Below are 144,179 nucleotides of genomic sequence, written 5' to 3'. Positions count from 1 at the left end.
TAAAATCAGATGATGTGAATTTCTGTGAAAATATCTGGTAGATCTGTGGGAATATAAGCGGAAATTCATAAGCAGAGAAAGGGGAAAAAAGTTGAGCTCAAAGCCATATTAAAATTCAAACCATTTGCTCTTGGCAGCACAGCTTTAAGAGACATGCATCCTGTAACTATTAATAGAAAAGCTTTTCTACTGGTAAGACAAATGATGTTCATACAAGGTTGTTCAAATAGAGTAATGATTCAAAGAACCAAAGCAGAACTATTTCATGCTCTTCTTTACTTGTGATCTTATAATCTTGTCAAGACTCCCCTGAAAGCAAATGGATCTTGTAGAGAAAAGATAGATATTGGGATTGTGTGGCAATTTCTCTGTGTGTCTCTATCTGCTTATCACAGCCTTCAGGGAATGGAACTTTGCCAGACTAAAAATGCTCAATTCCCACCAAAATAAATGGGAGCTGAAAGTCTTGGCAGCTCCTAAGACCGCATCTGCAGAAGTGCAAATCGGAAAACGAGCACTAAGGACGTTGTACCTGAGCATATTTCTGCAACAATCCTGGTTTCTACAACGGTGGTTTCTTCATCTTAACAAGCATTCAAATCTTTTTTCACAGCTAGTGAGTCTCTCTGCAGCTTCCACAATGCCCCCTGCTTCACGAAAAAATCCTTGTGGTAGGAAAACACTTTCTTGATACAATTTCAAGAAAAAAAGGACAGAGTTAGTGACTGATGTCTCTGAAATGAGCCAACAAGGAATGTCACTGGGTTTCATTGAGTCTCTTGCATGGTGCGCAAACACACAGACACATGTATGGAGAGAGAGTTCTCAGATCAAACTGATACGACTGGAAAAATACAGAGGATTGTATATGCTCACGGTTGTTTAGCCATGAAGTGATTGGGGGGGGGGGGACACACAGGTTTTTAATTCTAATTTTGAAGAGTAAGCCACAGAGTTATGTGTAGGAATTGGATTTTGAGGTGAAAAAATACAAGACGACGCTAAAGATATGGAAGGATACTGAATAAAAGCAACAATGTATTTTGAACTACCATTGATATTTGTTCTATTTGAAGACCAAGGACAAGTAACTCATCCTGCATTTCTGCAACCCCAAGTGGTGCTTCTATGTTTGGTTAGACCATTATGAAAACAATCCCTAAAAATAAAATTAATTGCAATGTGCATTTCACAGTTGTATTCTTTTAAGTTTGCTATTGGAAATAATAACCTAGATTTGGCTCACTGTTTCGACCGGCTTTAATACGGAATAGCATCTGTTGGGAGATGAAAGCTGAGATTCTGTGACAGTGGAAAATGGGCAAGGGTTCCCTTCCGCCAGCTCGGAGGACATCAGGATCAGCTGCACGCGTGCAGCACGGCCTGCAGAGGTAACCAGGGACGTTCATCTGCTCCTGCAGTGAGTCAGAATTATAAATAATTGTGTGTGTCCCTGCCCTCGTTAAATTACAGGGAGATGTGATTTACAATTTACACAGGCTTAGCTACTTCTACACGTGCACTTAGGCTGTTTTTAATACCATTTGGGGATAACCCGGAATGGAGAGCTGAAGCAGTGATTAAATAAAAGATGGGTTATCGGGTGCTTTAAGAAACAAATAGACATTGAACTTGTGACCACGGAGGTATTTGGATTCCATAATTACCTGCAGTAAACTTCAGACTGCACCTACACAACATTGGTACATGTTTGCGGGCAGGTTTCATGGGCAGAGATGAAGTTTCTCTCTATAAAGATCAGGCACTGCTACAGCAGTACCACGGGGGCTCCGCGGAAAGCGTGTAACAGGTTTGTCACCCGTTACGCTGAGGTTTCATTTCTGGTATCTGGTCGCCTTGAGAAGGTCCCGAGGAACTTCAGGCGGCGACGGCGTGACTCGGTCCCACCTTCTTGCATCGGTCAAGTGGCTCTTCCTTATCCTCAACGTGCTTTTGTGGGTTTCAACACAGGCGGTTAAATTTGGAATACAGTACAATTTAAGAAAGAAAACAAACCCATGTAGCTAAGGTTTTAATTTAGGTGTACTTTACACTTAAATTTAAACGATCTTGTTCCATGCACTGAAATATGTTGTATTAGTATTTAAACTAGCCACTTGTATGCTAAAGGAATACCATATGATTACTGACATGAAGGTTAAGCAATACAGATGATTGAATTCTATCTCTGGTTAAAAAGTGATAGAAAGGAAGCCAAATTACAATAGTGTACTTTAAGGAAAAAAAATAAAATTGAATTATTGTATTTAATAATTGAAATTGGTTGAAAACCAAAAGTCTTCTCATCACTCGTTTTGGAAAAAATAAAATTTCAGTTTACACCAAATGTACGCAGCTTAAGTTTTCCTTGATAAAGAGCAGCTTTGTGCCATAACTATATTTTTAAACTAAAAATTAATTTTCAATAAGAAGCAAGAATATCTCCATCCTGATTTTTTGTTTTTTAATGAGAAACATTTTTATGACAAGCTTGTATCCTGTGGACTGAGCTGCTTTCCAAGTTCTGTTGAGATGACACTACTACAGCCACATCGATTTCCATGGAATCACTTCTGATTTGTATTCATGTAAACAGGCCAAGAAGAATAAAATTTACCATTTCAACAATTTTTTTTTAAATTTACTTGTAGAGTTCCATATACTTCTAGGTCTGAATTCTGTACTAATCATAAATGAGAAAATGTAACTGGGAAGAAGGAAAGAAGGGAAGAAAGAGAAAAGATATGCTTTATTTATACTACCTCAGTTTGATTAAAAATCAGTTTTTGCAACACGCAGGAGATTGTCAAGGCAGTTCTCACAGCAGTTACATACGGTAGCGTTGGGTTCAAAACAGCTTTTTAGTTACTTGAAGAGTATGCTAAATTTGCCATTTTTTTATTAGTGTTTATGAACAATTTACAAAGTTAGGTGATCATTTTTAAATCCTGCGCTCTGACTACGCAAACCCATGGTTCAAACATCATTTACCTCGCCTAAAAGAAAAACTAAACATGCTAACTGCCAAGGAGGGGTTCCTCTTAGAGCACTCTCTAAACCTGCAGCCCCTATGTGAGCATCATTCTTAATCAACTCTTTTTCCGTCTTTGTAAGAATATTAGGAATTCACCTCAGCTACAGTGGGAGTTTATCAGCAGACCACTGCTTAGTTCTCCTCATGAATAAAAAAAATCCTGCACATCTATAACATCAAATGCATCCATAATGTCAACTATCGAGTGGCTCAAGCTGAGGTACTTGTTTGGATACCACAGAATTCAACTTGCACTTCAAAAATTATAAATGAAACAGGGAAAACTGACTCCCGACACTATTTTTCTTTTGAAAAATTACTAAATGCCTAAATAGAAGTTTCAACACTTTCCATAATTAATATTAACATACAACCTGCAGAAAAAAATAAAATGCTTTATCTGCTATTAATTAGCTTTGTCAGCAACAGCTGTAAGCTTCACAGCAGTATCATCCAACTCCTCCTTCTCATACAGATCAAGTACTTCTCCCAAATTCAGACTGCAGCTTAAATCTCAAAAACATTCCAAAAGTAAAGGACATCAACTAATCATCTTCCCATCCCTGAGAGCATCGGGGCTGAGAAAACTCTGAAACAATTTGGCATATTTAAAGAGAAAACTGTTTCGAAGAGGGAAGGTCTTGTCCTCTTGCTGTGCAAAAAGGCGATAAGCTGAGGCTATAATCTCCAAGTTTAGTTTTCCTAAAATGTTTTTAGCGCTTAGAAAAGCCAGAGCTTGTCAGGAGGTACCCTGCTTGAAATGTAAGACCTAGAGAATGAAAAATTCCTCATCAATTTATAACATTATTTAGCATTAAAATAATTTCCTTAGAATACAAATTCCAGCTTATTAGGATGAAGAAGCTAAAGACTTTTACATTAGCTCCTATTTTATTTTTTAAGCTGTACTTACTGGGCAGGCTGCAGAGAGGCAGATCGCTTAAAATAACCTTCATCAGAACAAGAGAGGGTTATGAATGAAAAACTGTTTTCACAGGGATCACACATTTTTCCTAGGAAAAAAGGGCTGTAATTGGTGAATGTATGTAGAAAAGCTGGAAGGGACAGCCAATTCTCGCTGCTAAGAAGTTAATGGAAAGAAAGCTAGGTATTTATTTCTTGTCCCTTTAAACCTCTTGGTTTCTTTTTAAAACAGTTACTTGTCAAGAACGCGTCATGGCCCAGATCCTGCACGGTTTTTTCTGCTCCAGGTGCTGAAGTGCCCGAGTTTCCCATGCTTTTTCCTGTCACAGCCTCGCTGATGTCACCAGCGCTACGCAGACTCCAATTGCAGGAAACGTGCAGCTGTGCAGAGAGGCAGATGGACTAACAATAATGCAGATTTAGGAAATTTTTAAACAGCTCTGAAAATTTGACTCCCTTTAATAAGCTTCATGGTGTTAAAGCAGGTTAATTAGTAGGATTTGTGTGTAAAGTGTGTTATTTTCTACTTATCCAGATTCTGAGAAGTGTCATAGTCAACGCTGGGCTTGACAGGTCTTCTCTGATCACAAGTCTCAAAAGCCCAACCCCAGATTTTAGGACAGACAATTTGAGCATTAATCATGAAACAGTCGCGTCTTCCTGAAGCGGCTATAGCAGGATCTACAGCTGGCGTGGCAACAGGACTATCTGAGACGTATTTCTGGCTTCGGGATCTGAGGCTCTCGGAGGAGTAGCCTGCAGAGGAAAGCTGCCAGTCCTCGATCGGCTTCAGCGAGCCAACGATCAGCCCAGTTGAAATGCCTTTCACTAGATCAAGACCTAACCTGAGCCTTAGTCGAGCCTAGCGATGAAACCACAGTCCTCCTCGCAATCCCAACCAATGAGACATCACAAAAGGACTTCAGAGTTTCATCGCAACCACCCTGACACTAAGGAACATCACTCTCTTTTAAGTAAAAGGGACACGATTTATGAAAATCATGCAATGAGTGTTTATTAGATAAACAAACAGGGTACCTATCAATTTCTTATAGTTAATGGTTTTGATCCTTTAGCCTGAACAGGTGTAACTGTTCCACAGATCCGAATGTGCTAATCTAGAGATCCAAAGTGCCACAGCTGCAACTTCTTTCCGTTCCTTTCAATCGCGCAGTGAAGAAACAGTCTTCAACAGTGCCAGAAAGGGTAAGGTTCTGTACAAACGTCATTATTACTAATTATTTCTAATTAATTCTGATCATTATTATTAAGCACAAAATTATTATTAAACCTGTAATCAAAACTGTCTATATTCTAATTTCTTTAGATTTGTTTCTCTTGATCTCCACTCAAAAGAAAAACTCCACTGCATCGGACCAGAGATTCATTTAGCCCCAGACCGGTGCGGAAGCGCAGATGTTAGAGCTGGAATGGTACATCCCCAGGGGTATTAGTCTGTCTCCAACAATTCATGGCTCTAAGGCTTCCTAAATGAAAGATATTACCTTTGTATTTAATAGCGCTCGATAATTTTTTCTTTTAGGAGTTTTCCCAATCTCTGTTTGAGTCCGTACGAAGTCCCAGGCATTGTACATCAGCGAAGTCTGAAGACACACTGGAGAGAGAGCAATCCAAGAGAGAACAACGCTCTCACAGTGAGCATCAGGCCAAGGCTTTTAAATCCCAAAAGAAGAGATACTATCCTGTTAAAGCATAAAAAAAATTAAAAAAAATCATGCAGTGTCTTTATTTTCTACAACGAGAACTGCTGCGTTCCCCTGTTGAACCGAAGGCATTTTGGTATCGTTGCCCGGCAGAGGGCTCTGATATATCAGCCTTTGTTCAGAGGCAGCCGGGAAGAACAAATCTGGAAATTGATGGGAATGGATGCCCGCTGTCCCTGTCCCCAGCGCACGGCCAGAGCCGCGCCATCCACCCGGGGATGTGCTCCTCAGCCGGAGCTTCAGCCTGCGGCGGCTCTGGAACCCTGGCAGCAGGGCTAGCGCAGGGATGGAGATTTCTTTCTGGAGAAGTTTTTGCTTGAGTCTTTTTTTGGCTGCTTTCTTCAGCCGGTGTTTTCTTGTGTAACGTGGCAAGTGACACCAGCCTGCGGCTTTTTTAAATCCAGGGTATGGCCGTGAAGGTCTGGGGTCCGTACCGGGCTTCAGCTCCACTTACTTACTTGGAAAGTCAATCAGTGCTCCTGTCTGGGGGTTCAAAAGTGTGGGAGTGGGAGACACTTTTCTAAAGCACAGGACTTGCTCAAGCAAATATATCAAGCAAATATATCATATCTGTGGTCCCAGTTCCACAAGGCTTCCTTGAGGGTGTTCCTGAAACCTGCAAGGCTTTCTGTGGTTGCTTTGCTTGCTTGAAGTTAAGGAGGTAGAAAGAACAACTTAAACTTCTCCTCAGATTTAACTCTAGTCAGGTAAGAGCAAACTATAATCCTTCGTGTATGCATATATAATTAATAATGCTTTCAAAATAAATATAAAAACAAATATCTTTACAATCTTTTAAAAAAAATCTTAAAATCAATTTCCCAGATGATCATTCTTGTTAAAAATGCCTGGAAAAATTACCTTTACATAATTACACAGGTCCTGTGACAGAAGTATCAAGTGATGTGTTTCCGCTCTTGCATATGAAGAAAATGTGAATTATAGTCCTTTTTTATAATTACCATGTCATTAGTGACATAATAGTTCCATTATATTCCGTTTTCCCCAGTATATCCCTTAACTCCATGAAAATAAAGGCTAGATACAACTGACCCTACTAATACACAATCATGTAAAACACATGCTGCTATGAGCTTGTGCATTACGCTCATCATTTGAGAACAGGAATATTAAATGTTTGCAATCGCTTACGCACAGGCTCGTCTGGATCAGGGAGCAAAAGCTCCAGCTCCGGCACCTTCTGGTCGAGGCTGAAGTTGGCCGAGGTCTTTGCATGCCTACAGACAGGACACCAGGAGTTGCTAGGACTCTGATCCAGAATGGTTACGGCGACAGGAACGGTTATTCCCACTCACCCCGTGCCCAGCGGACTCTCCACGGGGCAGGAGCTGACTTCTGAAGCTCTCCTTTCCTCTGTTTTCCTTTTGCATTTAATAACACGTCTTGAACAGCCTTGACAATGGTGAAAGTAAAATTCCTGAACTTCTGGATTTTCCTGGTTAGTCTACCACAACCCAAAATATTCTCATGTTGCTCTCAAATGCGTAGAGTGATACAGCGTATCTGGAAGAGATCTTATTGATTAAATGTGTGAAAGGACTTAGCCGGTGTTGGAGGCATGTTGTGACACATGCTGCTGAATACGGCTACGGACAAAGATGCTGATACATCCTCGCAGCTCTGAGCCTCAGGTAAAAATCTATTGTTATAAAGGTATGGTCCCAGATTTACCTAAAGAAATGTAGATTTATTTCTTAAATATCTTTATTAAAACAAAATTGTAATTTTTCACCATTATTTTAACAGCAAACCCACAAATTTCCAATCTCACTCTTTACCTCCATGCTTTACCTCGTATTTTTATGTGCTCGGTTCCTTTAATGCAGTTGATATTTTATAGACTACTAACAAACAAAAGGAATTGCTTACTGTCCTAATAATTTTTGTCAGCAGTCTAAACTGTAGTTTACTACAAACCTCATTAACTTTTGAAGCAAGGGCTCGATTACATCATTTGAGCCACATTAGCTGTACCTTACGAAGTCCTATGCTTTTTGGCTGCTGTGCTCCCCCAATTGATATTTCATGGTCCACACAATTTACAGCAACTTTTACCTATAATGAGCCATTATCTGAGCTGTAAAAAGTATGCTAAATAAATATACCCTTTCTGAAACTGCTAGTTATATACAACCGTAATACAAAGACTCCTCATTTACCTGCACGACACCAATAGCTTATATAGATGTAAAATAGACACTCTAATTACATTCATTAATTTTTCTGATAACATATGTCTGTATTCAGAGATGTAATTACAAAAAAGAAAGGTAATATAAAAATGCAATCTTTTCCATTATAATCATTGTTTTATTAAGTGTTCCTGGTATTTTTTTATGCCATTTACAAAATGGAATTAAATGAAACACAAATAAGTATTTCTTCATGGCATGATGAAAACTCACCATTAACACTGAAATGGTAACAGCACTATAGATAATATGACTTACTGAATTACGATAGTGTAACATCTTCAATACTATGTTTAAGACTGCGTGAGGTCACTCCATTATGCACTTTATTTTGAGAAGTTGAAGAATATTAGATTAGGGATACATAAGCTCCTCTTTAAATGCATTTGCCTAAAATTTCTTCCACCAAATTAGTCGTGTGTTGTGCCTATGTATGTTATTACAGAAATACATAATTTTCACAGCTTCTTCTAAGTGAAATGTTAAGTGAGAAAATAAGAAAATAGGATAAAAAAAATCCCATCAACAAAATCAGCATTTAAGTAATAATGGATTAAAACAGCAACTGGCAGAGAACGTGTGAAATAGATGCTGAAATATTAAATCTGCTCAATTCTCCCAATCTGCCTCTCCTCCTAAACGTCTTTGTGCTCCACACCTGATTTGTTCAACTGGCTGATTCTCGGCTGCTTTGCGTGGAAGTGTTCTCCAAGCTTCCTCCCACTTCAGGCAAGTAGCATTACCGGTCAGGAATACGATTTCTGTTCATGAAAAAATAAATCCGTCTCTCTTCAGTCTGACTAGCTATATATATTTATCACTGGGTTTGTATTACCGTAACAGTTAAGGGTCCATCATGCTGGGTGAATATAAGTATAATAAAAACATCAAAGCCTAGAAGATTTCGTAATCTAAAATAAACAACAAATGACAAAATTTTTCATCCATTTTTACAGAAAATGGACATAAAGACGAGAACAATTGCTGTCAGTATCTGGATGCCCATGAAGAAGTGTCATTCATATATATGTGCACATCCTAATATCTCTTCTGTGGAAACAATGCAGCAAGGAGGAAAGCCTTTTTACTTCAGAAGTAGAATGATTGGGCACGTCTGACACAGGAATTTAAAAGATGCTGGAGCTGTCATGGTATAAGATCCAGGGAAGACCACCAGCAAATAAATTCCTGACTAAGGTAAAATTTGGAGTCTACTGTAGGGAGAAAGTTAGGCTGCACCCTGGGAATAACCTCATCCCAAAAGAGCAGATCAGCAGCAGGAGCCTGGAGTTTTTCTTACTGCTTCATCCTCATCCTCCAGGACAGCAGGGCTCCGTCATGCGTAACGGCTACTTGGGAGACAAACGCCATCGCTCCAAACACTGCTGCGCAAGACCCCAGCTGCCCAGTTATAAACAGAACATGACGTCATATGGTATGGAATATCCCATGGCCAGTTTGGGGCAGCTGTCCTGGCTGTGCCCCCTCCCAGCTCCTTGGGTGCTCCCCCCCTTCCCGTTGGCAGAGCAGTATGAGAAGCTGAAAAGTCCTTGTCTGCTTGGCAACAACGAAAACATCAGTGTGTTATCAGCATTATTCCCATCCTGAATCCAAAGCACGGCACTACACCAGCTGCCAGAAAGAAAATGAACTCTATCCCTGCCGAAACCAGGACAGCCGACATGACTGTGAAATGTGCCCCCACACAACTCGTGAACAGCCTCCCTGATTTTAAGTTGCTACAGTTGCTGGAAGAGGTCTCAAGAAGTGACAGAACCTTCCTGAGCATCCCACAAAAACTGTGTGTGGTCATTTAACTATACTGCTGAGATTCTTTCCTAGTGTATATAGTATTTTAAACCACAAAAGAGCAATGGGGTGGTTTAATATTGAGAATACGCCAACATCCAGACAGGCACAAAAGCAATGGGTAAAACTGTAATCCTGATTTCTGTGGGTTCAGGTTTGGCTTGTTAAAGCTCAGTGGGAGCATATTGCAAAGTAAGTGGAGGTTCAAATGGCTGCTTTGCAGTTTCCATCTGCAGGCATACTCCATGAAAAAAATAAATTAAAAAAAATTTTAAAATCCCATTTTTGCCTGAGTTCTAACTGAATGAGCCCTAACTGGTGCAGAGGATTCCCTTTTAACGATCCCATAACATGTTTGCACAAGTCAGTTATGCCAGGGACAAATTCTCTTTAATGAAATATGTAAATCTTAGGACTTCTCACATCTGACACTAAAAGATAAGGAATGCCTTTAAAGGATTTTGTCCTGTTGGTATAAAAAGATAAAGCACAACTAATGCTCAGTATAAGACAGCAAGCTCCTGTGCTGGATTCATATGGGTTTGGAAGAAATCACAGGCAAATTAATTTTTTTACTCACTTGGAATACAGACACATGCAAGGTGCTTGGAAGTGTCCTGAGAGTTACTTCATCCTCAATAAAACAGTATAAAGAAGACCTGCTATATCTGGGGTTTGATTTTTTTCTTTCTCTAGCAAATGTAATTGCTGTCAGGAAGACTAATGAAGATGGGAAAATTTTGTCAGGGGTATAAAGGACTTTCCTGTTCAGAAGTAAACAGGATTTCCTGTAAGATTGAAGTCTGACGTGGCCAGAAATTTCGGGCCTCTGAGATACTAATTTGATTAAATTGATTTTTTTCTTTTAACTTCCTAATAATTTGTGAATGTTAGGTGACTAAAAGTTAGTCATTAAGACATGTTTGGCTAAAGTGACTGCAGTTCAACGTAGTTAAATGCCACCTGCGATTCCTGTACGTTTCTTCACACTTTTCATCCATGCCCCTGCTCCTTCTGTTGAGTTTCTCACACACAAAGAATGACTTTTGTGTTGAATAGGTACAAGCTGCAGAGGGGCTCTGCAACATTTATGCATGGGTGCAGCTGGGTGTTTTATCAACATCAAAACACAAATCCAATAGAGCATCAAAAATGAATCCATCTAAATTCCTTCTAGGAGAGAGTCCAAATTGTGTAGCGCATTTGGCTTTGTGTCTCGCAGTGATTGATGGCGTTTCGGCTGGAGACGGAATACAGAAGAATCAGGAGCACACTGAAATGCGTGTGACCACGCATAGCGGCAGCAACCAAATAGCACTTAGCATACGTGATTTCCACTTTTCCATCAACATTTTGGCTTACAGAATTATCAGTTCAGAAATACAAATAAAACCGATCAGTTTTCAGAACAGTGGATCCTTCTGGATATCTTTTCAGTTTCACTCGCAGAGAAATGAAACAAATTCTAGGTTTTTAAATGGAAGTTATCTTCAGACTTTAAAATCTTTCTTGGTTCTGAGGGGCAATTTGATCACTGTCTTGTATCAGAACATTTTCTCACAACTGAGAAATCTCTATCTGTTTGGGGGAGATACTTGAATGTCTTCCTGAACTTTATCCTCCAAAGTTCATTTCTTAATATGTAAAAGCTCTCCCCCTTTATTGTACAACTTCAGAGTGTCATATGAAAAAGAAAAAAACCCTATTTTACTCACAGTATTAGAGAGTATTAATTCTTTTTTAAGTATCCATCTGATGTGCCGATTCCTCCAAAATATCTGACCTATTACCAGAAAAACATGTAACAAGGGCTGTAAAGAAGGTGGAGGGAGAACTAATGTGCAAAAATATGAGAGGTGTTAACTGATCTCATTTCTCCCATCGCTTGGAGAGGCACAGTCTGCACCCAAGGAAACATCCTGGGCCTTCTACGGATAAAGAAACAAGAAAAAAAGACAAACTTAGACAACTGAGCTAACAATTCAAAATAAAATCAAATTTCAGAAAACAGAATGCAATTCTAGCTGCTACTTTTCTACTTTCCAATCTTCTTCTTGCTCCATCTGGAATAAATCGAAGTTTGTTTCTGAGACAAGGTTAGACAACAGCTTTAAAATATTGCCTAAAAATATGTAAACTTTAGATTAAATGGGGGAAAGAAAGAAAAGCACTTGGATGTAATAAAACTGTCCAGTAATAACTAATCTCACTTGAAGCTGTTTTTCAGACTAAATAAATACTTCTAACCTAATTCTGAATGCAGAAACCTACTAATATTAACACAAGTTCTTATGTTTTGCTTAAAAGCTAGATTAAAAAAAGGATGTAAAAAAAATCTAGAAGTCAAAGTTTGTTTTCTTAACTCACTTCTGATTCCTGTATATGGTTTCCCAGACAACAAGCAATAGATGTTTTACCACTACTTTTAACAGTAATCATTTTCAACGTATTCCTTATCAAAGTTACAATGAAGTAGGAAAAGTCAGGTTTAAAATAATCACTTGCACTACCATTTGCATTGTCACCTACATGAACTTAAAGGACTGTAAAACAATATTTCTCAAGATTTCCAGTTGATATATCATTCTGTGATTAAAAAAAAACCAAAACCACAAAAAACCATACTGTAAAATCAGCTGGCAGCCAGAAAGAGAGAAATGATAGCGATTCCAGCCTTCACGATAAACAACAACTGTGTGTTTCTGTATGTGGATAAGAATTGCTTTGCATCAATTTGTCACCTACGTATCTCACTTTTATTTAATCTGTGCCTAAAATATATAGATCTAGAATCCATAAAACCCAAAAAGCTGCTATTCGGTCTGCTGATAATGTCACAAATGTTTCTATTACATAATAAAGATATGGTAGTCCTACCTAATAACATAATCTCAAATGATCATTTTTGGACATAAGACCCAGATACTTAAAAGAAGCAATTGATAAACCCATGATTTTACTTACAAATTTAAATGCAAACGTGAATGCAATAGGTGTAATGCTCATTCAAAACCTGATTTAAACACCAAGTGGTTTTCATACCTTCTGCTGAGAACAGTATTTTCTTCATGAGGTTTAAGCACAACTTATAACAAAAGTTATTAGAATTTAATAATCTGCTGCTCTATGAAGGAGGTTCATCAAGTCACAAAAAATACCATTCCAAGTAGAAACCATGGCTGATATAACCTAATGCTCTACCTTTTCTCAGTCATGCTATTAATTTGAACATGACTGCGTCTAATCCTGATAATGACAGATGTGGTTTGTGGAAGACGATCTGGCACTGAATTTGAAAATAGAGTATTACTCACTGGATTTTCTTCTTAAATGTACAAAATCATATTCAAATAGAAGGCTTTTAAAACCAATCGTGCATATTAATTGAAGGGTTCGGTCTTGAAAAAATTAAATAGCATAGCAGAAAGAATAATATTAATGAATGACATGTAATATGTTTCATATATAAAAAGTATGAAGGGGTGGTTCTCCCTCAAATACGTCATGCACAAGATTATTGAAACTAAATGTTTTTCCTATTATTTTTACAAGAGTTTCATACAGGGTACTTCTGCTGATCAGAGAATCATCTTCATAATCATCCTCCCATCCTAAAACACCTCCAGTTGCCCAAGTAAATGCAAATATATGGAGTTTCACTGATAATGACTGCAACTTATCAGGACATTTTTCCAGAAATTATTTCTTTTTTTTCTCCCTGAAATGAATGAAGCAGGAAAAATAAAGATTAATAATTTAAGCAGATTATTATAATCTTCAAATATTTCACTGCCATAAACTAACATACATTACAACTTTTCAATACATTTCACATCATAGTTTTATAAGCGTATACACGAGTTGGCTGGCATTTTTGGCAGTGCTTTCTTAGTTGAAGCCAAATGGAGTGTGAAACCTTTAAGACTAAAAGGGTAGATAATTTTGCAGTACTGCTACTAAAATTCAAAATGCATGAAATATGAAAAATATGGTTCTAGATTTCTACTGCTTTCTGAATAACTATTCCACATTTTCAAGGGGGGGGGGGGGGGAAGGGTAAATTACCCCGCTAGCACCCCACTACGGGTGCACAAGAGAGACATTGTTAAAAATGCAAGGCAACTCCTGATCCCCACTGTTGGAAGGAATTCATTTATTCACTGTTTACTTAGTCTGTCCAACACCTCCAGGGTTCTGCAGAGATCCTGTACAATACTCCTCTGACGTACAGATATGGCCACGTTTTTTTGGCGTTTATATAAAAAATTTAGTCCTTTTCCAAACTTCTTTGAAACAAACTTTCAAGATGTTCCACATCCTTCTGTGTAATTATTTGGTGGAACTTTTAATAGACATGTCTTTATGAAGGGTTCCCATCCTTCATTATTTTGATTTTGTTAATGAAAAAGACCATTTATTCTTCATGATTTCTTCAAATACATTTATAGTCTACATAAATATATACATATGGTTAAGCTTAATCTTGCTCCCTTTGAAGTAAATGCTTATTGTTGCCAAAGATTCCAAAAAGACCATGAAAAAACCACAAGCAAGCAATTAGACCTCAGTTACTTAAAGTCACTGCATTAATATTTACTCCTTATTTTCAACTGGTAATTGGAAGAAGAAATTGGCAGAGGCCTAGCTTTAATCATGCTACCCCTTTGCTACAGCATGTAACTGTCCCTTAGGGCACAGAAAATTGGTTTTTATAGAAAGCAAACAGTAAAATTGCTGCATCATTACACGGCAAAGAAAAAGCAGGACAAGGACTGCAGCACAGATGTATGTCCTCGAGTGACCACGTTGCTACTCCCGGGATGATTCCTTTTACATTTCATCTTTGTGACTTTGGTGATAGTTACGCTCAACCTAGCAAAGCGAGCGCAGAGTCTGCAAGTGTAAAATTGTAATAACAAAAGAGATTATTAAATGTAAAAAAACCAACCCCAAACCAGATTCATGTATTTGCCAGAGCAAAACGGTACACATGAATATTGCAGAGAAACACCTGAAAATCCCATTAAGTCACAAATTTACCTGAGACTAAAATTTCGGTGTCTCTTACCGTCTTAGTATCTTGCTTACCTTTTACCTTTAAAATAACAAATTGTTTAAAACAAGAAAAGTTTATATTCTTACTGCGAAAATGATTGCACATCTACATGCACGGTAAAAGTACTGGCTTGAGAAAGAATTCTCACTTCAAACATCATTCTGACTCATGATGGTAAAAGTTTTATACGTATTTACACATACATATGTATATAAATATATGAACACACATTATCACAAATACATGGGATAGACACAAAAAGCTCACAAGCAGCAGAAGTGTCTATCAGGTTACTGTCTGTGTTGGTTTTGCGTGGCAAGGTTTTGGTAGCGGGGGGGTGGCTACAGGGGTGGCTTCTGTGAGAAGCTGCTAGAAGCTTCCCCTGTGTCTGACAGAGCCAATGCCAGCCGGCTCCAAAGCGGACCCACTGCTGGCCAAGGCCAAGCCAATCAGCACCTCTGTGATAACATATTTAAGAAAGAGAAAAACAGTTAGAGAGCGCTTTTGCAGCCAGAGAGAGGAGTGAGAAGATGTAAGAAACTCTGCAGACACCAAGGTCAGTGCAGAAGGAGGGGGAGGAGGTGCTCCAGGCGCCGGAGCAAGATTCCCCTGCAGCCTGTGGTGAAGACCATGGTGAAGCAGGCTGTCCCCCTGCAGCCCATGGAGGGAGGATGAGGGGGTGTAGAGATTCCACCTGCAGCCCCTGGAGGACCCCACGCCGGAGCAGGTGGAGACACCTGAAGGAGGCTGTGGCCCCGTGGGAAGCCCGTGCTGGAGCAAGCTCCTGGCAGGACCTGTGGCCCCATGGAGAGAGGAGCCCAGGCCAGAGCAGGTTTGCTGACAGGACTTGTGACCCCGTGGGGGACCCACGCTGGAGCAGTCTGTTCCGGAAGGTCTGCACCCCGTGGAGGAGACTCATGTTGGAGAAGTTTGTGAAGGACTGTCTCCCGTGAGAGGGACCCCACGCTGGAGCAGGGGAACGATGAGAGGAGTCCCCCCCCCCCGAGGATGAAGCAGCAGCAGAAACACCGTGTGATGAACTGACCGTAACCCCCACTCCCCGTCCCCCTGTGCCGCTGAGGGGGGGCGGAGGTTGAAGCCAGGAGTGAAGTTGAGCCCAGGAAGATGGGAGGGGTAGGGGGAAGTGCTTTAAGATCTGATTTTATTTCTCATTCCTCTACTCTGTTTTGCTTAGTAATAAATAAGATGAATTTCCTCTCTCAGTTCGGTCTGTTTTGCTCGTGATGATAATTAGAGAATGATCTCTCCCTGTCCTTATCTCAACCCGTAAGTTTTTTTTCATTGTACCTTTTCTCCCCTGTCTAATGAAAGAGGGGAGTGATAGAGCCGCTCTGGTGGGCACCTGGCCCTCAGCCAGGGTCAACCCACTACACTGTCTTTGGGGTAACAGATCATTCTCTGTTGCTAAAAAATAAATCTATTATACCAATCACCTATCTGATAGCTAAAAAAAGTAGAGAAAAACATGTTTTTATAGTGCTGCTTGTAGAGAAAAGCATGCCTTCATCATTCTTCTTTTACAGAAAAACATTTTTTTCTAATGCTGCTTTTAATTGAATGTCATGTCCTAAGAGAGATGAGATACATCATAAAATAAAGATGCCGTATTTGTCTCCGTGAGAAGAAAAAAATGCATTTTAAATGTTTAAGGATTTTAATTTAAAAATACACTTGTCAGAAAAAGCTTTTAAAAAGCATATGAAACCTGTCTGCTGGGTTTCCCACTTGAAAAGAGAATTCAAGCTACCTTGAGGTAGGGAAAGAGAAAGATGAGATTAACTGAAGCAGCAGAAGCCAGACCAGCCGGGTAGTGGCTTTGATTTTTTGCTTTCTCCTTGAAATTTATGATGGCAAGAGGGTTGCGATGGCAGAGACGCCAGAAACAAAAGGCATTGCAGGCAGCTGAGTGCGGGAAACAGCTCAGGGTAAGCTGCCTGCAATTACTTAAACAAACAGGATCATTTGATTTGTTTTGTCATTGAAAAAAACATCAGTCCCTCTGAAGGGACAAGAACTGTCTGCAATTTTTCAAGAATCCTGTGAGGGAGCCAGGCTTGCCAGGCTTGCAGTTGTCACCCCAACACACAAGAGGCTGAGATCAGCGCCTATCACAGCCTGAAAGGGAGCGTGAAGAGAAAGCGAGGAGAGCTGTCTCTGGAGCCCACTGATAAAACCTTAAAATGTCATGACATTAAATTCAGAGCTGACAAAAAGCTTTTGACAACTTGCGAGCCTGAACTTAAGAAATCGAAAGAATAAAGCCAGTGTATTTGGTTGCCTGAGTCGTTCTCAGGTGCCTTTGACCCTTCCTTTGCTGCAATTACTAACCAAAGCGAGGGGAAAGCACAGGAAAGGAGAAGCGGTAATATGTCAGATAGATCTAATGCCTGCCATCCAGTCTCTGGGCACAGAGCTACGGTAGGTAGCCTGTCAAAAACTCGGTCCATGGTTTACAAGATAGCCGGCTTTATGGTCCCAAGAAGTCCTAAAAGCAGCCACTTCTGGAGGAGGAATACTATTTTCAAAGCCAGAGCGTATCGGCAGACAACCTCCTCCGCGGTGGTTGTGAGCGCCGAAGGAAGGACCAGCGCACGGGTGGCTTGGTACCAAGAGCTCTGTTACCCGCCCTGCGGACGGGCAGTCCACGCTCGGAGCAAACCCTCTCTCCAATATATTCTCAGGTACTGCCAGAGCTGCTGGAGCTCACCAGCTGCGCACTGCAGACTAGGGAAAAGGGAATTTTCTCAAACACTGCAAAGGCACCTGCGGTTAGAACGGACACGTGCACTGTCACCCGAAGACAGACAGGTTATGCTCTGCCCCAGTTAACCGTGTTGCTATTAAGCACCCTGTGTAAAATTCAGAATATGCAAATACGACTTAGAAGAATAGACTGCAAAGTCAAACTTTTCTGAATGTCTTATTTTAGCATTTTTGCCAGAAGTATTTTCCCTCACCTCATGGGCTACAGCTGTCAAATGGCAAAGAAAAATAACTGTTCGAAGTGGAAAAGGTTATATAGCATGACTAGGACTGCTAATTTTGGCCCGTAAATAGAATCTATCTTTCGATAGAAAAAAAATGGAAAAAAATAACAAAGCAAACTCTATTAGTTTTTGCGATCAAGTTGTTAATTCTAGTTAGACAATGCTTCCTCTTCCCATGCAGCGCTAGACAGCTCCAGCATATTTGTATCAAGTCATCACACATGCACAACTGCATGGTCAAAGACACTTTCTGCAAATGAGCTAGATGCAAATAATGGTTTCATTGCATTCTTTAATAGTAATTTGATTACTAATTTTGGTTTTTATTGAGACAGATGAAAGCACTATTTTTTTTCTCCAAATGTATTAATTTAACAATTAGATTTCAAAAAAATGTATCACACTCTAGAAACAAACAGCACAAAAATTGGTAATTGTAAAACAGAACTCCAATGTGCACGCTTGAGCTCCCATTACTAGCACCATAACAAGGTGCATGACAGGAAAAGGTATGGCAGATGTACGTATTTCTCATGGTCAGACATTTCAAAGTTCTTTTCCTACCGCATAAGCTATTAGCTCGGAATTTTGCAGCTTTCTGAGAGATTTCCTTGAGCACAGTAGTAAACCAGAAAGTACTGCCTAATGCTGAAGTTTCCAAATTATACTGGAGGAGTTTCTTATTCTCATTCCAGTCATTTACGCTGGGTGAGATGGTGTGAGGATTGCACATAAGAGGTTTAAAAACCACCGGTGTCCGCTTATCTCTTACGCAAACATTGTGAATGGAGATCCGCAAGGTTGGTATGAGAAGCAGCCAAAGGAGGGAGTCTTATGGCAGTGAGACAGCCCTGTTTTGGCTAGAGAATGCAGAATAAACAGATAGATTGTTTCTACACAGAATTTTGAAGGCCACAGTGCCCAGAGTGAGAGTTTTTGCTTCATTATCCGTGAAAGGAATTATTAAAGCTGACACCCCTAAGTATGATAATGAGCTAAAAGGCATACATGCTAAATGTATATGACTATAGTACTCGACTCTCCACACAAATCATGTTAAATGTCACCCCAGGGAGGGAACAGCTAAGAGTGGGTTATAAGGGATATAGAGGAAGTTACCTCCGGGGGGAGAGAAGAGGTTGAAGGCCCCGAAGAGGCAGTCGATGGGCTGTGCTCCTTCTCCTCCACCCAAGACAGAGACGCCTTCTCGGTAAGAAATTGTGATTTCACCTTTTTGGTGAGAATACCCGGGATAGTATTTTGATAGCATTATAATTATAATCATAGTCATATATTGGCAGTAAGTGTATTTATCAACAGCAATTCTGAACTTTCCATATCTGTTGCTGTAATAAATTTTCTATTAGTTTCAACTTTGCAAAACTGTCTCAGTGAAAGTCCTTTAGGGCGCTCCGACAGGCAAACGTTGGCTCTGGTACGTGGCTACACATAATCCTTTAGACATAAACCGTTGACCAAGTCTGGGACTAAGATCGGACCCAGCTGCACCTCGGCTCCTCGCTGAGAAGGAGTTTGGAAAGCAAGGGGGTCCTTTCCGAACCTCGAGACTCAACGGGAGGGTGTCCCTCAGCCACGCATCAGACTCACACCCTTTACACAACAGATGGCTGTGGCAAGCAAAGGATTTCAGTTCCTAACCTCGGCTGAGGCTGGAAAATCCCCCTGTGGTCGAAATAATATGGTCACAAACATTTTCTTTGATTTTTTTTTTTTTTTCCCAAGTTCTGGCAAAGATGACCTGCTGGAGCAGAACAGGAATATCTGGAGCATGTCTACAAATCCTGGAATTGCAGGGTCCCAGAAAGCACAGCAGGCTTTGGGGAAGTTGATAATTAAATTGTTAGGGACCATAATTAAAACAAGCTCTCAAGTCTGACTAAGTAACACTGAGATCCAGTAAGATAACTTACAGCCAAACTTAGCACTCTTCTCCTCAGAAAGCAGAAACATTTCTACATCCATCATGTGCAATAAAGAAGCTGTTCAGATGTCCCGAGCAATGTCTGCATCCATGCCTAGAAATGTGCAACATGACACGTGACATGTATCTGCAGATTTCTGAAGATGAAATATTGAATCCATTCTAATAAATAATAAAAATGCAATGGATCTTAGGAGGCACAATAGGTTAATTTATTAGATTAACTTTTTATTTGGAAGAGCAACATCCAAACTTGTTTCAAATCATAGTTGAAAATAGATTTAAATTGATCACGCCTGTAAAATTTCTATAGCTAATCCAGTTTACAAATCAACATTAAGTTATGCAGGACTGAAACATAATTCTTATGAAAATAACAGCTGATTCTGTTGGTTTTATCTTGACTTCCACATCTTGTTCAAAAATTATTCACAAATGCAGTAGGAATGCCTTCTAGGACTGCAATAGCTCTCTTTTAAGATTAAGGTGAGTGGGCAAGAACAACAATTTTGATGCCATAGCTGAGTCTTATCAAGTGCACTAATATGCCAAGTCTTTGAGAACAAAATGTCCCCAGGCATTTTAAAAATCAAGGACAAAAAAGACCAATTACTAATCTCGAAGCAACTGCAGTTCAAGATGTGTAATCTCCAAGATTTCACTTTTAGGAAATGCCTGTACTAACAGTGACAAGTAGAATCATGCCTACCTCGAGCTCCAGGAGCCGTGCTGGTCAAAACAGCCCGTGCAGAAGACCTCACTTAGGAAATTGTGCTCTTTCCATTACGGGAGTATATCTCATGCAGAATCTCTGCATGGCAACTCATTGTGCCATATATACATGGCACATACATATATATACACACACACACCCCCACACCCCCCCTTCTGATTCACTTTTGGCAAGTTCTTGCAGATTCCCCACTGGATCATTATCACTTTCACCTTCCAGGATCTCCTAAAGATGTCACATACTGCTCATTCTTTTTCCATTCGCTGTTGTATCTGACCTACCTTCCTCATCACAACCATCATAGGGAATAGAATGGATTTATATTTATATAGGCCCAAGCTTGCATGTGAAACCTAACCATAAAGAGATGCCAATGTGGCATTTCTAGTACTATTTTTTTAGTGAAAAACTCAAATAAATAGATGTTACTTTATTTACTTTTTAAAGTTTGTTTCTGCATAAACTATGCAATATTTTATTTCCTGCAAAGTCATCCTCTTAAATCTAAACTATAAGCCACAAACATCCCAAAACACTTATGTGCAAAGCAAGCTCAACAGCTGATTTGTTTTCAAAATCTCTAGTATGTAAAAGTACCAAAGATTTTCCTAAAATCTTTCAATTTGTAGTCTTGCCTCTCCCTGTAGGGCCAAAGCAGTATTATACCAACATAAGCCTGAAAACAGATCGCCAATATTAATTAAGACCCACCATAGACCATCCTAATAAAAAGTCTTGACAGACTTTTACTTGAGTCAACACATGCATATCCCCCTTACGAATTTGCGTACAGGCTATCGCACATATCCCTTCGAGACAGAACCGTGACTGAGACAGCATGCAGCTTGGCGTGCCAAGCAGACATTATAAATGTCTAGTGATGTCATTCGCAAGAAGAAGCATTTGATTTCAAAGTATTACTGAATTTTAAATATGGAACACAATCACATAACTTATTCTCATTTATCTCCATCAGTGTTTACGTCTTACCAGCTATAAATCCACTTAATTGAAAGAGATGTGAATTAATTTCTTCAATTTTATTATTCATAGACAAATGTGTTATATTAACCAAATGGAAGGCTGTCAAAATATGGAAGGCAGTCTTTCTCACAGTTAAAGCTTTTGACTTTGATCATACGGATATGCTTTTCAGTAGTCATCCCTACAACTTACTTCACAGCATTTATATACTTAACTTGAACGTTCTTGAAATCTTCTGACAATGCTCCCTTTTGTAGAGTTCATTTTGATGTTTGCAATGTTAGCATTATTCACCATGCTAAGACAGTAATATAAACTGTCTGCTGTAGGATTCTACTTGTGCCACCGAACGGCTGAGAGACAGGAGACTTGCCATCTGCAGATTTAACACTGCAAGAGAAAAAAACTGTAAGTTTTATTCTGTACATTAAAAATGTCTAACTCTTAACCGCAACCAATTGTCTACTAAGAATTTTTAGGATTTTGTTAGGGTAAGGACTACTTTAACACATTCTATTTGCAAGTGCAGTGTTCCTGAAGCATGCAGAGTCATACGTAAGATGAGATAAAATAAGCAACTCAATTTCAAGCAATTACTTAAACACACTTTAAACTACTGCAGCTCTGAGAAACAGGGTTATCGAAAAGGCAAGCTGCTGTAAAGAGCACAAAATTGTATTTTCTTACATTTATTCAACTTGTTATTCTGCACAATCTTTTTAAACTATTTCAAAGCCTGCCTGTGGAGGGTTGACCCTGGCTGGAGGCCAGGTGCCCCCCAGAGCCGCTCTGTCACTGTCCCTCCTCAGCTGGACGGGGGGAGAAAATATAACAAAAAGCTTATGGGTCGAGATAAGGACAGGGAGAGATCACTCACTAATTATCATCACAAGCAAAACAGACTGAACTGAGAGAGGAAATTCATCTAATTTATTACTAGGCAAAACAGAGTAGAGGAATGAGAAATAAAATCAAATCTTAAAACACCTCCCCCCACCCCTCCCATCTTCCTGGGCTCAACTTCACTCCCGGCTTCAACCTCCGCCCCCCCTCAGCAGCACAGGGGGACGGGGAATGGAGGTTACAGTCAGTTCATCACACGGTGTTTCTGCTGCTGCTTCATCCTCAGGGGGAGGACTCCTCTCATCATTCCCCTGCTCCAGCATGGAGTCCCTCTCACGGGAGACAGTCCTTCACAAACTTCTCCAACATGAGTCCTTACACGGGCTACAGTCCTTCATGAACTGCTGCAGTGTGGGTCTCTCCCACAGGGTGCAGACCTTCAGGAGCAAACTGCTCCAGCGTGGAACCCCCACGGGGTCACAAGTCCTGCCAGCAAACCTGCTCTGGCCTGGGCTCCTCTCTCCACGGGTCCACAGGTCCTGCCAGGAGATTGCTCCAGCGTGGGCTTCCCACAGGCCACAGTCTCCTTTGGGTACCTCCACCTGCTCCAGCGTGGGGTCCTCCAGGGGCTGCAGGTGGAATCTCTACACCCCCTCATCCTTCCTCCATGGGCTGCAGGGGGACAGCCTGCTTCACCATGGTCTTTACCACAGGCTGCAGGGGGATCTCTGCTCTGGCGCCTGGAGCACCTCCTCCCCCTCCTTCTGCACTGACCTTGGTGTCTGCAGAGTTTCTTACATCTTCTCACTCCTCTCTTCGGCTGCAAAAGCTCTAACTGTTTTTCTTTTTCTTAAATATGTTACCACAGAGGCGCTGATTGGCTTGGCCTTGGCCAGCAGTGGGTCCGTCTTGGAGCCGGCTGGCATTGGCTCTGTCAGACACAGGGGAAGCTTCTAGCAGCTTCTCACAGAAGCCACCCCTGTAGCCCCCCCGCTACCAAAACCATGCCATGCAAACCCAAAACACTGCCTAAAAATTCTTGGTTTATGATATCAACATTTTCAGTATTACTTCCCTCTCAGGTTCTCCCTCAATGTTTTCTTATTAGAATGTTAACTTTTCAGGACAGATAGTGCTTTGCTTTATATAGCAGGGTACACACTTCTGGGACTTAAATATGAAATTGTTCTTCTACAGTACCACTGCCGCTTAAGCTGCATTTCTTAATCTTGTGACACATGCATTGTTTTGGTAGCAGGGGTCTATTCTGACAAGTAGTTCCCAATCTGGTCCTGGTTTTAGACTCTGTTTCCACCCTTCCTCATTGCAGCCTTTATAGCAGAGAATCGGGACACAGGTTACTGTGGAGTTAGTCCAACCAGATGGAGAAGGTTCACACAACAAAAACTTCAGCCTTGCCTCTTGGGGAATTTCCTCAAGGAATTACAGTTAGTGTACAATAAGTATTTTTTTCTCTTATATACTCTCCTATTCTATTTTTGTGCATCTTCTGTATCTAAAATTTTGGTCTGGAGCAGTGATAGTGGTTGTACTGTGAACATCCTTGAACCTTCAGCAAACAAGATAAAAAGCAGGTCATCTTCCTTCGCTGATGAGTTCCTTCACCATAAAATGAGGGCGGTTGACATGGGTTGCACATAGGTCCCTTGCTGCAGCTATATCACGTGACTGGTGTGTTTACATAAAGGATTCCAAGTAATTTAAGTACTTTGCCATAGGGGGAAATTAATTTAAAAAACCTCTCCAGAATGTCATAGTAAGCAGTACACCAAAGGTAGCACTTATCTAATTTACATATCTAAAAAAAAAATCCCCAAAAAGAAATAGCAATTTCAATATTCAATATAACCAAGACCCTTATGCTTGAGACAGAGAAAGTCCTAAATAAGAACAAAGAAGGACGATGAAAGTGGAGGAGGCAGAGCAACTGTCCATTTAACAACTCTGTTGATGTTCCTAAAATGTTATACCCAAAAAAGAAGTGACACAGAAAAATCCATAGCATTTGTCAATTGGAATGACCAAATCAACTGCCTGAAGTTTTTAGGAGACTAGTGATATAATGCAGCAGTAAACAGAGAGGGAAAAATACTTGTTAAAAACCTTGTATTTCTTCCTTGATCTGGTTCTTGTTAGAGGCATTGCCTCTAGTAAGACTTCAGCTTGTCTTATTTTTATTTTAGACTAAATAGAAATACTCGGAGGTCTTAAACTCTATTTAAAAGTATGCAATATTCTTATGATTTCAAAATGGAGGAACTTTGGTTATTTTCATCTTTGCTGACATTCCAGAAAAAATGGTGTCAGAAAGGTCTGTACGACTTCCTTGACTGAAATGCCAGGAGATTTTGTTTTTCACATTCAGGGTTTCCTCCAGTACTATTTTTGCCTGTGGTTAAACTTTTGTGATAACAAATCTTAATTTCACCTTCAAGTATTAAGGAAATTTTTAAAGCGAAAACTTAGAGGAATCCCAATTGATAAAATAATATCTTGTCTGGAAAAAAATAATTTGATATCTCCATTTGTTTTTTCTTATTAGCAGCTATTCTTACTAAGGAACTCCTTTTATTATTTGAGTTTTTATTTTTACTTATATGACTTTGCTCTCTCTGGCAAGCTCTTTCTGAAATCCAAAAGTAGCTGTCTTCTCTTTCTGAAAAAAGGGGTTTGGCATAGTAACATCGATGCCTAGCTGCTTAAGGACAAAATTAACGTAACTGATGCCTAGCTGGCACAATTAACGTAACTAACATACTGCATACCCAATTTAATTGCATGAAAAACATCATTTATCTTAGAATGAGGTACAGTTAGATAAGATGTAGCAGAGGAACCTTGAACAGAGGAACACTTCTTAAAGACAAGATGTACATCCTTGAGAGTCAAAAGTCAGCAGAAGTCCTTCCTCTGATTGGTGTCCTTGGAGCAAACAGTCTGATGATAATATGAAAAGCACACCTCTGGCGCTGAATGCAACCCTCCCCAGATAAAGACCCCTACTCACCGAACCTGCGTTTAGAAAGTACCATACCTTTAAATCGAAGCGAGCAAAGACTTCACCAGTTGTAGGTAAGAAGGTGTGACTAACAGGCGGAACTAACACCCTGGACTGCACAGATGTACGATGTACCTGTAAGCGGTGCGCTAGCTTTGTGGACTGACCACCTAGCACCCAGCTCTGCGCAGACGTGGAATAAACACACACCTCGACCCTGTGCGTGAACTGGCTTTTGCACACCTCCAGAGCAGATGTTAGTCTAGTAGCCTTGCAAGTATCCAAACTGCTATCAAACACTGCAAAGACAGCTTTCTTGTGTTCATTCATCTGATTTATTCTCCTTCCGGAGCAGTCCCACTTGGTTGGCAAGGAAAGAAAACATGGTCAGGATCTAGGTTTTGCTACCAGCATAGTTCTTGCAAGGTGGGGAGTTTCTCTCACGCCCTAAAAGGATTAACATTGACACTGGGTACCAGGCTACAAAGAATTTGAGATACGAGCAAAGGAGAGCTTAGTACCTATACCATAAAAAAGTAAAAATGCTGATGCTCGCTAGTAAGTCCTCAGATCAAGCAGAACGTGGTTGATTGTGGTACTACAGGGGAACGGTGACAAATTATGCACTGTCATAGGAAAGCACTGGAGCACTTACTGTGAATAACAGCGCTCTAGGAATCAACGGTGGAATCAGCAAGGCTTCCACGACTCTCACCACATGTGCAAGAACAGTGGTCAGTAGTGCATGAGCACTGAGATACTGAATGATGGTGGTGGCTTTTATCATCAGCTCCTGAATGGGTCCTTGTTGAGTTACTCTTCAGATGAGTCAGGCTATAGAAGATTCATGGACCTTGATTCTAAAAGGCATTAAGGGAGATGGCTAGGAGACCAGTGTTGCTTTGGTTTTGACATTCCTGATTTCCTTTGTTGTCTAAAGATTTTATTGTTTTTAAAAAAAGGTGAAGGAGCGGTTTCTAATACTTGTGAAAATCCTTGAGCAACTAGATATAGCACTTTTTCCATGAGGCATAATCTTCTACCCTAGCAAGTACAGAGAGCTGCTAAGTGCTTGATCATTTCTAGTATATTTGTTTTCTTTGTATTTTACGTAAGACTCCTTTAAACACTCTCTACTCTTTGAAAATAATTTATATAAATCTTAGACAGTTTTGTCTGGATTAACATAACCAATTGTTCAATGGCATAATTAACTGAAACCATTAGTAATCCAAAATCTGAGAATTTAGGACAACTGAAATGATACCAGATTTTCCTTTATTTAACAGAAAATCCTTTATAATAACACCATTAAAATATGTCTCACTAAGTATCAGGAAGGACTTGTAAGGCGGTGAGAAGCAGCAGAGAGTTTTATGCCTTTGGTTGAAAGCACTGGGATATTCAAAGGGAGGGTGTATCTCCAGCAGATGCTCCTGATGATAACAAAATCTTAAGCTCAAGTTCTGTGGGGGAATACACACCAAAAAGGAGCGCTGTAATATAAATATATAAATGGGCTAAGATCACAACCTCTTATTTTTGATAACAAAGCCATTCTATGGTCTCCAAATCAAAACGTAGCCACTCTGAGGTGTCTTTTGTTTTTGTGATGTGTGAAGCAATGTGCACACCTTTGTGCAGAAGAGAGAAAAGACAGCAAACTGTGAACGTGCAGTTCTAATGTGATTGCGTTTTTCACTATCCATGTTTGAAGTATTCTTTTTAATGACTTTAAAATAAGGAATAGCATAACCAAACTTACCTATTGCATTAATAAACTTCAAAGAGCTTTGCCTCAACATGACATTTAAGAAACGTAAAGAACTTGAAAAAAATCCAACAAAATACCTTTAAATTGCTTTTCTTAATGCATAGGAATCTGAATCATTTTAGGAACAATCAGTTGCATAACCAGGCTGTGTAGTCAACAGAGCATTAGAAGTCCTTCCGTGATTGCCTTTTGAAAAAGTCTCTTGCACTAACCTACCTATATGAAGATCCATTAAATTTATGTGAGCAGCTACATACTGAGGAATAAAACCAAATGCAAAGCCTCAACAAAATAAATTTATGGACTCTATAGTGACTATGGTCTCTTTCACCACCTTTGTTTACAGGAACAGCTCACCCGCAAATTTATTCAAATGCTGAAGTGTGGAGAGCATCAGGACTGATTTCTAGTTTATAAAAAGGTTACAGCTTAACATTGTATGATTTCAAGACATAAAAACATTTCAAAAGACAAATCTGATTTTGACAAAACATACTAAAAATATTCTATAGTCAGGTCATTTAGAGTGCCCCAACTTAATTTTGGTGAACTTGCCATCTACAAAAAAATCTGCTTTTAGGGAAAGCGCTATGTATCTGTTAAGCATTAATGTATGAATTAATGAATGTGTCTCTGACTAATGCCAAGCAAAGAGAAAACATTATTTTTTTCAGAAGCTGACTCATCATATATTATTTTTAATGATGCATTCCATAAATGACAGTTTTCAGATTTTATGCAGTTACAAACTCTGTTTACTCAAATACCTTTCCTATTTCAGTAACTTTAAAATGAGACAGAGAAAGGACTACCTGAGAATTTAGGCTTTTTCCACTTGACTGTTCAAATGGAAGAAGGTGGCCATCAACCATCCCAGTTCCTTACCCCTAGGTACAAGGGAAACATCTAATCCATATGCTCTGAGCGCAAAGCATGGTTTGATATAAACCCCAGAAGGGACCATCTTCCTAACACAAAGGCTAATTAAAAACCTGTAAAAATAATCTTAACTATAGGATACATTTTCATAAAAGGGGGAAAGAACCCCTCTTGTAAGGAGCTGACAATGTTTTTTTTATCATTGAACCTACAGAATACAGATTTTAGTTACATACCAATAAAAGACGGCCTTAGGAGAATAGATGAAGTGTGATGGGATCTTGTTTACTCACCTCAACATACAGATTGGATGCCATCTTCTCATTCAGCCCATATTCAGCTTGGACTTTGTGCAACAACTCTCATTTTACAATATAACACTGTACTAATTACTGTTTTCATCCCATTTATAGTGAAAATCCTTAGTCATAACGCAGAATCCCGCTGTGCTTGGCACTAGACAAACATCAAATTAAAGCTCGGGTTTGACCAGATTAAAATTCCAGGCTCCTTCACAGTAAGATAAAAGTACCATAAAATTTTTATTAGTCTTTCATGCTGTTATCAACAGGTAGTGTGGCATTTGTATAATGGTTTTTGTTGATTTATAAAGTATTTAGAGGAAAATAAGATACAAATTGGTAAAGTGTACAGCAGGAGATTAAGTATTCTTTAATTCTTCTCCCACGAAATCCTGACATTCAAACTGACTTGGTCTTGTTCGCCTTGCTTCTTCTAACATTGATTTTCCAGACTAGAAAGTATTTCTTCATTCTAGAAGCAACAGAAATAATTATTTATGCATGTAAATTCTACAGACTGTCACACCTGCTGTCGCAACAGCTCATTAACAGCACTTACGCTGTTGGGAGACAGATGCAGATCTATTTAGCCAATTTCCGCTTTCTAAATGTGTTCCCAAACATTGCCTCCACACCTCTTCATCTATCTTGACAGATGTATGAAAAGTATAGCTAAAGCAGAGGCCTGTTGTACCCACAAAAGACCAAGTACACTAAGCAAACATTAATATTAGCTTGTTTTAAACCCAAATATAAGCATCCTTAATCTACCATAACTGCATAAGCGTTTTTGTGCCCATTAAAAATAGTCTTGCTGCTGCCAATAATAAACCAGAAGCTTTAAGCTAACTGTGCCTTATGTTAAGTGCACCGAGCCCTAGTCCTGGCCGGTTAGGCTTGTTATCAACTTGTTCTGAGAACCTCCTTTGTAAACTGGACCTTGGTACCAGACGTTGCTTGTCGGCATGTAGGTTAAGCACGGGATAACAGCAAAGGCCTTGAAAATACAGCCACAGGTTGAAACCAATGGATCCCAGAACCCGACTCACTGATGGTCAATCACTGGGCAGTGATAAAACGCAACTGCCAAAGCTGGGCAAGTGTTACTTTTGCTTTAAGGAAAGAAACAGCAGCTAAATAAGGAAAATTAACAAAGAACCAACTAAACACCCCCACCCCCCCAAACCAGCCAAGCTACAGGATAGGACACCTGCTGCAGCCTGGGAACGCACCCGCTAAGCTTTTGCAACACCTAGCCCAGAGGCAGAGGCCAATCGTCTAGAAACCATATAGACACAAAACATTTATAAATGGGTAGGATCCCCGAGCTGGTTGGATGGGGAGAAGAGATGTAACATCTTCATTATGTTTTCGGCTTCCCCTGGTAGACAGGTTTTGAGTCTTACCACCTCAACCCCAGTGAGCAAGGCAATCAAGAGCTGTGCTAAATGCACCGCATCAGCTCTCTGTGAGTATGCAGTACCACGTAGAGATTGTGAAGGATCAACTGACTGTGGAGAGATAGTGACTGACAATGGTTATGAATTAAGCATTAGCATAAAGTGTGTAGTTAAAGAATGTCAGTTTAGTAAAACTTCGTTTAAAAGTTTAAAATTGGCTTATCTGTCTTCTAAATGTTCCCATCACAGCGATCTTTAATTCTCTAATTGACACATATACACACATATTCAATAACAACAAATGTTATCAGAGCAATGTAATGAAATAAAATCATGATCACTTTGGTTAATTTTTATATGTGGAATGTGGCACTGGCAAACATAAAATGCGTTTTCAAAAATGTGTGAAATTTATGATGCCATCATTGTGAGACTGATGCACACACAAAAAACTTGCATGCACAAATCCAACATGAGACACAGGGTCAAGTACCAAAACTGAATCACTTCCAGCAATATTCTCTAACAAAAGTAAAAAATAAACCAGAAACTAGTATCTCCCACTAAAAAGTTATAAAAGGAAAATATTGAGACAGATGTGTAGGAGGTGGATATTTAATATTAGACTAAGCAAGAGGTTAAAATTCAGCTATTGTGTTTTTACTGATGTTTGCAAAACAGTCAGCCACTAAATATTTTCTTCTATTTTACACTAAATAATTTGCTTGAATGCATTCTATATAAGGTGAGTAGTATTAGCTATTTCATACATTCTAGATAATGTGGAAGAGAAAAAATGGAAGAATTAACTTGCCTCTTAATATTTAGTGCATAGGAAGATATTACTAGAGATACTTTTACTTTTTCTAAGGTTAAATAAATAAACAAGAAGAAACAAAAAAAAGCAAAAGAGAAAAGAGGATGTTTGGTTCCATTAATGATCTAGACATAAGAACCAAAAAGATTTTGAGTAGTGTTTAGATACTGTAATTCTTGAAAATGCCTATGCAGGAATTAACACAGTATTAAGTTGGGATTTTATCATACAAAGATATTGAAAATTTTTAGTGTAATCAGTGAATTTCAATTTTTTTTTTTCATTTCCTTACCTGAAATTGGAAAATAAATTCAAATTGAGTAACCTATAATAGAGCTGTCTTTCATGCAGCCATTGTGGCACCGGTGTTATTTCCATTTCACCTAATTTATGGCCTGCAGAAAACTAGGGGGAAAAAAAAAAATACAACTCCTTTTCAAAAAGAATTTAACAAACGTTACTGAATCTTCACTATCAAAGACAAAAGGCGTGCTTACTGATGAACTCAGTGGTGGCAAAATTCAACACATTATATCCTGTCTACCAATGCAGTTTTTGTTTTATTTTTGTTTAATTTTGAACAAGCTTACAGTTACTACATGGTTTTATCATTTTAAATATCAAGATGTTTTTGTCATTCAAAGTATGTCATTATACCCACTATTCAGGAAAGCGTTCAGGCAGATGTCCAAGTCTGTCCCTAGTTAGGAAAGCTCCTCGGTACCTTATAAAAGCCATTAATCTAGGCTTAGTGAGTACCTTTCTTGTATAAAAATGCTTTATCTCACACAAAGTAAGGAGGAGAAATCAGAATGTACGTATTTACTGCTAGAAGTAAAACTATGAAATATCAGTTTCTTCCCATCACTACATGATACAGCTGAACGAGAGGAAAGGAGAATTAGACTTGTGGAAAGATTTCCAATACAATGTGGGCAGATAGACCCACCCAAAGGTGGCAAACAGCATCTCAGAACCACATCAACAACAGGGTAAGCAAATAGATTTGCAGTCTCCAAAGGAGAATCCTTTCACCTGTGTGAAAGGATATAAACATTACGAATTGCAAATTAGCATAATTCCTTTTCAAATTAGGGAGTCTGACTGGCAAGGATACAGTAAAATGGCAATGGGCAGATACAGTAAAGTGGCAATGGGCAGATGTACTTTTGTAGAAATCTTCATTATCTTTCATAGGAGTATAAGAGATAGAAGGCTGGCTACTAAGCACTAATTAATTGTTTTGAATGAATCATTCTCTGGTTTAGCCAAAGAAAGTACTAGATCTTTTATCAATCAGAGATGTTTTGGAACACATCACTTTGTATTTAAATCAAGGCTGTACTTCAAATTTCTGTAGTACAGCAAGCATTCTGAAGGCAAAGGAACAAGGTCGCAGCCTTTTTTTCCCAGTCAGGTTCTCAAGATTTATTCTTTTCTTCCAATCTATTTTTATAAAAGCTGAGTACCTCCACTGGTAGAAAATACATTTTCTCCATTTTAACAACAGTAATTGCATCAGTTGCTAAGCTATGTCTGTAATTTTCTGACATTCAAATCATGTATCTCATACATACAACAAAAAGTTTAACTTTAGCATCCAGCAACAATCCAATTATGTAAATTATGCAATTATCACTTCTTCCATGCTAGTTTAGTGTCATACTAATTCTAAAATTTACTGATGCTAAAGAGAAAAAGGGCTTCAAAGTTGAGGTGTCTTCAAAGACATTTAAGAACTGATGAAACATCATGCAATGTGGTGCTCATATTCTTAAAAGGTATTATTTTTAGTGCTTCTTTTCAGTACTCTGTGCTCTTGGTGAGATGGATTAGCTCTCTAATCTGACTGAAAATTAACCTGGCAAGCAGATAGATACACATATGAAGTATTTTCATTCATTTTCAGCTAAATTAGTGAGATGATCCAGCATACCGGCCATGAAATCACCAGTGCCAATGCAATGGAGAGGGTAGCTTAGAGCCCGTCACTCAGCAGCCTTACATAGGCTTAAACCAGTCCCGAGATGTCATTTGGAGTTAGAGAATAAGCTTCGAGCTTTTTTTTTTTTTTTTTTTAAAAAGAAAATGCTGTCAAGACTAAACAAAGACGAATCAGTAAGTCACCAAGGGCATACCTAGTTACAATGCAAAGAGTAAATGCAAAGATAAGTCATGAACATCACCAGTTCCCATGCACAACTATGAGCGGAAGGCATGCCCTTGTCTGAGGTCAGAACAGGCAGGATGTGAGTGTATTCCCTGTTGCACATTACTACGCCCAGAAATGCAGATAGTGGATTACCGGGTGCTAAGTTTTAAGTAACCCGTCTTCTGATAGACCTAGTCTTGAATTATACTGTAGTTCAAGATCTAAAGACGTGCCTGAGCAAAAGGATGAGCTCAAAGCCAACAGAGGACCTGTCCTTAGGAGAGACCTCAAGCAAAGAACATAATTGCAATGGGAATGCGATGTGATAATAAATGAAAAGAAAAATGTTCTTTCTGTGGAAATCTCTGGGTTCGTGTTGTTCTGTGTGTTGTGCAACATACTACCTTAGACACAAATGAGGCTGTAACAGTCCAATATTCTTTGCTTTGCATTGCTGTACTCATAGAGACGGCCTGTAAATCATATGGGTTGTAGGGAGCTTTAAAGTTGTTCCTGTTTCGTTCAAGGCAATATATATATTCCCCGCTATCTTTTAGCAATAAAGGTCTCTGTCAAAGGAGAAAATTGTTTTTATACATATATATATAAAATATATTTGTCATGATTACAAGTTATATACCTATATTTTTTACTATGAGAAGAAAGATTAAAAAGTACTCAAATATTCTGATAAGCTTAGTAGCAACACTGAATTGACTACAATCTAATTCTATTATCATAATATTTTTCTATTATTTCCACTCTAATTAATTATTTTTCAGTTCCACCAGCAGCTAGTTAAATATTACTATTTCTCATTGAGAAAACTGTCTCATATAACCCTATTAGTGTTACAACTTTTTTATTCAAACCTGAAAAAAACTTTCAGTAGTTAAGATTCTCCATCTATAAAAACAGTGGTAAGCACTGTGAAGATTAAAAAAACACCATAAAGCTCTTTAGTAGCAAACACCTATACAGTTAAAGATTGTAAATATCAGTGATACCTAGTTGTTTTGAAAATATGTCATTATAGCTGGAAGAAATTTTAGTTTTGTGGACAACTGTAATGTTTCTTAAAATTTTTGCAGCTATATCTGAAATCAAAAGTCCCAAGGGACAAAATATATCATAGACTTTATTTTCATTGTGCATTCAAAATATCTCACAACATTGAGCACATTGAAAGAAACCTGATTTTTTTTTCCTCTTTTTTTTTTGTTAATGAAAAAACACATATGCAAAATTATAATGAAACCAGATATGTGTCTGTCTGTCATGGAATGCACCAAATTAGTAAGAGAACACAGGCGGCGTCCCATGTGGCTATATCAAGAGCAGACTGCCCAGTACCACTCACAACAAATACTGGCCTCATACTTGGCATGTTTGATCAGTACAGACATGACCACAATTCTACTTAGTGCTGGAATAGCTCAACTATTATTGGCTAAGTACTAAGTTTAAGTGATTGCAATGCGCCCAGAGATGGAATAAATAATTCTAGGTACCACTATTCTCTTCCCAGAATAATTCTAGGTACCATCTCCTCCTAGAACTCCTCTATGGCTCTGACCATTGCAAAGTGTAATCTTGGCTTCCACTTCCTATTTTTAAGTAATCAAATTCAATTCTGGTAATTAGAATTCTCCTAGTTTATTCTTTTTAAACATTTTGTTGATTCCAAGATCAGATCCATCCTTTTTCAGAGGCAAAATCTTTCAGGAAATAAGTATTTAACATTTATAACCAACACTGTTTCTAGAATGTGTAATCGCACAGGATGTGGAGAAGGGAAAGTAAAAATCACCGTAAGCGTGAACTTCTGAAATCTGGCCACATCAGCCTCTCTAGCTAACCATTTACACAATGGTAACTTTGTTTGCCAGCCAAGTTTGCCTCGAAGCCTCAGAATATGCATTATAATGTCATCATCAACTGGTTCTGGTACATCGAGAAAAGAAAAAAAAGAAAGGTTATTTTTTTTTCCCTTCAACATAACATCTTCAGATTCATTGCACAAGCCAGCCAGCCATTCATTCTTTAGTTTCATTGCATAAGCCTTAACAAGTGTGGAGGATTGGTGTAATGTTATTCAGAGCGAGTTGGAAGACACAGAAAACATATCTTAGAAAGTCTTTCTCAAAAAAAAAAAAAAAAAAAGGGCATCAGATATTCCAAATGTATTTTCCTGCAATTGAAGAACAGATGTTCAATTGACTTCAAAGTAATTTCAATTTCCAGTGATTTTACACTCATCTTTGGTGTAATTTACACAGCAAAATTCAAAGTACTCAGTAGGAAAAATATGATTTACAGGCCAAAGACCTTCTCAAATGCTTAAAAGACTGAAAAATGAGAAAAGGCTTCTGAAGGCAGAGCAAAATCTCAGCTAAACAAAAAGAATGTTGAAAATGCAAGAATAATAATACTACTACTTTTCTTTCTAATAGTTAAAAGAAATTCCTTTTTACATAGAAACACAGTACCCCTTTAGAAATCAGACCAATCTAGTCCTGTATAGGAGAAGAACACTCTAGCTGAACAAAAGTTTCTATAACATTATGGAAAACAATTTGAGAAGTCCTGGAAAGCATTAAAAGTGGTTTTTTTCCCCATGGTTTTTAATCCCTATAATAATATGTATAGAAAAAAGTTTGCAAAAAAAGAAAAAAAATTAGAAACCAGTTGTGGTATCACTTCCTCACAGTTTTCAGATTCAGCGACAGATATTTTTAATGGAGAAATAATGATCAAAATCTATTTTTCCCCACACTAATCCTGGAAGATAAGTAGGAAAACATGACTCCTCTTTATGAATCTTCTAATGAAAAGAAAACTTACTGCAGCTTATATAAAATATAAAGAACATTAAAATAAGAATTCAAATGCTGTCTGAAAGTAAATTCTGCTCAGAGATCAGGTGTAAAAAATTACGCCATCAGAAGGTGAATACAGAGGGGAAAGCTGTCAGCCTTTGAAATAAGATTTGAAATGACAGCGCTCTCTCATTTACAGCCATATCAGCTCTCCCCTCACATGTATCCTACTCTAAAGGCAGGAGAGGGATGAGGAAAGAGAGTAGCAGATGAGTATATTCTCCATTATTCCCATGTAAATCTGAAGTAAATACATTGGCTGTACAGGCATAACTAATAACATAGTCTCCCTCCCCGACGCTACAACTTATGTACCTGTTCTGTCGTAAGAATGAACTTTGGTTCCCAAAGGCTTTTTAGAAGATCTTCCCACTTTTGGTTGCTCACAAGTCTTTTTATGGCAACTTGGTTCCAAAATGGCTGTTTGCATTCCAGTCTTTCTAATATTATCTGCAAGCAACACATTAAAAATGAAAATATTTGTCATTTAAAGCAGATCATTATGCACAATTATTTTCTAATTTCAGTTAACCTTCCTACAAGTTTACATTTCTGCAACATCTAGTTTTAATATTTGTATAGAGACATGCACATACATAAGATGTCACTTCTTTTTGTTTTGGCAATACATTAAAACTTGTATTCAGATCACTAACTGACATCAGTTACTTCAGTGTGGTTGGATCAGAAATGTAATACTTGTTTCCTGTGTAACCCATTAGGTAACGAGGATAACATTCACTTTGACTTTTGTCATTTGTTTGGCCCTGTTTATTATCAGAAAACCTTTCCATCCATGCTAAAAGAAAGCAAGCCTGGACCCCAGAAAAGCAGCACGGCTCAGCAATAGCCAAAACATTGGTGCCTTATCAACACTGTTCTAGCCACAAACATAAAGCAGAGCACCATATGGACTACTACGAAGAAAGTTAACTCCATCCCAGCCAGATGGGCTGGTACAACCCTACACTTCAATGCCTTGTTTAACAAGGCGTAGTTTCTCAATATTCATGTTTTATGTGCTGAAAATTTATAGGACACAATTGATTCAAAAATGTTTTCTGCAAGTTTCACTCAAAGCGTAGTGCAAAAATTGCTGACATAAATGAACTCCAGCTTGCAGACTTGTTTGAATTTTGACCCATTGATGTCAGTTGGGAACATGCAGTGACTTTCAAGAGCAAGAATTGTAATCACAAGGCCACCAAGTCTTTGTGAGTAGTTTCATTTCCCCATACATACAACTTCCATGAATTATGATTTTGTATTTGAGAGAGATGATCTCACTTCACACTTTGAAAAAACCCAGGTTGATTGGAGGACAACAGCAAAGACAATCATATATTTAGTTTTCATTAACATCTGGTGGAAAAAGCATATTCAAGACATATTACACAGCCTTCTCACTTAAAGAAACTTTGAATAGGTAAATGTACACAGAAAAGAAGTATGGATAACTGTAACTTTTTAAAATCAGAACAAACACATGCTTTTATGCACTTTCACTTAGTCTACTGAGTTAAAGTCAGTGTTACATCTCCACTATTCCTTTTTTTTTTTTAAAAGATGTGAAGTTTTGCAGGAGTCTTTTTATGTATTCACCACATACAAAGAAAGTGTTGTTCACATCCCTGTAATACCCAAAGAAAAGCATTTCCTTCTAAAGGCTTTAGGGAGAAAGACAAGAGTGCATGTTTATGCTTGTCATGGTTTAACCTGGCCAGCAGCTAAAACAACCACAGAGTTGTTTGCTCATTCCCCCTCTCTCTGTGGGATGGGGGAGAGAATTGAGAAAAAAAAGTAAGACTCATGCGTTGAGTTAAAGACAATTTAATATGACAGAAAAGGAAGAAGAGAAGAGGAAGAGGAAGAGGAAGAGGAAGAGGAAGAGGAAGAGGAAGAGGAAGAAGAAGAAGAAGAAGAAGAAGAAGAAGAAGAAGAAGAAGAAGAAGAAGAAGAAGAAGAAGAAGAAGAAGAAGAAGAAGAAGAAGAAGAAGAAGAAGAAAATAAAATATACAAAACAAGGGACGCACAGCACAATTGCTCACCACCCACAGACCGCCAATGCCCAGATAGTTCCTGAGCCATGGTCTAAACCCCCGGCCAGCTAAGCCCCAAGTTCTATACTGAGCATGGTGTCGTATGGTGTGGAATATCCCTTTGGCCGGTTTGGGTCAGTTGTCCTGGCTGTGTCCCCTCCCAGCTTCTTGTGCACCCCCAGCCTCCTCACTGGTGGGCAATATGTGAAGTTGAAAAGTCCTTGACTTAGTGTAAGCATTGCCAAGCAACAACCAAAAACATCAGGGTGTTATCAACATTATTCTGATCCTAAATCCAAACCACAGCATTATACCTGCTGTTGGGAAGAAAATTAACTCCAGCCCAGCCAAAACCAGGACAATGCTACAACTGCCCACTGCAATATTATATCTCACCAAATATTAGAAACCCAGTAAGACTGCTATTTTCAGTAGAAAAACAGAAAATAAATGATCAGACCACCCTTAACATAAAAACTGGTATGCTTGTGACTTACAGTGTTCTTTGTTAGAAATGCGTTGGAGCTCGCTGTATATTTACAAGTGTGTGGAAAAGAATTGTTACAACGATGAGGAAAGAAAGCCATATCTTTTGTTACTCCACTTTCTGTCATTTTAGGCACTTTACCATGTACAGGAGAAGAAGGTGATGCGCCAAAACCATGCTGAACTCCTTTGCAAGCAGAAGCTTTGGGAAGTGTCTTTTTCAAATTCTCATTCTTTGACATTAAGGACACTGTTTTTGTCATGCTCCTTTTAAATTTCATTGTCTCATGCTCTGACATGCTAATAGGCTGACAAACAGATTCTTCTCTTCCCTCCTTATGTATTCCTGAGAGTCTAAAATTGAACAATATACACTATTAGGAAAAAACCCTGAAGATTCAGTCATACAGGCAAAACAGAACAATCAACTAAAATAGGACTTGTATAATGGTTTGCATTTACGATTATGGCACAAAATAAGAACTTTATTCATGATGAATAAAATATACAGTGAGGATGGGGAAAGAAATCAAAATAAAATTACAGCCCTACCTCTTGTGTTCTGACACTATAGACGTCAGAAGCAATATTATATAAAACCTGATCATTCTTTTCATTAGCCTCAAAGGTAAGAGAGCTTCAAGATTAAACTAAGTTTAAGCTCTGGAAAACACAACTAAGAAAATAATATTTAAAAAAATTAATGCTGTAATTTGTTCTCACTCTTAGTAATTCCAACAGCATGGTATCTGCTATGAAAGCAAAAAGAAGGTAATCAATTGTATTTTTTAAATTAAATTCTTTCCTAGAGAAAGTATAAAAATAAGAATCTTGTATTACAGGATTTGTATTATATTGTCTGTTTTTTTCAAGTTCATTCTTAGATTTGTAAACCAATCTGAAAATCTCTTAAATAAGCTCAATATGCAAGAAAAAGTGATTCAAAATTAAGGTAGAGAGCTTTGAAAAGTATATGCAATACATTAGCCTGCCTGTATGAAAACATAAGAAAAACAACGAAAAATAAACCACGGGAACAGTGGGAAAATGAATTAAAATTAACTATGCTTCAACTAACTGTTGGTCCAACTCCGTTGTGGATATGCTGTCAAAAATTCAGGATATATAATTCAGACTAAAAAGGCTAATTCATAATCTAGATTCTATCGTAGTGGCAAAGGCATCAAAGAAGAATCACTTGGAGCAGCTGAAGTTGTCCAAAACTCATGTGCCAGAAGTTGTTGCTTTAGCAGCAGCCCCACACTATATACGCACTTCCCACGAGAGCGTGAAGGATCAATGTCTCTTTTAGGGACAGAATCCTGGACTTCACTGATCCCACTACAGCAATTTTTCTGAACCTTCAGTTCTTGGCAAGTATACATCACCCCTTCACCTTGTCATGCCACTTCAATGGGTTTTGGTACAGTATTTGAGAGCAATATGAACACTCCTTTAGTTTCACTTCAAGACAATAAACATTAAACAACTAAATCAACTCAGTCATCGTATTCCATCATTAAATTTGAAAAATACTAATATAGGTTCATATAGTATATAATTCCCCATTGACTAGGCTGTATTTGCTTTGCAATGACTTCACTAGCACTTCTCCAGATTTTCAGTGACATAAACTAGATCAGACTCTATTGCAATGGGTGAAGATTATAAAGTTTATGCTGGAGCGTCAATCCAGGCTTCACAGAATTTGCAGGGAAGCAGTCAAATAATTCAGTAGAAGACATCCATTGTTGTTACAAATTTTAAGTAGTAAAGTACAAAAAGTTATTGTAAAGAAATATAATTACACATACACATTTCCAAAACACACGCCTTCCTCTTTTATTTCCGCTTTGTGTTTCCTTTCTGTGCTTGCTCTGTAAACTGCTGTGCGAAGAATAGGGTATTTCTTCTCTGCTGAGGGTGACTGGGAACAAAGGGCAGAGTAATACATTAATTTCAGTAACTATTGACTGAGTGGTCATATGTTATAATCTAAAAAAAAAAAAAAATCAAAGAAGGCATTTATTTAACAGCTATGGAAAACATTTTCACATCAACTGATGGCTTAACTCAGCTTTCATTACAGAATTTTTCTGAGTTAAGATATACAGCATTTTACGTGCATGAAATTTTACTTATAAAAAGAATCTTAATAAATGACTTAAAAATAATGGTGCTGAGAGCACTAAAATTAATGTCTGGTATTTTCATATGGAATATAAAATTGCTTTCTCCTGTTTCCATCAACCGAAGCCTGAAATAGTTACAAACGTTCAGAAAAAGAAATTCTAAATTTAGAACAACAAATCATTGTTTTTCAGGACACTTGAGGCAAACACTAGCTAAATGAAAATACCTCCATTAATCAGGTAAATTAGATTAATTTACATGGGTTTATAGAGGGAGTAGGGGATTCACATATATAAAATGTAGAGGTCTGATTTTCGTTATTTAAATTAGCATCATAAAATAGAACTTTGGTACCCTATATGAAAGATGAGAATAAACAGTTTACACTGGATAAGAAAAAGCTAAGATAATGGAAAACAGAATATAATGTTTCTGTTTCATATTTGAGAGCTACAGTTTACTGCTATGAGAAGATATTTGAAATGATGAAGGCTAACTTATACTGTAGCTTATTTGGTAAGAGCAGTTAAGTCATGCGAGGCTCTCCATCGTACTCTGCTCTGGAGAGACAGAGGGCACGGGGTTATAATAAATTAAGGAGATTCCACCAACAATGGCAGGACTGTAGTTAGGTTTTAAGCAAAAAAAGCTTTTATTCCAAATTCCCATATTTTAATTGTTACTGAGTATCAAGTACTTCCTCCAGGAAAATTCCTCAAGATAAATGAAGCCTCTGATGTTTTCCTTACACCGTTCCTAGGTGTAAGACTTTCACTCCCACAACTGCATAGGCATTAAACATGCAATCCATGTGTACACACACAGCATTTTTTCAGACAGAAGTCAGATTTAAAACAAAAAATTTAAAAAATTGCTGTATGTAAAAATAGAGAGTCCAGTCCAGAGGCGCACATGCAACAGCACCAGCTTTGATGTAGGAGTACACGAGATAATCCCGACTCCAGGATTAGCAGCAACTCACCAGAATTTTTAAAGATCTAATTTTGAGCTTTTGAGCGCCTGGATTTAGAAATGAATCAGGAACGTACACGCTTTTGTATTTAACTACATAATTATAATAGTTAACTCTAAGTCAGTCTTTTAGTACAATGGGACTGTAGCTAGGAGGATATTAACAGCAACTAAAATATTAGCATATTGTCTAGTTTAAAACCATGCATGCTCCCACGAGTTCACTGCTGTCAGCTGGGTCGCACACGAGATACCTGCCTCTTACCATAAGCAGTACTTCTGTCCTCTCTGGTTCAAACCGGAGACGAGATACTAATTTTTCTTTCAGCATTTTGTTTTGCTCATCCATCTGAGGCAGGTGTTCTTCATGCTAAGAGTAAGAAAACACCTATGGAATTACATTTGCAGCAGTGACTGCCTCCCCTCTATGTCCTCAGAGTGAACGTCAGACGTGAGAAGATCTGCACGCCTTATTAGAAATCAGGGGGTGTTTGGATATTTGCTTCTGCAGTGTTGGAACTGAAAGTTCACACAGTTGACAAATTAAAAACAGTTAATTGTACACTAGGTGGCAAATTAAACATTAATTTCCTTTGAAAAATGAATAATGTAGAACTATAAAAGCAAACACATTTACTGCATTAATCATAATTTAGATAAAAGAAGAATGTACATTTTTACAAGGACATCTACAAGAAAATTTATTTTTTTAAAAAAATTTTTCTAGGAGTCATATATTATACATACTATATATGGAAAGTTTAAGAGAGTCTGAAAAGATATTTTGAGGATTTTTTAAACTCCTAAATCAAGCCAAAAATAATCATCTAAAAAAATCCAGTTCAAAAAGACTATTGTACTTTCTAGCCAGGAAGATATTGATAGAAAGTAAAAAAAAAAGCATTCAAAACCAGGACAGAGCAGAGCAGAGGTCTTCATTCCTGACTTGCAAGTCTCATTCAGATATCATATTAGCTTACTTTCCCAGTTAGGTCCCCCTTCCTCCATTCCGTCACATGCTTCAGAATCAGCATCATCAAAACCCAGACATGGTAACACGTAATGTGGTAAAACTGTTAAGTATTAGAAACTCTGACTGTTGTCTCAGTCTCCAGAAGCTGATTTGCAACAGTTGATTATGAACTGCAAATATATGTATAAAATCAAATTGAGATTGAAGTAGATTACTGCAGAGCAACATCTGCAAAACTAGGGGTAGGATCTTGCTCAACGCATGCTAGCTCACTGCCTAAAGGTTTGGCCTTAGGATGGACACCAGTCAGATACGAAATAGCAGAAAGTCATCGGACAGCACATGCAGTTCCTTCATCAGCTTCATTTTGTATGTTACCAGCTTACAGCTCATATCTCCCAGAATTAAACATTCTCATTTCCCACCAAAGAAGTGACCGATGGCCCAAAAGCTGCTATCTAGAAAAAGATGCTTTCTTTGCACCCCACTATAAATCTTATGAACTATTTAGGCCAAATACTTAAATTCGGGAAGCATCACTGAAATTATGTTGCATATTGCATTTTCAGTGATTTAAACAGAGTACATAGAAGAGTAAATGCCACTTGAAGCATTAGTTGCTACTGCATATTACATAAGAGAAAGTGTATCGCACAGGTAAAATAGAGGTAAAGATCTTGCCCTGCTTCACATTCCCATTGCAAGAGGCTTAATCATTGGCTACGGTGCCTTGTCTGGGATTTTGAAGCTCAGTGTAACAGGTCAATGAGGCAGGCTGGCTCATTCCAGCAGGAGTTAAGGCAACTCAACAGCAGAACATAATTTTACGATGCTGCAAGGGTAGCTGATCGCTTGAGCTCAGTTTTCTTCTCCTGTTTCTCTAGGATCCACAAGTAGCCCTGTGCATCAGGGCTCAGGTCACTCACTTGGTCTTGAAATTAGGATATGGATGGAAGGAATGTGTCTTATCCCAGTGGCCAAGATCTCTTCCGAAACCACACAATCTTCTTCAGATCTAACTGTATCCACAGTGGCAGCAGGTCACTATGCTCATTGGATTAAAAATGAAGTGCAAGATGGTAAAATATGAACATACCTTAAATTTAATCATGTGCTGAAGAGGTTTGCTGAATCCTGATCTAATATTAATGTGGAAGTTTAGTCTATTTCTGAACATCTGGTGACATTACTTTTTTGACAACATAAAAGCATCCTGTGGTGAGAAGTAGCACTTCCCCCGTTCTTGTAGTATTACTTTATAAACTAAATTTCTAACAGTCTGAAACAGTTTTAGCAGGGAAGTGCTGTAAGAATTAGTTGTTGAGGCAGCTGCAAGAAAAAGTGACAGTAACCTCTCCAAAACACTCCTTTTAGATTCAGGACATCCCTCCACACAATCCTTAATATTCCCACGATCGATACACTTTCAGACATCACCTGCATGCTCCTCAATCAATTTAGTGCAGAACAAATGGTTCAAACCAATGTGACAACTAACTGTGCACCAGCATTGATCAGGGCAGTTCACAGGCAAAATTATCTCAACTGTGGAAGTGGTAAGCTCCACCTGAGTAGTAATAAACTTTTTACCCATAACAACTAGATCCAAAAAGACTGCAATCATGTCTGGAGGTGGCATATATACTAATAAAGCTATATAGGCAAAACATTTTTTGATACAGAAGCAGCTGTACTAGCAATAGCCATGCAGAAGTAATTAGTACCTCTAAAAGCAATATCTTGTATCTCTGAGAATCTACTATTACAGGTCCAGATAGGGTGCCCCTGCAGTTACACTCTTAAGCTCCTCCTGTAAAAGCTTGAGGTGTAACATCATTGGGGAAAACAGAGGGGACGACTATGACCCACTCATTTCATTAACTTTTAGAGCATACCAAGATGGGACAGTTAAAAAGGAAGGAAAACTGAAGAAAACTGAAGACACCATTCATTTTTCTTGAAAAGAAACAAAATTTAAAACTGCCTTTTGTTTTGGCACAAGGATCAAAATTTATTAGTCAAAGTATAAAAAATAATCAATTTATTAAGGACTCAACTGATCAAATAATATAAGGACTTGAAATCCAGCTGATGGTCAATCGAAATACTTGATCTTTTCGATTGTCAGCAAAAAATGTTGAGAAACTAATAAAATACATATGTACTTGAAAAATGTATTATTTGTTAGAGTCTCTACTTGTATTATAGATCCCTTAGTGTATGCACATCAAAATTTAAGCGTAAGTGTAAATGAAAACAAGCACATTTGGTGCTGCAATGAAGACATATCACTGTTATCTTCTCCCTCAGCAGTTGTAAGAAACTATTTAATGGCTTCTTACAGCTGATCTATGATCTATTTTAAAGAAACAAACCAGAAACCTTTCTTAACTCCTTGGTTTTTTTTCTAACAAGGCCCCGCAACACAAGCTCAAAGGCAGCCCACAAGCATTAGGATATTCATAGAGCAATGCTGCCAACAACCAGGCCTTACACACTCCTTGAACCAGAAGTTAGACAGGTTTAGTAACCCTCAGCTGGTAATTTATTTTGCTGCCTGTATTATCGCACACCCTTAGACTCTGCAGGTTCGGTTTTGCTTTCTTACTATCCTGAAGAGTTCGGTAGCTTTAATGGGCAACTTGTTTACACACACACCCCCCCCCCCCACCCCATTGTACTGGAGCCCCCTAAACGCAGGAAAAGAGGGAAGTTAACCTAAACTAAGCCACGGCTAAAGAGAAGACCTACTTTTCCACTACAGAGAGTTTTAATATTTCTGCGTTTAGGGATCAACCTTGCAAGCTTGCTTTTGGCACCGAAAAAGCAGCCAGAGCCCCCCTCCCCAGCTCTGCTCACCATCTCCGTGGCCACCGGCCTGGCTGGTACCTGCAGCCGGGAGCCGGCGGGCAGGACGGGGCAGGGCCCCTGGCTACGAGCTGTTGGGGGGCTGTTGGGAGGCCGTTGGGGGATGCCGAGGGCTAACGGCTCTCCCCAGCCGTGCTGTGCCGCACGGCTTTTGTAGCACCAGCCTTGGTTCGGGATGCACCGACCTCTGACCAGAGGCCAGCAGCAACAAAACCTCACAATTGAGAGGTGAAGTAAGGTTAATTTTTGGTCAAAACCACTAAATTTTTGGTGAAAATCATTCAATTTTTGGTGAAAACCATTCAATTTTTGGTGAAAACCATTCTGTGGTAATGTTGAGGAAAGCCAAAAGTAAATGAGTCCGTTAACTTCTTTCAACAATTTCTGCAGTTTGGCTCTGTGTCATGAAGAGAAGCTTCAAGCTATGGGAAATTCAAGAAGACATTAATAAAGCAAATACTTTGGTGAAATAATCAGATGTTACCACGCCCTCACCAAAGTGGATTTTTTTAAAAGTAAAACTATTTATACTTCAGCATCTTGAAACCAGTCTGCTTACAAATTTTCTTGAGCCTCCAGTGTATACAGACGATATCCTTTGACTTGTTTCTCCTTAGTCATGACATTATTTCATAATTAAAAGAACAAAGTATACTTTAAGAAATGTAAGGATATTTCATCTGAACTGCCAGACTATCAGAAATCTGAATAGGAAAATAAAAGTCTGCTCAGGACTAACTCATCCATACCTGATTTAGCCATATGTGGCTTTCCCTAAAGATGTAAATGGTGACTAAGCGTTTATTTGTTAATCTGAAATGCTTATACTCAAATAAAATATGATTTTTTCAAACACATTAATATGAATAAGTCTGGCTTGGTGAATCAGTAACAAGTGTCATACTAAGGAAATGGAATCTCAAGAGATATAAAAAATAATTAAGTACTTGCAGGAGACTCATCTGTCTTTCCACTTACACACTGGAGATTTACATGCAAAGCTCCTATTGAAGCTACTTGTAGTTAACATTGAGCAGTTACAAGAATACAGAAAATTGGAATGCTGATAAAAAAGTAGTATTTACCAGCCATTAAAATGTATGGCTTAATTTGTATCTGCCGATTTTTCTGTTTATAAATGTTTGGGGTTTATGAAAGATTTAGAAAGGATAGCTCCTGAGAACTGAGACTTTCAATATTATCCTATTACTCTAGGACAGGTTAAACTGAAAAAGGTCCACTTTTAATCCAAGAGTAAAAGATTAATTATTTTTAAGTGCTACTATGAACCTGGATGCAATTAATTTGAGAAGCAGTTCCAATTATGTTTGCTGCCTTAAATAATTGCATGAATCTGGGTCATATGTCAAACCAGAAACTTTCTATGTGGCTTTGAAATAAACTTCAAGTGTTTTACCCTTTTTTTGTTACATATGACTATATTTACACATTGTAGATTTATATATCGTGATTTCTCTTTGCATGGGAATTTTGTTTCCCCTTTGTGCTGAGATAAATAACATTACTGCAAAACTGATTGAAGGGAAACATGCTCCTAACCAAATAAAGTGAACAAAATTAAAATGAACACATGCTGACAAATTTACAGTTTGCTAAAGCAAGCACTGTACTTTCTTAGGGGATATGAAGTTATGTTTCAAAAAGAATTTTGACCCTAAAACATTACAAAACTAATCTGAGGGCATTCAGGAGTGGTTGGGGAACATTAAGAGGAACAATGTTTTTCCAGTATGATTCATAAGTTCAAATATATTAAAGCAAAAATCTTTATGTCTTTAAATAGTGCATTCACTAGAACACACTAATCAGAAAAGCAGCTAGATCCACCTGAATCCTACAGATTTTCACTGATTTTTTTTTTTGTTGTATTCACGTGAAGGAATATTTGTAAAACATGAAGGTCCCACTGTGTTGGGAATCCCAGGAATGACATGGATAAATATCTACAGACTCATAAAAAACCTATTTACAGGTATAAGCCAGCTAGTAGAGGAACTCATATAGGAAAATTTTTACTTACTGGTATAAAATGAAGAAGTCAGAATCAAATGTTTTTTTCCAGCAAAACCAATACCTCCTCCAAAGAAAAAAGAGTATCTTACCTTGTTTAGAACGGTGCTGAAATGCCAAAGTATGGCCTTAAACAGCAAACGCTATGTAAGTGTATGCCTAACTTCTGTGGCCAAAGCATTCTGATGGATTTAAGGGAAGATGAAATTGTTTGGTATTAATAATGACGATGATAATGCAGATTTATATAACTGTAATAAGTTGTTTAAAGAAAGATATTTTCTATTGTGCATCCATTAAAGTAAAACTGATGAAGCTGCACACACAGTTCCAGTAGAGTGATTTTACCTCTGTATCAAGAGAAACTCTTGAAACTTCCAGTTTTCTCTGGAAATGTCACACTGGTTTCTACAAGCTAGTCATCAAAACTAATCCCGCATTCCTGAAATGAAACTCCTCGCTGAATCTTATATAAACCCACTTTGTAAGCATTCTTAAAAAATGCTTGATTTTCCTCTCTCTTTCTTCTTTGTTGCTGGTTTTCCTTACCGCTTCTTCTTTTTTTTAATTATAAAACTAACTTTACCCGAGTTTACCAGCTTTCTCCCTTTGGCTTTCCCACTCTCCCCCTGCACCCCACTGCGGAGGAGTGAGCGAGCAAGCGGCTGTGTGGTGCTGAGCTGCCGGCCGGGGTTAAACCACAGCAACCTGTGGCCAAAATGGTTACCTACCGAGGGCGAGCGTGCTCACCCTTCCTCCTGCATCGGGGCGCGGGCGGCCCCTGTATCACACCGGGATGCTCCAAAGCCTCAGCAGTCCGGCTGCTGCTGGAGCCGCTTCCAAAGCTTTTTGGGTGAGCCGAGGCATTTAGAGCGCCCAGCGTGGAAGTTAATCTCTACCATTGCCATCAGTGAGGGGGGTCTGAGGAAACTGCCCGACAGTCAGCGTGCAGGGAGGATGGCTGCAGGGGACAGCAAGCTGCGGGTGACGGTGGCTGCATAGGGACCTTTAGCCCTTCCTGGCCACCGTGCCCTGCCTACGTCTTGCCCTCGCTCTGCCCTCATGGCGCTGCTCCTAGGAGATACCCAAAACTCACCAGGACCATGTCCTGGGCAACGTGCTCTAGGCCAGCCTGCTTCAGCAGGTGTCGGGCCAGAGGACCTCCACAGGTCCCTTCCAACCTCCACCCTCCTGCCTGACTCGGTGCTTTGCTTTCGCTCCTAAAGCGCCTCAGCTCAGCCCTGGCGCCCGCTGGAAAGGATGCTGGGACAAGGGACGATCCCAAGCTCCTCCCCGAGGACTCATCACAAAACAACAGCTCCCCACTCCACAACAGCCTATGGCAGACACAGTCAGGAGGGAGAAGAGATCATTTTATTGTGGATGTCAGCTCGGGGGGGGCCAGGAGTCACAGCGGTTCAGCCGGTGAAAATGAATCGGCACCTGCAACGACAGAGTCCGAGAGCTCCGATAAATCCACAAAGGCAGCAAGAGGCAGGACTTTGGTCCCCTCTCTTTGGGGAACACCACTTTTCACGAGGAATCGTTCACGGCCCAGAAGAGAGAGCTATTGCTGGCATTGACTCCAGGCTGGCTCTGGCGCCTTCTCCCCACGGCTAATGCCCTCAGAGACCCGTGCGTGTGCAGAGATGCGCAGTGCCCCTGTGCCAGGCAGCAGGGCTCCATCGGGAGCCCCTGGGGAGCTGCCAGGGAGTTATTGCCAAACCCCGCGCAGCACCGGCCCTCGCCGGCCCTTGCCAGCCGGTTGGACTGCCTTGGAGCAGCGCTGAGAGTTGTGAAGGATGGGCAGCCGAGCCTGGTACACACCTGGGCTTCCTGACCTGCTGCGCCTTCCTGCATCTTTTCTGCTTTCCATGCCCCAAAACATTTCCTCTCTTCTTCCTCCTCTTCTTTGCTGCCTGGCCTTTGCTCTCCTCTCCCCAGGCCTCTTTTCTCTTCTCGTTTCTGCTCTTGTTCTCCTTGTCCCGGGGAGAGCCTGCAAACCTTTCCATCCCACCGCAGTATTAGTTAGGGAGAGGTGCCATCCACTGCCGTCCGTTCTGATTTTAACCAAAGCGAGCTCATTTTACCTTCTGTCCCCTGGAAGGCTCGCCAGTGCTTCTGGGCACCCCAGGGAGTCTGTCGCGCTCTGGGGGGAGGTGAAGGCAAAGCTGGACGTGCCTACAACAGAGATGTGCGAGTTGGCAGGTGGCAAGAAGACGACCTGGAGCCGTAAGCGACTGTTTGCCAAATCGCCGCCTTGGCTCTGCAGAGATCCCTTTGGCTTGTATGCATCAGCCACGTTTCGCACAGCCCCCCCCAAATAGTCTTGACAAAGCTCTGACGAAGCAGGACCTGAGCAAAACCCTTCTGAAGTTGACAGCTACTCCCCTCTGCCTTTCTGCAGGTATTTGGCGGGCATCTTGTTGGATGAAGCACGTGCCCAGTGCGTTTGAGAAACAAGCGTGCCAGCTTTCCTTACTACGTATCATCCCGGGGCGCGGAGGAAGAACCCAAACACGCCCCGGCTCTGCTGCCAGCAAGAGGCACCGCAGCCGCTTGGCCTCCTCAGAAACTCCCCTCCTCCACCAGACACGCCGTCACAGTGCCTGGGGAGCTGACGTACCTCTGCCATTTCAGACTCCAGCGCCGTGTCTCCCCCAGCTCCTCTGAGGACACCGAGCAGAGAGCGGGGTGCACGCAGCAAGTCTGCTGCCTGGTGCTCGGTGTCCGCTGTGACTGCAGGGACACTTTGCTCCTCCAAACGCAGCTCTAGAAAGCAAAAGCACGTGCAGCAAAGCGCCTTCTTGGAAGTAAGCGGCAGCTAAAGCAAAGCCCACCTGAAGCCCTACACCGCGTACGGTTTCAGCCCTCCAATGCCCTGTCCGCAGGCTTCAGCTCATCTTGCAGAGCAAACCCTTCATGCCCCGAGCGGCAGTGGCCAAACAGAGGCCAGGGGACAGGCCGGGCTGAGAGGACCACGCCCGATGCCCAGCCCCGCCAGGAACGGTGCTGAGGTTTCTGGCATCCCAAGCGCCAGCCTGTGAGAACCCTCAGTCCCTCCTCTTACCTCTGGATCTCTCCGTGGGGGCTGGCGACTCCTCGGCTGGCGGGCTGGGAAGCTCCCTTGCCTCCTCCCCAAAGAGTTCCCTGCAGTTCTCCATCACGAACTGCACCAGCCCCTTCACCTGCACACATCACAGCCCTGGTGTCAACCCAGCTGCCTGAAAACGGACCAAGCAGGCTCTCCCACTCCTGAGCCTTGCCTCTGCACAGCAGGCTGTGCCTGTGGGGCTGCTCTTGCAGGCAGCCACCCCACCGGCCCTTACTCAAGGCAGGAGGCAGCCAGGGACCTCTGAGCAGCCAAGCCCCGACGGGCCGGGAAGGCCGCAGCTGGCTGCTCCATGGAGCGTACCTTCTCAGTCACCGCCAGCATGGCCTCCAGCGGGAGCAGGTCCTCGTTGGGCGGGCTCAGCAGGCTTGGCCCGATGCAGATGGCCAGGTTGCTGGAGGTCATCCTGCTGGTGCCTGCGTTGCGGCCGATGTGCTGGAGCAGGGACAGCAGCCGCTTGAGCAGGAGGAGATTGGCCGCAGGCAACTTCTCGGCCACCCTGAGGGCACAGGAACACGAGGGTCATAAAGCAGATGCTGCCCGCAGCCGTCCCCCAGACTTGCCCAAGGCAGGTGGGAGCCAGCGGCTGTGTTGCGCAGCTCTCCAGGGCTCTCAGCCAGCGCTCAGGGCTCCTGCTCAACAGGCAGGCTGCTGCCCACGCTTACGCTTTCAGCTCCGAGATCTTCTCCTCCTTGCTGCTCTGCTGCATCGCTGCCATCCAGTCCTCGTAGAGGTTGTTCACGAGGAGCTTGGAGGGGATGCTTCGGAGGAAGTCCTGCAATGCCAAGGGCTGCAGGTGAGCCTTTGGACACTCCAGGCCAGCCAGCAGCTCCTCCAGCTGCAGGTCAGAAGCCCTCACCTTCAAGACGACGGCCAGCAGCAGCGCGGGCTGGCTTCCCATGTCGACGTCGGCACCGCGGTCCAGGGCCTCCCGCAGCTCCCGGCAGGCTGCCCCGCTCTGAGCTCTGCGGAAGATGCCCTCCGTCGAAGGCCCTTCCTGCTGCAGGACAGCCAGCAGCTCCTGCAGGAGAGGCAGGAGGACAGTGGCTTGGCTGTGGAGTTGCCTTCCAACGGCGCTGGCCAGGGCCAGAGCTCTGGCCCAGACCTGGCTCCTTGCTGGGGCTGAAGAGCCCAATCCCCTGTCCCTGGAGCTCCTGGGGACACCCACCACCTCTCTGGAGCAGCCGGCAGGAGGGCTGGGGACCCCCTGTCCAGGCTGCCTTACCTGGATGGGCCGGGGCAGCATGCCGTCCTCCCCGCAGAGGGCTGCCAGGGGCTGGCCAAAGAGCGCCCTGCTGCAGCCGCAGCCTGCCTGGGCAGCGGCCGGGGTCCGCTGCAGAGCAAAGGGCCAGGGCAGCCATGTCCTCCTCCTCCTGCTGCTGCTGCTGCTGCTGCTGCTCCGTCCTGCTGCAAAGGAAAAGAGAGCCAGAGCCCGTCAATGGAGACCGCCCAGCCAGCGCTTCCCGCAGCCTGCCCTGCCCTGCCCTGCCTGCAGCACGGTGCTGAGCGGTGCGGCAGGACGGGCAGGGAGCCAGCAGCTGGAACCACGGCCTCGGCTCAGCGGCTCCGGTTCGGAGGCTCCTGCGAGCCGGCGGGACGGCGGGACAGCCTGGCCCAGCCCTCGCCCTGCCCTGCTCCAAGCTGTGGAGAACCACGTCCAGCGGCCGCTGCCCAGCGGGTGTCCTTCCTCCTCCGGCTGACGTCCTCCCTTGGGGTGCCCGACCTGCATGGCGACACTCAAGGGACAAGTGAGCGCAGCTCAGCCGCTTGCAGGAGGAGCTTGCCTTTCTTTCCAAAACTCACCTGGTGAGACCATCCCTTCGTTGTTAAACGGGACCGTCGTTGGCCTTTGCTTGGGGTCAGCCTGCAAGAACCAGGCTGCACTTAGAGAGCGGCCCCGCAGCAGAAAGGGCCACCGGCCAGCTGCCCCCCGGCACAGGCAGCCTGAGCGCGGCAGAGCTGGGACCCTCTGCCTGCACGGGCTCTCTGCCCCGCGCGGGTTCTCTGCCCCGCACGGCAGGTTTCCTCCCAGCGCCGCCGGCCAGGACGTGCCGGCGTTCCTGGGGGCTCGCCAGCCCTCTCCGCTGCCCGAGCGGCACCCTCCCTGCCGCACAAGCTCCCCCCCCTCGCCGCACATCCCTGGCACAGCCGGGGCAGGGGAAAGGCAGCCCTTCTCACCTCTGCCTGGCCCTCCAGCAGCCTCTCCAGGCTCCTGGCGCTGAACGTCCTCCACTGGGCAAGAGAGGAGGAGTGGAAGAAGGTGAGCAGCAATGCCTCTGCTGCTGGGCTGGAGGACCAGTGCTCGGGAACAAGCCCAGACCAGAGAGACACTCACGGGGTGGCGGCAGCTCAGCTCCTTCTGCAGGAGTTTGAGCGATGGGACACGGCTCACGCGGGCTCTCTTGGCTCCTTCGGGTGTCCTGTGCACCGGCAAGGGACAGGCAGAGAGCTGGGTGAGCCCCAAGCCGCCGCTTCTCTCTTGGCAGGCAGCTCTGCCTGAGAGCTGCCCGCAGGTGCCCGCGGGGGCACCTCTCCCCAGTTGGGGAGCCGTGTTCCCCTGCCCGGCTGCGCCTGGAGCAGCCCCCCACCGGCTCACCCCAGCAGTGTGCGCAGCCACAGCTCCTTCAGCGCCCAGGAGCTGCTGAAAGAGAGGAGAAGCAGCGTCAGGCCCTGCTGCCCCCCCCAGCCCGTGGGCAGATGTGGGCGCCTGCACAGCCCTGCCCCGTGGGGAAGGACACAGGGGCAGGAGGAAGCCCCGCGGGGCAGGACAGAGGCGCTGCCCAAGCCCTGGCTTCCTCTCTCCTGCCCCAGCAGCTGCTTTTGCCCTTGCCTTGCCTTCCGGGGACGCAACGGGGATGCTGACTGTGGAAATGCCCCCATCCCTCCCTGCCGGCATGCTGCCTGCTCCCTGCCCAGGCTCCGCACGGAGAGCAGAGGCCGTTCACACCACGGCGTGGGCATGGTTGGGAGCCTCTCCTGCCCGGCCAGGGGACGTGGCACCAGGACTCACCCGAAATTGGCAACGCAGGAGCCGGTGGGCCAGATGAAGATGAGGGAGGTGCTGTCCTCATCGCTGCCTTCCTTCTCCTCCTGCCCTTCTTCCTCCCACGCCACCTTCTTCCTGCCGCTCAGCACCCACAGCTGGTCCAGGGCCAGGCGGAGCTGTGGGCGCACGCTGGTGCCACGTCTGCAGAGAGGAGAGGCGCGCAGCGAGCTGGAGGTGGCCTCCCTGGGGTGCCCCCACGCAGAGCCCTGTCCCCCACCTGCCCTTGGGCCGGACATCCAGCAGCAAGGTCCCGGGGCCTGGGGCTGGTGCCCGGCTGTCCCTGCCCCACTCCCAGGGCCAGGGATGGGGGAAAGGCAGCGGGGCTCTGAGGGTCTTACTGCAACTTGGCCACCACCAGTTCCTCCTGGAGGAGGAGAAGGCGCCTCTCGCTCCTCCTGCGGCCCCGGCTCAGCCGCACGTCTGCGCTCAGCACCGCCTCGGCCTCGCTGAGAGCCTCCCTGCCCAGGGCAGAGCAGAGAGCGGCGGGCATGAGCACGGCAGCTGCCGCGGGGGCCGGCCATGCCCGTGTGTCCCCGAGCCGTGGGGGTAGCCCACCTGGAGCCGCAGCAGCAGCTGGCCTGGCCCATCCCGCCCGCAACTGGAGGACCCTCGCCGGGCACCAAGGACGCGGCGCAGGCGGCGAGGGCGAGGATGGGAAGCGGGGTGCCGGTGCCGGTGGTGGGTCAGAGCTGCTCGGCCAGAGCCTGCCTCCTCCCAGTGCTGCTGCGTGCCAGCACAGCTCCGTCCTGCTGTCTCTGTGGGCTGTTGGCTCCAACTGACCAACGTTCCGAGCCCAACGGAAAGTGGGAGGGGCACTGGGGGGGCACTGGGCTGAGGGTTCTCTCCAGGATGGCCATGGCTGCCTCGCACTGGGGAGCCCAGAGCAGGACACAGCCCAGGGGAAGGACCACCTGCCTCCACCTGCTGGCAATGCCGATGCCCCCTGCCTCGGGGTTCGCCGCGGGTTCCTGGCCTCCAACCCGGCTTGGTGCCACTGCTCACCAGCCTCTGGCCCCGGCCCCTCAGCTGCTTTTCCAGCCACGGCACTGCTCAGCAGCCCACGGGCTCTCTGCTTTCTTCCAGCCCTCGGGCACATCTCCCTTCTGGAGCGGCCTCGCTAGCCCGTCGGCTAGCTCCCGCAGCCCTCGAGGGTGCACCCCAGCAGGGCCCACCAGGGACCGGGGCATCCCCACTTTGCTTCAGCGTTGCCCGATCTCACCCTCTGCCCCCTGATCCTACCGCAGCCTCTTGCACTCAGGGTACCTCTTCTTCGCTCCAGCCTTTCCGCCAGCTCTCCAGGGCCTGGGCTTTCTGGAGGCTGGTCTTGCCAGGACCGTCCTGCCCCAGGACGACTGGCAGAACCCAGACCAGCCCAAAGGGCTGCCGTGGCCTAGGGAAGGCCGGGAGGGTCTGAAGACGGAGCAACATACGTCCCCAAATGGGACCCTATGATGAGCTTGATCGTGCTGCAATTACCCTTCTCCACAGGAGCTTGTACGGGCCTATGTTTTGCATCGTTGCCGAAACGGCCTTGAGACCCCAGGGATGCGCTAGTTACTGCTGAGCAGAGCTTGCACAGCGCCAAGGGCTTTTCTGCTCCTCAGGCTGCCCCGCCAGCGAGCAGGCTGGGGGTGCAGCAGACGCTGGCAGGGGACACAGCGGGGACATCTGATCCCAGCTGACCAAAGGGATATCCCACGTTGCCATACGACGCCGTGCTCAGCAGTAAAGCTGGGAGGGGGTTTGGAGGTTGGCGGGGGCTGCCCTTGCTCAGGGACATCGCTCCCTTGGGGGGCAGCGATCGCTTTCTTTTGCGTCACTTGTTTCTCTGGGGCTTGATTTTCCTCTCTCTTTCTTCTTTGTTGCTGGTTTTCCTTACCGCTGCTTCTTTTTTTTTAATGATAAAACTTTTGGGATGCACCAAAGCCTTACCATTCCAGCTGCTGCTGGAGCCGCTTCCAAAGCGTTTTAGGTATGGATTTAGCCCTGCTGTTGTGTAAACACATCACTTTCAAGAGCAGTACTAAATAGGCAAGGATCAGGATTTTATTCCTAAACAATACGATATATTTAACAATGTGTCAGCTCTGCCGACTTAGCTGAGACCGAATTTCTAGCGCTCTGCAGGGCTAGTCTAGAACCTAGTAAGGGAAGTCAAACAAGAGCCTTCAAACAGTATTAATAAAGAAGAAAGATGAATTTTATCTTCTTTAAAAGCATGGCTTTTACAGCAATCTGCTAGTCAAGCTACTGATGTTAGACTCCACTAAAATGTCTATGTTCTAATCTTTGAAAAAGCCAGAAGGGAGAAGCACATACTGGCAACACATATGTAGTCAGGTGCCCGGTCCAGCTCTTGTTATTTTTTGTTTTTATATTTTTAGAAAGTGAATGTGTTCCATGTAACACTCTGAAATTCTTCACAGAAAAGTGTTTTGCCAACAGGTTGGCAAAATGTTGCTGATCCACAGTTTACAATGGCTTCCATTTTTCCCTATTATTGAAAAACGTCAAAAGCAGCCAATTGGACTAACTAACCTGAAAGTAGACAGCTTTCATTCCATAAAACTCAAAGAGATTCTGAAAGGACAAACCTAGGAAAAATATGATTAGGAAAAAAGGAAAAAATAATAAGTTGTTAGCCAGAGATTTTATGATGAGAAGTCAGCCTTGTCGTTGTCCTACGGATGGTTATGTAGCTCTTTGCCTCTATCCCTCAGCAACTCCAGTCAGTCATTGACTGTCAGGAAATGACTTTACTATCTGTCATTACAGGTTATTCATAAACTTGACGGAATGCTGAGGAAGAGTCCAGGCAATCAGATGATTAAAAATCTAGTGCCTTAAACAGAAATATTAAATAATAATTAAAACTGTCATCCATTAATGCATAAATACAAGCATGCACACAGAATTTTTTCTCTTTTCCATTACCACTTTGCTGAAAAAATATTGAACTGACAAAGATATATGTCACTGATTGATCATTCATGCCCATCAATGTTCTCATTTCTCTGGGCTGGAAGATTCAAGCTGAAAGCGGTATCATGAATAATGTTTATATTTGTAGCGTAAACTGTGTATTCACCATACAGTAAAAACTTCACTGCTGTTGGTGTAGATCGTCCATAGGAAAAAGAAAGGATTTAAGGGAAGATGAAATTGTTTGGTATTAATAATGACGATGATAATGCAGATTTATATAACTGTAATAAGTTGTTTAAAGAAAGATATTTTCTATTGTGCATCCATTAAAGTAAAACTGATGAAGCTGCACACACAGTTCCAGTAGAGTGATTTTACCTCTGTATCAAGAGAAACTCTTGAAACTTCCAGTTTTCTCTGGAAATGTCACACTGGTTTCTACAAGCTAGTCATCAAAACTAATCCCGCATTCCTGAAATGAAACTCCTCGCTGAATCTTATATAAACCCACTTTGTAAGCATTCTTAAAAAATGCTTGATTTTCCTCTCTCTTTCTTCTTTGTTGCTGGTTTTCCTTACCGCTTCTTCTTTTTTTTAATTATAAAACTAACTTTACCCGAGTTTACCAGCTTTCTCCCTTTGGCTTTCCCACTCTCCCCCTGCACCCCACTGCGGAGGAGCGAGCGAGCAAGCGGCTGTGTGGTGCTGAGCTGCCGGCCGGGGTTAAACCACAGCAACCTGTGGCCAAAATGGTCACCTACCGAGGGCGAGCGTGCTCACCCTTCCTCCTGCATCGGGGCGCGGGCGGCCCCTGTATCACACCGGGATGCTCCAAAGCCTCAGCAGTCCGGCTGCTGCTGGAGCCGCTTCCAAAGCTTTTTGGGTGAGCCGAGGCATTTAGAGCGCCCAGCGTGGAAGTTAATCTCTACCATTGCCATCAGTGAGGGGGGTCTGAGGAAACTGCCCGACAGTCAGCGTGCAGGGAGGATGGCTGCAGGGGACAGCAAGCTGCGGGTGACGGTGGCTGCATAGGGACCTTTAGCCCTTCCTGGCCACCGTGCCCTGCCTAGTAGCTGGCTTGGACCTCCTGGTCCCTCCAGAAGCCACCTTGTGACATTGACCTCTCCAGTATCCAACCCAGACTTACAGCCACCTCAACACCTGGCTCCCAAGCCTCTTATCCTGCTTGCCACTGGTCCTGCTTGATAGGCGCTAGTGGTCCCACCCTGACACATGCACCCAGATGATGGGCACAGAACCCCATCTCTCCCGTTATGGACACAAAGACACATGGGTCCCTGCCATGACCCACGGTCCCTACCCCAGTTGCTGGCACACACATACACAGAGAGCAGAGTGTCCCTTCACTCAGGATAAGAGTCAGAAATGGAGTTTAATGAGAAGACAGGGCAGACCGCGCTGACAAAACGAGCATACTGACCAGCCTGCTTACACGTGGCAGCCCCCTTATCCTTCTATTTTCTCATGTTGTCCCTCCTCAAACCACCTCGATCCTTCCCTTTGGTTCCTCTTCTAAACATCCCATCATAGGCCTTGTATAATCCCCAAACGCTCTTCCCGTGAATCCTATAACATGTCCCATACCCGCAGGCAGTAACCCCTTGACTGAGTTACTGGGGCTTCCCCCACCTGCCATGGTGCTTCTGTGCTGCTTTGTGTCGTGGAGAAGATCCTTAATCGCACAGCCTAACATAACCTCTTTAAGGAAAAAAGTAATTATGATGAATGTATTGAGCAAACTGCTATTAGACAGTTTATGTGTTACAGGCGCTTCCTCTACAAGATTCAGTAAATGTATACAGGGGTCACTGCCTGAGATGTAGTTTTTTCTCTGTAGAAATCTGAGATATGTTCTCACTAATATTACAGGTATATTGTTAGAGGATTTCAGCATTTGAAACCATGTCGAGGACAAGGAAAGGGACACTAAATAGCAAGGACCAATCTTTGAATTAGCATGACAGACCAGTTTTGCATAAAATTGCACAGTGAGGGAGTGATCAGGGACTCACTTTTCTCATCTCACGGGAACACTGAGTTTATTTAATCTTTTAGTTAAATCATGTCTAGGTCATCTCTTTTACATTCTTAATAATTACTATAGGCATTTCTGATATAAATTGCATCCTGTATTATAGAATGTAATTTCAAATTTTTAGTCTAATTAAGAAGTCTCAGACTCACAAAACTTTAATTAATCGTGAAGTATCTAGACAGCATGTGCATATATGCTTGCTCAAAATAAAACAGCTGGAATTTTTTCCCTGGCAAGTTCTGGCAATTCTGGGTACTGAATACTAGCTCGTAAGTGCAAAAGTCATTGCTTTCCTGTCAAGTTTGCCCAGACAAAATATACATTCAAGTCCTCTGCAGCATCATGTTCCCAACAGTCAGTGGGAGAGCAGCTTCATTATGTGGAATTGCTTTGTCTCCAGTGCATGACGTCACACACACATGATGTCAAACACCGTGGGACGTTCTGTACCTGCCCTTTTCCTGTTAGATGGCTTGCTCTGACATGCTGTAAGTTATTCTCATACTTTGGAAACCAACCACGATGTACTGCTGTGCTGGTTTTGGCTGGGATAGAGTTAATTTTCTTCACAGTTGCTAGCAGGGGGCTGCGTTTTGGGTTGGTGCTGAAAAGCGTTGATAACCCAGGGAGGTATTTGTTACTGCTGAGCAGTGCTTACACAGAGCCAAGGCCTTTGCTGCTTCTCACCCCACCCCACCAGCGAGTAGCTGGAGGTGCACAAGGAGTTGGGAGGGGACACAGCCGGGACAGCTGACCCCAGCTGACCAGAGGGATATTCCATACCATATGATGTCATGCCCAGCATATAAAGCTGGGAGGAGAAGAAGGAAGTGGGGACATTCAGAGCGATGGCGTTTGTCTTCCCAAGACGTGCTGGAGCCCTGCTTTCCTGGGCACGGCTGAACCCCTGCCTGCCCATGGGAAGTGGGGAATGAATTCCTTGCTTTGTTATGCTTGCGTGCGCGGCTTTTGCTTTACCTATTAAACTGTCTTTATCTCAACCCACGAGTTTTCTCACTTTCACTCTTCGATTCTCTCCCCCATCCCACCGTGGGAGGAGTGAGCAAGCGGCTGCGTGGGCCTGGGGTTAAACCACAACAAGCGCGCTCTGTGTCTCAGGCCGCGGGGAAACCATTGCTGGTGCGCTACAGAATTACCTGTTCCCGTGCAGCGGCTGTTTGTCTGGAAGTGCCATACCAGTGGTGTGGTCTCACACACTTCATTCAGACCGTGTATCCGGACAGTAAAAATGAAATGCTCTGGGTAGCTTAGAGCTACTACAGGGCTAGTTATATGCAAATTTAGTCCTCATTTTGCCTGAACAGTGAAATTCCTTCCATTTTGATTTATTAGGAGCACCTAATCTAGTGTAATTGCAATGCAGTTATTTTTCAACTGTTGCTGTCTTGAATTATTAAGAACTGACAGTTCAGCAGAATAACAACGTTCATTTCTCTACAATCACATGAACATGTGAATTCTTTGCTCCGGCTACATTATATGCACTCTGCAATAAAAATTCCTCCAGTGGCTGAGGACTATCACTTCAGCCTCCAATAACATAAACCAGAAAGAGTAAAATGTACGTGAGAGGTCATGAACTATAGTGCTGGAAAAAAAAAGACTAGATCCGAAAAAACTGTCTCTACACTAATTTAAGCTGAAAAGGATGAGTGACTTACTGGTGTTAGAGACAGAAGAGTAAGTTTTCCAGAATTGACCAGGACAGATTTTAATAAAGCCACAGTGCTAATACAATAAGAATACAGAAGACATGACCAAGTTGAAATTGAAGTTAAAAAGAGATGTAACTGAAGTTAAATTGTGCCTAATTTTGTCATTTAGTGTTATGATTGACTGGAAATGGTAGGTCTCCCATCTAAAATCTCACAATTTTGAATATAGTTATTTAATAAATATATTTAAACCCCTCTACTGTTTTATTCACCTTTTAAAGAAAGACCTTCTTGCTCATAAAGAGGACAGTATATTACTACACCTATGCAACTAATCATCAAAGAAGAAGTGATGCAATATCATATTTTTCTTTAAAACCAGACCCAAGGATTTGTTTTAGGAAGACTAGGTATGCAAATACCACATTAATTATAATAATGCAGACTTTTGTACTGACACCTCACATATAAATTGGTTTTAGTCAACTGAAATTGATATCTTAGTGCAGTCCATTGCCAATTAAAATAAGAAACTGAACGTGCAGAGCAGTTGCAGAAGTGTGTAACGCTCTTCAGAGCCACTGCGTTGTCCTGTATCGATGAATACTAAGACGAAAGGTCACTTTTGCTTGAAGAAGCCTTTGTAGTTAAGAGCAGAATGTACCATATGAAATCCATAAAACATGCTGGACTACTGTGAAGCCACTATATTTCTCGCAGACTGTCATCAACTCTTACCAGCTCTCTTCTCATTGACTGCGTTTGACAGGAAGCAGCACCAAATGCAGAGTAAGGGATTGCAGACCTGGACTAGGAAATAGTTTTTACAGTAGATGACTGATACGTGAAATTAATTTTCAGTTTTAATGTTGATGCATCAGGATTATTTTTTTTTCTGGTAAAAGAAAAAAAGTGAGTTTTATTAAGCCATATAAACATCATAAATTGATCGTTTGCAATTTGCGTTAGGGATGAAGACACCAAAACTGTAAGAATAAAACAATTCTAAGTCAGTCCAGGCAAAGACAAGATCATACGCAAAAAAGTACATGAATTCTTATGAAGAAAAAATGTTGGCTCAGTGAAAACACTGAGGACATAATTCAAGATTTTTAACAAAAGGGAAATCTGGGATATTAAGCTTCTATTCAAGAAACTAAGAAATGGTAGCATCAAATAACCATGGCTGCAAAGAAGCATGAAACCCCCAGAGAGATGGTCATTTCCTCTGCTCAGTCCCTTCAATTCTCTAAGTAAAATTCAGGCTATGTTGAAGTTACTGGGGGGGAAAAAAAGAAAAAAAAAATGTGAGGGGGAGAGGGGAAAGCCTTGTGCAGATTAGTGGGAGAGCTGAGCCTCATTCGGTTCTCTGAACTTTTCTTTTGCCCAAAGTTTCCACCTACAAATTTCTCCCTAGCAGGGAAGAAAGGTGCTTGGGAGATGCTTGTACACACACATTTTCTGTATAGCCTCTGAGCTGTTAAATCTGAAATCAGAAATAGAATCCCCAAAGGCTGGAAATCCTGCGTGATAATTTTGGTACTATAGCAGGTGTTCAGATGCTAGGCAACCGCGGTCATACAATTACCTCTGTAAAACGCTAATCAGACCCGTTACGCTTAATAAAAACAAGTCAAAGTTTAATTCACCGTGGAATATGCAGCCCTTTGGTTCAACACATGAATGAGTTTGAAAGGAGCAGGCTGTTACAATAAAAATAGCAGATAGAACTACTAGCTGCTTTTCAGGGAAGAAAGTATAATGGAGCAGTTTGGGCTTAGAAACTGTGATGGATTAAAAGGTGTGAAGAAACCAAATGAAGAACAACTTTGCATCTTATCTTTAATGTCATGTAATGTGGAATTTATAAGCAAATTTAATTAAATAACAGATACGGAATGATCAGACTTCAGTCATGACAGCAACAAGCTCCTGTGGTGCTTATAATTATCATTTATTCCGTGCCATGAGACAGGTCTGATTAGAAATTGAAATCAGCAAGCTCGAGTTCAGGATTGTACTCGCCACGATTATTTCGCTCCTCTGCTCTGAGTAATTGCAAGCTTCCCAGTCTCCACACTTGGAAATGTGTTTTCTTGGAACTCGGGTGACCAGTAAAAAATATACATGGAAAGACAGAACAAATGTGTTTATCATTTTAAATTCCCCTTCCTACTCGTCTGTTCTTCTCCCTTAAGTGGATTTTTGCCTCTACTCTCCCAATTAATGTAACCTGATTACCTGTCTGCTTCTCTTGCCCTCTTTATTCTTTCCTCCTAATTGCAGAGCACAGACCCCGAATTTACACCTTTACCACCAGGTCCTTCTAGCTCAGTGAGACAATATGAAGACCCACCAAATATGTACGAGTTATGCTCAGATATTGTGGTAATACCCAAGTATGCCAGCAGCTCTTTGAACCAGTAACTGCTGGCCCTTGCCAGGCAACTCTAAACTCCACGTTATGCAATTTTATGTGCCAAGAAATAAACAGCGGTCTGTTGCACGTGTTGGTTTGTCTACGGATTTTGCAGTTCATGCAAGTGTTCAGAGCCAGAAGTATCTGTCTAGCCCCTTTTTATGCAACGGTTAACTCACTCTCCGTGTACATCACAGTTACAGAAAGCGCACAGGTGCATTTAGCCATACAGTGAATATAGACCATGAGATAAAATTACATTTCCTATGTGGTATTTCCTAATTAATAAAAAAAACCCTGACGAACTCATAAGTTTTGTTGAACATGTTTCCTTTGATTTGATTTACGCTGTAATAAAGCTGTCATGCTCATGCAGCACTTAAAAGGTTTTCTGATCTTTCCTCCTCCTGGAAGTCTCATCACTCAGTCTGGAAGATGAAGCAGAGCATCTCCATTAGTATTCACTGCGTGCATGGCAGCACTGACCTAGTGTCTCAAGTGGCTTTAATATTTTAGAGACATGCGGATTAAACTCCATGGGAACATAGCACATAATAGTGGCAGGGCAATAAGGGATAAAGTAAAAAAGACTAAAATAAAAAAAAAAAATCATATCCTATATGACCACACGTCTACATTAAAAATAATTTTACTGCAAAAACAAGCAGTTGACTCTGCAACAAGTAATTAGGCAAATAGTGTAATTATTCTTTGTCAGAGAATGTTTGCTGTGGCTAGTGGATAGCTGATGGTGAGAGTGATAGCTTAGAGGATGGCTGATAACTTTTAGTTCCTCCATTACCTGCTGTTTAATCCAAGGAATGTCAAATGTCATGACTTCATGGGATGAATGACCTGGATCACAAGTACCCACAGTCCCCGAGCAGACACCAAATATCTAATCGGTAAGATGGAATTTTGAAAGTAGTTGTAGGGACCTATTTTGAAGTTCAGACTGTTTGACCTTCACCCCTCTGTCTTCTTGAATCTCCAGCTGTGAAAGGACAAGAGCTGATGTCACGTAGCTGCTACAGGGATGCAGCCGTGTGCTCGGCCGATGCATCTGGTGTGGCAGAGGCCAGCGCTACTCCTGTGTGTCACGTCTTTATTACAGCACGAATAGAAGTTGAAAGTCCCCTAGATTCTTAGAAGCAACGTACAGCACGTGAGCTAAATGTTATTAGTAAAAGTTATTTATGTTACAGAACTAATTGTTCTATGCTATAAAACTAACAAAGTGCCTGCAGGATAGAGACCATGAAATGTGGTCTGCCAGACTGATGGATGCCTCACAGAAGGGACCAATAATGGCATCTTTAGGGTTTTTTGCATTTTTAGCATTTTTTAAAATTATTTTTTAGCAATTTTGCAGTTTTAACCATTTTTTGCCCCCCCCCCCCCCCCCCCCCCCCCCAAGTTTTTGCATTTATGTGGTTCTTATGGGGTTTGCTGGTTTGGAGGGATTTGTGTGATTTATGTGTTTGATGTGATTAAGCATGTTGTAGCATGTTATACTGTTTTCTGCATTGTTTACTTTTTTGTGTCTGTTTCTGGTGGTTTTATTGTGGGTTTGTGGTTTTTGTGTGCTATGCACACTTTAGCAGGCTTAGTGTGTTTTAAGTTTTAACTAATTTTTCTATGTTTCAGCATATTTTAAGCATGTTTTATCAGGTTTATCAGGTTTAGAAATTTTTTTGCATCTATAGCTATTTTGTGAGGGTTTTGCAGTTTTTTGTATTCCCCCCGCCCCATTTTTAGTGGTTTTAGCAGTAGAGCATATTCCGTTTGCCTTTTTCCAAGCCATGGGGTACCACTTAGCTTCCTTTTGCCTTTTTCCAAGCCACGGGATACTTCTTAGCAGCAACAGAAACAGCAGGGAAGCAAGTCTGTCCCCTGGCTACATCAGCCTAATCATCAATTAACTCATTTCTAAAGATGAACCAGCAGATTTTCCCCAAGATACAAACAAAGCAACAGAGAAAAGCAGAGAGAAAAGAAAAAATTAAAGAACAGCAAATTTTTTTTTTTAATTTATAAACAGAAATTAACATTTTTTTCTTATTTCTCACCTCTTGTCTCTAGGGAGTATTTATATTCCCTCTTCAAATGACTGGAAGGAATTTGGAAACCAGAAAGCCAAATTAGGCCTTAGGCAGAATATTCTCAAGTTACAAATAACGCAGTGAAGAGTTTGGTCTCCTTCTGAAATCAAAATTGTTTTCTGAGAACATAAACATAAAAATGAGTTGTTTGATATCCATTACAGCTTGGGCTCAGACAGTAAATTTAATGTATAAAAATAACAGCAATTCTACTCTTGCTATAGTGTCAGAGCACAACATAAATTATATTAAAAGTTTGCAGCTGTTGCTTTTAATATGTTTTCTGGTATGGAGAGAGGAAGGAACTTGCAATTCCTGCAATAAATGAAATGCTTTTATAACAACCAAATCCAAACCAACCCAACTCTAAATCAATTATGTTCTTTGTCCTAGGATTTTAATCACAGCCCTATAAAGTCTGGCTTTTGCACATCACTGGTGAGAATGACCCAGTCTCACCTTGGGAGCCATGGTTCAGAACCTGGAGAACAAAACCATAACATCTCCTTAAGGACTTGCCAAAATTTCAGCCAAACTCTCTGATAGCATAACAAATAGCTAGCACGTCATGGTTTTTTTGCTTTTAACTGCCATTTTTTGAGCTGGAAATGTAATGGAATTGCTATATGACTGTGCAACCCCAACGTGCCTAATAAATTAAATACTCCAAATGAAAATGAATGCATTTTTGATCCACTATTACAAATTGTTTCTATAAGTCAGAACTCAACCTGCCGTGCTGCTGAGAGCAAAAATTGCTCTTTGGTAATTGAAATGAGCGATCACTTGTCAGGCACCAACACTAGTGCTGTGAGTTTTCATTCTCAAACAGATTCTCAAGTGAATTAACTTCACTGACCTGAACCAGAGGATTACAGGAGCACTATTTTACAGACCGCCGTAACCATTGTCTCCCCCTTCACTTGCTGAATGTGAATAAAACTCAGTAATTCTGATAACTGTCAGGCAACCAGTATATTCCTGAGAGCTGTCATGCAGTCAGACCTGAAAGACTTCTATGCCATGTGTCACAACCCGCAGGTCTACGAACTGCTCAGAGTGCTACCAAAATGCATTAGATTTCTTACGAACGGGAGCTGAGCTGATGAACTTGTTGGGCTATTATGCAAATAAGGACTTAACAATTTCTTAAAACCAGTCATCCAACGATACCATTTTAAAGGCTTCTGCTGCCAAGGCAACTTTTGTAATGTGACATGCAACACGTTAAAAATTCAAAATCCCTTGATTTGAAGGTAGCCAGCATCTGTGAGCTTTGGTATCAATAATGTTCTTTCCTCTCTGATGCTTTCCATCTGGAAATTTCCTTTATTATTACAAAATCAGGTATTTCAACATTTACTCGATTTTAGAGAGTGGGGAAAATCAATGTTCTTGAAAATAAAGTGATGCCTCATTGACATTAAGTCATTAGGATAATCAGAAATAAACCTAGGCTTCTGTGTCAGGTATTTAAAATATTAAAATATGCTGCCTCTCCTCATTAGAAAAGGATTTCTTTTGTTAGTGAAATGTGTCACACTTGATGTATTCAAATTTCTTTGCAAGCTATAGATAAACCTTACAATGCAGTGGTGAGACACAGTATCTTAATATCCATTGAAGAATGAAATAGCAGAAGTGTAGCAAGGTTAGGCCATTTGACCGTGATCACACAGTGAACCTGTGTCACAATACAAGAGTTCATCTGCTTCCCAAATTTGCAGCAATGATACAGAAAATCCACCTCAAAAGGTCTGGTGGGCCTGTCTCAGATGACCACCTACCCATATCATTCGTTATTAAAATAAACCAGCCTCCTCGGTTTGGAGGAAGAGAATTGGCTGTTTGGGAAGAACAGATTTTTGCTTTTTCCTGAGTTTTCTCTTCCAGCCCCAGCAAGAAGAGAATAAAGAGATGATCCAAATACTCTGACTCTCCAAAAAGATTCAGTCCAGATTTTAAGGCCAGGGTAGTTTTGATTTTATCGGAAGGGCTTTTCTCATTCTCATCTAACACATAATGCCCTGAATGCCAGAAAAACAAGTCATTACTTTCCATGTAGGGTCGGTCTCTAATGACTCCAGTGGGAGCTCCAGCAGTTTCACCTGTCACGGTTTCAGATGTTTCTGTTTGTGACCACCCACCCTGCTCCACGCCAGAAGTCGCAGAGGCAGCAGATGTGTGCAGGCTGCCCGGACAATTTGGTCTTCGGTATGAGTTCATACGGCGGTATGAACTCTTCATATGAGTTCAAACGGCGGTAAATGTGAGCTGATACCTGTCACTGAAGTGGATTAGGGAACACTCACACAAACCATCTTGTCAGCAGGGGTGCAGGGGCAGTAGCTTCGAGAAGAGCAAACCATCTTGTCAGCAGGGGTGCAGGGGCAGCAGCTTCGAGAAGAGAAATGGTGATAAGCAACTAGGTAAGCTGCTTGAGTCAAGTACCAATAAACCACTGCAAGGAGACCTGGAAAAGCAACTCCAGTGGTGGGCAGAGACCTTTGCTCGGGCAAATGGCATGCAGCTTTATTTCAGTTTTAGAAGTGGCTGGTTTGGATTCCAAATCCAAGTAAGGAATTGGTCCAACTGGTTATCTCAGTCCAATCTGCCCAGCTGAATATCTGCCCAACTGGTTATCACAGTTGGAGAGTTCAGGCAAGAATTTTGCTTCATGGTGGCCGTAATTTAAACACAAAAAAATTTAAACATGCACAGTTGCATGTGAAGCAGAACCATGAATAACACAGAGAATACAAAAATGTTGTTCAAATCACCCAAACTAAAAATATATGCAGTTATGCTATCACAAAAAGGGAGAAAGGCCAAAATGAGGCATAGAAAAATAAGTACAGAGAAACACTCAGAATTCCAGTCTTGATCACTAAAAAAACCCAACAAAATGGTTCATGATAGAATTTGATAATGAATATTGTAAAGGTAATACATCAGGAATTTCTGTCTTGCCAATCTCATTGCCAAAGAGAATGGGGACTTTCAATGAAACTGGGAACACATTCCAAAGCAGCAAAAGATTTTTTTTTTCCCAAACAACATTGAATAAAATTCTAGACCCCATGGCAACATAAATCCAAAAATTTAGTTGGAATAAAAAGGTTTGGATATTTGCATATATATAAAGAATTAGTTATAATTAATGCTTCAGGGATGTTCAGGCTTCAGGGGCTTGCACTAATCTCCAGCTATAAGAGGTCAGGATGAGGCTTAACATGATGGACAGATCATACCACATCTATTAATGCAGTTAGACATTCCTCTAAGGCTCTGGGCCCTGTAGGAAACAGATTACTGAGCTAGACCATTGGTATGAACAGCCAGGCTTGTACATCTACTGATAGGGTCATCCCAGGCACATCACAGGGTTTAGGGTTACCAAAGATTGGCATCTATCACAGGATGAGGTCAGCTTCCTCTGCCTGCAGTGAAGACACAGAGCAGCAACCTCATCCATACTCTAGTTTCCCAGGATGCTGCTGTCCAAGCTATGCATGGACTCCTCATATAAAGACACAAGCTTCCCATTTTTGCAAAAAGTTTTATCTCCAGACACCACCTGGCAGAAACTGGAAGACAAGCCATGGAGGAAGCTTTCCAAGAAGGGACAGAGAGACAGCTAGAAGTTGAGCCACTGCAACTGATTGGAGGTGGATCAAGAATCCAACCAGTGAGTTGGATCCTCATGTCAAGAGGGATCCCTAGTCACAGTCAATGATTACACAGACCAATACTATGAGAGTTTTCTGAATGTACTGGAGAAACCATAGACTCAAAAGTCAGGCTTAAAAGACAACACATCACTTCCAATGTCACATGGTAACCTCTTTCACCCACTATTGATGAAGAAGCATTCCTGATAAATTCCCCTCTTCATATGTAGCCTGCTGGTTAAGTCACCAGTGACTGAAACTGAAATTTTCATAGTTGGGTAGAATTGATAAACACCTGTCTACCCTGAGAGGATCTAAGGAGTTTGTAGCCTCAGTACCTATCAGCAGTACACCATTAAACAACTTACATATTTTTGCTTCGCTTCTCCAGGTTTACTACATCACTTTAATGTATTGCTGAACCGAAACACTGGAGAAACAAAGCTAGAACTGGCAGAGTAGCCCATCATTTAACATCATAAGAAAGCTGATCTCAGCACGGGCCAGCCAGTAGCTGTTCCCAAGGAGCCACTGCAGCAGTCAGAATCAGCAAGGTAGGATGGAGTCCTACCAAGAGCCCATCACTCCTTATCACTGGCAAGGACATGGCAAAGCAGCTCTGCTCCATTTGGGCTTTGTAAGGTGCCAAGAATCTTTTGTTGACCAGTTGCTCTGTCTTTATGAAAGCCTCGACACTTGTCAGCTATGCAGAGATGCCTTAATACAGGTGAGAAACTATATCCAGAGTTTCTGCAAGTCATAAAGTTCCAGGGCAAACTTTTAAAAGGGCAGTTTATTTTTGTAGCCAACAATATTGGTGACTACAAAGGTTGTGCTAATAGTAAACAAATTTCCAGGTCCTTGAGTTCTCAGTGCTTGCATGCAGGAGTTCAGACTCCAGCCTTTAGCAGGGCGAGGCACAAAACCAAGATGACAAAAGTAATGTCCTCATTTGAGAACACACTATTTGTCTCTGATAAAATTTGTACCAAGCTCTAGGAACAAGATACCTGCCGGAGATATGGATGTTAAAGCATGTTGCAGAGAGTAAACAGAGACCTACGATTGCATGAAAAAAGCATCACCAATTCATAATTACTCCCAGTACACCAGGATCAGAGATTGTCTCTAGACATGGTCAATGGATTCATTACACTTAAACAACAATATATTTTTAAAAAATCATTAAAAGGATCCCTGTAGTCTGGTAGCTTTTATTGGGATTTCTCTGGAAAATAGCCTCCTAATGTTTGCTACATAGGCTTTCATTTACACTCGAAACACAGGGACAAGACTTGCTAATGCAGCAATGTATCAGAGCTCAGCACTGGGCTGAGTGCTCATACAGGAAAAAAGTGGATACAGTCATAACAAATTATTTCTGAACTTCTCTGAAGCTTATAAAAGCGCTATTACAATTTGAAGGAAGCTTGACAAGGTTCATCAAAGATTCATTGCTTGTTGTTGTAGACTTCAAATGATGAATGAGAGAAGGTACATTAAAATTCTGCTGCTGCTGCTACCACTTCAGGAAGCTTTTGGAGGATAAATACTGCTTCTACTTAAAGGCAACAGGTTTTGAAAGAATGATTCACATTTTCCAATACAACTTCAGAATCTTATTTAATAATTAACTTTTAGGGACATTGCCTGCTCTCATAAGGCAAACCCATGACATAAAATACAGCAGATTTCTTCACAGCTATTCAAAACCAAAGCGCTGGCTGCTGCTGTGACAATGAGAGTGCTCTGTATGACAGGCAGGACTCGTCAGCTTTAATTTTTCACCCACAGACCTTGATAACTGCATTTAGGTTTTCAAGGCCAGAGTCAAAGAATGAGCACATTCAGGGAATGTCTTCAACATCCCTTGAAAAAAGGCTCTCAAATGACCCGAGGTGGTGTGGCTTACAATGACCGCTCAGCAGCTCCTCTGAACCCGCCAGCAGCGCTTGTCAAAAATGAATTTTAAATTAACTTGTTAGCAAAGATACTACAGTCCAGAAATACGGCTTCCTCTTCTTGCTCAGTATAATCCCTTAAATAATATTACTGTTCAGACCTGCTATATGCAGTAGATACACAGAGATAACAGAAGAGCACTTCACTTTGTTCATAATATTAGCAGACAAGAATTAATTTAACTTCTAGATAGCTTGTGTGTGTATGTACGTATCAAGGAGCATGAAGTTAAATACCAAAGTATTTAAAGGCTTATAAATGGACAATAAAAGGGATATAGAAAAACTTTAGATTCCTTTATAGTTCATCTCATGCAATCTCTTAGAAAATATATGCATATGTATAAAAAAAGGGTCTACTTGAGTGTTGAACTCAAGGACCTAGAACTGAAATATTAAGTGGCCAAACTCCCAGGGGGTTTTACTTCTCTTCTGATTATAAACACGGGTCCCACAGTGGAGTTAACCTGTGAACACTCCTCAGCCACTGCAGCACAAAATCACGTGCGTTGGCTCCAAGGCCAGATGCCACCAGTGACCTGCAGGACTCTGCACCAGGACAGGTCAGACAGTGCTTACACCAGTGCTTGCAACTGGGGCGCGTTCCTGCCCCAGCTGTTTGGCAGCTGGTTTACATCTATAAAGATCTACCACCCATTGCCAAATGGGGGCAACTTCTATGCTCCAAAATGCTTCTCATCTAGTCTAATAACAGATTCATGCCAATGCAGATAAATATCATACTCTTATATACATGTGGCTTTATTTGTGCTTCAGAATAAAAAGGATTTCTCTCAAATTAGCTGATTTCCATTTGTACCTACTTAAAAACAAAACAGATAATTTAATTCTCAAATAAATGTCCACAACCAGACAAACAGTTGGGATTAGAACCAGTGCCACCATTTCAGTCTGAGCTTGCACTGGGTTTGCTTTGAATGCAACACTGAAAGATGAGTAAACCAGGATGTCGCCGTGCGATAAAGGAAGAGGATAACAGGCTAGAGCAAAGAGGATAGAAGGGTGCAAAATACTGAAATGGGCAGCTGTTTGGATTTTTTTTATTCTTTACATTTTAGTGCTTTTTGGCATCAAATTACAGCATTACATGCATTCAGAGGCTAAAGCACACTTAGGTTTGTCAGTAGGCCCTAAGGCACAGCAACATACCAGGTCAGGTACCGATCTTGGCGACAGTGGAACAAATACATTTTGACTAATTCCACTGAATTCAGTTCCTTCCTCCCATGAGAAAAAGTATTAATTATTTATGATTATAATACCATCTAGATGTAATTCCCAATTTCAGCTATGCAGTGCCAGGCATTACTCAGAGAAAGGAACGGCTCCTTCTCAAGAGTTCGTAATCTAAACTGACAAGACAGACAAATTGAGGGAGAAAGGAAGCGCTATCACCTCCAGTTAGTAGATGGGGAGCTGAGAGATTAAGTGCCTGCCCAAAACGCCAAAGGAAGGCTGTCTAACCAGCAAGAGCTGAACTCTCATTTTCTCAGTTCTGGTAACTCAACCATGAGACCTTTATTTCTTAAAAAGGGATTATCTGGCTTTGCCTTATTTTTATATCCTTTCTGGTTAGCTGATTAGAGGATGGACCCTGCAGTTGAAACAGGAGTGAGTAGACCTCACTCAAATAACATTTTAAAGTGCCTCGAGTATTTAGGAGTCTAAGGATTCCCCTGTACGGAAAATTAATCTAAAGAGCAACAAAGGACTGAAGAATACGTTAGCTATTCTGCATTAACTTCCTCTGTGGGCACCTCCAGTGCCAACTACCTGTGAAACTGCAGACTTGGCTTTGCAGGGCTGTAGTGGATAGAGTGCAGATACAAGGACCTGGTGAGGAACAGCTACCACGTGGCAAATTCTAACTGCTTCCTTCTGTGTACTGAAGTCTTGGTGTGTGGACAAGTGTTCCATCTCACTTTCAAGAAGTTCTTAGGATCCTTAGCTCTAATAAGTAAATATCCAAATATTTTGTACAATTAGACTTCCACCCCAAAGTAATTTAGGAGCTTTTGAAATTTTTATCCTCGGTGTAGAGAAGTTAATAATTTGAAACACAGATTCTAATTTGATGGATGTTCTGGATTTATGGTCATCTGAGAACAGAATCTGAGTCCTTGAATGAACACAGCAATGGTCCATCTGCCTTCAGCTGCTGTCTCTGATAGCAGCCACCTCCAGACATTTCAGAACAAAGTGGAAAATACTTTGTAATAGATAAGCTGGTCATAGGGTAAATAGTCTGCTGAACTCAAACCATCAGCAATTGGATGGCTCCTGAAAGCTGTGGGTTTCCAACTCTTTTACAGTTTTATTTGTAAAAATATAGAAGCTTAGCTATAAGAAAACTTATATTAACTAGAAAGCTGCTTAAGGCCTAGAACTGTTTTAAAGCCTATAATCGTGGGAAAGGGGTTTGTAATCAAGGTAATAGCTAACTGACCACGGCAATGTACAATGCTGCTACGTTCCTTGTACAGTCCCTACCCAACCGGACAATAGGCCCGGGAATATTAATCTTATTAAGTAAGTTGTAAGGGACAAGTGTATCCACAGCAAGGATACTGCGCATGCCTGCAAGAAGAGGGTCATCCAGCGAACACGGGTGCGAGACCACTGACGACCACCAGAGACCCCTGAGGACCACCAACTCAAATCACTGAGCATGCGTGATGGGGAGGAGAATATGGAAATGGATTCCAAGAAATGATTATCATAGGACTGCCTTTTCTCAGAAAAATAATGAATATGTATATTTTGATTCTATATAACCTGTATGTTGGTGATCACCTGGCATGCACGTTTGGTGGAGCTATTTCCCCCGTGCATCCAGTGCTGCAATAAAGCATACCTAGGGTAACTCACGTCTGGTAGAATTTTTCTTTAACATTATTCTTTCAAATGTAACTATGGAAGTGCCTGTTACCTATATAAGGGTACAGGTTCACATGGAACAATATTTAACATTTGGTGTCCCAATACTTGTATCTTTTGTGACAATGCATTCATTGATTACAAGGCATACATTTCTTTTCACGTTTCACACCTTTGCCTCTCAATTTCCTTTCAGTGCTCCCATTGTTTTTATAAGAAAGGATAGGTAAGAGCCCTCCTCCCTCCACTGGTTATTTTATGCAACTTTATAATTCATTTACATACATCTTTATGGCTGGATGACTACTCAGCACCAAAAGAGCAGGAATGCTGAAAATCAGACCTGAGGAGAAACCCATTACAAAGAGCTGGATTTAGTACACTTTGATATGTACTAAAATGCACCCAACAAAAGGGTGGGTGAGAGGAAGTCTTCCAAAACCAATGTAGTGATGCTGGTCATTAGGCATAGGAAATAAATCTTCTTTTCTGACAAAAAAAAACCCCTCACCTCAAAACAGTAAAAGCTGAAGCTCAAGAAAAAGGTCAGTGATAATTGCTCTTGCCTGATAGTATTTTTCAACCTGGACACAAGTGTGTGCTTGTAAAGACAAGGTAGGTCATCATCAGTGGCTGCAAATGGCTAAGAGTTTTGGACTGTGATGTTCTTACCTTCTGAAAGCGCAAGTGATTCAAAGTGACAAAGTGGATGTCATCTGCTCTGTAGTAAAGGTGGCTACATGACAAGATGTTTCTGGGCAGCTGGGAAGACATAACCAAGCTTGTATTTGCTTATATTCTTGAAGAACTGCTGATGTTGACAACGGCAGCATTCAAGGGGGCTTCAACAGTCCAGAGACCCACAATAAGTGGCATCAAACCTATAAATTACTTTTGAATAACAAGAAATTTGCTAGAGATTCTGGCATGTTTGCTAGATTCTGTGTTTGCATTTCACTCGGGGTTTTTTGTAATATATTTAAATTTGCTATATATTGAGAGTCAGGTAAGGTCTGAAAATGTGTTAAATACATTTTAGAAAGACACATGGATTCTTATTCCAAAAGTGAAAATATGTATTGCTAAAGCTACTATTAACATCACAATTTGCACCTCCAGTAACTCCAAGCTGTCAATAACTATGTCAGAAACAGTAATTATTTGAAATGTTTAGAAACAACTATGGTCAAACTTTGCTTTCCTGTTAATTGCTGCAGCCTCATTATCTTCTGTCTTGTAACTTTTTTTTTTCTTTTACATCAAGCAAACTACTGTATTACAAAAAAGTATTACAGATGGAGCAGAAATTCTGGTTTAGTTCTACTATATGACTTGTACTATATATTACTTGCACTATTATTTGCTCAGTACTCTATTCTACTATGTGTCCTGGTTTTGGCTGAGATAGAGTTAAATTTCTTTCTAGTAGCTGGTATAGCGCTGTGTTTTGGATTTAGGATGAGAATAACATTGCTAACACACTGATGTTTTATTTGTTGCTGGGTAGTTGTAGCGTCTGCACCAAGACAAGGACTTTTCAGCTCCCCACACCCTGCCAGGTGCATGAGAAGCTGGGAGAGCACAACCAGGACACTGACCCAGGCTGGCCAAAAGGATTTTCCCTGCCATAAAACAGCATGCTCCGTATCTAACTGGGGAAGCGAGCCAAGAGGTGGGATCGCCACTTGGAAACAGGCTGGGCATCGGGAGGGTTTTCCTGCATGTGGCAAGTGATTGCATTTGTGCATCACTTGTTTCATGTATTATCATCATCTTCCTTTGTTATCCTATTAAACTGTCTTTATCCTGACCCATGAGTTTTACCTTTTTCTTCTGATTCTCCTCCCCATCCCCTTGCGGGGGGTGAGGGGGGAGCGAGCGGCTGCGTGGTGCTCAGTTACCGGCTGGGGCACAGGTGAGAGCTATTCCTTAAGACCAGATCTCTGCTGTGGTACTCAAGACATTTCCGTAAGTCTTGGCACGGTTTGTATGAACTATGCTTTCCAGTCAGTGTTTCATACTGATGATCAGTGGTTGCAAATCTGTTTAACAAGACTGAAACTCTCAGAACAGCAGGACAGTCAGATTTCTTCAGATCTGTCAGGAGACGGGTGATATTAGGGATACTTCAACAGGGGAAAAAAGGAACAACATCTGTTCAAACTTTAGACTAAATAAGAGATTTGGGCTTTTTAACTCTTCACTTTGTTTCCGTATGACCTAAACATGGGGTTTCATTATTAGAAAAAAAAAATAATTAAAAAGCGCTTTACATCCCTCAGAGCTTTACTGAGACTACCCAGAAAGTCATGGAATTTGGCCAAAGAAGTATATTTTCTCTCTCATGAGAAGCTGGCCAGCAATTTAAAGGTAACAAAACAACTACTTTAATTGTGTAAGCACTTAAAAATATTTCTAGAACTGTGATTTATTAAATTGTAGCAGAGTATCATTTGCAGCAGACAGCTTCATTCTTAGGTTGAGGTGCACCACTGAAATACAGCATTAGAACTTTGTTACGGTTCATTCATAGGTTATCTGGGGGAAAAAAAAGGGGGAATGCTGTATTTTAGAGCAGAATTTTCCCCCCTTCTCACCTGCAACTGCATTACTGTGCAGAACAAAATCAAACCAGAGCAATGTGTTCATGAGCAAATTAATGATAAAAAACTCACCAGAGCAGAAATATAGACTGAGATCACTGATACAAAGTTCAGTGCAGTATGGATGGCAGTCTAATATTTGTTGCTTGCCATATAAAAAAAATCTTGCTTTATTTCAACCTTTTGATCTCCTGTTCTATTTGTAGCAACCCAAGATTTATCTAACATCCAATAACATTTTTTATTAACTAAACTTATTGGTTCTGGTTTTTTTTTTTTTTTTCTATTTTTAATTTCCCTTGACCTCTTGGTGGAAATTGTACTATGCTAAGCAGGGCTCACATGAAATAGGAGGCAAGATTTCCATTAACTTCCATGAAGCCAGAATTTTACCAAGTTGGTATAACTTTCTGTGACCGTCTGGCATGAACATTGAAATGTTACACTTATCACTCCGAAATGCAAGTTCCTCTGCCATTAACATAATTCAGTTAAATAGATGTGAAACCAAGATCTAAAGGATAGGATCCCTACTGGCAAAACCCTAAGAACTTTCCAGTGTGAACCTATTCCCCATGTAGCTCTAGAGTAACAGACATTAAGTGAAATCTATTGGAAACAACAGAAAATCTCCAGTAAATTCAAGGATTTGGGATCATGCCCTGTAAAAGGGGGTGTGTGTGTGTGTGTGTGTTGGTTTTTTTACAGAAATATCTGTTTGGAGACAGAATGGAGAAAGGAAAAGCAATAGATTGCTAATACCCATACTAATATATGGGTAATCACAACCCCAACAGCAGTGCCAGATCATAACAACCTCAGTGCAGTTTCTGTAAGAAGGTGTAGGTTGAAGAAGTTTTTCTTCCACCCTCAGTGGCTTAGTGCAAAAGGAAGAGTATGGCCGAAGGAAACAGATGGAAAAACATTTCTGACAGTTTAAGTGCAGTTAATTATTTGTAGGCGAAGGATTCTGCTATCGGCATTGATTTGCTGTATTTGAAACTGAAACAGTCATAGCAGCAACAATTTTATTCAGCATTGCTGCAATACCTGACTATAAATAGGACAGGCAGAACCACAGAGCAACACCTTGCCAACGGGGCTGCCTTTTCATCCCTTCCAGGAATATGCAGCTACAGGCTAGCACACTCTGTAGCCACCTCTTTGGTAAGCAGCTCATTCAGGTCTCATCCTCTCACATTTTTTTTCCATCTCTTACCTTTTTCCTTTAAGCAGATCCAACAGTTGTGAAAAGAAAAAAAAAATTTAAAAAATATTATTATCTGTATGAAAAGACTTCACAAGCTAGGTATCACCATTCTCACTTTACAGATAGTACAAATGAGGAAAATGAATACTGATTTAAGTGTGTGCTCATTGCACACCTTTTCAAGGAGCAAAGGGAGATGACGTGTTTGCTTATGACTTTTGTGGGATTTATCTGTATCACCAGAGCATGTAAGAGAAGAAAACTGCTCGTAAGTAATGACATTCACCCTTCCAGGAGAAGAGACAGGAAGGGAGCAGGCTTGGGAAGGAAATCTCTCACCTCCACCAACCAACAAGGAGGAACTAGACAGAAAAGGAATAGCATAGATTCTTTCTCCCTTAGAAATGTGACATGGGGAAGAGACTGCCTTGTGACCAAAGATCGCAGTATTTTTTCTGTTCATCAACAGAATATGGTATTGAAGTCTCCCTGCCACTACAACAGCACCACCACGTAATGGTTTAGCACTGGACTGCAACCAAGTGGCTGCAGTCTGTCTGAGTAACCCAACAACATACTGCAACCCACCTGGGTAAAACCCAGAGCAAGGAATATGCTGAGGGCTGTACCTTACGATGCTGCCTGTGAGGTCCACAGCACTAGCAGCTTCTTGGTACTGCCAGACACCTTAGAAGGCCTCATTACTTTTGGGTTGGAGATACCTGCCTTACATTAAACTTCCTCCAATTAATGCTTTGGCCAGTTTCGTAAGTTATTTCTGCTCAGGAGAACCTTAACTAAATTCAATGAAAGGGAAACTATCCCCATATTGAACAATTTTTCCATTGACTTTAAATTAAGATTTTTTTTCTTGAAGAGAAACAAAATGCTATTAAAAGCAGCGAGATTACTTTTTTGAATAAGGATTATTGGAAAGAACTGAGAATACTAGCTTTTATTGTCCCATTCATAGCATGGACTAGTTAGGGTAAGGTACTCTCCAGAATACTCTGAACAGCTGTGATCATCCACTCTTAACAAAGCTGAATTTGACTAGAAAGACAACAGAGAAATCCTTTAAAGAAGAGATGGAGAATGGAGAGCTATTCAGTTGGAGGATGGAAGAAGAGACAGCTCACTCTTAACAGAATGGAGGCTGAAAAGGACTGCACTCTCTATGTATCACAGTCTTAAGAAGGTATATTTAGGCTAATTTTGGCTCAAAAGCAAGTGGAATAAATTATCCAAGAATAAATTTACTCTGGAAATGCAGAAAAACTTACTTGTACTAGAGCAGTGAGATCTTGGAAACGCTTGCTCACCGCAGTAGTGGGATCAAACTGTCCTGCTTTCAAGTGGAGTTTGGAAGTATACTGATGAAGTTGCCTGAAATAGAGAGCCTGTTTTAAATGACCTAGCATGTCCATTCAAGCATTATGTCCTTGAAGTCACCTGAAGCTACATTCAGAAGACCTAGGTATATGGGTGCCTCTTGTGCAAAGTCAAGAATTAGATGCCAATGCCAGTTACAAAAACTCTATGGTTTGTGCATTAATTATACCATGGCAGCAGACCTTTATCAGTTAGCTCTGTAATAACCCAGCGAAGTTTCTTAGCTCAAGCACACTCCAAGTGAATGTATCTATATTGCTTGCCGGGTCACTGTGATTTCAAGAGCAGTTCAGCCTCTTCTGTAATGTGCGCAATCCAAACTAATGAACCATCAGAGCCCAAATTAGCTTCCCAAGTAACCTGATTTGGCAGCCGCCTTGTGTGCTTCCAGAACTGGGAATGCTATGTTGTAAGAAGCTAAACTACATGCAGTAAGACCTACTGGCTATGTCCGTACTTGTAAATTAAAGAATGTCAGCACCTGGGACAACTTGCTCATCTAAATATTGTTAGAATGATCCCTGGTATAATTTTTGTGCAGGCCAGCTAGCACTCTTCTAAGCAGTGCCCAAGCATGATTTGGGACTTGGCATGGTCCAGGAGCACACAGTTTGCATGCAGCAACTGTGCTTTGCAGGCTAACAGGATTTAATTTTGTTACCATAGCCAGATCAAACCAGAAAGTCTTGGCACCGTACACATGCAGTAACTCCAGTTCAGTTTGGACCTTGCCAGACATGAGACAACTCCATTCAGCCATTGCTTCTGCACCATGGTCTGAAACAGGTTGTGCTAGCACAGAGGCAGTGCTGAATGTGAGACTGCATCTCTCCTGCTGAAGTCCTGTGCCCAGACTGAAAAGTCCTCAGGGTTTGGTACAGGAACAATCTATTGGCTCTCAATAACCAGACCAAATTTGGCAGGGTCAACAATGAGCGAGTGCTAACGAGACCAACTGTATCCAAGCTGGGGTACAGATGGGCCTCTATGCACTGTTCTCTGCAGCATCTCTGGTAGCAACATACCTTATTAGCTCACTCACAATGTGAGATCCAAGTGGTCTTTGTGCGTGCACGGTGTTGATCTTGATCTTACAGGCTTGCCTAATACCCAGAGCACCAGTGGCTCCATTGAAATACCTTAGTGACCTGTTCCACTAGGTTCAGTGCCGAAATATATTTAGCAGCAGTTCTGGACACTTGATGCCTCTGACCTGTCAATCAAACAGATTAACCTAAAATATACACAGATTGTGAGTATTTATGTAGATGTGTATTTGTATATGCATATATATATATGTATAAGATATACAGCCCATATATATGAATTTAAATCAGAATTATATGATAAAATTTAAAAACTTTTAAATTACAAAAACCTGAACATCTTTCAATACAAACCTCATACAAGACAAAACCATTTTGCATATTTGTTTCAGCTTAAATTTGACAGCAGAAATAAAGCTGCAAAACAGAACTACAGACCACAATTAGCTCGTCCAGTATTTTGTTATCCAGCATTGTGATGAATATAATACCTATGTTACAATCGTTCTTAATATATGTAGATTTTACCTTTTTTTTTTTTCTTGCAGTCAGAGGAACACTATTCTGATAAGTGCTAGGCATGATTAGGTCAAATCCAATGTATTTATCCATATCACTGTATGTTATTGGTGCATTACAAATGAAGTACAGAAATACACTGGATGTTCACTGACAGAAATAGCATACCATTAGAAAACAGAACACTGCCATTGCAAATTCTTTTGTTATTGTTGTTACGGGTGGAAAAAAAATTGCGAAGCAATTCCACAAGATCCAACATCCCTGTTTGATTAGTGTCATGTGAACATGCCTGCAGAACAGTCAGACATCTTATCTGAACTCCAGTTGGTGCTCATTTTCAGAATGCGTTGTATAGCTGTTCTTTCTGTGTAAGATGATCTTGCCCTCTGCTTCCTCGGTCCAGAACAGTCATTAAGAAAAGAAACTTTGCTCCCTGGAAGACAGTAGGGACTACAGTTTATAATGAATCCACTAAACCAAGCAGCATTATCCTGGGAGAGATGAATAGTTGTGTAACTTGGCCCACCTTGTTGCATTTTTTTTGTTTTGTTTGGGTTTTGAAAGTCATTTACTGCAACACATTGAGAAACAGGAGATAAACACAGTTAACTCAGTCATTCATGGTATTCTGCTGCTTCTTGCTGGGTCTCTTTTTCATGTACTCTATTTACTTCTTGGGTTCAAAGTTTTCCTCTCTTTGCTTTTTTTTTTTTTAAACCATGCATCACTTGGCTTACTCGTCCTTGCAACTCCAGCCTTTGTTGTTTTCAGTCTCTAATGATGATCTTTCAGTTAAGAGCTCACCAAAGTGTAGATCATGCTGAATGTAAAAGAAAGACACAATATGAAAGTATCCTTTTGAAGCATACAGAGCACTTCTTTGATTTGTATAACCCTTTACTGTCTGTTCCTCAGGTATGTCAGTAACGGCCTGTGCTTTCCTTTGCATTCTTTCTATCTCTCTAAAGCATCTTAATTATGGAGTATTAAAGATGAATATCAAAAAGCACTCAAGAAATGACAAATTCATTATTGACATCCTACTGCACCACAAGCTGTGTCTGCGCTTATTAAAGCGCAGTCTGATGTCTGAATTTGAACAGTGAAGAAACAAAACCATTTTGCTTTAGTGTGTTTGATCTTTAAAACTTCAACCAGCAGCTCTCGGCAGGGCAGGCAAGGTTTCCCATGAAACTGCATCTTTTTTTTTCCTTTGGAAAAAAACTCCATGCAATAGAACAAACAAAATACAGACACCAGCTGAAGCGAATCCATACATATTAAATGCAACTCTGAAAAGTGAAGAAATCACAGTATATTGCCACAGCTCCATTTTACTGCAATTCTAATTCTGATAATACCCAGGAAAGCACAGCAAAATTTAATGTAATTAATACTATTTTATTTAGCGCCAAGCAATGGATTTTGGATTATGGCCACATTTTAGCGTGAAGGAAGCAGGGCTCAGAGGAAGCTGCACAACAGTAGAGTCCCAGCAGAAATGCTAGGCCACACGACATAACTGACTTTGACAGTCTCTTAGTCAACACAGAAAAGTGGGGTTAAAAATGCTTCTCTCTCCAGCCATGCCTCACCATCTCTCCTTGCACTACCAAAAGAGCTTGCCTAGCATAAGTGCCATGCTTTCTACTCTCTGCCCCGTGAAGAGAACTGGTGGGCAAAGGTGCTCAGCCCAAACCCACAAAGCTACTGGATGCTAAACTCCTGCTCAGATTTTTATGTCTCATCCATCTTAGCAGGAGTTAAGCACCTACTTGCTTCTGTGATTCTGGGCCCTTCCACTTTCTTTCTCTCTCTCATGTATGAGACACAGGCACATACACATGTACACGTGGACAGAAAACTTTGTTCTCAATAGTATTTAAAAGTACTATTGAGAAACAACAGCCTGCAGCAATGACTCCTCAAGATATGGGGAACATCAGAACAGATAATGGACCAGTAATCAGAAGTGAAATAACATTTATCTTCTTCCACCAGCGTACAAACCTGCCTTACAGAGGGATTACTGCATGCAAGGCCAGCTTGAAGAGGCACTCTATGCAAATACATTATGGAAGAAGGAGTAGAAGAAAGGCATCATAAAACATCTCCGTTTAAAGTGTGTTAACCTTTGCTGTCAAGTAGTTTTATGGTGTGATTACAGGGGTGACTAAAAGCACAGGGATTCCTCCAAGGCCTTACCTTAAATATGATCCTCACATATTCTTGCACTGGGCATTTGTGACTGTGCACTAAGGACACCTGACAGCTGAAAGGGGCAGGGGGGACAACACACAACTGGGGTGCGTATCTTCAAGAATGTAGTTAAATTAGGGGTTTGGACCACACACAGGCTTACCCTGTCATGAAAGCGAGCCTGCAGGAATGACTACAGGCATGCTACGCTCCATGTTCCTACCCACCATCTACCTACCCATTTACTTACCATCTTAAGCATCACTACACCAGCAGACGTAGTATTTTTCTTATGATTCTCTTGAATCATCATTTTTATTTGATGTAATGTCATTATCATAACACTTGCAATTTCACCCATCCTAAGAGACTATGCAGAGGAGCAAAAACTTTTTCCTGGGGTTGGCCCTGGAGCCTGACTCAGGCCTTAGATAAACATTTAATATTCCGTACTGAGGTGTCAGCAGATACAAGCACATGGTGCTGTAAGTGGGCATGCTTCCCTGCATCAAGATCAGAAGCAAGTTTTACAAAACTAAGGAAATGGGCCAATTGGTTCCAGCCATACCTAAATACAATTTCACATGTGAAATGAAAAGCAGCTACTATTTCCTTAGTGAAATGACCAGACTTACCAGTACAGGTAGTAGAAGAAGGAAAGGAGATAGAAAGCTAGCTTACACCAGGCCTCTTTTTGACAGTAACTCAAGGTATCTGCATTCATGACTGCAGGTGGATCATATGCTAGCTCTGAACTATCTGCTGGGCAACGAAAATACCTGAAAGAGCAGAAGACGACATCTGGAATGACTCTGCAACATTCTGTATTAAATATTGTGCAGATATACACCCTCCTGATGACCAGCTCAGAAGACAGCCATCTTCCATAGTATAGGAGGAATTTTTCTCTCTTTTTCAAGCCTCTATTTCCAGATGTTAAAATAAGGATGCTATTCTAAGCAGACCATTCTTACAGAACCAAGCAATTCACGAATGTGGACTTTCTGTGTTCTATTAATTCTTTAGATTGAAACATTCCCCCTTCCTATATAGTTATTTCTGGCTTACTCACTAATAACTTACATATTGTGAGTGACAATATGTGGCGGCTTGTGATCACAGCATGGAGGAAGGATTAGTGGGCTTTAACTGCATCTACACAACTGATTTCAGACATGATAAAAGGTGACAGTCTCAACCAACTGATAGCTCAGTTCCTCCAACTCTGAAAAGGAAAAAAGTCAGTATTGAGTAATATAAGAGCTGGCTGACTAATGTTTTCTACATGTAGCACTGCTCAAGAATTTATCATCCAAATAATTTTAATTGGAATATGTTTTTCTTCTTACACAGGAGAAATTTCCAATTATTCTCAGCAATTACTGGATGTTTGAGAAAATCCTGACAAAATAACTTTTTTTGGCAAAGGAGCTTTTGTCTCAGTTACTTTGCAATAAAAAGCAAAAGCAAACCAAAAAAAAGAAGTCCTCAAAGTTAATGAATTGCTTTAAGATCAGCATGAATCAAATGAAATATTGTTATTTCTGTCGCTTTGAAATAGCAATGTAAACAGTGAAAATTGCTGGGATTGCTTAGAGATAGATAAACAGACAGATAGATAGATATAAAACCCTCAAGCAAGTGACCAGCAGCAAACTTTGAAAGTAAATATTCTTCTAATAACTTTGCCTTCCTCCCTTCCAGTATTAGTCACATCCACTTAAAATCTCTAATAACATTCCAAATTCTTTACAGAGACCACAGGTGAAACCTTGCTTAATTATCTTCATTGAGATGAAGATATTACACAGTATCTTCCCATGGTTTCATGCAGATCTTTTACATAACAAACCCAAACCTGTCTGTGGTTAAACCAGCAGAAATTATGGAGTAATTATAGTAAAGCTTACGGAGAACCATGGAAACAAAGACAATCAAATGTTCTCTCCAAAGGTTGATATCATTATTTAGTGTCTGACCATTTTCATCTTGGACATAAAGTACAATTTTAATATTTTTTTAAAAAACCTTTTTTAAAAAAACCCAAACTTTTTAAACCTAAAACTGCACAATAAAACATTATTTTTATTGGACCCAAACAACAGGGAGAAACGTGCTTGTAGCTTCTCTCCATTTAGTTTTCTGAGACCTATACGGGCACTTTAAATTCTGAATAATACACTCTATCATATGACTCTCTAATTCTATCAAGCTTTTGCAGAAAATAGTGTAAAAAAGCTACTACTTTTTAGTTCCTGGTTGAGATAATGGTTTTGAGTTCTTCACAGATTTATTCTTCAAGCTACTTCACAACAGGAGCTATACGCTGCCATATGTATCTTTGTAACACAAAGAGACCCTGACAGACAAAAATAATCTGTGCTTTTACAAACATTGTGGAAATGCAAAACTAGTTAAGACTCCAGACCGACAACCACAAAAACTGATGTCTCTTGGTTATCTTCAGAGGCAACAGAAGGCCAATCCTCCACTAGAATGCAGAGGAAGATGCAGCAGCTGCACTGCCTGTCCAGAAAACATTAAAGCTGCTCAATAGTAAGTCTTATGTGATGAGCTCTGAAAGCCCCTCGGTGAATTTAAACAGCTAGCAGAGATCCAGAGTGGAAACACTCCCCACTTTTTCACGTGGGCAGGGTGAAGACAACAGCTCTTCATCTACTGCAATCCCTACTCCAAGAGTCTCCAAGAGAGACTTCTCTTGCAGAAGAGAAATTCTCTGCTGTACAGCAAGAAACAACTTATTTTATACTGAAAAAAAAAAAAAAAGCATCCCAAAGATGAGAAGCAAAATTATACCAACCTGCCCAGTCTCTATTTCACAACTCCAATGGAAAAGTTTCCTTACTAGGGCTGAATGAATAGGTCCAACATCTTTCAGACATGAACTGCCTTACAACTCCCTATCTGTGAAATATTTAGAGCCTCAACAAGTTCTATTTTCAGATTCCAGCCTATTTAATTTCCAAGTTTTCATTCAGTTGTGGTGAGTGCATCCTGACACTCTTCGGAATATTAATCTAAGTTAGTAACTGAAAGCCACATTTATATTATTACATGTTTTCTCTACCCATCCTAAATGCTCATGAAAAATACTTACTTTTTCTCTAGAAATGTAAGTTTCAGCTGCTTATAGGCAAAAGCTTCTAGGTAAAAGATATTCAGCCATACTCCTATCACTACACTTCATACAATCTGCATGTGTGTTGACTTGGCAAATAAGGCTAACAAGCAGTGAGCACATAAAAGATGGGCTTACCTCCAAAAGTGATAAAAAAGCAAAGGAACATTTAACCCCAGTGTGAGCCACTCTTGAGAGCACAAAAACATTATGCAGAAGAGACTATGGATAGAGTACTCCGGTAACACCAGCTAAAAAGAAAGGAACAGAAATAACAGACATCAGTAAAACACCGCTTTGATTTTATTCATCTAAGCAGTTTTTTCAGAAAACAAACCATCTCTGCAAGTCTCCTGTGTGTCTGTGTCTGTCCCTAGACATACCTCCGCTGACAGACGGCTTGGCTATGAGCAATGAGCACAAGACACAGTGCCAGGTTTGTTCAGGTTCTAACCATGGCTGTACTCCAGGGGCTTGTTGAGAGGCATGGGACAAATCATTTACTGTCTTAGCTGGTACTCCAGATTTCTGCCTCCAAAATGTAGATTATATTACTGCCTCACTCACAGAAGCATTGTGAGACTAAATGAATGCCTGTAAAAGAGTTCTTAAAGAACTAAGTTCCATCACTGATGCATTCGGAAAGGAAATAATAATGTTACTACTGAAGCTTCACTTCTATATTGGAGGAGCGTCCTTGAAAAAATAAAAGGCTGCTTCTACCATTTTGATATGTTATATACACCCTAAAGAGATCAAATTCATTACTAAGTCAGTGTTGCAAGCTAAAACCCACTATGACAGGAAAGTCACTTCCTTAGTAAATCCATGGCTCCCCACACTACTTGCTTCAGACTCAAGATGATTCTTTCTATTAAAAGAGAAAGTGAGTGGGCAGCTGGCAGAAGCAGAAGTTTATGTGATGTTGATTCAGGGTAGTTATTTCTAAAGGCATTTTTCTTTTTTCACTGCTTTCCCCTTTCTTAGCTGGCTTGCTTCTCTTGTTTTCTTCCAACATATTTTCTCAGAAATCTCTATTTCTTTTCTTCAATAGAAGAGATTAATTTCCAGCAGTACATATTTCTCAAAGCTAGACAATGCCTTACACAGTTCATCTGCATCCCTTGCTGCATCTTGGAGCTACATCAACCAAAGTTAAATTACAAAAAGCATTTGAGGGGCTTCTTTTGATGTAAATTCATTTTCACCTGTCAAATAATTAAAGTGACCCCCATTTTTCATAACAATGTAAAGCCTACTATATAGCTACTCCCAATGCCTACCTACTCGCATACAGCTGGGCTGCAATGAATTCCATCTTCTTGGTTCTAGGAGTCTTTCCATTTCACATGGAACATTTTTTTTTACTTTCATTTAACTTCACTACTTGAAGTAGCTAACACATTTGGCTATCTCTGTGTCTACACCTTCAACTTAAACATTCTCTAAAGCTTATCTTACATGGATGACAAATCATAATACAATTGCATAGTTCAGATTCCAGATGGTAGTTATTTATCACTGCTGGATTTTTTTTTTTTATTTTTAGAATGTGATTTACAACATGACTATAACCTTTCCCCAAAGAATGATTCATCTTCATCACAAATTGCAGACAAGAAAGGTCTTCATGATGTACATCTACCCACTAAACATCATAACACTTAAAAGCATCTTGTATTCATTTTCACATATTTGATTTTTGATTCCAACACAATCCACAAACTTAGCAAGAACACAACCCTGGTGCCTGATCAGTGGGCTGGCTGGTAATAACAGGGAAGGAAACCCATGGTGAAAATTTATGCAGAGCTTAAAAAACTAAACAAAACAAAACAATCTGCTGTGAAGCTAGAAAGGAAACAGAGGAAGCAGTGGACTCTCAGAAGACGACTCACTTTCCAGTCACAGTTTCTGGTGTAAATTAAATCTACCTATGTCTTTGATAGAACAACAAATGGGTTATTTATGTCTCTTCACCCTTTTCTTGGAGTGACATTTTCCTGTGTACATAAATAAGTAAAGGCTCAGCGCTGATCACAGTTTCTGAAGAGAATTCATGCAAAGAAGCAGACAAAGCCCAGCCTGCAAAGCCAATTATAGTTTATATTAAGGCAATTTACCTAAGAGACCAAATCTAAAAGGAGGTGAGAGAATTGAAAACATGAAGTGTAGAAAGGCACTAACAGCAAGGCTTGCGAGGAAAAGTAAACCAAGTAATTCAATAACTAAAAAATAACACTGGCTCAGTTCTTGGCTGTAAGAATCATCCTGCAGTTTGACACAATGTCCTCTGAAACCAATGGAAACTTTCAATCAACTTTAGCAAACATGGGATTCAGCTCCTGGAGAGAAGAAAGCTGGCTGAGAAACAAGCAACAGTTAATCCCTGTTTTTCCTGCCGAGGTAGTCAACTGCAATAGGAACTTCAGTGACACAGCTGCGCAACAGGAATTAAACTAACATCTTTAATTCATTGCTGGGAGAGCATACGAAGCTGTCAGATGGTAAGCATGTTAGAATATAAACAGTATACTTCTATTTTGAACCAGGAACACCCTGATTCAGATAATAACCTGCTTTCTGACGCAGCTCAAGATGAAGTCTTGAGGTGGTCATGGAACATGGAGTTGAAGGAGAAACTGGCAAAGCACCATAATTCTTAAGGGCTGCAACTTGGTCACTTTGAGTCCCAAGCTAATGAAGAGCATTACAAATTTATCAACAGAAATTCTGCTGGCTGACATTCACCAGGGGAAAAAAAGAGGAAAGCCTGAAAAAAAAAAGTCAGCTTCTAGACCAAAATGCTGCTAATCAGAAACAGCTTTTGCTATAACATAAGCCAGGGAAAGAAACTACTATACCTTTCTAAGTTTTCCTCTGATACGTATAGTTAAATAAACATCCGTATCAGTAAATACTCAAAATCCTTATTCACAATCCATCATTTGCATTTAAAATACAAAGTCTTAGATATCATACTCATATCATTACCATCTCACCATAAAAATTCAATACATCCTCATACAAAGTAGTACACACATACATGCACATGTAGATAGATTCTTCCCCTCTAATTCCAAAGAAAATAAGGCAGGCTTTGCTGTGTATAGACATCTAGGTTTGGCTGAATTAAAGTATGGAAAAACAAGCACTGAAGCTAAGCACCTGTCAACAGCTGCTTTGTGTTTATAGGAATACAAAGACCTCTGTAGATTGCAACTGCAGAGGGGCATCTCTCGGGAAGCTCAGTCCTAAATCATTTTATTCAGTTTCCTATTTCCTAAATATATTCTGTTGATCTTACATAAGAGCTAAGCCTATCTTTTTCTGTCAGTACTTTTCCTCCTTATTCTCTTTACTACGTATGGATACCTCCTTCTCAAATGTAATTTTGCTTTTACAGAACATTACATCATTTTTTACATGGAATGACTCTTACAGTTTGTCTCATCAGTGAGAACAGGGCACATAAAATACCTCACAGAAACCAAAACCAGGAAGATATTATAGCAGGAATAGTAATCTCCCTTCATCGGTGCTATTAAATTCTCATGCTTAGAAAATCAACTGCAATGAGTGAATCAAACTGTTTTCACAGTCACTGTTAAGCCACTGAAATGTCAAGACCTCATGGTTCTTTCCAGCACTTCGCTTGGGACCAATACGCCCGAGTGCTACACAACAATAGTAATTCTCACAGAATTGCTGTTTCTTCCTCCAACAGACTCTGAGTCTACATCAGTCTCCATCTGTGCACGCCAGCCTCCATACTGTAACCACAGATTTTACAGCATACCCAGAAATTGCCAGCGATTAGATACTCTATCCTTCCCAGGGTTTCTGAGAGTCTTCATTACGCTGTTAGAGGCTGAAAGAACTTCCCTTCTTAATGCCTGCCTTCTCCTCCCACAGATGGCAGGAAAAAAGAAACCTGAAGAGAAGTGGAGGTTCAATCTCCTTCACGTAAGAGCTCTGATGATTACCTAAGTGAAAACAAGTTGTTCACCTTACAAACACACAAGCCCTTTTCCATCCACCTAAAAGCAACAAGAAACTGAAAACACCACGCGTGCATGGAATCAGGCCTGATTTAAGTGCATGCTGCTTTATTGCAGTGCTTAATGCTACTGCACCTACTTCCACTAAAGGATGGCTGCAGCTTCTCACTATGGGGCTCACTTTGCTGCTTTTTTCCACCAAATCCCTTGCTAAAGGTGACACGTAGACTTGGTCCTCATCAGTAGCAGGGAAAGAGGGGATGGAGACATACCCAAGGTTTTCAGAACAGAAGACTTACTCTAATTACACTTTAAAGCCCACCCTAATAGAGCCCGCGAGAGTTAACCTGGCTTACTGGGGAGTATCAGCTGCTGAATTGAAGACAATTATTTAATGACTCTGAAATTCTCCTAACTGAACAACACAGACCACAGAAGTCAGAAGTGTAGTGCAAGCAAGTGGGGAATTAAAAAAAAAAAGGCAAAACCACACAGGAAAATAGCAGCAGCATGTGCACTGGCCAGACTGTGCACGTACGTGGAATGTACGTACACTGAAACAAATCATATCTGTTTGCTCCTGCTGTTGCACAAATCAAAGAAGTAGGGTCAACTGTGTATAATTTAAATACACAGACCATACATCTTAACGTTTGCAACAGTTATAAACATACTGCTTGCACTGATCAAACACGTGAAACATGAAATTTACTGTTGAAATACATGAAGGCTTCCCACTTACATGTTCTAGTGTATCTTTCTAATCTACTTTAAATGATCTGAGTTACTTGACTTCCAAAACCTCCTCTGAAAGGCTGCCCTGGAGCCCAATACAATGGTGTCATGGTAAATACACTGATGTTTTCAGTCCAAATTTTCAGGTTCAGTTTCTTTCAATTCTACTGTTAAAATCCACAATTGCTTGCGTCTTTACAAGCTCTGTTCTCTAGTCGCTTATAACAATCACTTAGAAACTCAGCTGTGCAGTTAAAAATTGTTACAAACACAAACCTATAACCAAAGCATTTTAAGTAATTCAAAACCATGTCATACAATCCTCTAGAAGTATTTAGCAGTTTGCTATGCAGATGTATGCAACTAGCTGAAAAGAAAATGTCTAGGAAATGGATTCCAGACTGTCAAAATAACAACTTGCAGTTGAATGTACTAAGTTCATATACACAGCTTTACATTTTATGTGGGAGAGAGCAATGGTGCACGTATGCAAGACTACATTATGGACCAAATGCAGAGCACAAATAAAAGAAAGGATGTAACATCTGTGTTTTCACCCCTCCACCTTTCTGGATCACAATGAAACAAAGCAGCACAAAGCCTATGCTTTGTAAAGGTAACTTCACTATTCTAATGCACTGCTGGAATTTCTTTAAACAGTATTAAGTGGATGTGAACATAAGTCACTCCACAGTACAAATACCAGACAATGAAATGAATAACACAAAGAACCTAATTATCATTCTCACAAAGCACTTCATACCCATCTGTAACACACTACCAGATCTAATCTTAAAATAGAGGATTTCTGGATGCTCTTTCCATCTCAGCTACTAAACACATCTATATTTAGGCCTATCGTTTCACTTCTCATTGTCTCATTTTTGTCTTCTACAAAACGGGGATAAATATATTCAAAATCTATAGATTCCACTGGAGCTAGTTTATGACTAGAATACTTAAGCTTTATGATAATACAAATAATAACTTTAACAAAAGTGACAGAGGAAGATCAGGTCTTTATGGGACATTCATCAAGAATATCTATAAATATTTCTGTATTGCAGAGCCTACAGCAGGTCATAACAGCCAAAAGGTAAAGAGGTTATGATTTAAAAAAAGACTTCTCCACTGTAAGGTCTGCAGGACACCAGCACAATTCAAAAAGTGCCCCGTCCTTGCAAGGCACGTCATTAAGGCAGATGTGCTGTGATCTTACTAGTGTATCTCCTCTGCGAACTGTTCTTTTCCACTCAGCAGGGATCAGGAGATATCTTCGCAACCTTTCTTTTTTTAGCGTTAATTCAGAACCAGTAACAGAAGCTGGGTTAGCAACCCTGGCGTGTGAACTTCTCTAATTTTCACACACCAACATGAAACAGGGTACACGAAATGCTTTCTTGCCCTACCTCACTATTGTGTTTCAGACACAGCCAGCCAGGACGCCCCGCAGCTGGGTTATTCCAAGAGCTCATGCCGTCTTTGTCTGCTCGCCCAAAACTGGTGAGAATGACAATTAGTACCACAGCTGTTCGTTAGGATCTAGAAAACCAGCCCCTCATTTCACAGGCAGGTCTATGAATGCAGAAGTCTCAGTGATCATTAAAATGAAGTTCAGCCATCTGCACGGCGCAGGAAGGGCCCTCAGGCCTTCTCCCGGGGGTCTGCCCAAGATTGACAGTTTCATAAATGCTGCAAACTAAGTGTTCACGAAAGGGCTGTTTCCGTATCGGGCATGTAAAGACTGTCAGTCTGAGGAAGCGGATTTGGTACAGTGCAGACACGGTACAGACAATCCCTGCCCTGCTCTTCTAACAGCTTTATTGAAAACATCAGCATCTAAATGCAAAGCAGGACATTTAACTCCCAGCAGAAACAATTTTCATCCATGTAACAGGTATGATGTAAAATCATTGCACTCTATTTTTAGGTACTATGTTGCTTTCTGTAATTGCATAGTGGCTTTATAGGGTCTGATCCTGACTTAAATCCACAATGAACATTCTGCTAAACGTAACAGTGACATTTGATTTAACCTCAATTTCTTTAGTTTTATTAAAATGCAAATATTTACTTTATTGCATAACAAATCAGAGCAAATACAGTCCATTAGCAAGTCAAATTTTGCCAATATCTTCCACACAGCTCTGAGGAACAGATGCATAAATTACATTACCCCAAGCAGCTGAGAAGTACACTGCTCTCAGGAGTAAATTACAGACAACAGCTACTTATGTACATTTTTGCTGCATCTTCAGCGTTATTCTGCTGTTGCTCGTGATGTTCTGATCCTGTAAGGACATATGTTTACATATCCTTCAGATCACTACTGGAAGTAGCTGAACTGTAAAGCATGACGTCGTCTATTACAGTAGGGTGATACTTTGTTTGCCACTTTGATTATTGAATAAACAATTAAAGGATGAGATTAACAGCAAAAGACAGTTAACCTGAAACAGTTTTACATGTAAGCATTTTTGTGAGTAATATTATGAATAACCCTATGTATCTCCCCTCAAAGGATATTTCCATTTCCACCAGGCATCGCACTGGCGAACCTTTCTTCCTCCCTGGAGTAAAAGGGGGGTAAGGACTAAACTGTGACCGAGTCAAAAGTTTGAACAATTCACTCTTGCAATAGTTTTGTAACTTTTCCTCTTACAAGCTACCCCTGCTTCGAACACCTGTGCAGGCACAGCAGGATATATCTTGTCATTATCCTTAGGTAAGCACACAGACATCCTTAGGTAATGATTGCTAAAAATAACAATTGTTATGTTCTAACTTTTGAAAGTGCTGAATTCAGGAACTTGTAAATTTGACTAAAAATAGTGCTGGCACAGTGCATATAATAAATGAGTCTCAGTAGTGAATGAATTGCCTGCCAGAAATACTATACTTCCTCTGAGTTCTTAAGTCCTATCTTAAGGACTTTCTTTCCAGATACAGTACTGTATACAAGGAAAGGACGAAAGGGATTACATTCAGTACTTTTATTGCAATACTAATACCTTTCTAGTAAATATGAAACTGATATATTTACAAGAAAATAATGTGAAGAAGAGATGCACTATCTCTAGTTACGCAACATTTATGAAATTATTTGTGCATGAAGTATAAATACTGTCAGCTCTTTCGTCCCAATTCTACTGTCAGTTCTGCAAATTAGCTAAATTAAAAATTAAAATTAAAAAATCTGAAATTAAAACTATGTGAGTGCCCAAGAGACTGATTGAATAAGGTACACCCCCATTTTATCCCATTCCATATTTCACAGATAATAAATGTAACTAAAGAGTAGGCAGAAAAGACTTAATAGAGGGAAGGAGAGAAGCTTTTAGATCACACGTATCAAATTTCCTATCAGAGTGTTAAAGAGGAAAAGGTACCTCAGCAACAAAAATACTGAAAACCCAGGTTTACCGTAAATTTATTGTAGAATGCAGGGAAAATCATTATGACCCACATGTTTCCGGATGCAAACAAAATCTCTATCAGTATGTTAACTCCATCCTCTTTTAGGCAAGCTGTAGTAAACAATTAAACCAACACAGAACTAATAAAAGTGTTTACTACTTCAGTTAAAAATATTTTACTTGATTTTCCTGTATCTCCGCTTCCGCAGTCATGCTACATTCTTCTTTCTTTCATTTGTATAACCTAAGGACAGCCTCACTGTTTACATGAACAGTAGATTTAAAATTTATCTCATGCCTCTTTTGACTAACAAGAGATGCTGTACCAAAGCTGTGTAAAAGTAACTCATCCATAACTCATGATTTCCATAAACTAAACTGTATACTAACACATTTTTAGCTAACTTCAAATTTTATCCTTAGAGTGTAAAAAGTTACATGTTCCTAAAATAAAAAGCCCACTGAAGGCCAGAAGAAAGTTGACTCTATCATCCAATAGCAGTTTAGCAGTAGCTGTCAAGTAAGTACCAAGTACTGATACACATGCTTACCAGTTTTGTGTGTCTCACACATGCTCAGAGTCTAATGCACTTGAAGTCCTAGGTCACTTCAAACAAAAGAGAATTTAAATGAATTTAGTTTTATGAAAGATGTTGTACTGACAGGCCAACTCCTAACTGACAGAATCCGTACAGCATGGCAAGCTTACATCCTACAAAATCTGCAGATCAAATTAATGCTTTAGAAACAGCAATATCCTTTATTCCAGTGCCTGCATGCAAACTCTAGAATTTCTTCTGAGGCAGCTTAGGAACTAATTATGTGTGCATATGCATAGCAGGGGGGCGTAGCTCATGCTCACTATGATGTTGACAGAGATCTATCTCATCCTATTGTCTATGTTTATTAGTATTTCTATAGAGCAAGCATCACAAGTCTCTAAGCATATGACACAAGATAATTTCACTCCCAACAGTCATCAACTGAACTACTGTAGCTTGAGTCTGATTCCAGACTAGGCTGGATATGAACAGCTGCTATAGAGACTAAAGACTACATGCAATTATTAACTCAATAAACCATCAGACCCCTCAAAAACAGCAAATGTTTTTAGCTTCAGTTAAAACTAAGAGATTCAAACTATGCCTGCTAACAAGAAAAATAAGTAGCTCTCTGAAAACAAGATTTCTATCATCAGATCAGCTGTGCAACCCTTCCTGTTGCGCACATGTCTTGGGAGTGTAAACAAATGCTCTTCATATTTATTACCATGTGTTTTTTGTGGCACCAGGCACAATAGGGTTTTATTCTTTACTTGAGTCTGGAAGCATTGGGGTAACAAACAGTAATGAAAACATAATAGAAAAGAAGAGCCAAGTCTTGCTGAAAGGAATCTCTGGCTGAAGCACAATAGGGATCAAAGTATCCAACTAAGGAAATAAAAAAAGAATGCAAAATTCAAACAGTGGCAAAATGTAAGACAACAGAATATCCACTTAATCACAACAAAATCAAATTTGCTCCTGTATTGTATTTTCTTCCAGAAGAATCAAACAGAACATCCTGAAACCACCCTTTTGAATTTACTGAAGACTTCTTTAAAATATGAAGATTTTTCATACGATAATGTTAATTCAGAATATCACTGCAGTCCCAATAACAGATCATATGTTTAAACCTCTAAAAAAAGGATTAATGAACAACTGTTTCATATTCTTATTGTTTATCAGGCCAGTTAATAAAAGTTCAGACCTTGATAAAACTAGAGATGAAACTGTTATCTGATCAAAAGACATCTGGACTTCTTGGAAATATGTACCAACCACCTTCCTTCATGACACACTCCTCTCCCAGTAATGGCCAGACCCAAAGGGAAGAAAATTATGACTTTCCAAGGAGTAAAGCATTACTACATCAAGTGAAGTGCTATGAAGGCATGTGCTGAATTATCTAATCAAAACCTTTTATTTCTTCCCCTCATCCTACTCAAGAGTTTGACCTTTGTAGTTTCTCCTGAGTTTCACTGGGAATTTCTACATAAATTCAGACATATTCGGTCATAACTACCAATAATGCACTCCACAGTTTTTATCTAAATGGTGTCTGAATTATAAGAACTTCAAATCCAAATCTAAGTCCAGGTCTATTCCACATGGGTTTATGCTTGAGTATCAACACGGTTCTCATCTCAGAGCAATAAACAGCAACTGCTCCAAGCTGTCAATGTCAAGGAGAGACCGAGAGTGCCCACAGAGGGCTAGCACAGCTGCTTTTGATGTTCAGTCTTAGAGATGAACGATAAGCATGAATGTCAAATGTGAAGCAGAACCCTTCCTAAATCCAGGGACGTTCAGAAAGCTTTTCGATATAAACCAACTCTGTTTTGAACCACTGAATTGCAGCACAAACATGGGGGCAAGGGGAGGGCAGTTGAGATGATAAAAATAAGTTTAAAAATACATAGTATTTACTGAAATCATTTTATACACAGCAATGTCTGCTTGGGTACAAGCTTCTGTATTGCACTGAGTCACAGGGAGACAAAGTATTGAATAACTACCTGGGTACCTGCAGTATGTTTCCTATATCTATAATTCTATATTCATTCTTGAGAAGTTATCCACATGGTCTCTTGATTAGGGTTTGCACTCCCAGTCACTCAGTAGGGAAGGGTCTCCTGACAGTTTTCCTGCTGCCCAGGTGATTAGTCAAAAGTCAGCAGTTTCATCGTATTGATGAGGTATGAAAAAAGCGAGCATTAGATAAATCAAGAAATAAAACACATACTGAGAAACCAGCAACAACGACGAACTCTTTGGTCTCTAATAAGAGCGGACAAAGTTCACGTGCTCCATCATTGTAACTGCTAACAGGAAAATCGTCACATGGTGCCACTTTTTGTTCCCTTTGTGATCTTTGTTACAGCAGCAGTTTATCAGAACTCTGGAAGCATCAGCCTCTTTGTCCTGTGAGGCAGAATATCACTGCTACTTCCACAGTCAAAAAGTACCTTTTGACTAGACTAAAAATTCTGGTTTTCTCTCAGATAACACAAGCACCTAAACTTCAAAGACTAAATGCTGACTACCGGTTAGGAGGTGCTGAATATAATGCATAATGCATATGACAAACCTGGTATGTATTTACCCTGCAGACTTATCCCTCTAGTGTGGCTATGCTGCAATATTTTCTTTTTCTGTCAAGTCTAGCTAAATGAGGAATCAAAACATCTTTACTGATGTTGTAAAAAACGTCTAGCACTACAAAAGGTAAAACTATTTCTGTTATTGCCAGTTCTGAAACAAACTAATTGTGTTATTGCTGTAGTTTCTGCCTATGAGATTTTTTTAACCCCAGGAAAAAAGTATGACTTCTTCTTGCATATGGATGGATACACACCACTTTAAAAGCTGCTTGTGATTATATATCACATTTGCTAAATTTGCTTATATAACCTTACATTAAGCATTTTAATGAACCATGCTATGGATTTACAGAACTACTCTGCTAATGACTATCAGCCTGCAGACTGGCTAAAAGAATGTCACACATCTATAAATCCCTAAATCCATGACGAAGCAATGAACTGACATATCCAGAAACACACACTTAAAATCCATCACTTTATCTCAGGTGAGAGACTGAGAGTGACTCTGAGTGACTCTTGCCAGTGACTATGAGGCAGAACAACAGAAGGGGTGATCATCGTAATAACCAGTAAATTTATCAAGAAGAAAAGAATATGATCAGTCAACTGAAATTGGCTACTGTGACACCTGACACTCTCCAACGGGGTATGTCCACTGTGGCTGCTGCATGCAGAGAATGGTGGGAGCTACTGGTGGGTGAAGGTCTGGAACCTAACAAGGTCCAAGCACAAAAATTATTTCATATGGCAATTACTCTACTGCATGTTGGTCAGTCTCCTTCACCCAAAATACGCAGGAAAGAAAATGTCAGCTGAATAAGGATAAACAAGGAAAGGTAGGGCTACTTTTAAAAATACTGATTTCCCATAATACTTATCTACATGTAAAGTAGAACCACCTCCATACTCAGAAAATACTGCTTTCATCTGCTACGAAGAAAAAGCTAAAAAGCTAACTTGTTCCCTGTTAGCTGATCCATCGAGATCAGTAATGTTTCACTAAACATATCGTGGGGTTTTTTCAACTACATGCATTCAACACTGACACAGACACAGGATCAAGCCATATCTTCTTCTTTGGAATGCTACATCTACAGTTGAACCTGTGGTGTTAACCCACAGCCTTTAAGCTTCTGATTACTCATGCCTCTAAATTACTGTTACTTTCATACATGTAAGTAATTTTGACCTTTTTTTTTTTTTTAACAGAATAGTTAAATATGGAAACATACCAAAACAAAATTGTACGCAGACACTCAGGTGTCTGGAATTATATATTACGCTCACTAGGTTGTACATTTTATTTACCGTATCTCAGTCTCAATGGAATATCTTCTATAATTGCTCCTTAAAGTAACATTGGTTTCAGTTATTTACCAAAACCTGTAAATACAGTAAAACATAACTGTGATGTGTATTAGGGTATATAATATGGTATATAAATTTGAAAGATAGATTTATTTTATTTTTGCTGAGTAGTAAAAACCAGAATTGAATCTGGTAAACACCAGAACAATTGAGTACAGAAGAAATTTCTACCACTACTACTGCAGATCCAGCTCCACTGGAAGCCACAGTGACAGAAGTACTAGAACAGACCAAGCATTGCCAACCCCCAACCTCCTAACTAAAATGTTAAAACTTTCTTCAAAAAAAAGATTAGGTGAAGATGTTTTGGGTTGGTGATTTGTTGGTTTGGTTTATTAAACAGCCCAGCTCCTGATTTACAATCTACTGTTGCTGTTGCTACTGCTAGTACTGGAGTGCTGAACCGACTAAGTTTTGAATAACCAAAGTTGTCCCTGCAGGGTTTTTTCTCTGCATATTTGTTTGTATTTTTCAAGACAGTTCAAGTTCATCTGGAACATCTTTGAGATTAATGTCACCTTGCCTGTGGTTAGATTTCTTGCTGAATTTGCTCTGTTCCTATCATCCCTTCAGGACTTCCAAAAAAACAAAAGTAAAAACAAATCCCAAAACCACAAATAAAATCAAGAAAAAGGAATGAGATTTTCTTACACTTGCAGCTTTATGAATTTTATGCCTAACAATTAAAATGCTCCACTACAGTAGGAAAATGAGTAAAAGTCTGTCTTTTATCTACCTCAATTCCCTACCAGGTAAGTTCCAGTTCCAGTTTTGCTGTTTATAAGTCACTCTTACTTTAGCTTAAAACAAATATTTGCTGATAATTTGAGAAAGGTCAGTTATATTGTTCAGCAGTGTTTGGCATGAGCAAACTGAAGTCCGAAATATGTTCACTGAGCAAGGAAGCAAGTTCAATCAACTCTCCCCCTTAGAAAGGAGTTATCAGATTAATGAAAAAATTACGATGCGTAACCTAATCTCAACTTAATTTAAATTTCCTCAAAGGTAAAGTAATAACATTACAGTGGTTGATTAACGAAATGGATTGCGTTCTAATCTAGGAAATTCCTTATTGTCCTTAGTGCTAAAATAAGTGAATCAATCAGGTAGGTAGATTTGAAATACAGCTGCAATTACAATTATATAATACTGATGTCATCATTAACTGAATATATTTTAATCACAAAAATCATGGTCGACCTATATGGCACACCTCACCTTTCTCACTCCTCAACAGGGCTAATGAGCCCAAGCAGCCTGTACTGCTGCATACTGTACTGCTTTCGCTGGCTCAAGACCACTCATCCACAACTAGTTTGGGTTTCTCTGTACAGCATTGTAGTGTGTCATGTAATCATATCCTTAGAGAAACAAAGGCAATTTAGCAAAAAAGACAGCACAGATACAGACTCCATAGCATTTGCCAATACTAGTATATGTCCTATGTGAATCATGTAATACTTGTATGACACACCAATGTCCACGCAATGAAATATTTAACAGTTTACCGAGCACACAAAGACATATATATACTATAAAGCCCCCAAATATATATATACTACAAAGCACCGCCAAATGAAAGCACCCATATCCTGCGAGAACCTCACTTTCTGCTGGGTTCAGAAAATAAGTCCAGTCCTTCCTGTCATTTACTTCAGGATAAAAGAGGTTTGACCATGGCTATACAAAGTTCATAGCTTCTTTCTACATAATCAATCATTCTCCAGTAACCAGAAAACTTAGGCCAATCTAATTCTGTAGCACCATAAAAACATGGACCAACGTGTACATGCATGTGCACATGCCAGCGCCTGCTTCACATGATCCCTACTTGTTTTAATGACATAGAAACATTTTCCCCAAACCAAATGTCAGAAAGCGCCTGGCTGCAGGAGGATTGCATCCTCCATTCTATTTTGGAAAATGTAAGTAAGTTATATAATATCTGGTGACATATCACATACCTGATCACAGTTTGCCAATAATCTTCTCCAAGTATTTTGGAGATACAACCAAAAATCCATCCTTAAGAAACTCTTTGCCCACTGGGATCAGATTTATATGACATATTGTATGCCCATTTAATAATTCCCAGGAACTCTTTCTAAAACCAGGATATAATGAAACCAAACATATTTTTATAGCCTACATATAATCTCTTTAATAACAGATTTACAGTAGATCTTAAGCATCAAGTTCTAGTGTCATAAATAGCAAGGTATCACTGGTTTTGAAGCCCTTTAAAAGAATTATCTGACTTCAAGACATATGAAAACAGATATGTTGTTTCATAGAAAGAGAAACAGACCTAAAGCCACACAATGTTATAATGAGGGATATGTTCAGTGCTTGCTGAAAGCATCCTAACTGCTATTTTCTTGTATCTATATAGCTGGTGCTCAATTCTTTACTGTTTTTCCAGAACCTTCCCCAACAGTGAATCCTTCAAACTACATAAACTAAAGCTATTTTTAGTGATTGTCAGATTTGAAGACTACAAATCTCTGTAGTTATTGCACCTTCCTCTTCTTGCATATAATCTCTCAATTAAAACAAACGCATCCCCAAAGAACTTTGAAGAAGAGGCTGAATTAACAAACTGTTTAAGTGAAACAGAAGCAAGCCAATCCCTTATGAATACAGAGTCTGTAATTAGCCAAAATGCTCCATTTTGCTGTTCACAGTGAGGCTGAGGCTCAATAAAAATTAAACACTGATGCAGGCAAGGCATTCCCAAGGGGCTCACATATATTAATACATTACCACTCACCAGTTGCTTTATGTCAAAGAAACTGGGACACAGCTTGCAATTGGCTGGCTGCCTATTTGATATAATGGGAAGCTATTTGCAGTAACTATTTTCTCTTATTTTCATATCCCTAGTGTCATAAACTGGCTAAGTACTTAAATGTGGCTCCTAACAGTCCCATGTTCATAATGGTGCCAAACGGATACGACTCGGGTTCTGACTGATCAGAGAATCATTCTTCATAGATTCTGTGTGGAGTCACAGTTACACGCCAAACCAGTAACCCCTAACACTGGCTTTCCCAAAACTTCTAAGGATGAGGCCATCAGTTTTGTAAAATCATACCTGAATTTAGCTCCTAGCTTGATTAGGATGCAGGCAGCAGCCCACACTTCAGTGATAACCTTTCTAAGCAAAAATGCAGAATAATTTAGGTGGATCCATTACTACTCTGCTGAAGGGAATTTATAGAAACTTGAATATATAGAATAAAATAGTTTGGAACTATGATTATTTTTACTTCAATGGGACAGGCTCAGGAGACCAATGAGTGTCCATGAAAACCCTCTTTCAAGCTACAGGTGAGTAACCCATGAATGCATCAATCCTACAATTTATCAGCTCCTTCAAATCCTGTGGAAATTGAGGCACCCAGTATCTCCTTTGTGTCAAGTTGAAATAAATACATCAACTTTTCTATTCAGCCAATTAAAAATCTTAAACATTAAGTATGTAGCTAATAAAATGTTTTGTTTATCAAATAGTAAGCTGCTGTTAAAAACAGGGTATTTCTAAAGCCTGTACTACATCATCATCATCAGTTGATAGGGCTATAAAAGCACCTTAAGCTGCAATTGCAAAATGATTCACTGCCTTCAAAAAGCATGTTCCAAAATGAATGGGCTGATGTTTGGAAGTTTCTGTTCTTATCCAGAAATCCTCTATTATATTAACCTTTTATAATTTGTCGTCTTCTGTCCTTACAAGGTCATCATGACTTCCACTCCTGCAGCTGAATCCAGCCTTTCATCAATGGGGTGTGAGGATCATTTGAAGAGCAAATAAATGCACATCACCACTTGATGGCTTTAATTCTCATAAACTTCACAAATTCTAGGCTAGTTTATGCTCACCTTTCGCAGGAGAAAGCAAATACGCTCAATATTTCTCAGCCGCTCTCTCTGTCAAGAAAAAGTGGGAAAAAGGTAGAAGATTAACTGGTGTTATAAATTAAAGACAATATATTACAATTACAATGAGTCAAGATCAGAATTAACGGTTGCAGGGAAGCAACACACGTTATTAATATGAAATGACAGTATTCACTTCTTACCTACTGCTTGCAAGCCAAATAATTTACCCATTTCAAAGTCCCAATAAGTTATTTTTTCATGTTACGGGACGTAACAATATAAACTGGGTATTCAAGTCTGTGTTAGCCTTGAGCCAGAGGCTGCAACTTTTTTTAAGTCAGCATTTGTGGCTCTATTCAACGATGTCAATCTATACCACAGAGACTTCGTCTTGCATTTTCAGGTACCCAGCCTCCGGCTTCAAGATAATTCTGAATGGGAAAAACAGCTACAAAGTTGGTATGGCAGCCCTTCCTCTCTCACTAAGAGGGTGCCTGAGCAACATGTGGCATTAGAATTTAACCCATTAGTGAAGAATATCTGAAATGTCCTACAAATGCCACTTTAAACAACAGATGCGTTCATCAATATGATGTCACTATAATTAAGCACTGTGACTCAAGAGATGCTCTAAGTTCAATTCATAGGAAGAAGACAAGTCAAAGACAGATTTTCTTTTAAATGGCTTATAATGAGAAATTCACTAGTAAAATCAGATTCATTCTGCATAACCCCATCACTGGAGTTACTGTGACAGATTCTACTGTTGGCTACACTGCAGAAGGCAGAGTGGTTTCGTTGTCCTCAGAAGACTATCTGGTAAAACTGTCATTTAGACATGGGAAAAAATATTCTGAACAATGACCTTTTTTAAACAGGTAATGTAATATACCAATGTGAGAAGCCAGCTCTCCCTAAGCTTTTTGCTTTTCAAATGTTTTAAATTTGCTCCGAGTTTTATTTCCATTCTCCAAAGAAATGCCTTTTTTCCTTTCCTGTACCCAAGTTTAAAGCCATTTTTTAAAAAAAGGGTAATTTTGGAGAGACAGTGAGACAGTGGAAGCTTGATAAGCACCAGACAAATATTGTGCCTCTCTCTGGTGTCTGCGATCTAAAAGAGACTCCGAAATTTTAGATTCAAGGTTGCAAACATGAGAATGGACCTGTGTGGATGTGCCTGTGAAGCTGCAGAAAGCTATTTTGCCTTCAGTAGGAGGTAAGCGGAGAGGGAAAGATAATCCTCTCGATTCCCTTTAGAAGACAGATGCCTAACTGCAGCTGGCCTTGGAGAAGTAGGAAGTCTATCTTTGAACTGTAGGTAATAGAGTGTGAACCAGGAAATTTGAATTAAATTCTCAGTACTGCCACGGGTTTTGCCTCTGATTTCTCCCTAATTCAGCCTTTTCTTGTCAAAAAGGCTCTACCCTCTGCCTTGAAAACATTGTGGAAGATACAGGAGTAAACATCAGACATTCTTATAGTGCAGTAAAGAAAACTACCCCACCAAATTAATGGAATATGGGCATAAGCAACTATGCATAGGGAAAAGTTAAAATACACTTGACCAAAGATATAAGAAATAAGAAAGACCTGCTAAAAATCTTCCTTTTATGTCAATATAAAAGGCATCAACACGTATAACGTGCAAAAGAAAGCAACCTGAGATTATTGCTTCGGTTACCACAGAAAGCTTCATAGAAGAGAGTCAAATATGTCAATTAATCACCGAATACTTTGCTGTGTTTTACTGGAAACTCCACAATTAACTTTTTGATTACACCACTAGTATGACTGAAACAGGGATTTTTTTACCTGGAGACTAATTCCATTAGCATTTTAAAATAAAAGGAATTTATCTCCATGGTGCATCGTACAAGTTTTAGGAAGAGAACAAATTACTGGAATTTAGTACATATAAATACAGATTTCTTGTGTGCAGTTCTCAAGATGGGAAGTGAAAACAGATAAAGTGACTTCAAAATCAGATTACTTCCAGTAAATTCAAAACCAGATTACTTCCACTGAAATACTGTATAGGATTTCTTCACATAATTTCTTTCTTCTGTTCTCATTCTTTGCTTATCTGTTAGTGAACAGTAAACAAGTCTTCTTATTCGAAGATTCATTTGAAGACTACACTTAAAATCATCAGTGTTCTAAGCAGTACTGCAAATCCTCTGTTGAGTTATGAAATGAGGTTAAATGGCAAAGTACTAGCTACTGAATCTGGTTATCATTTGTAGGCAATTCAATAACTTGATACTCTGTAGAGATCAAATTCAGCACCTGTCATAATTATTGTAATTCCCAGTGAGATGACAGAGAGCCAAGTCCTGCTCTCAGTTCTGGAGGTACAAATCTGATGTATTTTTAACTGTAGTCAGCTAAATCACTCTAGATTACAGCTTTAATTAACAGAGGAATTTTCATATGCTTAAATCTGGGCTGCATTTTGGTTCATTAGTTAAAATCAAGTTTACAGTCCCACGGTGATATTTAACCTTTTCCATAGCCGATGCAGCAGAATGTTGTTTACTCTTAAAGCACAGGAGAATTCAGGGCCCTGCCATGGGACAGAGAGGTCTAGGAATACAAATTTTATTAAATCCCTTCAAACTTTTGACTCATTGATAGAGACAGTATGGGAGGAGGTGGTCATCCCATGCTTGAACGCAGAGAAAGCAAATTATTTCAAAACGGAAAATTTGTGCTACAGAATGAAAAGATAAAAAGAAAGCATCAGCATCACATGAGATATCCTTCGGTTTTTCAACTTTCAAACTATTTTCCTGCCTCCTTCAGCAAAAAGGAAAGCTATGAGCATAAAGAGTCACCATCTGGCTTCCTAAGATTGGCCCAATAAATCAATTTTCCAAACCGCAGTTGACTTCACAACAGTCTCTACATTCATTTCCACACTCATACTTTCACTGACAGCTCAGCGCATCCCCATTTCTTTAGTAGCTGTTGCTTAGCAAGCCACTGGTTGTACTCACTGCATGGACTGGGTTGCACTGATCTATTGGGCTTTTGAAGTCTGTCCGAAGTTCGTCAAAGGCGATTATCTGAAAAACATTTTTTTCAAATATTGTAATGAATGCTTATTCAAACATTTATTTTTCCTTTAGGGACTAGTTAGATGCACTGTCTCCCTTCTTCCCTTTCCAGAGAAAATATGAGAAACTAGCTTCCCCAACGCACTCCTTTCAGAACTAACTAGTTAAAACAAAACATGGGATACTCCTACATATGACACCTAGAATCCATTAATCTGTCCCTCTGTAAAAACCTATCTATAGCCTTTTCAGCATTGTTGCTTTCCAGATTTCTTCCCTCATATCAGCTAGAATTCTCTTCTCAAACTTCCAAATAACATAAAACTATTTCACAAACAAATACATCTCCAAACTTGATGGAAAGTCATTAGCTGCCTAAACACAGAGATGCATCAGATACGCTATTCCAGGTTTAATACATACACAACATCTCCTTGTTATTAGTTTTTAAACCTACTTCAGATATTAATTCTGAATTAGTATCAGCTTAATTAAGCCACTATTCATTATCAAGCAAACTCCCCAAAAGGTAAATCACTCTAGAGCAAAACATGCCCTTCCTAAATTCCAGCAGGTTTTAGAACCTTTACCTCAGACCTCATTAACGGAGGCATGCCTTTTGCCTGTGTCCTTTAGTTTCCTCATTAACAGATGCATTCAGACACACTGGTAATTACTGCCTGCTTTTAAAGTACAGTAGATAAAAGTGCCCATAAAAATAATTATGTATGATAATGTTTTCTTGGAAATAAAACAGCTGTAATAACCCTCAGCATATTTCATTCAAAGATCTCAAAGCATGTTCTTAACTTGATTTTATGTTTGTGTTCTAGTAATACCTTTTCTTCTGCTTGCTCCATCCAAGGAATGAAAGCTCACTACGACAGGCACCACATAAAATACACGTTAAAACAATGATTCCTCTTTAGACAATTTACAACCCAGGAAGGTATTTGATCTCAATAAAAAGATGAGGAAAGTACAAGGTAGTAGTTGGGTAATTAGTATATGAGTGAAACAATCATTCTGTGACATGATACAGCATACCTGCTGCCTAGCTGTTCAAAAAATAACCAACACAGACCTGCTGTATAGGTAAAACACATTCATTTTAGAGATATGGAATGCAAGAGCAGAAATCCTGAAAAATGACCTATCTGTGATTCATATAATAACCTGGCAAGACACTTGAGAATACAACCTAGAGCTACAATCCACAAATCTAAGCATTACTCCGCATCCCACTCTAATGCTGCATTCATCACACTGAAGCACGTTTAAAATCAGAAGTATGGCATTTTACAAGAGCACTCTACAGAATTCAATTTATTCAACTATGACAAGTCAAAGTGCCAGAATAAACCACAAAGGTAACTATAAAACGTGGTTATAAGTGAAGTACTTCTCCCCATGGATGCAGTACCTCTACAAGTTAGGAATTAGATCTGCAATGGATGTTTACACTAAGGTAAAAGAGCAAATAACAGAAATTGTGAGAGGATCAGAGTACAATTGTGAAGAATAAGGCTCATGACACCTCTATATTTAATACTTCTTGAACAGGTCTTCATATTCTCAAGCTGGGCCAACTATGGTAACAACCATGCAAGTCAGACACACACGCTTCTGTTTGTAGTTGGGTATCAACATCGGCACTGACAGCATTGGCAGAAAGGGAGAAGGATGGGTCTGTAACAGGTAAGAGAGCTGCCTCTGTTCGTAGCTGTGCCGCTGATTTACTTTGGGATCCTGTGCATCTCCCTTAAATTCTCTCACCTCGCTGCACTAGTACTTACAGATGTAGATTTAAGATAGAAAACTGTTAGGAGCTTTGAGTGACAACTGTTTTTAATCATGTACAGCAGTAACACCTTTTTTTCTGTTGTAAATGTAGAGATGAGCTGAAATCTCCTTGGAGAGAAAAAAAAAAAAAAAAGTGAATATGCTGTGCTCTTCCTTTTGGTAGTCAGTAACAGCAACCAGAATTTTGAGATACTCATGAAATGACAGCCAGTACAAGATCCAGCTCATGCTGTGAGGAAAGACTGGTCTGAGACAACAACATGGGGAACCTGAATACTGGAACTGTAAGATGGACCCCCTTCAAGAAGTCCAGGGGAACCTCTAAAAAGTCACTGAACACAGAGATAGGATGATAACCCTGAAGCGTGTTTAGATGAAGAACTAGGTCACTCTGAAAGACAGAGCCATTAAGGCAGGGCTCTGTTGAGCTAGCCTTAACTAATGGAGCTAAGTCTTGAAGAAATCCTAAATGACAGCTTGGAAAAGAGATTAGCCTTAAATATACTACATATTTAGATTTCCTCATTTTTTGCTTTCTCTTTTTTTTACCAGCATTCCCAACTCTGTGGTCAAAAACCTACTCTATTTGCTGCCACATAATTTATTTTATGTTATGCTTGCATTATATCTAAGTACACTGAAACAAATCTGACAGTATTAAGTACATTGTTTTCATGGAACCAGTAAGTGGAAATACATTAGTCTCACAGACAAACCTTTTGGGATGCCTGCAAATTATGGCAATGTCAAGAGACATTCCTGCTACACCTGCAAGAAACAGATTGAGGTGTGGTATCAAGCACCCAGGATTGGAGGAAAGTTTCTTCAGTAAAAAAGTTTCAGTGTCTCTCTGGAAGGAAGCTGACAGAAATAAATCCTCTTCAGTTTTATTTCATAAAAGTTCCATAATAGTTTATATTTTTGTTAAATCCCCAGGAACAGAAATCCAGTGATGACATGAAGATATATATTTTAATACATGAAAAAGCACATTCCTATTTCTCTGTCACGTGAAAAGCTTGAAAGAATAACATTAAGCAGACTCACAATTAGAAGGAGTATAAAGAAGCTCCCAAAGTTTTTGGGAGGCATGCGGGTTTTGTGGTGTTTTTGGTTTGTTTTTTAATCTCACAATGCTGGGTGTGCTAATTCTAAAACTGCAAATGAGAAACGATGGAAACAAAGCTGTAGCTTCTTAAGATTGGTGGTTGCTCTATGTAACTGTGCAACAAATTATATTGTATTACTGAAAATAAGGCTGGGTTGTGCTGCAGTGTGGTTTACAAAATTAATTAGGAAACATCTTCCTCTTTCAATTATAACTAGCCTTGTGTAGCAGCTTAATGCCCTAGGGCATTGTATGGCCAGAGTTGCCATTTTTCCCTACAGAAAACAAGTAACTACCTGCTTGCCTCCATGAAGTATTTCACCATGCTTTCACAGGCAGTGCAGTGTTCTGGCCATATTCCAGAGAAACAATCTTCTGCCTGTTTACATTTCAGCTGGATGCAGCACAGCTACCTGCTTCCCATACATCAGCTGATCAGAGCTGCTGAATGCTCCGGAACAGCATCGGGGTATGCTCAAGGTCTGCTTCACCGCAGAAATTGCCACACTTATCAGCATCTTGACAGAGGAGTTCATTTGGAAGCAAACAACGTAATAGATCCCAGTCAGGGCACCTCACCATATGAACTGCCATCATTTCACCTTTGTAAATGAATGTATTTTATAAACCGTTCAGTATCTTCTAGTTATCCAATCTAATTTGATCAAGGGTGTCAATTAAGACTACAAAACGTACATACGTGTCGACATCAGCGACCCCATCTCTCCAACGGTCATCAGTGATCATTCTAAAGAAAAATGACTGGCGTCTAGTCAGAAAGCTAAACAGATAGCTAAGTGGATAGCATTTTCGAAGTATGTGCCAGGGACTGACCTTACACCAAGGAGAAATTTATTTTCATTAGTAAATATTAATGTTGCACACAGCTTCACAGAAAGTGAATAAGGACCATTTGATATTTATTTAGGAACCCCAAGAAAAAAAACCAAGTTATCTGTTTCCTCACAAAGCTACATCAGGAAAAAAAAAAAAGCAAAAAGAAAAAAAAAAGCATCATGCTTAGCGGTAATTTTTATCATTACTATAGAAAGGGTCCAGGGATTGAATGGGCAATGGATGTCGAACTACCTTCTGACTTGGGGAATTCTCCTTGTGATTCTTTATTGCAAAACATTGCAGGAAGTTTGTTCTGTCACTGCCCTAGCCATGTTTTTTTCTGTTGATAGAACTGTACTTGTGGGTGTTATCCACTTAATAAAACTAAAGCTTTATAAAAATACTGGTTGCATTCTCTGGTGATTCACACCATCTGCAAATCTCATAACTCCAAGCATAAGTCAGCAAGGAGTTTGCCCCAGTTTAAACACATACTGAACAGATGAGATTGTGATGACAACGTATGTTTCAGTACAGCTACAATTACAATGATATTTATAAAATTTGTTTTCATTACCCGTACTCTCTGTGCTCATCTCTCCAGACAGTAACAGCTTTGAATAACAAAGTATTCACATAAGATTGAACCTGAATTTTGTTTTCTTCCTATGCTTATGCACCCAACGAACTGAAAATTTCACCTATTAATGGTAGGAATAAATTATGATCTCTCATTTTTAGGGAAGATACTTTTTTTTTTTTTTTAAATCACTGAGCTCTTACAGAAATATATTTTAATTGAGAATGTGATGTTTTAGGGTGGCAGTGGAGTTGGTGTGGGTGTGAATTCAGTGACAGCAAAGAAGTTGGATATTATTGCTTACTGGCATCTTAGAAAAGTTAAGATAAAACAGAACTTGATGACAACCACACTTAACCACAGAACAGAACAGTAACACTTAACATGTTTCCTTGCCACCACCCTGTCAATGCACCACAATCCCATCTTGAAGAAACTGTCTTTAAAGGTTCATTTAAAGAATTTGCCTACCCCTCCACTCTCATACACAGCTTTCACAGCACCCATACTGGCAATTCATAGGCTGTCTGCAAATCAGCACACGGACAGAAGGTGGACAAGTTTCGGAGCATGCTGTGCTCCTAAACTTTGTGCCTGCTCAACAACTGCTGCATAGACATATTTACAGTGTTTGGGAAATAGTGTTGAACATTTGTCATGTTTGAACCATGTTGATGCAAGCTGGATGAGTTACTTTGTTGGATTTTGTTGAGAAGAAGCAGCAACAGACAAAACGTGTGAGACAGTCGGGTAAGAATGCAAAACAACCTGAAATGGAAGACAAGTCACTGTCTTGACACAATGCAGTACGGGGAACCCACAAAGAGATGTAGAGAACAGTGACATCGACAAAGTGACAGACTGAGAGAACAATGTTTGCTACCCAATTCTTACAATGATATGAAATGAATCTGAACAAGAAATTTAGCTATGTGGTTGGTGAACATTTGTTCAAGATGGTTGTTCCTCTTTCTCTTTTGGTTGAACTGATCTGGTTCATGCTGCCAAGCAATGTAAACACAGCAAGGAAAACCCTTCCCCCTCCGTAAGGCTTCTTCTGAATCCACAACTCCACTGTGATCTCCAATGAGAACGCTCATTTGAGTCTAAGTGGCTGTTGGTCACAATACTTTCAATATTCCTATAATACTCTATAAATTATGAGAGATGTTAACTGTAGAATAATTTTATTAATGTTATAGTCTCTGCTATGGCCCAGAGACCATACATGACACATCAAGTAATGTAGATGTGAGAGTTAAACTGCTTTTTAATTATTACTTAAGTAGAAAATTAACTTCATGGAAAGGATGCAGGCTCAGTTAAGAATATGCACAAAGCTTTTAGACCCTACCTGCATTTCTTTGTAACAGAGGAGTTATCAGCTGATTCACTTTTTAAAACACCTGGAGCTGTGCAGACACGCAGCAAAAGAGTAGTTTCCAGATTCCGTTCACAAGTCACTTTCTGTCTTCAGAAGACGGGACAAAGTAGGCTGTTACTGCTCAAGTTAACTCAGGAGAAATGACAGAGGCTAAATACAGAGGCTGATGCTGAACAGTATCAGCATATATGCTGACAGGAAGCTGAAAAATAATCTTTGTTCTAAGTCTTGGGGTTAACTTTCACATCCTTCAGAAAATCTCCAGATCAGTGTAATTCTCTGCTTTTCACTTCTTAAAGAGGGAAATTTTACATTCTTATTTCATACTTACTAAGATGAGCATTTATGGTGTAACTCATGTTCTTAACACTAGTGGTCTGTACTCAGTATTGGATCTGTACTTAACAAAGCTCATGAAGGTTTCCTGGCAAGCCTCAGAGCTGCTTCATGTTCAGGTTCACAAATTCAATCTACGACCCACTGAGCAAGGCATTTGACACTGTCCCGCACGACATCCTTGTGTCTAAATTGGAGAGATATGGATTCGATGGATGGACCACTCAGTGGATAAGGAATTGGCTAGATGGTCGCACTCAAAGAGTTGTGGTCAACGGCTCAATGTCCAAGTGGAGAACAGTGACAAGTGGTGTTCCTCAGGGGTCAGTACTGGGACCAGCACTGTTTAACATCTTTGTTGGCGACATGGACAGCGGGATCGAGTGCACCCTCAGCAAGTTTGCCGATGACACCAAGCTGTGTGGTGCGGTCAACACACTGGAGGGAAGGGATGCCATCCAGAGGGACCCTGACAGGCTGGAGAGGTGGGCCCGTGCGAACCACATGAAGTTCAACAAGGCCAAGTGCAAGGTCCTGCATATGGGTCGGCACAATCCCAAGCACAGCTATAAGCTGTGCGAGAAATGGATTGAAAGCAGCCCTGAGGAGAAGGACTTGGGGGTATTGATTGAGGAGAAGCTCAACACAACCCAGCAATGTGCACTTGCAGCCCAGAAAGCCAACCGTGTCCTGGGCTGCATCAAAATAAGTGTGACCAGCAGGTTGAGGGAGGTGATCCTGCCCCTCTACTTGGCTCTTGTGAGACCCCACCTGGAGTACTGCGTCCAGCTCTGGGGGCCCCAGTACAGGAGAGACATAGACCTGTTGGAGCGAGGCCAGAGGAGGGCCACGAAGCTGATCAGAGGGATGGAGCACCTCTCCTATGAGGACAGGCTGAGAGAGTTGGGGTTGTTCAGCCTGGAGAAGAGAAGGCTTCGGGGAGACCTAATTGTGGCCTTCCAGTACCTGAAGGGGCCTACAGGAAAGATGGAGAGGGACTGTTTATCAGGGAGTGTAGTGACAGGACAAGGGGTAATGGGTTTAAGCTGAAGGAGGGTCAATTTAGATTAGATGTTAGAAAGAAATTCTTTAGAGTGGTGAGGCACTGGAACAGGTTGCCCACTGAGAAGCTGTGGATGCCCCATCCCTGGAAGTGTTTAAGACCAGGCTGGATGGGGCTTTGGGCAACGTGGTCTAGCGGAGGGTGTCCCTGCCCGCAGCAGGGGGGTTGGAACTGGATGATCTTTGAGGTCCCTTCCAATGCAAACCATTCTATGATTCTATGAAAGAGCACAAAATTATTCAGCACTGTTACAATCGTAACTACAATAAACTCGGCATTTCAGCAAGCCAGATACTGAAGTATATTGACTTTAAAACACTGGAGCTGTGCAATATTACAAGTTTACAAAGCTGTTCTCAGTCATGCCCCCAGTGACTATCTTTTTGGGTGTAAAAATATCTCCAATAAAGTGATCGTTCTTCATAAAACAATTTCAATTTACTGGGGATCTAAAACATGTTATAGTACAGATTCACTAATATTTACTCGCTCAGGGGCTGGGGAGCATACAGCTGCTCGGTAACCGTTATTATCAGTACTATGTAAACAGTTCAGAGGAGGAAATGAAGAAGTATGTATTGAAACTGCAGGACTGGAGGATTTAAGGCAGCAGAAAGTAAAACTTAAGCTACAGTTTAACCAAGACATAGAAGCCAAAAAAACCATACAAACTTTCAAGGAAAAGTTATAAGTCTATTTTAGCCTCCTATTTCATCCAGAAAGGATAGCTACCAATGATCCTGCACACTAGCATTTTGTTAACTAGCACAAGCAATCAGGTCCTCATTTTTTGTAAGAGGAGGATTAGGTGTAGTTATCCAAGTTTTCAAAGATGTGTCTTTTCTCCAAGTCAGAAGAACAAATATTTTCAAGATTTCCAATAAACTAATTGTGAAATAATTTCCATATTTAAGACAAAAATCAAAATTGTGTTCCAACATATTTTTCCTTTGGAATTTATTTTGGTTTTAGGAAAATCAGATTATATGAAAGAGTTCAATATCCAATTCTATTTATTTTAAAGAAAACACACGGCTTAGTAGAGATTGAAACATTTTATCTTCATTTCTAGATCAAAGTCTCTTGTTTATCCTATAATGAAACAGTAATGCCAGTAAATGTTATTAATTTATTGTCACTCAATTGTCAAAACAGAATCCAGACAACAGAACTGGAAGGGACTTCCTGGGCTGTCAGCTTCAGCACCCAATTTCTCCAGATACCACATCAGAAGATCCAAGTGGTAAATACACCAAGCTTATTTTAAAAGCAGGAAGGAGGCATATGATTTCCCTTTTCACTGCTCCATTTGGAACACAGCACAAACCTGCTGTGAAAGTCGGGAGCCTTCTCCTAACTTTTAAATTTGTTCGGAGATAACAGAAAGCATGTATATCATTGCCAAGACTGTTTCGTTACAACAGCTACTTAGTAAAATGAGAAAGTATTATTTTGCAGGAACTTGCATCAAAATTGGCATGACTCCAAAACCATTTGTCTTCAATTCAGCAGAAACTCCATCCCGGCTTATGCTAATTGACATTCATACAAACCCACACACACACAAATCTTGTGCATTACAGCCCTTGTATGTGAATTAATAACAGAGCTAAATGATGCTGACACTATATCTCTACTTCATTTTCTCCCTAAAATGAGTGGATTAACTCTTGGGTGTCTGGAGTTTTTTATCCTGACAGCTGCCAGAAGAAGCTAGATCTAACCAATCTCGTTTTTTTGAAAAAGTCAAAAACTTTTTCCTGCCAAATATCTTGAAGAAACTTTATATCTAAGTTACATATATCAAGGGAGAAAAAGGAAGATCCTTACAAACATGAGAAAAGAGCCATAAATAATATATTAGCACAATAATGAGTGGCAGAGAAATAAAAAATAGTGAGAAAAGATTCCTGTTTTGGGCTTCACCTGGCTATCCAGCAGGCTCAGCTCTCTGTGGCCGAGGGAACACCACACTCTCCCTTTGCTGGTCTAAGCAGGGACCGAGTCCAAAGAGAACTCTGAGCTGCTGCTGCATCCCGAGGGAAGAGGTGTCCCTGACAAGGAAGTGCAGCAGGAACTTCCTGTGAAGATGATTCAGAAAGCAGGGAAATCTACCCAGCGAGTCAAGCTGTGGCCAAAGGGATACGAAAAGCTGCTTGCACACTACCCCATGACTGCATCTTAACAGGTTCAGATGATTAGGAACTGTTTGAGCAGCTGCTCTTTCCACCCCTGCATCAAAGCCACCTTGCAGGAATTTACATATGGCAGGTGTAGGATCTGACTCAATAGTCACGAGCTTCCAAATTAGTAATGGAATTCAGTACAGAATCTAGAAATTGGAAAGAGTTTTATACTGGCAGATATCACCACTATTTACAGACTTCAACTGAAAAGATAACCCAAAGATGCACTAAAATCTGATTCTTTAGATAGCAGTTCAGATTCAGGAGAATGGTGTTAGAAAGCCCCGTAGGCCAAATACCTACAGTCTTTCTGTGGGTTTGTCCTTCAGATCAGGAACCTATTAACACAGTTAATAAACACTGCCTGCCTGGTTCACAGCACAAGCATTCAGAGTACTGTCTTAGCTCCCAATCACATGCACAAACGATGCATTACCTCTATCTTTTTGTAGCAGGCAGACTACTGCAAAATATGTGCAAGTTTAAATGCCCTGAAAAAGTATTAGATCAAGTCAGAAAGACAAAAACCATCGTTCAGCTTAAACATTACTAATGTTGTAATTTTACATGGATATATTAACCTAAGAGGTGAAATATGCAACTCCATGTTGCATGCTAATACCAAAGAATAAACCTTTAATCCGTGCCTATCCTTAACAATGTTCCTTCCCTCACCCCTTTGTTTGACTGTTTTTAACTGCTTATCTCCGAAACCCAGCAAGTGTTCTGATATTTCTAACAGCGCTTCCCTATTAGCCAGATGGGTGTATCAGTCAATATCTCAATGTTATCTCATATGACTTAGTTCCCTGCCTTTCTCCATATGAACTCAGCTACAAACCTGCCTGGTATTTCAAGTTGCCATACTGGGGCACATTTGCATCTTAATTATATTTAAAGTGAGGCTTAAATCCCTCTGGAAGTTGCAGTTACATGATCAATGAAGCAAGGACAGGACATAAAGCAAAATAATTTGGTGCAATCTTTGCACTGTCAAGTATAATTCTAGTGGAAATCACCCCTTCTGACTGTTAGTATGAAGAGCTCTTCTCTCCTCTATTGGAGAGTGACAGGCAGCAGTTGCTTACAAAGATTATTCAAAATTGCATGAATGGATGGGCAACCTGCCTCAAAAGCCAAAGAATTTTATCCTTTTTGTCATATTTTATTCCTTGTCTATATCTTTTTGTTAAATATCTATTAATAAAGAAAAAAAAAAACCCTCAAATCTTGGTTTTCATCATACCTGCTCTTGTAATTCAGTAGCTTCCCAGACCAGTGTATCTGAAACGCCGGTTTTGACGAGAACCTTAACACTACAGTTAAATAAAGTGCAGAGAGGAAAGCGAGATAAAAGGTATTCCTTTCTTCTCTTATCATCCCCCAATGTATTTATTTTTCTGAACATCACACTTATTAATTCACCACATATTAATAAAAGTAAACAATAATAACTAACAATACCTTGCAGTTACAGATCTCCCTTCAAGGCAATGAAGGCCTTAAATGCAAAGAAAATATAATTTCCTTTTTTATACAAGGGGAAAAACAAAGTTCAGAGAAATTAAATGATTTACAGAATCAGTGGCAGAAGAACCAAAGACTCTGGATTGCTGCACCATATAAAATGTTAGGGGAAACAAAGTACACTGTCAGTAGACTAGAATCATATGAGAAGTGAAACTATACATTTCTGTCTGATTATTGCACTGTTGTTCATCTCTAGAGCTGAGCATTGCTTTAAGCAGTGCCTTTTTGGATTAAGATTGCAAATGGTTTTAAATCACTCAAGGGTAGAAAATTGTTCTATTTGTCAGATTTCACACTAACAATTGTATGGCATTTCCTTGCTCTACTTAACTTAAATTTCATATGCTGCCACTGTTAAACAAGTCTCTATGCAGAAATCCGAACGCATTGCTAATACAAACAAAGCTCTTGTGGCTCCATCCAGGGCTGCACAAACATACACTGGAGCACCTAGTCTTCATATTTTTATCAAAATTATTTTGTGTTACATTTAGGCCAACACGATTTACGCTTTTCAGGCTATAACTGGACACATAAGCTAACCTAACAGTGATGAAAATCTTATTGTCATTTCTCAAGTATTTAAGCCAGATCTTAAGTCTTTTCCAATAGAAACTCCAATATGCAAAATTAAAAACGCATAATCTCCGTTCTGCAAACATGATTCAAAAGACTCTCCTATCTACCTATGGAATGTAGAGGTATAATTATACTACTCTAATTAAATACTGATGAACATCCATAGAGGAAGGCTCCCTTGCTGAGAGCACACGTGCACAAGCATACCAGTCTGTATAGTTACACCACTGTATTCCCCTGCATAAATAAAAAATATATAAATGAATAAAACCCCAAAAACTATACAGATGGACAAAAGCAGTATTATTGCTTCAGCTACACCAAATCAGATTTCCAAGTCTGCAGGGACGTGCAGGAGAAACCACTAAGAATAATTATTTGGCAGTCATCTGAAACAGTCCATCTATTAGTACAAGAATGAAAAACTGCATCCATGTTGCGAAAAAGACAGAAATTTATCTTCAGGAATACAGCCACAATGTACTTTGAGTGCTTTGAATGGAAAGTTACTATCTCCATGAGTTACTGGTTATTAATGCAACATTGCAGACAACAGTTTGAAAAAGCAACCTGATTTCTGAATGTAAAGAATTCATTTGTTATTAGTTTTGACAAAGCCACTAAAAAAACCTCAGCAGCTGCAAAATTCTGTTGTGAACACAATGTCCCCAGAAGGATGATTTGACAAGCATCTATTGACAGATTTCTACAACTGCTCTGAAAGGGGCTTTTTAAAATAATTTCATCCAACTGCAAGGAGAATAGTTTTACTGGCTAACACGATTCTGGACACAGATTTCACTTGCTCACCACAGACATTGAAGTATGTTCCCCAATTATCCTGAAACTGAGAGATGTCAGCCCTCTCCTTCAGGAGAGACACAAATGTCCCACCTATTCCCCAAATGTAGAGTTCAGAGATTACCTGTGCTTTTACCACAACTTTATACCCATTCACTGTCTTCCAGTCTAGACCAGCTGAAATCCAGCCATGCAAAAATCAGCTGTGCACATATAAACTGTGGTTCATTAAGAGAAAGAAGACAAGCAAGCTGTGCAGGAGGGATGATGCTAATATAGCTGTACAGAGCCTGTTTCTAAATAGGCTAATAGTTCTACTCCCTGCAGCTAGAACACATTTCAAAACAGACCTCAAGCGGAGGAGGAATTTTTAAGGTAAGTCCAGACTGCCATGCTTCTCTCCCACCCAAAGGATTTTATCATTTTGTTGTCACACTTTTTTTTTTTTTTTTTAAACCTTGCATACTGCATTCAGTACAGGGAGACAGGTCAGAAAATAGCAGTATTTTGTGAATCAAATACACCCCTCAGCTTTTTTTTAAAGGGATACAAACAGTTGTTAGTAATATTAAGAAAAAAACCCCACATTTTCAATTAGCAACAAAACTGGTCAATATACCACATTGTTCCGAACAGAAAAAAGCTTGCATGTACATGGAAGCGCATCACTTAAGTCTAATTACATTCAGTGTGGTAGAAACAATTCTTCTGCCTCAGTCAACTTAAAAATCATGTCTTCTGTCTCTCACAAGAGAACCTGAACCATCAGGCTAGTCTTTTTTTTTTTTTTTTTTTTTTGAAACAATGTCAGTTCCACTGCTGGTATCATGCTACTGCGCATAAATATACATTTCACTGAAGGGATTAGAAAGGCAAGAGACCCACTCTTATTTTTCTATTTATCAATTCTGTACAATGTGAGACCATTCCACCTAGCAGGATACCTGTCTCTGGAGACTCTGCAGGTCAGTGGTGAAGTTGATGTCAGGGCCTGAATCACAAGCAGCAGATAAGAAATTGGCACTCCCAAGCGGTTGTATGCCTGCTTCTCTCCTACCAATAAAATCTTACAGAAGATTTGACGTTTGCCACCAGCCCAAAAGACCCCAAATCTATGCACCTTTGTAGGCTGTGGGAAATACAGGTTGAATCGCTGCAGCGAAGGGAGTATAAATCTCCCACACTCGTCGTACTTTCAACACAAGCATGCCGCCAGTATTCTACCCTGCATATGGTGCCCTCCTCCTACATGCAATGGAGTACTTTATGTGGATTCTTTCTCAAACAAACAGGTTTTTCCATTTAGATAACAAGATCAAAACCTTTTAAACATTTCAGTATCTAACCATTTCTGATTTCTTCAGTTCAGCACCAAAACCTGAAGATCAGTTACTCACACAGCACCAGTTACAACAAATTGGCATGTCATACAGGAATGCTGTCACTTGTTAGTTAGGTAATAACTTGATCTGATACTCAGGAGTGTCTTGAAAAGCAAAAAACCAATCTGTTACAGCGTGGATTCCCAGTCAGGGCCACACATTCAACAAGCTAAGAAAGGGCATCATAGCAAAGGTCATGCAGACTCTTGCTCTAGGTTTTTCTTCTGTCCTGAAAAGGATGCAAACACACACCCTATCTGCAGACACATTGAATGTATAAAGTTAGGACAAAGCTTCAGCCCTAGTCTTGATCTCTTCAATGGGCCAAGCACAAATTATGGGAGTTTGGATCCAAGCTCTACAGCTGAGATGTTGACCTCAGATTTGTGGCTCTGATTCAGGTAATGACCAGTGCAGATGAACTGGTTTGCAGACCTCTCAACCAACCAGGGTGCGAAGAGAACAGCGTTCTTTTCTATCCACGCCCTGGAGAGGCTGGGGAACTCTGCTTTCAGCATGAGAGTTCGCTGCTTTTGCCTTTGCTTCTCTTTACACTAAACTCCATATCAACTAAGAAAGCACAATAAGAAATGAAACAACTAAGATGTATTTCTCACTGCCTCTATATCACATTCATTGCTGCAGATTTGTACATCTTCTACTTGTATAGGCCAAACTCTTCACTACCCAGCTTTTTCCAAGCGCACTCTGCAGTGGGCCCATGGCCAAACTGCCAAAAACTCCTCCCCCGGCACACACAGAAGGGAGAGGGGCCAATAATCTCAAGAACTGGCAGGAGGAACAGACTTTCTCTGAAGCCTGAGGTGCCCTTGCAGAACTGCTTCACTGCTCTGTGGACTGAAGAGGAAAGACCCACCGCATCAGTGGAGATGCTGGAGCTGAGCAAGGCAGCCCGATCTGCTCCCCGGGTAACAACCAGCGCGACTCAGAAAAGGCAACGGGTGATAGGAGCAGGCGACTCCCTTCCAAGAGGCACAGAGGCACCACGTGCCGATCTGACGCACTCTCTAGAGAGGCGAGCTGCCTACCGGGGGCTCGGGTCAGGGATGTCACTGAGAGACTACCAAGCCTCGTACACTCCACTGACTATTATCTGCTCCTGTTGTTTCACACGGGCACCAGTGGTGCAGCCAGGAGCAGACTGAGGAGTATCAAGGATTACAGAGCCCTGGGAGCAGCGGAAAGGGACTCTGGAGCACAGGTAGGTTTTTCATCAATCCTCAGGGTCAAAGAGAAGGGCCCATCAAATCTGGTGAGTCAACAAATGGCTACAGGACTGGTGCCACAGCCAGGGGTTCGGCTACTTAGACCATGGGGCTCGCTTTGAGAAATCTGGTCTACTGGGGCCTGATGGGGCCTGTATGTCAGAGAAGGGGAAGAGCATCTTTGGTCATAGACTTGCCAAGCTGGTGAACAGGGTTTTAAAATAAAGTTGCCAGGGGAATGGAACCTCAATCCATCCCACTCCTACCAGTTTGATGCCAGTGCCAGCAATAGATGCCCAGAGCCTGGAGAAGGATCACAGGTCAGCAGAGACCATCTGAAGTGCAGTGCAAAGGAATTCCAGCCACCCAGACAGCTTCATCAGGACAACTCTATGCAAACGCACGTAGCATGGGGAATAAACAAGAGCAGCTGGAAACGTGTGCACGCCTGCAGGGTTGTGACCTTATTGGCATCACGGAGATGTGGTGGGATGGCTCCTATGACTGGAATGTTGGAATGGAAGGATACAGGCTCTTTAGGAAGGACAAGCAAGGGAGACGAGGAGGAGGTGTTACCCTCTATGTCACTGACCAGCTGGAGTGCATGGAGCTCCACCTGGGGATAGATGAGGACCCAACCGAGACCTTATGGGTCAGGAATAAAGGGAAGGCAGGGACAGGGGACACTATAGTGGGGGGTCTGTTACAGACCACTCGACCAAGAACACCGAGTGGATGAGGTCCTCTATAGACAGGAGCTGCCCCACATTCACAAGCCCTGGTCCTCTCTTACGAAGACAGGCCGAGAGAGTTGGGATTGTTCAGCCTGGAGAAGAGAAGGCTCGGGGGAGACCTAACTGCAGCCTTCCAGTACCTGAAGGGGGCCTACAGGAAAGATGGAGAGGGACTGTTTACAAAGGCATGTAGTGACAGGACAAGGGATAATGGCCTTAAGCTGAAGGAGGGTCGATTTAGATTAGATATTAGGAAGAAATTCTTCACTATGAGGGTGGTGAGGCACTGGAACAGGTTGCCCTGAGAAGTTGTGGGTGTCCCCTCCCCGGAAGTGCTCAAGGTCAGGCTGGATGGGGCTGTGGGCCACGTGGTCTAGTGGAGGGTGTCCCTGCCCATGGCAGGGGCGTTGGAACTAGATGGCCAGTGAGGTCCCTTCCAACTCAAACCATTCCAAGATTTTATGATTCTTCCACACCAAACCAGGGGCAGGCTAGACTTGAATTGATGAAGGACCTAATACAAAAGGTGGGCCAGATGTGGAAGGCAGGAGGAAAGGTGGTACCCTGGTCACGTTGGACTGATAGGAGGTTAATTCTGGCTGGAGGCAATGTAAGTGGCTACCCATAGATGTGAGAGGGTGTATTCTTCCATTCCTGTGTTTCCTTGAAATTACAAATAATTTCTAATTTACCCCACCTTAAATGCAATATGCTCCCATCCAATGTTTCTACTTGTCTTTTTCTTCTCATCAAATCTACAGTGTGAGGGATATGAGAGGAGAAAGGCACAGATACGTTAAAGCCACAAAGCGCCATCTTCATAAATTATTCTCAAAAGGAACTGAAACACTTTTTCTATTAGTTAACAGCACAAAGCTGATAATCCCAAAGCTAGGAATAAACAGGATGCTTCTGTAAAATCATTTCAGGGAAAGGGTAGTAAACAGATGGGAAAATATACCAGAATAGATACGACTAGAAAAAATATTTGCTCCAAAGGAAGAGGTAAGAGAATGAGATCAAAAGGAAGATTTTTTTTTTTTTAATATTGGTAAAATAAAAGTCATTGACAAGAGATTGGTCAGTTGGCTAGCGCTGTCTCTCAGCAAGTTTCCAGTCTTGCCAGCACATCACAATTTATTCTATTCCTGAACTTCCAAAGATTCCTACATATTGTTACAAGTTATTATTTTGAGATTTTTAATTTCTGTTTCTCTGATACATGCTTGGGAGAACTATTACCCACATGCTCCTTAGGCTGAGTTCTCTTCCGTTTCCTGTCAGGCTTCACACTGCTGCTGCTACTTTTCCCCTCTCCCATGTTCTCCATTCCTACCAGCAGTGATTTATGCACATTCACCAAAATCCAGGAAACACATAAGGGCATCTGGGTTCTGTCGCTAAAAAATCTGTTCAAGCATGCCACTTATTACACCATACCCATACAGAAGAGTCATTACACAGGCTGTCCAAAAATGTCCACCACCTGAATTCAACCATACCTTCTGGATTCAGGCAGCTGTCTTCTCAAATAATTGTCTCCCAAACAAGAATTCTGTGTTCCAAATCTTCCCTCTTTTTAGTCCCTTACTCACACATGTATTTTCTTTCTCTCATTTGCTCTTTCCCTCCTATCTTCCTCCCTGGACTCCTCCTTCATGCTGTCCTACTTCCCCTCTTCCAGTGTGGTGACTGACACCCCTTCCCTTTTTTTTTTTTCTTAGAACGATGTGTACCAACAGGATGCACACCGATACGCAGAACCTCAAGAAGTGCCCACAGCAAAAGAGCAGAAAAGCACCTTACGTGTGGTTTTGTGATTTGATCTCGGAGTACAAGTTGCAAGTCTGAACTTGTCGTCTGATTTCAGATCATAAGCCACAAGTAATTGCATGTAGGTAAAGCAACTCTATAAAAGCTGACCTTCAAGCTGACCTCAGAGCAGAGCTAGCTGAGGATCTCAGCAGTGACATCCTCCCAGTCAGGGATGCCTGACCATATGACACTGACAGTTGCCTTAATTGCAATCGTGAGTGTTATTTGGGTCATTATCGCTTTTATCACCATTAAATTTTACAAACTTTTATCAGTGAATATCTGTATAAGGTTAGATCTAACAGAGCAAGTATCAGCGAATATTTAGACACTTAATAAACATACCTTCATTGGCAATCCTGATGTTCGATTGGAATTCTTTACCTACTGGAACCCGGTGGGTACTATTCGTTTACCTCCTATTTTTCAAATACTGTTTTGCAGACATGAGTTTGGCATACACATACCTACTCTACTTTGCACAGTTGTGCAGCAGTAGGATGACCGAGGTGGAATCTGGGTATTGCACCGAGCTAGAAGGCAACACAGATTTGTCTCCCTGGCAGTCTGAACCTTTACCAACACATAACCCTCAGAATAGTTGGGTTATGGCATCCCACCCATTTTTATTCCTCAGTACCTATTCAACAGTGGGGTCCTACCAATGCTGTCTCAGAAAGGAGTCCACTGTGGGGTGGCAGGCAGAAATGCTTCCTGCCTCCCAGGAACGCAGCAGGAACCCAGCTGGACTGGCAAAAGGCAGGACAAGGGAACAGGGGCTCTTCTAATGCAGGCGGCATCAGGCAGGGATGACCAGATTCCAGACCTTCCCAAGTTTTCTTTTTTTCCCCAAAAGAGGCCAGGCAGAACTTGGAGGAAATAACTCTCAAGGCCAAGACAGGCACATACACAAAAACGCCATTAGCCACGCAGCTGTGTTTGCAGAGATAAAGCAAGGTGAAGCAATACAGAAGAAATGCAGTTGTGGTTGCAGAAATAGGACATGGGGAAAGGATATAGCAGCTGGGAAAAATGATCAACGTTGAGAGTAAAATAACCAAACAGCAGCCCAAAAAGCATCCTCATCTGTTCACCTATGTTGTTATGAAACTCATTAGTTTAATTACAGGAGGATGATTAAGGCTAAGGATACATTTCACCATAGATCCAAACAGGCCTGCCACTTAAATGATCAGCAAATCAATTTTCTAAAGGATCTGCTAATAGTGTTTCTATAATATTGAGGGAAGAATAACTCTGAAGCACAATCAAATTGATCTCAGTGGAACCTTCATTATGCTTGCCTATAAATGCCCGCTCTGTGAATGTACAAGGCAGTTTATCCTTAATGGTGATACAATGTGAACTATTTAGCCAGAACTCATAACACAATAAAGTAATAATGCAACAGAAGATTGACTAAACAATCAAACACTCGAAACAGTGACTCACAGCATGAAGATGGTTGGCATTTAAATGCATTCAAAAATCAAATGTCATTCTATTAAAAAAAATGGCGCTTGTATCAACAATGCCTGGCACTTGCACAGTGTCTATTATCAGAGAATTGCAAGGACTATAACCTACTAATTCTCACCATTTTACTGTAGATTTCCTTAATTTTTTAAACTTCAGTTCCTCCAGTGATGTGCTTAGCTTAGACTTCTGGTTGTATTTAAAAAAAAAGAAATTAGCTAGAATATGACCTAACCTGCAAAAGTGTAGAAATACAAAAAGACCCAAAATCAACCCAAAGGTTTTTCATGACCTATTGCACTGGTGAGGAGTTGCAAGCAGCATGCTATGGGGCAACTCAATGAAGGCACTATTTCTTCAGCTCCCTTACGTTCTGCTTCATGTGCTCACATTATCAAAACTGGAGCTGCAAGTTCAGCACTCCTGCAGTATCTTGCTGTGAAAACCTACTTCCATTGTAAATGTTTTGTGATTTTTCAGTGTCTTCTAATGTAACTTTTCACAATAACACTCCTAAAATAAACCTTGCTTTATATAGTAATATTTTTTCAATGGGAAGTGGAGAAAAATATAAAGACTCTTGTCCTGCTTTCACAAGGTGCACTGATGTTCCTCTGAATTTTCCTGGCACACAATGAAACACTAAGCAAGAGGAAGATGCTGTGTCCCAGCAGAAAAGCTTTGTACTCAAACTGGAGTACAGTTTGCCCAAAAGGATGAGCAGACTACAAGGTGAAAAACTGGCTGTACTGCCAGACTGACAAGGTAGTGGTCACTGGTTTGAAGTCTGACTGATGCCCAGTTAGGAGTGGAGTTCCTCAGGTATCAATACTGGAGCAAGTCTTGTTTGACATCATCAATGACTTGGAAGATGAGACAGAGGAGGCAAGTTCACAGATGACACCAGACTGGGGAGATGAGCTGACATAATGGAGGGCACAGCTGCCATTAAGAGCAGCCTCGACAAGCTGGAGGTATCGGCCAGCAAGAGCTTCATGATGGTCAACCAAGACCAAGGGAAAAGTCCTACACTTGGGATAGACTATCCACATGCAACACTACAGCCTGGGAACAACCCAGCAGAAAAGGATCTGGCCATTCTGGTGGACAACAGAAGTTTGGAGCACATGACGTACAAGGAGAGACTGAGGGAAGTGGGCTTGGCTATGGCGGGATATAAATACTGCGTTCAGTTTCCTGGGGTGGGTTAGAGAGAAGTCAGCACAAAGCTTTTCTCACGGGCGTGCATCAAGAGGACAAAAGACAAAAGTGAGAAATTGCACCCAGAGAAATTCCAGCTATGTGTAAGAAAACAAATGTTCACAGTGAGAGAAGTACAGTGCTGGAACAGGTTCCCAGAGAGGCTGTGGACTCTCCACCATGGAGAGTTCACAAGTCATCTGGACGAGGCCCTGAGCAGACCAGCCTAACTTTAAAACTAGGCCCGTCTTGAAGAAGAGATTTGACTAGATGATTGCCTAGATCCCTTCCAATTGAAATTATTCTACGAACCTTTTATTATTTCTTTTAACAGGAACCAGATATTTCTGAAGTTGTAATTATTATCATGGGAAACATAGGAACCATTTTGTCGATAAAATTGCCTCTCGCTCTCTGCACAGCATCACAGTCACAAATTGATTTTTTTTTTTCTTGGGAATTTCCAACTGTGAAACAATGGAAGAGGTTGATCTAGTAAATCAAGTAGTATTTGACATCCTTCTACCTTTACCTCATCAGCTGACTCTGTCCTGTGACTTTAAGTGACTATCTCTTTGCAGAGCAGAAACAATGATAATTCTTACCCATTTCATATGGGAGACACACATTGTTTCCACAGAAAGTGGAACTGTATTCCAAACCACCAATCTCCAGAAGTGTAAGTCTCTCAGTATCCCCAGCTTATGACTTAAGTGACAACTAGTTTCACTGCCTGGTAGAGTCACCTCCAGCTGTCAGCAGCAATGCTGGTTATAAATGAACTGCGTGTCGGAGGCACTGAGGAAGAGGAATAGGTCAAAGACAAGTCTAGTATCTGTAAGGAGAAGATTCTTGTTCTCTGCTGAGCTTCTCCCTCTCTCTGAAAAATATTTTGATAAAAAGATATTTATGTTGGGGTGCAGGGAATCAACCAAGCCAGAGGTCAGAGGGTTGAATTCAATGTTTTAAGTGTGATTTAATGAAGTATGTGGTGGCTGAATAAACAAATATATGTAATGAGTTATAACCTCACGCTTCAGACTCAATCTGAGAGTTGTACTCAACGGTCTAATAAAATATGACAGCTATATTGCCTTGCTTATTAACAAGCATGGAAGTTTTTAAAAAAGCATTAGAAATACATTATTTACCAATTTGGATATGAAATCCCTTTAGTAAGTAGATTTTCTAACTAATCTGAGGACCAAAAAAAAAAAATATCGGATATGTGACAACCAAATAACATTTAAATAGTTCTCTGCACATTTTTGTGGGAGGCACGAGACTCCACAGACTAATTTATTTTACACAGATAATGGAGTCACTGTGACTTGTGAAGCATCTGGAATTACAGCCAGTGGTAACCATGCACAATTTAAAACCTTTCTCCAAATAAATCTCATCATGACAGTTCAAGCATACACAGAGGTCCAATTTAATCTTTCCACAGCATTTAAGTCTGTGGTAGAGCCCCAAGACTTCTATGATTTTTTTAATTATTATTTAAACATGACAATGTAACTAAACTGAAATATACTTGTTTTCCCAATATATAAAATAAAGTTTGCTCCACAGTCTGTGCTGCCTGGCCTAATATCTGTCTGTCAGCATTAATGTGACAAACTTCTGAAAGAAAAGTTGTAAGGGAACTGTCAAGCTATGTTAGCCAGACCAATCTGGTTGTGCTCTGCCTTTAAAAAAGAGTGGAAATATCAGACTCATTCCTTAAGCTGTCATGACTATGAAACCTTCAGGGACAATGTGCTTAGCCGCTTAGAGAATAAAAATATCTTCAAGAAATATGTATAACATGCAGCAACAGCATTTGTACTCCTGTTCATCAAACCTTAATCTGATTTTATTTTTAATCACATAATTATCCAGTATTGTCAGGGAACTGAATTAACGACTCATTAAAGGACAGCACTGAACTTCAATATCTGAAAGAAAATTCAAGCTTGACCACAAGTCTGTAAGGAAATTACTTTCTTTTCAAGACAGGCTCTAAAGCACTGTAAAGAAGTTAAACTGAGATGACTGACAGCCCTTACTGAAGAGAAGCACACGTTCAAGTGAGCTCCTGGATCTCTTTACCGGTTTCAGGTAAGACCGATGGCTATCCTCCAAACCAAAGCTACAGAAACAGTAAGACACTGATACACAGAGAACTTTGATAGACTAGCACCTAGTTTGTGACCTAAGTGCTTTACTCAACTGAATTTGCTATCAACCCAAGCTTTAAATGATTCCTTTGTGCACTTTTCCCGTATCTTCAAAATTAAGGTTGTACAATTTATCAAAAATTAGGCTAGGAATTTTATGAGGAAGCCTCAATGAGTCAGATACCAAATATTCACCAAATTCCACATATGTAACTCTTGGAGAGCTTTTGAATTTTTTACCTAAGCTACTGCAACTTGAGTACTAATAAAATATGGTCCACAGCACCATGACAATACAGTGAAAAATAACGTAAGTGGCAACATAGCACCTTCTGTCAGAAAGCAAAGGCATTTTAGGGATATATGTTAAATAAAATGACATGCGGTACTTGGAGTCCAGTTCTATTACCCACACTTAGTTAATGAGAAAACAAGGCATAGATAAATCAAGTTGTCTGCTAAACATAATACACAAAGTCAATTGCAGAAACAGCACAGAATATAGATTCTAAGGGCTGCTTTCCCTGGTGTTTGCAAAAAGGGATGCTTTAATTTAAAATTAAAAGTCAATCTTAACCTATATTACTCTATTCGATCACTGCCTCCCACTGTTTTTACCTGTTAACTTCTAACTGCTAAGTCAAGCCAAAGTCATATTAAGGTTGTTTATCAGAATTAATACTATCCTCATGCTTCAAAAGAAAAATAAGGAAGAAAAAAAAGAAAGCAAAGCCCAAAAGAATTTCCATGCTCTGCTGCTTTATTCTTATGCTTGGTTCAAGTAACTGTCACCAATTTCAGTGCACACACCTCTTATCATGCCAGAGAGCTCTTCCCAGATTCATTTGAATTCACAATTATATCAGAATACTCCAAAAGCCCATCACATTTGATACAACTTCTCAGGCAGGCATGATACTCCTAATATTTTCTGGCAATCCTTAAGTACTACTGGTTATGAAACAGTCACACACATTCAAAGATATGCTGGTATGAGTTCAAAAAGAGATGGCCCACCACAGAAATGTATTTTTTTTTAAACAGTAACATACTTAGTATTTATGAATTGTTTTACTGTGGTATTATAAAATGGAACACTTTGAAGAGCTCTTTTCTTAAAGCTTTCCTTAAAATAACAAATCTCAACATAGGTAATGTCATCTTAAAATATTAAAAAAAGGGAAGGACTCAGATTACCCAAAACCAATGTATTTGAAGAGAATAACAGTGCTGCAGGAGTTCACACAAACATATCACATTTTAAGTGATGACAAATCACAATTTGGTCAACTTCATTTTAGACACAACTCAGTGGAGCTACACTAGAAATTAATGTGGTATGTCATACCCTGTTGGGAGTTCAAAAAGGCATAGCTCACCTAAATGTTAACAGGATGCTAAATCTTAGTTCAAGGTAGTTTAGGAATGGAGTAAAACTGATTAATAAAAAGATGTTTATAAAGAAGAACAAGAGCTGAGGACAGAAAAACAAAGTTTCTGTGATCGCTAGTAAGACGACCATATACTCTGTTCTTGAATTTACAACATGATCAGATGAGGATATAAAATTACATAGTTAGTAGACCAAATTCTGCTGTTGTATCACGCAATCCCCCCAAAATACGCTCAGCTGCATTATTCCAGACGAGAGGACACCTTGGCCAAAACTCCTTTCAGTGATACCTCAGCTAGGAAAGCAAACAGAGCACTATTGTGACTGCGTTTCTGCAACAAGTCACATGCAGTATATAGCTCAAATCAACTGTACTGAGGTATCTCTACGTATTACTTTTTCTCTCCACAAGATATTCATTCACCAAAGTTCGCTCAACATTTTGAGGCTCAGTAACTTCATCTGAAGACAGTCTCATTTAGCTGATATACATTTGGCTAATATAGCTTCAAATACAACCAACTTTACCCAACTGTATACTTACGAGAATTCAAACTCAGGGAAAGGTTTTAGGCCTCAGATGGAAAAGTTTTCCTGAATTTTGAAAGGACTAAATCATAGCATTACATAAAGTTTACTCTGAACACCAAGAGTCGTTGGAAACAGCTTATATAATTCTATAATGGGAATGTAAGGTTTTATTAAATTCCAAAGGCTGGCTGGAAAAAAGCAAGCAGAAAGGTCATCATCCTGTACTGAATTCTCGAGTACTTTTCCACAACAGTGGCATGAAAACATCCACTTCTACATGATGTTTCTAATATTGTGTCATTACAAATAGAGGTAATGTGATCATTGAACAAACCTAAACGCTGAAGAAAGTCCCACACCACAGAGACTGGTATTGGTACTATGTAGTAGATGGAGAACTCTATTTTTCAGCCCTTTGCTTTCATTTTATATGTATGAGTGAAATTCCAGCAATAATACATTAAGATAAGTCTTGTGCATAGTTTAAATACATGTTTCTGACAGTATCTGATTTGGTTTTGGTTTTTTATCATGACAGACACCATTGGCAACCTATACGAGAAGATCACTCAGAGCTAGGAAAAAAATTACTACATTTTCCAGTTGTCTGAAGCAGTTTCTGCATTTTATTACCATTCCTTTAAAATATTCCGTCCAGCTTCATTCTGTCTGTGCCCAAAGAGTATGGAGCACAGGAATGTATAGAGAGCCTTTAACTTCTTAGAGGAAAGGCATCAGAAAAGCACAGTTTCCAAAACCAAAAATCCTCATTTTGCCCTCTTATTTTGTTTTGGTTTCACATTTTTATTGACCTATTACATCAATATTAATGAAAATTATAATTCATCTGACTTCTCAGCAGGAAGAAAATGAGATTTTATTTGATCCACTGTTAACTCATTCCAGATAACTGCCCAAACCTCAGCCAGCTTCAGGTTAGAACAATATGAAGTCCAAATGCTACAGTTTTTTCTTGTCCTTTAAAACTTTCATTCAGTCTTAAAACCTCAGAAATCTTTCAAAGTGATGAGATGCTCAGATTAATCAACAACTTATTCTTAGCAATCAAATCTGCTTCGTTTTTTTTTTAAAAAGTGTTTTAACAGGAAAATACAATTATTAAAATCCTCCACTGCCCTTATGAGAACCTATTTAAAATATATCTACTGTCCCTTACAAATATATTACAGTGAAAAAAAATCAGGTCACAGGGAAGGAGTAGGAGTTTTGTTTCTTAGGAAGATTTTCACAATGAGATGTTCAAGGTAAAAGAAACTCCTGTGACTCAATAAATGTTAGACTACATTTTAGAAGAAATAAGAAACCAGATTATAACAGTTAATATAGAAAGGATAATAAAAATCCTTGTGTTTTGTATATATGGGTAACAGGCATGCTTGAAAGTGTAATCTGGCAAGGTGTTACATCTGTTATTCTATGACCTTCACAAACCATGTACTTTAATAGAATTATTATTTATTTATAGGAAGAGACAGTACCAATTCTTGCTCTATGACAATAGAACAGCATTTCCAGCCATTTTCAATTTCAATCCCTCAACAATTTTTCAACAGATGTACAAAATGTGCACCATAAACACAGGCCTACTGACAAAAGGTTTCCTTTCTTAGGTGCCTCTTATGGACCTCTACAAATAATGGATTGCTCTCCATGAGTTTACAGACTGAAAGCTGAAAAATGGTTCACTAAGAGTAAACTTGCAGTAACTACATTGATTTATGGAAGAAGAATAATAATTTGACCCATTTGCTAGAAGTACAATATGCATTCAGACAACAACAGTTTCAGTCCAGGAAAAAAGGAACACAATAACAGACTTCAAATATATTTAAAAAAATCATTAAAATTGTGATAGTAATGAAGGAAGTAACTGTTTAATTTGTATCAAGAGATTCAAAGTAGAATACACATTTAACTCTAAACCCTTTGAAGAAGCTGTAGTATTCTCACTTTTGGGAACCCAAAGGTTTGGGGAAATGGAGGGATGAAAACATGAGTAATCATCTAAATGTTACTACTCCTTTTTTCAGGGAACAGGAGTTCAGTAGTTGACTGCTAGAGACCCTTTCCAGCCTTGCAGTACTTGACATCACTACAGTACTTGGCATTACCATCACATTTCTGTGGTTTCATTAATAAGAAAAACTTGTAACTGCACCATTAAGAGTTCAAAATAATTCGGTATCAAAGAATTCTCACAACAGAGTGATCCATTTCACAGTTCTAATATGCTTACATACAACTAAGATAGCAGCTTTACTCTCATTTCAATAAAAATAAATACTGTATCACCCTTGCTTCTTAGTCAAAGGAGGGGGTTTTTTAATCTGTCTCCATAAGGTATCTGTAGCGGCATCCATGAGACGTGCTCTATTTTTCAACTTATCCTATTCCATCCTGAATGTTTATGGCATGAAGTTATTTGAGTAGCACACACATAGTGTAAATAATTCCCAAACACGTAACCATTTAAAAGAATTGCAAATTATGCGTAAGAATAATTTCACTACTGCAGAAATAGACACCTTCTAAGTTACATGCTCACGCCTGCCACAGCCAACCTGCGTACAGTAAGGTACGGGCACCACCACTTCCCAGTGAAACCAATGAAAGTGTACTCCAACATCCAGTTCATGCATTAGAAGGACGAGGAAGTTTCACACTCAAATCCGACTTTTTAAAAAGTTATTAAGGTAGTAATTATCGAAGGAAAAACAACAACCGAACTGCTTCATCAGGTATGTGGAGGTTTCTCCCTCACAAGTCTCTATTCTCGGGCAAGAAACACAGTTGTTCTTACCTCGGAGATCCCGTCAGCACAGTCCGTGCCGGAGTCATGAGCACCTTTTACTTCAGCCAAAGCCCTCAGCACAGGGAGCTCTCCACACGCACACGGCTAGGGCTGCATTCGGGGCGCAAGCACCTCCCAGAAGCGCGGACGGCCGGGGATATTTTTATAAGCTATCACAGAAGCATTGCCATTGGGCTTTACGTTTGTAAAAGCTTAATAAATAAAATAACCCACGCAGAGGTTTCACGGCGCGGTCTGTCTGCCCTGGCACCGCCGGCGGTGCGGGGCGGACAGGCGGGGGAAGTGCCCGCTCCCGCCGCGGGACACTGGCGGCACACACCGGCGGCGGGGGCTTCGCCTCGGCTCCACGGGTGCGGGGCTGCCCGCCTCGGCCCCAGCCCGTCCTGCCGCCCCTCTCCCCTCACACCACGACACCCCCACCCCAGCCCCCACAACGGCGCGGGTACCCCCCTGGGGCTGGAGCCGTTTTTAAGGGTCTCCGCGGGCGGCGGAGGGGCCGGGGGGGAGGTGGGGTACTCACATGCCAGATAGCGAAGAAGATGAGGGCGGCGCAGAGGACCAGCGACAGCATGTAGCAGAAGGCGGCGAAGGTGAAGGCCATGGCGGGGAGAAACCCCCCGCGCCCCCCGCCTAGTCCCGGTGGGCGACCGGGAGAAGAGCGACCCGCGAAATACCAGCGGGGAGAACGGCGAAGTGACCGGGCGCCCTGGCGACGGCGCGGACTGTCACACAGACAGAGCCGGGACGGGCAGGCAGCGGGGCAGAGCGACCGCCGCGCCCCTCACAGCCGCTCCCCTCGCTCCGCTGAGCCCGTCCCGACCCCTCGCAGCGCCGTCAGCGTCTGGACTTCCCGGCCCGGCCCCTCGACCGCCGCCGCTCTCCCCTCCCCGCTGAGGCGCGGCGGTGGGCGGCCCCCGCCGCCAAGGCGCCCCCGAGGGGCGGCTCCCCTCAGCGGGGGCGGCAGCAGGACGCTCCGCCGCGGCGGAGCTGACAGAGTCCGGCTGCCGCTCGGGCTGCCTCCGCCGTAACGACCGCCTGTTTCTGACTGAAACCATATCACGACAGCGTGAGAGGAACGAGCGTAGGCTGGGATCAGTTTAGGCCAAATCCTGAAAGGATAATGGTATGCCTAAACTTGAAGTCTTGTTGGGTGTTTGGGGTTTTTTTTTTAAAAAAAATATTATTTTTTGGTTTTAGGATCAGGTAAATCTAGCGAGATGAGGAAGGCAGTGAGGCCAGAGGAAGGCTGAGGCGGTGGCAGGGCATCACCCGGCGTGGGGAGGGCAGCGCCGGGGTGGCCATCCTCTGATGGAGAGAGAGGGCGGGAAACCCAGCCTAGCAGCTAATACCTGAAAGGAAAGTAGGATCAGTCTGTCCTTTCCCACCAGATGAAAAAGGATTTTTGCTGTTAGCGTGAATAAAGACAAACCTTTCTTAAATGCTGCAAATTGGGAGAGTGCTCTTGATGTCTTTCAGGTAAATGCAATATCCAAATGGCTGAAGTACATATTTAAAATAGGGAAGGAAGAGTAAAGCCCCTGCTTTCTCACCCTGCCTTTCAGAGTATCCATGGCACCTCCAGACATGACTTAGCCATTTCTGCGGGAAATCTGTTTTGGATTTACCATCAAAAGTTCTTCCACCTCTTTGGAGTACATCAGCTGATACAATACAGCAGGTTTGTACACAAAAAGTTTTTGGGAGAAAATACCACAGAACCACCAGAAGACTCATTTAAAAGTATTCTGAAAACAATGGATGAAAGCTATATATTTGAAATATCCTTACAAAACTTTAAAAGAATTTCAGTTCACAGCATTTTTTCTATCCTTTTAGGGATGGAAAGGGATTCAGTAACAAAACTATTTAGAAATTTGCCAGTGGTCATCTGTGAAAAGTCACACTTGATGGGGCAAGAGATCATAATTCCATCAAACCCAAGTTTAGTACAAGCTCTCTTTCTAACTGTTTACAAAATATTTTTGTTTTAAATGATGGTATATTATTTTTAACATTATATGCACTTTTATCCTGAGGAAAGAGTGCTGATTTGAATCGAGAGTCAAGGCCAGTAATTAATAAACCAATCAGGAATAAACTGATGGAAGTAACCTTTTATAATCGAGCTGCTCCAGACTGTACATGTGATTTGATGCTTTAATTAAGGACAGAACACAGCAAATAGTAATAAGCTTTGCTGTCATACAGGGATGCAGTAAACGCATTGTAATTATCTGACCTTTTAATTCTTTTGTATGTGAAATCCTGCAGAGCGTATGCTTGCGTAAGTAAATGGTTTATTCATAGCCACACGTTTTGAAAAGAGCTGTAAGTGAGGTACAGAAGTTGTCTTTGGGGTTGGTTGTTTTGTTTGTGGTTTGATTTTTTTATTTTGCCACAGTTACTTTAATAATATATATGACATATATTACCTATGCTAAGATTCAACACAGAAAAACGGATGCTTCCAAGAAACCCAAAATAAAACCTTTCTTGAGCACTTATATGTATACACACACACACATATATTTTTACAGATATGTGTATATACTGTAGGTATCACAAAAGGCAGAAGCGCAAACAACCATTAAATCTCAGTTTAGGACTACACTCCAAGGTAAATACTCTGGTTTTCACTGGCTCTTATCTTCATTTACATTCCAGCTATGTAGTGTAACACACAGGCAAAATATTTGTTTCTCAAGTTGCAAGGAGACAGTTCCACAGCCCAACACTTCCAATATCACACAGCCTTTCCTGATATTGATTTTGAAACATATGTTGCCCATTAGCCATATTTCTAATCATTAATCATTGCTAGTGGCTGACTAATTACAAAAGTTTCTGATATACAGTGAAAGGACAATCCATCAAGATGCATTTAGGACATTTTTGTCCTACTGAATTCTTCTTACACCATGAGGATACCAGAAGTATCTTGAGACATGTAAGTGATGAGGAGTGGTAGAAAGATTTACCCCTCACTCAGTGCATCTCTTTTTGTCTCAGTAATCACTAAAAAGTCTTCCTTATCTCCATCTCGTTACAAACTCATTACAGCTCTGTGGCATGAGGACCTCACAGCAGGGAGCCGTTCCCTTGTCATTTCTGAAGGAGACTATTGCAAATCACGTCATCTGAGGCAAAAGGTGAAAATAATACAGGTGTGTCTGACCCTTTTCTCACTGGTTTAAGCCTTTGTGAACACAGCAGGAACATCAGTCTGTCTATTAGCTCCTCATCCACTTCCAAGGTCTTGGTCCTAACGTTCAAATGAACTGATGGATCTGATCCTAGCTGCATGAGGAATTACAGTCCAGCACCCAGCTGTGCTCCTTTGAAATAATGCATATCACAGAGGCCAGAACAGAGAAGTGGGAGCTGAGGATGAAGCACTATCAGCCGAAGGGATCTGGAATAGGCAAACCAGACAAATACAGAGTATAACCACCTTGGAGGGGGAAAAAAACCAAAACCAAAACCAACCAAACAACAATCTTGCTTTCAAAACTGTTATTTTAATGCCACTTTTCCCCAAAAAACCAAAATGACATCCATGCGTTGAGACACACCTGGGTTTCTTTTCTATTGCTGGAAATAAAAGGCCCAGAGGTTCTGCAGCAGTCCATTAGGAACTGCAGTAATCCTTGCTCTCTGCTGTTCAGCAGCCGGTTTTAGTGGCCACAGTCTCAGATTTAGCACCTTGTCTTTCATTCTGCTGTCTTCCAAATTTCACAAATGCTCGTACTTCCTCCAGGTAGTGTATTCCCAAGCCGTTCCCAGAAGGCGCTACTGCTCTCGCCCTGCGGCACATGTAACCTGTAACCTGGGAATGCAGCAGCAAAAAATATTCAGAATGCTGAAGCATGGAGATGAATTTCAGACCAACTAGAAAAACAGCAAGAAACAGAAAGTAAATTCACATTCAGACTGATCAAAAAATGGTTTGTATTGTCTCCTCTTATCTTTAACCAGAGGCCATTTCATTTAAATTCATTTGCTGATGGGTTACACAATGTACTTCAAGTTTAAGAATACTTCCCAGCACAAGTTTTCACATGAACTGGTTTCGTAGGCTGTATCCCACAACACACGCAAACAGATCACGACAGTGTGTTTGTAAAACCTTCAGAGAAATGGTTTTTACAAAAGACTGTAAGGGTCCTTGCTTTACTTGAACAGATTAAATTTAGGAAGGCTACAGTTACCACTGAAGCGTATTTTGTGGTTTGAATTTCTTGTTTGTAAACAGAAAATATTTGTCTTTACCATGCATATTTATTGGAAAATACAATTGCAGGTTCCTGAAGGAATTAGAGAATCAAGCAGACATTTTTTTGCAATCTAGTCTGATCCCAATCTCATACAGTCATCACAAGAGGATAGATGGTGGTCCTGCTTCTGTACAACTGGTACTGAGATGCTGATTTTCAAAGCTATCACTCTGCAAATGTTATCATCGGTCAAAGCACAAAGAGGGTTTTGGGATTTTTTTACTTAAGGATGGCTTTTTACTTTGTGAGGACATCTATGAAGGGACCATAAAAATTCAGTCACTAGATAAATAATAACAAAGGAGTACATCTGGTGAGCAACAGACAGCACTCAAAACCAAATGACATCCAATGCGCCTACAGACATCGTGAAAATGTAGTAGATATATGAGTTCAGGATGTCCTTATGTTAGCAGGTCTTGGAACACTTGATTTTATACGAAATGACCTTTTGTGCTAGATAACAAAAGAATCTGAAGGTGCTGAAAGAAATTTCCAGTGGCTAATTTATAGAACAGCATCAGAAGTGAGAAGGGACTGCTAGCAAGTCCATTTAACTCCCAAATAAGTACCACAACTGTATAAACCTAAAGGACGAGTCTTTATAAGAACAGTAGCCCCTGAAGTGAGAGGCTAAAATCACCATAAATCCACCCAGAAGGTGGTATATCCTCAGCCAAAGTGTTTCATAGTATTAACATTCATGTTACTGTTACAATACATGAGTGCATGTTAGAGTAAAAGCCATTATATTAATTATAGTAGAGAATTGTCATTCATTAGATTGAGTGTATTTTAATAATACAACTGACTTTCTCTTTTGTGAACTTTAAGTAATACTAAATAATTAACAATGCTTATATACAAATTGCCATCATTGGGTTTTAATGCTAGTAGCCGATAGAGATGACTAGAAGCATTCCATACTCATGCATTATTATTTCAGATTATCTGCAGATTCCAGATGAAACGACTGCATTACTTTATGGTCAGTTCATTTTTGAAAGATTACCTTTGCAATAATAACAGCAAGTGACATTTTGTTAATGAAGTCTTATTTTCAGACACCAGGAATATGATGGTTCACAAACCCACTGACAATAACCTCATTTTACTGCCAGGTGAATAAATACACTGTTTCACCAGCTGTTAGCAAGAACACTGTTCTCACCTTCTTTTGTAGGAACTAGCTGAATAAATTTTAACTACTTTATCATAGGATCATAGGAAAGTTTATGTTGGAAGGGATCTCAGGAGGTCCGTAGTCCAACCTCCTCCTCAAAGCTGGGCCAAATGCAAGGTCAGACAAGTTGCTCAGGGCTTTATCTGGTCAAGCCTTGAACACCTCCAAGGACAGAGATGGCCCAACCTCTCTGGGCAACCTGTTCCACTGCCTGTCTCAGGTCGTCTTCAGCAGAGTTGTCAGTTCCCAGCCTCTATCATTGCCAGGGCTTATTTCTTCCTTGGTACAAAACTTCAATTTTTCCTTGTTGAATTTCATACAGTTCCTGCCAGGCTGTGATGTCTGTGTTTAATTATTGAAATCCGCTTTCGAAGCATAGATTAATATGCAATACAGAAATGTTCCTAAATAGCAAAATAAGACTGTTCAGAGCATGACACTCTACTGCTTTGCTTCTACTATTCACTTGCCGGCCAGTACCAGAATTACACACTACCACACTCATGCCCATAATGGCCACAGGCAAAATTGGGGCTTCAGATTTGCAACTTAGATCATTCACCTGAATTAATTGATCTCAGTAACTGTTCTGTCCCGTGCTTTGATAATCAGCACCACAGAGGCATGATACACATTTTGACTCCTCATGTCACTGATAATTTGCTAGCAAATAGAAGAGTATTTGACAACAGGGAATCTCGGACTTTTTCAATTATCTGCAGGGTTAGTGGAGCAATTTTGAGAGCATAGATCTCAGTGCACCTCTTAATTCCTAAGCTATGCTTTTCCGCCCTATTTCTCCAGCCTTTTCCCCTCTATACCACACAGTTCTTTCCCGTTAGCCTATCTTTCCCATATCTTCTTGCTAGTTTACAGTCTCAGCCTGGTCCAGCCACTGCCTTCCACTTCCTCACCTCCTCCAGATTCAGCTTTTGTCTCCTGGGAGTTCATTAAGACTGCTTCCTCACCGGAGATGAGCTATCCGACAGGATACTGAGCACTCCAGAAGAACAGGATCTCTGCTCTTGGTTCCAGGACAGAGTAGCAAATAGCAATTGCTACTCCTGTTCCTGCTTTAAAGCACAACCAGTGAAATGGGATGGGGAAAGAATTTGCTTGATTTCAACAGATCTCTAATAACTATGTGTGAAATTTTCAGAAGGATTAGAATTACCCAAAGACTATAATTATTCACGGCAACAGCAAAAGTCATGTTCATCTTACAATAGCTACCTCCTTCCAGATGTGAAGTCCTTCCAATACATGGAGAAGGCAGGAGCCCTCCATAAATTAGTAAGAAGATTTTCAGCATTGGCAAAATAATATGTCTACTTTTTTCCTATGAACGTTTTTCTGAACTCTTCAAGACCTTTAGTCTGGAGAAGAAGCTCAACATAAAAATGGGAAGCCATGCAGAGAATAGAAAGTAAGATCTTAACATGGAACATCTGAAGCAGTCTTAATTGCCTTTGACATTACCTGTTTTGCTTCAAATCAATAAATGGAAACTTTACACAAGTAATTCTTGCTAAGGTCACTTAATCCTGCTAAGAAGGAATTTAATTTGGGTCTGTGCTAGGGAGAGAGTGGGCTCCAACTTTATCAATTCTGAATAACTAAATTCCATCAAAGGAATGAAAATGGAATAACAAATTTTCTGAATAAGTAACCTATGAGAAATCCTCCTTCAGTCACCGAACATCCTGCAGAGCTAGTTATGCTAATAAGACAATTTGCATAAGATATGCATTTGTCCAAACACTGAAATAACATTCTGGGCCAAATTCCTCTGATTTTAATGGTGTTTCATTTTTTCCGACCCCAGAGCCTGAAATATTCTGCTGATCTACAAGCCCTGCTTGTTGCTCCCACCCATTGCAGGCTGTATCAGATCACACCTCATGGCTCCATCGTTCTGAACAGAGAAGCCGGAACAAAGTCAAATATGTGATGCCCTTCAGCAGTTCTCCTTCTCAGAGGAAGATTAAATTCTCTCATAGTAAACCAAATGCTCTTCCTCTTTATCTCTTTATACTGAGACTGCTATTGAATGCTCATCCCTCCTGTCCAGAAAATAACAATCATCTGCTGCAGTAAACCAAGGTTTGGCGTCTTTGCTATAGTTTAGAAAAAAATTCAGTATTTCACCAAACCAACATATGTGTTCTAACGGAATTAATGGTCTTAGTCATTTTTAACTTGCACGCATAAATGAATACTTACAATATGGTCTGCATAAATAACAGTGTTGACTAATGAATACATAAACATTAAATTATGGCTGCATTTATTCAGCCATATTTGATGCGGTTTTATGAGAGGTGTGTCCATCTGCGATGTGAAAGGACGGAGAGGCTACGCAGACGTACAGCAGCATGCACTGCAGTGACAGTACAAATGGACTGGCTGCCATCAGCTCAGGACCCTTACAACCCTGCCTCCTTGTCCTCTACCTCTGCTAAATTAGTATTAAGTTTTACTGACCTCCGTTTAAAGGAAAAAAAAAAAAATCAATTGCCCTCAAAACACAAGTTGTATTATTAGAGTATCAATAACAGAACTCTTTACCAAGCACTGAATTTAATTAAGATTGTCCAAACTGATCCCCTATGCTTTTGTAACTTTGAAACATATTCCTTGTATTATACCAGAGAGACAATTAAAACCCCATAAATGGGGGTATTTTTAACCATAGGAGTTAAACTAATGATTGTAGCATTCTGTAGCAGTTAGAATTCCTAGTCAGTTCAGCTGAAGTCCCTTATAAAAACTGTTTCAGCATTTGACAAGAAGAACTGAAGAATTCATATTGTAAATTGGAAAAATACCAGAAGAAAAGGTTGGAGGTGGCATTGGAGGAGTGGGAACATGTTTAACAAGAAGTCTCATGAGAATGCTGTGCTGAAAGATCATTCCTATTCTAAATATAAACCTTTAATACATCCTGGTTTTAACATCATATGAAATATTTCCAGTCTGAAGGAGAACCAAGAGAAGGGGATTCTTTGTGATTTACCCATCTCTTGCGAAAAAGAGAACAGAAAAGGTTTGAAATCCTGACTGGAGGTATTAGTGGATTTTATACCACAAATATACTACCTTAATTTGTGTTCTGTCTTCTTTTTCTTTCTGTTATCTTGAAATATCTATACTATCTTAATTTGTGTTCAGTCTTTTTTTTCTTTCTGTTATCTTGAAATATCTAACTAAATTTGCCTAAACCACAAGGGTCAGATAATGAAAGTTGGGGCCTAGATCTGTAGTAAATATTCAGAATGCCATCTGAAATACTCTATTTAACTCTAGGAACAGCTAGGAGGAACAGTGATTGTTATGTAGCAAGTATAATTTCTGGCTTTGTTGGACTTATTTTTGGAAGTTAATATAAAATCTATGTTGTTCGGAATTGCCTGTTTCCAAGTCCTTTATGTTTTGTACCTACATTAATCGGTAAGGACAAGGTATGCTTTCTTTTTTAAAACCAATTGTCACTTTAAATCTGAGACAGAAGTGGCTGAGCAGTAACAGGTGCCAGCTCTAGTCACCCATGCTCTCCAAATGGAGCCATCTCGTGTTATTTCCCAAAGCCTTTCCTTGTCACTCAGAACTCCGAAGCAGTTGTTCACTGGAAGATCAATGAAATACAAGTCTCGGAGATTACGAGAGAAATGCAAGAGCTAAATGTGATCTTAAGTAGTCATTACCTGGGAAGAGAACAATGACTCATGTCAACTGCAGAAAGTTAAACAGCCTTTGAGAAAACTATCGTGACTCACAAGTACTGCGCACGCACACACTCACACAAAATCTTTTTCTCAGTTCAAGGCATTTAGTTCTTCTATAGAGAAACTAAGCTCTCTTCTCCTTGAACCTGCAACAGCCTCATATTAGTGTAATTGCCTTGACATCAGTCAGCTAATTGATTCAGAGGGGTAGATGCTATATATGTGTTTCTTGCTGACTGGATTACATAAATGGTTGACCTATAAACTGATGTGAAACAGCACATAATAGGAATGAATTTTTATTTTTTTCCTAAGAGGTATTGTAAGAGTTTGCTTTGGATTGCAGGTAAAGCAACTCTCAAAATCAAACTGTCTCCAGGTAGGTTTTCTTTGTGGACATGGTTATCTAAAAGGAAAAGGTTATCTAAACCGAAAACATTTTTCAGCAAGTATTTAGGTGAGGAGTTATTTTGGGCTTCTGAAGCATTCATTTTACTGACAATAATTCCATATCCATTGAAACAATTAACATAAGCAAAACTATTCAGTTAAGCAAAGCTAATCATGTTGGCAGACTCAGGCTTGAATTGGAAGCAAAGATGACATTTTAGCAGTACTGGCATTTCCAATTCATGTTGATGATCTATCAGTTACCCTTGTTACTAATATGTGTGTGTGTATATATATATCTATGTTACCTTCTGAGAGGTACTTTGAACATCCAGATAGCTGAAAATCAGAAAGCATTTTGGCTGATTTGAACTGCAGAAAAGTTTTTCACTGTGACGATCTGAATATGACCAGAGAAAACACATGCATTTAGTGGAGATCATACTCCAGGAAAGGTAACACACTGTCTAACCTCCTAAGTATTCTTCATATATTTGTTCTGGCTCAGATGGAGAAGCTAATTTGTGATAATTAGGATGTAAATTTCCAAGCACTGCTGTTTAGCTGCCCTAGTTCCCACTAAGGCCACTTTGTCTTGCTAGGAGAAAGTAATCTTGCTTTGAAAGTACAGTAAGCTATTTTGCCTTTAGCACTGAAGTTTCTCCAGCAAGAATAGTGTGAATTAGTGAATTGTAAATTCACACCTGATGTAGATTCCCATTAACTTTTTCCTGTTAAAATGCCCACAAATAGGGGAGGTGGCTTGGAGCTGACTGGCAGGGTAATAGATGCCCAGAAAGAAAGAAAAAAAAAAAGTATATCACAAAAAAGTAACAAAAGTCACAAGGAAAATTAAGATGATCTACATCCACAAATGGCATTACTGAGTTCATTTTCACCTTGAAGAGGAGGGACTACTGCATCCCGAGGAAGAAGGTTAGAATTATTGCAAATGAGCTTAAGTAGCTGAGTAAACAGTTTGATCTGCCTACCAACTAAGTACTCATCTGAGCAACTAAGATAGCTGAGTGTGGCAAGGTGTGCCCACACTGCGGTGAGCCTGACACAGCAGCCGAGAGAAGTTGTCCTCTGGTGGTTGTTCACCGGACCGTCTGAAATAAGCAAATCCAATTCTTATCAGAAAAGTGTCTGCCTTGCAGAACTCAGAAGTGTACCAAGCACCATGAGATTCCCCTGCTAATCATCTCGGTGCAGGTGAAGAGGAACAAAGACTTAATTACTTTTCTGCTCCAACAAATGGTACCTCCACACTAATATCCAGAAGCTGCACTGGGAAGCGTCTACGCCTTTATCCATTCCAAAATTATCCCGTGTGGATTATTTCATCCTGCAGGGATGCCAGGTCTGAATTAAAACCAAAAACATTACATTGTTTCCAATTCTTTGATTTTATTTATCAATATTCTTTGTTAGCAGGTGTGGGACTGTCTTTGAATTCAATAAAAATATGCTTATAAAACACCGACCGCTTCTCTGAAGCACAGTACTGTGCTCTAAGATGGAATGTAAGAGTCTTCCGCACAAGGCACAGGTAGCTGCGAGTTTCTTTAAGTCAAGGATATTTGCTTACATGTTTAGCAACATATTCTCATTTTCATTTCTTAGAAACCAGAGGGAGGGAGTTAAGATGAATGAAATCGACTTGCTGACTGTCGTGGTTTTACCCCAGCCGGTAACTGAGCGCCATGCAGCTGCCTGCTCGCCCCTCACCCCCCGCCAAGGGGATAGGGGGGAGAATGGGGGAAAAAACCTCACCGGTTGAGGTAAAAACAGTTTAACAGGATAACAAAGGAAAATAATAATAATATCAACAACAATAATAATAACAACAGCAATAATAACACAAGTGATGCACAAATGCAATCACTCGCCACATGCAGGAAAACCCTCCCGATGCCCAGCCTGTTTCCAAGTGGCGATCCCACCTCTTGGCTCACTTCCCCAGTTAGATACGGAGCATGCTGTTCTATGGCAGGGAAAATCCTTTTGGCCAGCCTGGGTCAGTGTCCTGGTTGTGCTCTCCCAGCTTCTCGTGCACCTGGCAGGGTGTGGGGAGCTGAAAAGTCCTTGTCTTGGTGCAGACGCTACAACTACCCAGCAACAACTAAAAACATCAGTGTGTTAGCAACCTTATTCTCATCCTAAATCCAAAACACAGCACTATAGCAGTATGTTGGGTTTGCGTGGCAAGGTTTTGGTAGCGGGGGAGGGGGGTCTACAGGGGTGGCTTCTGTGAGAAGCTGCTAGAAGCTTCCCCTGTGTCTGACAGAGCCAATGCCAGCCGGCTCCAAGACGGACCTGCCGCTGGCCAAGGCCGAGCCAATCAGCGCCTCTGTGGTAACATATTTAAGAAGGAAAAAAAACAGTTAGAGAGCGCTTTTGCAGCCAGAGAGAGGAGTGAGAAGATGTAAGAAACTCTGCAGACACCAAGGTCAGTGCAGAAGGAGGGGGAGGAGGTGCTCCAGGCACTGGAGCAAGATTCCTCTGCAGCCCGTGGTGAAGACCATGGTGAAGCAGGCTGTCCCCCTGCAGCCCATGGAGGGAGGATGAGGGGGTGTAGAGATTCCACCTGCAGCCTGTGGAGGACCCCATGCCGGAGCAGGTGGAGGCACCTGAAGGAGGCTGTGACCCCGTGGGAAGCCCACGCTGGAGCAATCTCCTGGCAGGACCTGTGGACCCGTGGAGAGAGGAGCCCAGGCCAGAGCAGGTTTGCTGGCAGGACTTGTGACCCCGTGGGGGTCCCACGCTGGAGCAGTTTGCTCCTGAAGGTCTGCACCCCATGGGAGAGACCCACGCTGGAGCAGTTCATGAAGGACTGTAGCCCGTGTAAGGACTCACATTGGAGAAGTTTGTGAAGGACTGTCTCCCATGAGAGGAACTCCATGCTGGAGCAGGGGAACGATGAGAGGAGTCCTCCCCCTGAGGATGAAGAAGTGGCAGAAACACCGTGTGATGAACTGACCGTAACCCCCATTCCCCGTCCCCCTGTGCCGCTGAGGGGGAGCGGAGGTTGAAGCCGGGAGTGAAGTTGAGCCCGGGAAGATGGGAGG

At 40.7% G+C, this 144,179-nt stretch overlaps 3 protein-coding genes and 1 long non-coding RNA gene across 5 annotated transcripts; all 4 read right to left on the bottom strand.

The window, feature by feature from the left end:
• Positions 1-47,669: 47,669 nt before the first annotated feature.
• Positions 47,670-49,144, bottom strand: LOC142601320 (uncharacterized). Of its 2 annotated transcripts, XR_012834924.1 has the most exons (4): positions 49,085-49,144; positions 48,822-48,998; positions 48,091-48,437; positions 47,670-47,955 (listed from the first exon to the last, which is right to left on the bottom strand). It is a non-coding gene; the product is annotated as an uncharacterized LOC142601320 (long non-coding RNA). The 2 variants fall into 2 exon arrangements; XR_012834923.1 differs by having other exon boundaries at positions 47,670-48,437.
• Positions 49,145-49,482: 338 nt separating this feature from the next.
• On the bottom strand, positions 49,483-51,747 carry LOC142601217 (T-cell activation Rho GTPase-activating protein-like). The gene is made up of 6 exons (XM_075750007.1): positions 51,332-51,747; positions 50,966-51,127; positions 50,772-50,881; positions 50,410-50,605; positions 50,065-50,182; positions 49,483-49,766 (listed from the first exon to the last, which is right to left on the bottom strand). Exons 1-6 carry the CDS (start codon positions 51,350-51,352, stop codon positions 49,483-49,485), a joined length of 891 nt encoding a protein of 296 aa, XP_075606122.1. The 5' UTR covers positions 51,353-51,747.
• LOC142601215 (uncharacterized) lies at positions 51,542-54,133 on the bottom strand. Its single transcript, XM_075750006.1, has 9 exons — positions 53,708-54,133; positions 53,491-53,610; positions 53,117-53,293; positions 52,703-52,744; positions 52,442-52,526; positions 52,285-52,338; positions 51,910-51,970; positions 51,721-51,829; positions 51,542-51,608 (listed from the first exon to the last, which is right to left on the bottom strand). Exons 1-9 carry the CDS (start codon positions 53,737-53,739, stop codon positions 51,542-51,544), a joined length of 747 nt encoding a protein of 248 aa, XP_075606121.1. The 5' UTR covers positions 53,740-54,133.
• A 25,209-nt stretch (positions 54,134-79,342) lies between these two features.
• On the bottom strand, positions 79,343-132,427 carry CNIH3 (cornichon family AMPA receptor auxiliary protein 3). Its single transcript, XM_075749381.1, has 6 exons — positions 132,057-132,427; positions 104,518-104,586; positions 101,522-101,569; positions 85,110-85,222; positions 82,468-82,611; positions 79,343-80,453 (listed from the first exon to the last, which is right to left on the bottom strand). Exons 1-6 carry the CDS (start codon positions 132,135-132,137, stop codon positions 80,426-80,428), a joined length of 483 nt encoding a protein of 160 aa, XP_075605496.1. The 5' UTR covers positions 132,138-132,427; the 3' UTR covers positions 79,343-80,425.
• Positions 132,428-144,179: the final 11,752 nt, after the last annotated feature.

The sequence above is a fragment of the Balearica regulorum genome, chromosome 3 (genome assembly GCF_011004875.1).
Source record: "Balearica regulorum gibbericeps isolate bBalReg1 chromosome 3, bBalReg1.pri, whole genome shotgun sequence".
In the NCBI taxonomy this organism is placed as follows: domain Eukaryota; kingdom Metazoa; phylum Chordata; class Aves; order Gruiformes; family Gruidae; genus Balearica; species Balearica regulorum.
Note: the sequence above shows the minus strand (reverse complement) of the source record. Positions and strands in the feature narration are given on the sequence as shown.

Bases quoted from the DNA above. Each gene is read 5' to 3' on its own strand.
- LOC142601217 (XM_075750007.1), bottom strand. From the start codon at position 51,352: ATGCTGCCCCGGCCCATCCAG. The intron at 51,128-51,331 runs GTAAGGCAGCCT...CCTCTCCTGCAG, and splicing joins TGCTGCCCCGGCCCATCCAG to GAGCTGCTGGCTGTCCTGCA. The intron at 50,606-50,771 runs GTAAGCGTGGGC...CTGTGCCCTCAG, and splicing joins AAGATCTCGGAGCTGAAAGC to GGTGGCCGAGAAGTTGCCTG.
- LOC142601215 (XM_075750006.1), bottom strand. From the start codon at position 53,739: ATGGGCCAGGCCAGCTGCTGCTGCGGCTCCAG. The intron at 53,294-53,490 runs GTAAGACCCTCA...TCCTCTCTGCAG, and splicing joins CTGGTGGTGGCCAAGTTGCA to ACGTGGCACCAGCGTGCGCC. The intron at 52,745-53,116 runs GTGAGTCCTGGT...CTCTTTCAGCAG, and splicing joins TCCTGCGTTGCCAATTTCGG to CTCCTGGGCGCTGAAGGAGC.
- CNIH3 (XM_075749381.1), bottom strand. From the start codon at position 132,137: ATGGCCTTCACCTTCGCCGCCTTCTGCTACATGCTGTCGCTGGTCCTC. The intron at 104,587-132,056 runs GTGAGTACCCCA...AATGTTTTTCAG, and splicing joins TCTTCTTCGCTATCTGGCAT to ATAATCGCCTTTGACGAACT. The intron at 82,612-85,109 runs GTAAGCCCATCT...CTGCTCTTTCAG, and splicing joins CTTTTTTATCACTTTTGGAG to GTATTTTCGTTGCCCAGCAG.